The sequence below is a fragment of the Liolophura sinensis genome, chromosome 11 (genome assembly GCF_032854445.1).
Source record: "Liolophura sinensis isolate JHLJ2023 chromosome 11, CUHK_Ljap_v2, whole genome shotgun sequence".
NCBI classification, from domain to species: domain Eukaryota; kingdom Metazoa; phylum Mollusca; class Polyplacophora; order Chitonida; family Chitonidae; genus Liolophura; species Liolophura sinensis.
Window position 1 is genome coordinate 14,741,133 of NC_088305.1, and position 144,179 is coordinate 14,885,311.

Below are 144,179 nucleotides of genomic sequence, written 5' to 3' on the forward strand. Positions count from 1 at the left end.
CACATCCGTGAAATATACAGAAATTTGCAAACCTTGGAGAAAACCGAAATTTGGAACCTTAACAAAAGTGCTCTGTTTACCTTTAAAGCTATCAACAAATAATTACTCCCAAGGAATATAGTCTGCTAAATTTAAATCTGTTGGGGGCCTCCGTGGCTCAGTCGGTTAGCGCGCTAGCGCAGCGTAATGACCCAGAAATCTCTAAACAATGCGCTCGCTGTGAGTTCAAGTCCAGCTCATGCTGGTTTTTTCTCCGGCCTTACGTGGGAAGGTCTCTGCAGCAACCTGCGGGTGGTCGTGGGTTTCCCCTTGGCTCTGTCCGGTTTCCTCCCACCATAACGCTGGCCGCCGTCGTATAAGTGAAATATTCTTGAGTAAGGCGTAAAACACCAATCAAATAAGTAAATTAATTAATTAATTAAATCTGTTGTCTTAATGTTGTTAGAATGTGTTCTGTTGTTGGAGCACTTTATCGTTAAATACAGGATGCATATTTCGTTAATTCAATCTAAAGATCGTCCATGTATTAGACTATTAAATACTCTGTTATAACATCAGAAAACATTCTAGCATCGCTAAGACAGGAGACTTTCTCATTACCTTTTGAGATCACTTGCAATATTCAAAACGCTATACAGTCATCAAGCAAAGCTGGAGGTTTATTCATGATTCGGAGTTCAGTTACATGTAGGTATGACCTACGTCTCTTTGTACTTTTACATAAAGTTGATAGGCACAGAAGGTGAGGTAGATGATTCAGTTGCCGTATTCAAAGAAAGTGAGCTTTCAGTTGTCATTTTCGGAGGCTCAGTTGACAATGGCGAGTCAGGAAAGTGAGTTTTCAGTTGTCATTCTGGTAGGCTCAGTTGGCTATGGCGCATCAGGAAAATTAGTTGAGACAAATGAATCTTCAGTTGTCATTTTCGCAGGCTGAGTTGGCAATGGCATGTCAGGAAAATTAGTTGAGACAAATGAACCTTCAGTTGTCATTTTCGCAGGCTCAGTAGGCAATGGCTCTTCAGTTGTTATTTTTGGAGGCTCAGGAGCGGGCTCTTTCGGACAAACGGGTTTCTTTTCAGATGACTCCGATGACCTCGACGACTCAGATGACCCCGACGACTCCGACGATCTGGACGGCCTTCGTGGCCTCCAAGACTTCCTTCTTCTGTCTGTATGAACAGAATGGACAGGTACACTTATTTGCTTATTTATTTATTGATTTAATTATTAACACCATAGTAAAATAAATCATTTATACCTTTTAAGAGTGGAGGCAACCGGAGTGTCAGGCGTAAACCTCCGTCATTTGGCAAGTTACTGACCAACTTTCCCACATGAGACGCAGCGATATGCATACAAATTGTCAGGAAACCCCGTTACGCGGGGAGAGCGAGGGAGATAAAGACATTTGGAACACTAAGTAAGAGCACCTTAACAGAACATGATCTTATCTATTAATAGGGGGCCTCTGTGGCCGAGGTGGTGAGCGTGCCAGCGCGAAGCAATGACACAGGAGTCTCACATCATTGCAGTCACTGTTAGTGGAAGTCCAACCATGTTGGCATTTTCTCCCAGCTTACGTGGGAAGGTCTGTCAGCATCCTGATCGTGAGTTTCCACCGGGTTCTGCCCGGATTCCACCCACCATAATGCTGGCCAACATCGAATAAGTAATACACTTTTGATTACCGTGTAAAACACCACTCAAATAAATAAATAAATATCTATAAATCAAGTTTCACAGTACCCGCAGGAATTTTTACAACAGCACCAAAATCTGACTCCGACTGGACCATTCATTCACATATAGCACAACATCAGTATACATTGATTTTATTTTCATGCAATAAGTGAGAAGTTCTGCAGCAACCTGCGGATGGTCGTGAGTTTCCCCCAGACTCTGCCCAGTTTCCTATAACACCAATCAAATAAATAAATAATTTCATTCAGTTTTTGTTGTAAATGCGCGATTTTCATGTAGTTTTTTTTTAAGTTTTCATGCAGTAGAAATTTCAACTGAATTAAAATTTTCCTCACTATTTTAGTTAAAATAGTACTCGTTTAATAAGTACAACATAAGCAAAATGAAAACTACCGCAATGTTTCTGTACATATTCTTTAGTATTTGTTCAGACGTGGAAAATTTTTGGAGGTGAAAATGTCATAAATTTCCTGATGTGACAACAGAAACAATTTGACAACACCTGGAATCAAACTCTCATCATCTCACGAAGAATTCCGCCTGCGAAGAATTTTGGTTGGCCACAGCGCTGCGCTTTATATATGTTAATTGCCGGTAGAACGAACTCTGGACGGCTATGGTTACACTAAATCTTTATACTTACGTGCATCTCCAAGAGAGGCCAGGAGAACAGCCACAGCCAGGATCATCAAAAATCGAGTCATCTTCCAATCACTGCTGAGGATGATTTAGAGAACGAGAAAACTGACACGTATGGTAAAGGCAATCCGTCATGGCATATACTTATATACATAGTCGTGGAATAATAGATAACAAAAGAAACAAAGGGTACAAAGCCTTTTATTCCTTAAAAGTTATCGTCAAAAGGTATGTTCTATTAAATAGCAACATTTGTAGAAAATGACACATTATCTCTTCTACGAAGAACATCTGATTTTCTTTGTTTTTTGGTTTGTTGCAGGTGTAAGTTAACAGTGTTTTTTAACGTTTCAGTTGTTTAAAATATGGTAGAACGACATTTGTTTTTCACAGAACGGCATTTTTGTTCTTTTTATTCGAAGACTGTACCCGGAATCACAACATCTGCTATGTACACTGGCTTTCAACGTGACAAAAAACTGACTGTTTATATTTATGCTTATCCGTCATCTGGTAGGATTTCCTTTGTCGTCACTTATTTTTAATGTTTTACGCAGAGAAGGCTTGTGTTTGTCCGGGTGTTCTCGGGGCAATGTCAGCGACGTGTGCGAGGCAATCAGTTCGTGCGAACACATTAGCGGCCATCCTGTTAAGAGTCAAAGCGTGAACGGCGAAGAGATGTGGAAGATTTTGTCCGTCAAAATATCCCTGACAATGAACAAAAAAGGAAAAAATTAGACTGTAAACGACGAGAGAAGAACTATAGATACTGGAAGATAGCTAAACCAAGAGGGTAAGGTGGCTAATTTAAAGCCAGCACCATTGTTTGAAAACTCTTAATGTATTCAAATGGAACGATTGATAACTCTAACTCTGCAGCATGCCGTCAGCTCGATTACAATATCTGCTGCACATTTTAGTGAGAATGTTCTTACTAAATATGATAAGGCCCTCGACACTGACTCATGTGTAAGGTACAGACTGTAATAGCGCCCTCGTTGACTCGTGTGTAAGGTTCAGACTGTGATAGCACCGTCTGTGATTCATGTGTATGGTACAAACTGTGATAGCACCGTCTATGAATCATGTGTAAGGTACAAAAGTGATAGCGCCCTTCCTGACTCATGTTTCAGGCGCAGACTGTGATAGCGCCCTCGTTGACTCATGTGTAAGGTAAAGACTGTAATAAGACCCTCGCTGACTCATGTGTAAGGTTCAGACTGTGATCGAGTTCTCGATGACTTACCTATAAGGTACAGATTTTGATAACACCATCGCTGCTCCATGTGTAAGGTACAGACTGTGATAACGCCCTCGCTGACTCATGTGTATGGTACAGACTCCAACAGAACCCTCGCTGACTCATGTGTAAGATACAGACTGTGATAACGCCCTTCCTGACTCATGTGTAAGGTAAAGATTTTGATAGAGCCGTCGCTGACTCATGTGTAAGGTACAGACTGTAATAAGACCCTCGTTGACTCACGTGTAAGGTTCAGACTGTGATGCAGTCCTCGCTGACTCATGTGTAAGGTACAGATTTTCATAACACCATCGCTGACTCATGTGTAAGGCACAGACTGTAATAAGGCTTTCGCTGACTCATGTGTAAGGTTCAGACTGTGATAGATTTCTCGATGACTTATCTATTAGGTACAGATTTTGATAACACAATCGCTGCCTCATGTGTAAGGTCCAGGTTGTGGCAGAGACCTTGCTCACTTATGTGTAAGGTACAGACTGTGAAAGACTCCTTGCTGACTTATGTGTGAGGTACAGACTGTGATAGAGCCGTCGATGAGTCGTGTGTAAGGTAAAGACTTTAACAGCGCAGTCGCTGACTCATTTTTAGGATACAGACTGTGATAAAGTCCTCTCTTACTCATGTGTAGTACAGACTGTGATAGCGCCCTCGCTGACTCATGTGTAAGGTACATAATGTGATAACGCCCTCACTGACTCATGCGTAGTGTACAGACTGTGAAAGAGACCTCCCTGACTTATGTGTGAGGTACAGATTGTGATAGAGCCGTCGCTGACTCATGTGTAATGTACAGACTGTGAAAGAGCCCTCCCTGGCTCATGTGTAAGATAAAGACTTTGATAGCGCCGTTGCTGACTCCTTTGTAATGAACAGACTGTGACAACGCCCTCACTGACATGCGTAATGTACAGACTGTGATAGAGCCTTTGATGACTCACGTGTAACGTACAGACTTTGACTGCCCTGTGATAGAGCCCTCCGTGACTCATGTGTAATGTACAGACTGTGATAGAGTCCTCGCTGACTTACGTGTAATATACTCACTGTGAACATTATGTCGGAGCCCTCTGTGTCTCATGTGTAAGATACAGACATTGATAGCGCCGTCGCTAACTCATGTGTAAGATACAGACTTTGATAGCGTCGTCGCTAACTCATGTGTAAGGTACAGACTATCATAGTATAGTCCAGAACTCAGGTGTATGGTACAGACTTTGAGCGAGCCCTCCCTGATTCATGTGTAAGATACAGACTTTGATAGCACCGTGGCTAACTCATGTGTAAGGTACAGACTGTGTTAGCACCGTCGCTAACTCATGTGTAAGGTACGGACAGTGTTAGGACCATCACTGACTCACGTTTAAGGCAGAGACTGTGATAACGCCGTCGTTGCCTCATGTGTAAGGTTCAGACTGTGATAGTGGTGCTTTGCATATCTACACCACATGTCCGTCAGTGACTTTTCAGATGGTGGGTTACCTCCGGTCCTATCCACCGAAAATATACTACCCGTCATCGCATGATTAAAATCTCCCTTAATACGGTTTAAAATAACCAAATAAAATACATCTAACAGCCCATGTGTGTATGTGATATATTCTGTCTGCAAGTTAGACAATCAGTTAGTCTTTCACTTGGTCAGTCAGGTTTCTAGTCGGTGTTTTTCTCGACCAGTTACCTTAGTGTCGTTGGAAACCTAAGTTACGAAAAATGTTTAAAACATTTGATACAGACGGACTTTTGTGACAAAACAAAGACAGGATAGCAGTGTAATAACTGATATATCTAACAGATAACCGCGTTGTTGTAAGGTACAGTCTCTGACTCATGTGTAAGGTACAGACTGTGATAACGCCGTCTCTAACTCATGTGTAAGGTACAGACTGTAATAGCGCCGTCTCTGACTCATGTGTAAGGTACAGATTGTGATAACGCCCTCGTTGACTCATGTGTAAGGTACAGACTGTAATAAAGCCGTCTCTGACTCATGTGTAATGCACAGACTGTGATAACGCCCTCGCTGACTCATGTGTAAGGTACAGACTGTGATAGCACCGTCTCTGACTCATGTGTAAGGTACAGACTGTAATAACGCCGTCTCTAACTCATGTGTAAGGTACAGACTGCGATAACGCCCTCGTTGACTCATGTGTAGGTTACAGACTGTGATAACGCCGTCTCTGACTCATGTGTAAGATACAGACTGTGATAACGCCCTCTTTGATTCATGTGTAAGGTACAGACTGTGATAGCACCGTCTCTGACTCATGTGTAAGGTGTAAACTGTGATAGCGCCGTCTCTGGCTCACGTGTAAGGTACAGACTGTGATAACGCCCTCGACCCTGACTCATGTGTAAGGTACAGACTGTGATAGCGCCGTCTCTGACTCACGTGTGAGGTACAGGCTGTTATAGCGCCGTCTCTGACTCACTTGTAAGGTACAGACTATGATAGCACAGTCTCTGACTCACGTTTATGGTACAGACTGTGATAACGCCCTCGACCCTGACTCATGTGTAAGGTACAGACTGTGATAGCGCCGTCTCTGACTCACGTGTGAGGTACAGGCTGTTATAGCGCCGTCTCTGACTCACGTGTAAGGTACAGACTATGATAGCACAGTCTCTGACTCACGTTTATGGTACAGACTGTGATAACGCCCTCGCCACTGACTCATGTGTAAGGTACAGACTGTGATAACGCCCTCCCTAACTCATGTGTAAGGTACAGACTGTGATAGCATCGTCTCTCACTCATGTGTAAGGTACAGACTGTGATAGCGCCGTCTCTAACTCACGTGTAAGATACAGACTGTGATAACGCCTTCGCCACTGCCTCATGTGCAAGTTACAGACTGTGATAACGTTTAAAACATTTCATACAGACGGACTTTTGTGACAAAACAAAGACAGGATGACAGTGTAGTATCTGATATATCTCACAGATAACCGCGTAGTTGTAAAATATATGAATTTTGTGTACATTTCATTCAGTATGTGAACATCACCTTATTGTCGGTGAACATGTTTTGAATGCTGTCACCACCGATTGATAGATAGATGCCATGCGATGTATGTAAGGGGTGAATTCCCAAGAATGCAAGAATGTACTGGTGTGTCTGTTGTGCAAACGACAATTTAGGGCTAAATACTGTATGTATGCCTCCTTTCCTCTTATGTTGATTGACCTTACTTTTCGTCCATGACCTCGTGATGCTACAGTACTGTAAGATCCTATTGTTATACGCTACGCATATCATCCGCCCATCCTGCACGCATCTTAATCGAATGTGGTGGGGATTCTACACTGATCATACGGCCCATGCGCTGATGCAGGCATCATCCTGTTAGGATCTTACGCCTATCTTGATCGGCCGGTATATGTAGTCTCGTTTAGAACGTTTTACGGCACTTTAGCCTTTGCCAACATGATAGCTATAAATTTGACGGGATGTATCTTCAGTTTGTTTACCTGCTAAGCCAGATCTGATGAAAAAAAATATTACTGGTCTATCATTCGCCTCTCTTACTTATCCCAGCCACTAAATAGGTGAGCTAGCCCAATGGATGGCTTCAGAATTTTGCTTTCCCGCTTCTCGGCAAGTATATTAGTCTAGGTGGACATATAAAATTGTTACCGCATTCCCGGATTTAATAAAATTTCTCGCCTAAATCTGTACAAGTATTATAAATAAACCATTCATATCACCATGGGTAAGTTTTGTTATAACCGTACACTACATGTATGTTTAGCAGTTTAAATGGCTTCTTCGCCAAATTGTACTCCGAACAAAATCGTGTATTGTAGGTTATGGTTTTCCATTTAACGAATAATTGTGGAAAAAGCTTAAAGTGGTTATGCCTATTTACATGATCATGTGTGCATTGGTAACCATGATGGGTTTCAGACTTGCCGGTTTGTGAATTTTGTTTTTCTTTTAGAATAAAGAAGGTTGGTGTCAAGCAACGTGACATTTGTTATGCATCAGATGAGTTTATGTGTACATGCTAGTGTTGTCGTAAACCCCTACGCGGATGTTGGTCGGATCCCACGCGTGTGACGTGAATATCTTCCGATATGATGCTTTCATAAGAGGATATTCCGCCCACATCCGTGAAATACACAGAAATTTGCAAACCTTGGAGTAAACCGAAATTTGGAACCTTAACAAAAGTGCTCTGTTTACCTTTAAAAGCTATCAACAAATAAATACTCCCAAGGAATATGGTCTATTAAATTTAAATCTGTTGGGGGCCTCCGTGGCTCAGTCGGTTAGCGCGCTAGCGCAGCGTAATGACCCAGAAGTCTCTAAACAATGCGCTCGCTGTGAGTTCAGGTCCAGCTCATGCTGGCTTTCTCTCCGGCCGTACGTGGGAAGGTCCTGCAGCAACCTGCGGATGGTTGTGGGTTTCCCCTTGGCTCTGTCCGGTTTCCTCCCACCATAATGCTGGCCGCCGTCATATAAGTGAAATATTCTTGAGTAAGGCGTAAAACACCAATCAAATAAGGTAATTAAATTATTAAATAAATCTGTTGTCTTAATGATGTTAGAATGTGTTCTGTTGTTGGAGCACTTTATCGTTAAATACAGGATGCATAATTCGTTAATTTAATCTAAAGATCGTCCATGGATTAGACTATTAAATACTCTGTTATAACACCAGAAAACATTCTAGCATCGCTAAGATAGGAGACTTTCTCATTACCTTTTGAGATCTCTTGCAATATTCAAAACGCTATACAGTCATCAAGCAAAGTTGGAGGTTTATTCATGATTCGGAGTTCAGTTATATGTAGGTATGACCTACGCCTTCTTGTACTTCTACATAAAGTTGATAGGCACATAAGGTGAGGTGGATGAGTCAGTTGGCAATGGCTCTTCAGGAAAGCTAGTTAAAACAATTTCACTTGTCCTTTTGGAGGCTCAGTTGGCAATGGATCTTGAGGGAATTTAGTTGAGACAAATGAGTTTTCAGTAGTCGTTGTGGGAGCTTCAGTTGGCAATGGTTTTTCAGTTGTCATTTTCGGACGTTCAGTTGACAATGGCGAGTCAGGAAAGTGAGTTTTCAGTTGTCATTCTCGTAGTCTCATTTGGCTATGGCGCATCAGGAAAATTAGTTGAGACAAATGAATCTTCAGTTGTCATTTTCGCAGGCTGAGTTGGCAATGGCATGTCAGGAAAATTAGTTGAGACAAATGAACCTTCAGTTGTCATTTTCGCAGGCTCAGTAGGCAATGGCTCTTCAGTTGTTATTTTTGGAGGCTCAGGAGCGGGCTCTTTCGGACAAACGGGTTTCTTTTCAGATGACTCCGATGACCTCGACGACTCAGATGACCCCGACGACTCCGACGATCTGGACGGCCTTCGTGGCCTCCAAGACTTCCTTCTTCTGTCTGTATGAACAGAATGGACAGGTACACTTATTTGCTTATTTATTTATTGATTTAATTATTAACACCATAGTAAAATAAATCATTTATACCCTTTAAGAGTGGAGGCAACCGGAGTGTCAGGCGTAAACCTCCGTCATTTGGCAAGTTACTGACCAACTTTCCCACATGAGACGCAGCGATATGCATACAAATTGTCAGGAAACCCCGTTACGCGGGGAGAGCGAGGGAGATAAAGACATTTGGAACACTAAGTAAGAGCACCTTAACAGAACATGATCTTATCTATTAATAGGGGGCCTCTGTGGCCGAGGTGGTGAGCGTACCAGCGCGAAGCAATGACACAGGAGTCTCACATCATTGCAGTCACTGTTAGTGGAAGTCCAACCATGTTGGCATTTTCTCCCAGCTTACGTGGGAAGGTCTGTCAGCATCCTGATCGTGAGTTTCCACCGGGTTCTGCCCGGATTCCACACACCATAATGCTGGCCAACATCGAATAAGTAATACACTTTTGATTACCGTGTAAAACACCACTCAAATAAATAAATAAATATCTATAAATCAAGTTTCACAGTACCCGCAGGAATTTTTACAACAGCACCAAAATCTGACTCCGACTGGACCATTCATTCACATATAGCACAACATCAGTATACATTGATTTTATTTTCATGCAATAAGTGAGAAGTTCTGCAGCAACCTGCGGATGGTCGTGAGTTTCCCCCAGACTCTGCCCAGTTTCCTATAACACCAATCAAATAAATAAATAATTTCATTCAGTTTTTGTTGTAAATGCGCGATTTTCATGTAGTTTTTTTTTTAAGTTTTCATGCAGTAGAAATTTCAACTGAATTAAAATTTTCCTCACTATTTTAGTTAAAATAGTACTCGTTTAATAAGTACAACATAAGCAAAATGAAAACTACCGCAATGTTTCTGTACATATTCTTTAGTATTTGTTCAGACGTGGAAAATTTTTGGAGGTGAAAATGTCATAAATTTCCTGATGTGACCACAGAAACAATTTGACAACACCTGGAATCAAACTCTCATCATCTCACGAAGAATTCTGCCTGCGAAGAATTTTGGTTGGCCACAGCGCTGCGCTTTATATATGTTAATTGCCGGTAGAACGAACTCTGGACGGCTATGGTTACACTAAATCTTTATACTTACGTGCATCTCCAAGAGAGGCCAGGAGAACAGCCACAGCCAGGATCATCAAAAATCGAGTCATCTTCCAATCACTGCTGAGGATGATTTAGAGAACGAGAAAACTGACACGTATGGTAAAGGCAATCCGTCATGGCATATACTTATATACATAGTCGTGGAATAATAGATAACAAAAGAAACAAAGGGTACAAAGCCTTTTATTCCTTAAAAGTTATTGTCAAAAGGTATGTTCTAATATAGCAACATTTGTAGAAATTGACACATTATCTCTTCTACGAAGAACATCTGTTTTTCTTTGTTTTTTGGTTTGTTGCAGGCGTAAGTTAACAGTGTTTTTGAATGTTTCAGTTGTTTCAAATATGGTAGAACGACATTTGTTTTTCAAAGAACGGCATTTTTGTTCTTTTTATTCGAAGACTGTACCCGGAATCACAACATCTGCTATGTACACTGGCTTTCAACGTGACAAAAAACTGACTGTTTATATTTATGCTTATCCGTCATCTGGTAGGATTTCCTTTGTGGAGATTTTGTCCGTCAAAATATCCCTGACAATGGACAAAAAAGGAAAAAATTAGACTGTAAACGACGAGAGAAGAACTATAGATACTGGAAGATAGCTAAACCAAGAGGGTAAGGTGGCTAATTTAAAGCCAGCACCATTGTTTGAAAACTCTTAATGTATTCAAATGGAACGATTGATAACTCTAACTCTGCAGCATGCCGTCAGCTCGATTACAATGTCTGCTGCACATTTTAGTGAGAATGTTCGGACTAAATATGATAAGGCCCTCGCCACTGACTCATGTGTAAGGTACAGACTGTAATAGCGCCCTCATCGACTCGTGTGTAAGGTTCAGACTGTGATAGCACCGTCTCTGATTCATGTGTATGGTACAAATTGTGATAGCACCGTCTATAAATCATCTGTAAGGTACAAAAGTGATAGCGCCCTTCCTGACTCATGTTTCAGGTGCAGACTGCGATAGCGCCCTCGTTGACTCATGTGTAAGGTAAAGACTGTAATAAGACCCTCGCTGACTCATGTCTAAGGTTCAGACTGTGATGCAGTCCTCGATGACTTATCTATAAGGTACAGATTTTCATAACACCATCGCTGACTCATGTGTAAGGCACAGACTGTAATAAGGCTTTCGCTGACCCATGTGTAAGGTTCAGACTGTGATGCAGTCCTCGATGACTTATCTATAAGGTACAGATTTTGATAACACAATCGCTGCCTCATGTGTAAGGTCCAGATTGTGACAGAGACCTTGCTCACTTATGTGTAAGGTACAGACTGTGAAAGACTCCTCGCTGACTTATGTGTGAGGTACAGACTGTGATAGAGCCGTCGATGAGTCGTGTGTAAGGTAAAGACTGTGAAAGAGCCCTCCCTGGCTCATGTGTAAGATAAAGACTTTGATAGCGCCGTTGCTGACTGATGTTTAATCAACAGACTGTGATAACGCCCTCACTGACATGACTCATTTTTAGGATACAGACTGTGATTAAGTCCTCTCTTACTCATGTGTATTACAGACTGTGATAGCGCCCTCGCTGACTCATGTGTAAGGTACATAATGTGATAACGCCCTCACTGACTCATGCGTAATGTACAGACTGTGAAAGAGACCTCCCTGACTTATGTGTGAGGTACAGATTGTGATAGAGCCGTTGCTGACTCATGTGTAATGTACAGACTGTGAAAGAGCCCTCCCTGGCTCAAGTGTAAGATAAAGACTTTGATAGCGCCGTTGCTGACTGATGTGTAATCAACAGACTGTGATAACGCCCTCACTGACATGCGTAATGTACAGACTGTGATAGAGCCTTTGATGACTCACGTGTAACGTACAGACTTTGACTGCCCTGTGATAGAGCCCTCCGTGACTCATGTGTAATGTACAGACTGTTTTAGAGTCCTCGCTGACTCACGTGTAATATACACACTGTGAAAATTATGTCGGAGCCCTCTGTGTCTCATGTTTAAGATACAGACATTGATAGCGCCGTCGCTAACTCATGTGTAAGGTAAAGACTTTGTTAGTATAGTCCAGAACTCAGGTGTATGGTACAGACTTTGAGCGAGCCCTCCCTGACTCATGTGTAAAATACAGACTTTGATAGCGCCGTGGCTAACTTATGTGTAACGTACGGACTGTGTTAGGACCATCACTGACTCACGTTTAAGGCAGAGACTGTGATAACGCCGTCGTTGTCTCATGTGTAAGGTTCAGACTGTGATAGTGGTGCTTTGCATATCTACACCACATGTCCGTCAGTGGCTTTTCAGATGGTAGGTTACCTCCGGTCCTATCCACCGAAAATATACTACCCGTCATCGCATGATTAAAATCTCCCTAAATAGGGTTTAAAATAACCAAATAAAATTCATCTAACAGCCCATGTGTGTGAGTGATATATTCTGTCTGCAAGTTAGACAATCAGTTAGTCTTTCACTTGGTCAGTCAGGTTTCTAGTCGGTGTTTTTCTCGACCAGTTACCTTAGTGTCGTTGGAAACCTAAGTTACGAAAAGTGTTTAAAACATTTGATACAGACGGACTTTTGTGACAAAACAAAGACAGGATGACAGTGTAATAACTGATATATCTCACAGATAACCGCGTTGTTGTAAGGTACAGTCTCTGACTCATGTGTAAGGTACAGACTGTGATAACGCCGTCTCTAACTCACGTGTAAGATACAGACTGTGATAACACCCTCGTTGACTCATGTGTAAGGTACAGACTGTAATAGCGCCGTCTCTGACTCACGTGTAAGGTACAGATTGTGATAACGCCCTCGTTGACTCAGGTGTAAGGTACAGACTGCGATAACGCACTCGTTGACTCATGTGTAGGGTACAGACTGTGATAACGCCGTCTCTGACTCATGTGTAATGTACAGACTGTGATAACGTCCTCGTTGACTCATGTGTAAGGTACAGACTGTGATAGCACCGTCTCTGACTTATGTGTAAGGTAAAGACTGTGATAGCGCCGTCTCTGACTCACGTGTAAGGTACAGACTATGATAGCACAGTCTCTGACTCACGTTTATGGTACAGACTGTGATAACGCCCTCGACCCTGACTCATGTGTAAGGTACAGACTGTGATAACGCTGTCTCTGTCTTACGTGTGAGGTACAGGCTGTTATAGCGCCGTCTCTGACTCACGTGTAAGGTACAGACTATGATAGCACAGTCTCTGACTCACGTTTATGGTACAGACTGTGATAACGCCCTCGCCACTCACTCATGAGTCAGGTACAGACTGTGAAAACGCCATTGCTGACTCATGTGTAAGGTACAGACTGTGATAGCATCGTCTCTGACTCATGTGTAAGGTACAGACTGTGATAGCGCCGTCTCTAACTCACGTGTAAGATACAGACTGTGATAACGCCTTCGCCACTGACTTATGTGTAAGTTACAGACTGTGATAACGTTTAAAACATTTCATACAGACGGACTTTTGTGACAAAACAAAGACAGAATGACAGTGTAATAACTGATATATCTCACAGATAACCGCGTTGTTATAAAATATATGAATTTTGTGTACATTTGATTCAGTATGTGAACATCACCTTATTGTCGGTGAACATGTTTTGAATGCTGTCACCACCGATAGATAGATAGATGCATGCGATGTGTGTAAGGGGTGAATTCCCAAGAATGCAAGAATGTACTGGTGTGTCTGTTGTGCAAACGACAATTTAGGGCTAAATACTAAATGTATGCCTCCCTTACCTCTTATGTTGATTGACCTTACTTTTCGTCCATGGCCTCGTGATGCTACAGTACTGTCAGATCCTATTGTTATACGCTACGCATATCATCCGCCCATCCTGCACGCATCTTAATCGAATGTGGTGGGGATTCTACACTGATCATACGGCCCATGCGCTGATGCAGGCATCATCCTGTTCGTATCTTACGCCTATCTTGAACGGCCGGTATATGCAGTCTCGTTTAGAACGTTTTACGGCACTTTAGCCTTTGTCAACACGATAGCTATAAATTTGACGGAATGTATCTTCAGTTCGCTTAGCTGCTAAGCCAGATCTGATGAAAAAAAATATTACTGGTCTATCATTCGCCTCTCTTACTTATCCCAGCCACTAAATAGGTGAGCCAGCCCAATGAATGGCTTCTGAGTTTTGCTTTCCCGCTTCTTGGCAAGTTTATTAGTCTAGGTGGACATATAAAATCGTTACCGCATTCCCGGATGTAATAAAATTTCTCGCCTAAATCTGTACTAGTATTATAAATAAACCATTCATATCACCATGGGTAAGTTTTGTTATAACCGTACACTACAAGTATGTTTAGCAGTTTAAATGGCTTCTCCGCCAAATTGTACTCCGAACAAAATCGTGTATTGTAGGTTATGGTTTTCCATTTAACGAATAATTGTGGAAAAAGCTTAAAGTGGTTATGCCTATTTACATAATTATGTGTGCATTAGTAACCATGACGGCTTTCAGACTTACCGGTTTGTGAATTTTGATTTTTTTATTCCGAGAGAATAAAGAAGGCTCGTGTCAAGCAACGTGACATTTGTTATAAATCAGATGAGTTTATGTGTGAATGCTAGTGTTTGTCGTAAAACCCTACGCGGATGTTGGTCGGATCCTACGCGTGTGACGTGAATATTTTCCGATATTATGCTTTCATACGAGGATATTCCGCCCACATCCGTGGAATACACAGAAATTTGCAAACCTTGGAGTAAACCGAAATTTGGAGCCTAAACAAAAGTGCTCTGTTTACCTTTAAAAGCTATCAACAAATAATTACTCCCAAGGAATATAGTCTATTAAATTTAAATCTGTTGGGGGCCTCCGTGGCTCAGTCGGTTAGCGCGCTAGCGCACCGTAATGACCCAGAAGTCTCTAAACAATGCGCTCGCTGTGAGTTCAAGTCCAGCTCATGCTGGCTTTCTCTCCGGCCGTACGTGGGAAGGTCTCTGCAGCAACCTGCGGATGGTCGTGGGTTTCCCCTTGGCTCTGTCCGGTTTCCTCTCACCCTAATGCTGTCCGCCGTCGTATAAGTGAAATATTCTTGAGTAAGGCGTAAAACACCAATCAAATAAGTAAATTAATTAATTAAATCGGTTGTCTTAATAATGTTAGAATGTGTTCTGTTGTTGGAGCACTTTATCGTTAAATACAGGATGCATATTTCGTTAATTCAATCTAAAGATCGTCCATGTATTAGACTATTAAATACTCTGTTATAACACCAGAAAACATTCTTGCATCCCTATACAGGAGACTTTCTCATTACCTTTTGAGATCACTTGCAATATCCAAAACGCTATACAGTCATCACGCAAAGCTGGAGGTTTATTCATGATTCGGAGTTCAGTTATATGTAGGTATGACCTACGCCTCTTTGTACTTTTACATGAAGTTGCTGGGCACATAACGTGAGGAAGATGAATCAGTTGCCGTATTGAGAGACTCAGTTGGCAATGGCTCTTCAGGAAAGCTAGTTGAGACAAATGGCTTTTCACTTGTCATTTTGGAGGCTCAGTTGGCAATGGATCTTGAGGGAATTTAGTTGAGACAAATGAGTTTTCAGTAGTCGTTGTGGGAGGTTCAGTTTGCAATGGCTTATCAGTTGTCATTTTCGGAGGCTCAGTTGACAACGGCGAGTCAGGAAAGTGAGTTTTCAGTTGTCATTCTCGTAGTCTCAGTTGGCTATGGCGCATCAGGAAAATTAGTTGAGACAAATGAATCTTCAGTTGTCATTTTCGCAGGCTCAGTCGGCAATGGCTTTTCGGTTGTCATTTTCGCAGGCTGAGTTAGCAATGCACGTCAGGAAAATTAGTTGAGACAAATGAGTTTTCGGTTGTCATTTTCGGAGGCTCAGCATTTCTTTTGTCGTTGCTTATTTTTCATGTTCACTCAATAGTATTTATCTGATGACAGTAACATTGTTGAACAGACGCACGAGAAAAATATCAGTTGAGCCACGTAGGGATGTGTCACATAACGTGTGACATAATTATGTCACGCAAGTGAAATTCCGTGAGTGACATGTTTGTCATTTTGTTAAAACTGCTTAAAATTTAGCATTCATCTTAGAGAAGTTTGATTTATTGGGTGAAACGTTAATGTATTGCATGGTTGCTAAGAGAGATCGCTTACTTTCCATCTAAAACTGATGCGTCATCATGGTGTCATTACAGAAATGGTAAGGTTGGAATTCCTACTTTTAATTTCAACAACAACGGATTATTTTTAAACAGGATTCCAGCTGCCTAATCAAACACTTGAACAGGAAACAATATGGCGGAAGAGAATCCATGCACTTAGAAGGGATTTTCAACTGATCGTCTTCCTTCAATTATGAAAGAGTCTCCAGTAAGACTTGAAGCACAAGTGCCATCCACTATATTCAAACATTTGCTAACAGAATGTATCCATTCAGACACACGTAGTAGTATGAATGCTGTTTTGTACTGGTGACAAGCAAAATCTGACAAGTAAAACTATAAATTTGGAAAATTGCATTGTAGAGGTTCAACATTTCAGTGTCCAGTATTTTGGTGTTCTTCTTGTGTGATATCTATATACGTTGCCTTGGAAACCAGGTGAGTAGTAGAATTTTAAATGATTTTCCATATATATTGCCGGGTTCAGTATTTGGTAATGTCTGTTAGTGATCCCGGGTTGAGAGGAGTGACCAGGCGGTAGACAAGCATTCTTTCATTTGTGCGAGCCTAAATTAGTCAATCTATAATATCTTACTCACGCCCTCGCGTACTGCGCCAAGCTTTTTTTTTTGGTTGCTGTACCCATACGTACAGTTTTTTACGTGAATAATTCCTATCTCAATACAGTGTTAAATGTCAAATAAATTGATCATGACTGCGGACACACTCGCAGTCTTTTGAGTAAGTTCTGAATTTAGATTGTAACCTAAATTCTTAAGTTTCAAGTCCATATAAGTCAGTATGGTGCCTGATCCATACATTACATACCAGGGAGATATTAACTGAGTTAGCATGTCTAACGAATACCATTAAACATAAAAAAAGTTCATATAATGAACATGAAACGAGCGGTTGCATATTTTCATGACATTAACAACAAATAAGATCAACACTCTAAAAATCGCACGCTTTTTTTAAAATTTTTAATCAGATCTAATTATAATGCTTTTGCTCCCTTCCTGACAAATGTAAATATTTTGTCATTCTTAACATTTTTCCATTGTACATATTCTTGCTCCGTCATCGGTGTAGGAAGAGGCAACACACGTATCAAAGACCAATCAAAAAAATAAAGCCAACGTATTATGTACACTGATCTGGCCAAGTTTTTTTTCGGAAATGGCTCTCTGGATTTTATATAGTAGAAAAATTACTGTAAATATTATGAAAAGCAAGGACCATTATATATTACCACCAACAAAAACAACATTTGTCTAAATGTTCTTTTAGCCCATAGTGAAAAGAAATTAAGAAAACATATCATTTAACTTGACTTTGATTTCTATAGCATTTAAGCGTTCTATCCTCCACTAAGGCTGAGAGAATTACTATTCATGTTTTTTCGACAATTAGCCACGTACTTTTCTGCCTTTTAAAAGTGGTGAAAGCTAGAAAACAATAAGTCTTCAGAGACAGTACCAAACTTATTTCGTTAATGATACTGTCTATTCGACTAAGGGTATAGGAGCATTACCATCTAGATTTCATGTTTTTGCGCCGACATCTGTCAATAAATTCTTTTTCCTTTTGCATTTATAAAATAGGACTAAAGTCCTGTTTATCTTTCAAGAAAGACAAAGATTAGATAACTATATTTTACTAGAGACAATGCAAAGCGAAATAAATGAGTATACTTATCTAGAGACAAAGTGAAATGAAATAAATGAATATGCTTATCTAGAGGCAATGCCAAGCGAAATAAATGAGTATGCTTATCTAGAGACAATGCCAAACGAAAGAAAGGAGTATGTTTATTTAGGTACAATGCCAAACGAAATAAAGTAATATGCTTATCTAGAGGCAATGCCAAACGAAATAAAGGAGTGTGTTTATCTAGAGGCGATGCCAAACGAAATAAAGGAGTATGCTTATCTAGAGACAAAGTGAAATGAAATAAATGAGTATGCTTATTTAGAGACAATGAGAAAAAAAGTAAGGAGTATGCTTATCTAGAGACAATGCCAAAAAATGAAGGAGTATGCGTATCTAGAGGCAATGCCAAACGAAATGAAAGAGTATGCTTACCTAGATACAATGCCAAACGAAATGAAGGAGTATGCTTATCTAGAGGCAATGCCAAACGAAATAAAGGAGTATGCTTATTTAGAGACAATCGATAACAACGAACTGAACTTAAGTGTTGAGAACGTAAACAAACCACTAGTCAGATACACATGTCTAAGTGTAATGTGCATTGTTTCTGCATGTGAAGACACATAAATATATCATCCCAGACAATGCAACACTAACAGAAGGTTACGGTCTACTCTACCAAGGCTAAGAGCATTAAAATATATATTTCACGTGGTAAATATCGACAACTGGCAAAGTATTTCTTAGATGTTTTAAGACAGACAAAAATGTTAAATTAAGTTTGCCTTGTCTCTAGAGACGTAGTTTCATCTAGATTTCGTCTGTTATAAAAGACAGCACTTGGCTAAATGTCCATGTCAAACACATAAAACGTACATCGTAATACTCTTAAGCTTGGCAGAGTAGACAATGACCTTGGATCAGTTTTAGGCTACATTGTCTCCAGAGATCTATTATTGTCTGACCTTTGTGTCTCCAAAGACTGAAAATTACATGTCTATCTTATGGCTATACACAGGTACATTTCATTCCATTCTGCGTGAAGGCTATTGTGGCCTCATGACCCCACAAAAAGATTGAACATTTGTAACCAATATGTGGGACATCCAGTTGGCCTATTTGCAACAATACTGCTTTTGACTCGCTAACTGCGCGTTCTTAATTTACAGTTTGGAATTTTAAAAAAAGATTTTGAATAATGGTACTTGCTACTGCCGCATGGCGTTAAGAACTGAGGTTAGAACAAGGAAACAGGACTGGTAGGCGCGGTGTCATTATGGTGTGACTGGGTTGGGTGTCATTCTGTTGTCTCCGGCATGATAAAGTGGCATTAAAGTGACATTAACAACAAATAAGATCAACATTCTAAAAATCGCACGCTTTTTTTAAATTTTTAATCAGATCTAATTATAATGCTTTTGCTCCCTTCCTGACAAATGTAAATATTTTGTCATTCTTAACATTTTTCCATTGTACATATTCTTGCTCCGTCATCGGTGTAGGAAGAGGCAACACATCAAAGACCAATCAAAAAAATAAAGCCAACGTATTACGTACACTGATCTGGCCAAGTTTTTTTTCGGAAATGGCTCTCTGGATTTTATATAGTAGAAAAATTACTGTAAATATTATGAAAAGCAAGGACCATTATATATTACCACCAACAAAAACAACATTTGTCTAAATGTTCTTTTAGCCCATAGTGAAAAGAAATTAAGAAAACATATCATTTAACTTGACTTTGATTTCTATAGCATTTAAGCGTTCTATCCTCCACTAAGGCTGAGAGAATTACTATTCATGTTTTTTCGACAATTAGCCACGTACTTTTCTGCCTTTTAAAAGTGGTGAAAGCTAGAAAACAATAAGTCTTCAGAGACAGTACCAAACTTATTTCGTTAATGATACTGTCTATTCGACTAAGGGTATAGGAGCATTACCATCTAGATTTCATGTTTTTGCGCCGACATCTGTCAATAAATTCTTTTTCCTTTTGCATTTATAAAATAGGACTAAAGTCCTGTTTATCTTTCAAGAAAGACAAAGATTAGATAACTATATTTTACTAGAGACAATGCAAAGCGAAATAAATGAGTATACTTATCTAGAGACAAAGTGAAATGAAATAAATGAGTATGCTTATCTAGAGGCAATGCCAGGCGAAAAAAATGAGTATGCTTATCTAGAGGCAATGCCAAACGAAAGAAAGGAGTATGTTTATTTAGGTACAATGCCAAACGAAATAAAGGAATATGCTTATCTAGAGGCAATGCCAAACGAAATAAAGGAGTGTGTTTATCTAGAGGCGATGCCAAACGAAATAAAGGAGTATGCTTATCTAGAGACAAAGTGAAATGAAATAAATGAGTATGCTTATTTAGAGACAATGAGAAAAAAAGTAAGGAGTATGCTTATCTAGAGACAATGCCAAAAAATGAAGGAGTATGCGTATCTAGAGGCAATGCCAAACGAAATGAAAGAGTATGCTTACCTAGATACAATGCCAAACGAAATGAAGGAGTATGCTTATCTAGAGGCAATGCCAAACGAAATAAAGGGGTATGCTTATTTAGAGACAATCGATAACAACGAACTGAACTTAAGTGTTGAGAACGTAAACAAACCACTAGTCAGATACACATGTCTAAGTGTAATGTGCATTGTTTCTGCATGTGAAGACACATAAATATATCATCCCAGACAATGCAACACTAACAGAAGATTACGGTCTACTCTACCAAGGCTAAGAGCATTAAAATATATATTTCACGTGGTAAATATCGACAACTGGCAAAGTATTTCTTAGATGTTTTAAGACAGACAAAAACGTTAAATTAAGTTTGCCTTGTCTCTAGAGACGTAGTTTCATCTAGATTTCGTCTGTTTTAAAAGACAGCACTTGGCTAAATGTCCATGTCAAACACATAAAACGTACATCGTAATACTCTTAAGCTTGGCAGAGTAGACAATGACCTTGGATCAGTTTTAGGCTACATTGTCTCCAGAGACCTATTATTGTCTGACCTTTGTGTCTCCAAAGACTGAAAATTACACGTCTATCTTATGGCTATACACAGGTACATTTCATTCCATTCTGCGTGAAGGCTATTGTGGCCTCATGACCCCACAAAAAGATTGAACATTTGTAACCAATATGTGGGGCATCCAGTTGGCCTATTTGCAACAATACTGCTTTTGACTCGCTAACTGCGCGTTCTTAATTTACAGTTTGGAATTTTAAAAAAAGATTTTGAATAATGGTACTTGCTACTGCCGCATGGCGTTAAGAACTGAGGTTAGAGCAAGGAAACAGGACTGGTAGGCGCGGTGTCATTATGGTGTGACTGGGTTGGGTGTCATTCTGTTGTCTCCGGCATGATAAAGTGGCGGCAGCACTTTGACGGCAAGGGCTCGCCCTGCCGCAAGAAGACACACTAAATATGCATACACGCTTAATGACTTCATTTTGTAATGCCTAAGGTGATAACATTCTTAATATAAATATAGTGTATAAACTCTCTTATATGCCATCCATATACCTTCATTACCGTGCCAAGACTTTAAATCGCCGAGTTTGTACGTCGACAACGGAGCAATAACCACCTTCAGGTTATTAACTTTGCGAACAAACAGGCGCCAGAGAGCTCTCAAAGGGAGATAACTGCTGTGGAATAAACGCACGTGATCGTACACTATCACGGGATCGTTGAATACTGCATCGTATACGTAAGATAATACTTTGGGAGCGAGACGTTGCATTCCTTGGACGCGTGATTGTTGTACATTATGTTTTGCGGAATATCATGTGACCGTCTCTCGACCAATGGAAACAGGGAATAACCCTATAAGGTATAATAATGTCTTTTATTGTTTCCTTATTTATTCCAAAGTAAATGGGGTAAGTTCTTCTATACAATCTCTAACATCCCGACATATAGCCGAAGAGTATTTAATCCATTGCACTCTATTTTCCCTTTACCATTTGTATATTTCTTCCCCTTTTATTCACAACACACATGGTCCTTTCCGCCCCATAAGCTCTGGAAACGATGTACTGCCCTACAACCTATACGACATAGAATCAGCGTATATAAGTGTTTCTTAATTTCACATATCTAAAAATTTGTATTTTACCATACCTCTGTGAAACGTTCACAATAATCCTTATAAAAAAACAAATATACGCAGTACACATAACCTAATTATGTGCCGAGAATGAATGAATGATCATGGCCATGTCGGCAATATTTCAGCCATATTGTGGCGATATGTGCTAGGAAATAGCAAGGGCAAGAGTGCAAATTTCTTGATTGTATGAATTATCACGTAGAACAGTTTTGTGTGCATCTAAAGCACTACAATCTGTGTGGATAGGTGGGGAATTTTTCAAAAAAAGTTCTGTGTTTTCTACTCAGTGTCATTGTTTTACAAGATATGACAGAATTTCTAAGGATATGATAATTTTGCAGTCTTGATTCTGTATGCTCTTTATATCAAATGTGCTTTGAGGGTCATTTTAGTGGGTTGGTTGTAGTCCTGTGTAAAATACGAGCAAAGATAGAGTGAAATCCAGATATATTCATCATAATTTCACTTGGCATCATGTTCAATCTAAACTGATAGCTTCGAAGACTGTGTTTTTCTATTAGACTTCAAGTCGACATGAATAGTGAAAATTTATTTGGATTCCATAAAGGTTTGGAATTTGATGTCGGTTTACATATTATTACAGCACATGTTTGACGAAAACAAACTACCTAGAAACCTAGATTATTTCTGATGCCAGTGCATGTCATGAGAACTGTCTCTCGAAAGTGGATAATGCGCAAAATAAAGCACTCGCGGTCGAACATTAGCGTCATTGTGTAAGTAGATTATCGCCATTCGCTTGAGGTGTTTGAAACCCTCGGTCTGTTATGTAACCGTTTACCAGGTGTATAGCCACGATCAAACACCTCAAGCTCAGATGATAACCCTTACATAAGAAATACTTCTACACTTATATGGATAGGACCTCGCCTTCCACTTGTCATTATGTTGTAAAATAGCCAATAACTTAATTTCTTCAAAAACTCTATTTCGTCAATGACTTAATTTGTTTAATAAGTACATTTCGTGAATTATTTGTCTTTGTCAATGATTCCATTTCATCAAGGTCTCCATTTTGTCAGTCATTCTATTTTGCGAATGACAAAATTTCGTCAACTGCATTTCGCCATTGACTCCATTCTGGCAGTGACTCGATTTTGTCAGTTATTCTGTCTTTTTCATTATCTATTTTCCTCAATGGCTCCATTTCCTCAGTGATTTCATTTTGTCGAGAATTTAATCGTGAAATACACCAAACCCTCAAGCCGAATTCCGTCGGCGATGCTTTTCCGCGTGATTTATTTATTTATTTATTTGGTTGAAGTTTTACGCCGTACCCAAGAATATTTCACTTATACGACGGCGGCCAGCATTATGGTGGGACGAAACCAGGTAGAGCCCGGGGAAAACCCACGACCTTCCGCAGGCTGCTGTCAGATCTTCCCACTTTCGGCCGGAGAGGAAGTCAGGATGAGCTGGACTTGAACTCACAGCCAACTACACTATACCAACATTACGGTTAAAGGCAAAAAAGGCGGAATTTTTGGGTAGATTGTTTAAGCGACTTGTGCCTTTCAGGTGTATCTGGTGTCGTGTCTGGTGTCGTTTCTGGTGTCGTAAGTGTCATGTTTTACGGAGACAGAACTGCCAAATGAATACTACACGTGACATATAGTCATTTATGTATTAGGGCATCGCTCTAACTCAGCACGGGTTTGCCATGTACCTGATGATGTGCGGCGATTCATCTCTGGGTCCGGCAAGCCCTCTTAGGCTATTAATCCAGACAGCCACCATAGAAGTGCAATATCCTTTAGCAAGGCGAGAAACACCAAGCAAAGATAAAGTTATCTGATCGGGAAATACAATGACGAGATAAAGATCTATTCTTTCCAGGAAACTGTACAAGTATTTAATAATTTAATGTTTATTATGGTACATTACGCTGACAACAACAGAAATCGAAGAATTTACCCAAAACGGATCACGCAAGCAAATTAAAAAGCATTATAAATTACATGCATACCAGAAAATAGGTATCTTTTATCAATGGACAATACAGTGACTTGGACCAAATCAAATGTGTCGTACTTTACTACATCGTAAAACAACTAAAGGAACAAAACAATTTACTACTGCATGACATTTTAACTATTTACAAACACACGAACAAGCACTGACCACATCCATGTCCAAATATCCATGTGACTATGGGTATTTCCATCTGACGAATGAGCACAAAGAGTACATTTGGTAGTCCTGAGCGACTTGAGTTCTTTTGTTTTAATTCACCCAACAAGGCTAGTATAATGATGTCACAATGTAGAATTACCTCTCTGGTTTTCGATGAAACAGTTACCCATGTTTCTTTAAGCCAGCTGGGAGAACATCCGTCCCGTCCAGCGGGTAGCTCAGACGTTCTGTTACTCCCAGCTTAAAACATATTGATCAGGTGATATCTCCTCGAAACTACAATGTATGTTCTGTCGGTCAAACACTTTAAGCCATAAAACGTAAGCTCTCGAAGTTTGCTTCATTTCATTCCAGGTTTTCTTCGTATTTAACCACATATTTCTAGACATTAACTTGAATTATGAACATGCTTCTACAGATCACAGACTTGAGCTTGAAGAAATTGCGGTGCCGATCATTTTTTAGGCCCTGGACGAACCACTGGGCATTTATTGTCCGTTAGCCACGAATTTACAGCTGCCGATCAATAATCTGTATAGTATGTCACACATCCTCTACGTTGTGCCCCTTTCAATGCACATGTTTCCACAGTGGTCTCCCCTTGACCACGATTTTAGATAACATACCATTCCACTCTGAGTTCGACGACTGATATAAATTTGCGCACAGCAATAGTTAAAATTCAAAATAATAAGAACACTACAATGTTTACATACATACTTAAGTGCGGATATTATTTACATAAACAAATATTTTGCAAAATTTGTGAATGGTTTGGTGCAAGTTTACATGAAATTTTCAGAATCAAAAATCTCATGTTTTTATACAAATTGGTCTTCCTGTAGCAGGGAACATCATTTGTGATGTTTGATAACACATAGATTATATGTATATACACTCCCCAATAGGGAGAATAAATACTATCTCCCAGAATAATCTAGATTGCACATAGATTCGGGCACACCTTGTCGACTTTCACGTGCGTGTATAGCGCCGAACGATCTTCTTTTCACGGGCTGCGTCGATAAAACATCGCAAGATAAATCTGCATTGCTACTTAATATACTGTGCCAGGAAGTGAAGTCATCGACAATGCCGCGAACTCGCAGACGTGTACACCTTAAATGTAAAAATGAATAGAATTGATTTAAACTTAAGTTCAAAAGATTCCTTCCAACACATTTACACTTTGGACGCCGGATTTTTCGTTCTGGTGATCCTCGAAGCTCGCGAGACCTTCCGAGATCTCACAACCCTGTTTCGGTCCGCTGAGCTTCAGATGCTGCTGCTTCGTCGATGTTGTCCGCAGAATATGGCGCCTGAAGCATTATGGCCAGAGTTAAGGTCAAGGTCACTAGAACAAAACACCAAAGGAGAAGTCGATCGACTACTAGCGCCACCTGTTGCCATTCTTGTTTAATGGCGTCTCGCCGATCCGAGTCTACCAAGCGCATTTCGTTTCGCTCAATCGTCTGATAAACTTTCTGAAGAACCCGCATAAATTGTCTCTCAAAATTTTCTGCCATAGGCCCGTTAGTTGATGGTGGATTAAGAAGGTGTGTAAATCTAGCGTTGATGCCCCCATTTTCCGCCCTGGCCTCACCATCCAGTTTTGTGTCCGCCATTCTCCCAAACGAGCTTTCCTTCACGGTGTTAAAGTCCTGAAAAACAATAGAAATTTAAAAAATTTTTAAAATAAAACAGTATACAGTTTTGTTTCATTACCTCTAATGAATTCATCTGGGAACAGTCCAGCTGAATCTTGAATCTGAATGAAGGATTCACGGCTTCGCGCCACTTCATCAGTATAGCAAGCTTATCGTAGCGACAAATCTGTAATTGTCTCTAGTATTTAGAAGAGATCTTAATAAATAGGACCGACCGTACGATAATAAGAAAATATTAAATAACTTTACTGTGTGCTTTAATGTGTATGGAGGTCAATATCGTTCTGAGCTATATATATATATAGATATATAGGCCATATATCTTATATTCCAATTATCCCAAACTTTAACTTAAACCTGTTGTCTAGACTACTAGAAATGTATTTACCTTTCCTTTAAAACATGCTACATTGTGAGAACTCTGCCGGTTTAAAGGTTTCCCTATATTCACTTGTAGAGCACACATGAAACGTCGTCTATTTCTAACAATACCCACGCAGGGAAACCCGTCTCACAAATCGCTTGATATTATTTTGGCTGGCTAAGCAGATTGCACATTTAAAACCAAACTTAGAGTATATATGTTGGTGAATCGAGTTCTGTTTTTTTAATATTACATTGAACTTCAAAAAATGCAAAAAATACCAAATGCATATTTTTGCATTCTTACATCTCATCGCAATCTTAAATCAAATAATAAAATTACCCAAGCTGAAGAACGAACCCTGAGTTAGTGCAGTCGTTGTGAGCTCATGCTAGCTGCCTCTCCGGCCATACGTGAGAAAGTCTGGCAGCATCCTGCGGGTGGTCGTGTATTTCCACCCACCACAATGCTGGCCGCCGTCGTATAAGTGAAATTCTCACCACCAATAAATAGATGTTTCTCATCGATGCTTGCAGAATTCACATATTCAGATTTTATAAAATTTTTCAAAACTTCTAAGAGCGGATTGTCTTTTACTCAAAAAGTGTCATATTTATTTAACAGATAAAGGGTCCTACCATACTCTAAACTCACGACGTGCGGTCACTAGACAGGAATCCAGTTTGAAAGAGGTTACAGAATTCGATCAGTGCAAATCAGTCGAATTTTTTGCTATTATATCAGAATATCCCAAGTTGTCACCTTTAACATAATATTAGCCTCGTATGTGCACGTGTTACAGTTCAAAATCACAAAATAAACCTCCTGAAATTTATAAACCGGGTCGCATTGTAACTTTTTCAACCTTTACAATCATTACAACACTATAAATAGTACATGTACTAGCCTGATATTCACTGTTAGGCAATAATTTGAGCTATTCTTAACAAATACAAAGAAAAAAAGAAATTTATTTGATTGTCGAACATGGATTTTTGCCAAAAATATTTCTAAAGATATCTGAACCCTAGAAACTGTTTTGGGGATTCATTTCATGTAATGTGTAATGTTTAATCACGCTACTCAACCCGATTTGCTTTCAGAATCCAGCCAGTTTATCTGATAACATACTACTTCTACGGCGTGATTTCGTTTTTATACATGAATTCCACATCCAATTTGTCTACGCTTTGACAAGCAAACAAACCTGTCTGGATGCTCGAGAACAGCCCGTCTCCAAATCCCCGTGACCTGCCATCTTAAACTTCATGTAAGACTTAGATTTGTCCATATAACCCGGCGTAAACTGTGAATAGAAGCAATTGTTAGTCAGTTAGAACATAAAAAGTTAAAAGAAAGTGTTAATTAGTGAAGTCGATATAGGACTTTTCCCTCCCTCGGCTTGTGTAAAAACAAGTAGCAAGGTAGCGAGGTGAGATTCCGAGGTAAATCCAGGTGCCTCGCGACCACACTTATGTATTACAAATGTGGACGTAGCGATGTGGCCAAAGGTTCTCTGTCGGCTTCCATAGTCAGTTGAAGCGGGCGAGCATGCAGTTATAAAGAGCTGTTAAATCATAAAAATAAGTTGACAGTTATCATGTGAAAACGTCAGTCTGTTATTACATGAATCCTAAAGAAAATGAAGAGCCGCACGTTCAAAACTATATGTTAAAATGAGCCAGCAAGCTATCACTTAATCTATTGACGCGAACAAGCAAGTAGCTATATATTATCATCACGAGCTGTTAAAGAAGACGACTAATGAGTCAGTCGTGCATGCTGCTGACCGACAGACAAACAGTCACTTAGTTATCACATGCACAAGTTGCTAACGGAGACGGGAAAGGAGTCGGCGGTGTGTACTGCTGACTGACAGAGAGTCATACAGTTACCACGAGCTGTTAACGAAGGTGGATACTGAGTCAGTCGTGTATACTGCTGACTGACAGACAAACAGCCACTCAGTTATCAGAAGCACAAACTGATAGCGGAGGCGGATATGAGTCATCGTGTATACTGTGGACTGACAGACAAACAGCCTTATGACATTGATTTATTTAATTATTTATTTATTTATTTGATTGGTGTTTTACGCCGTACTCAAGGATATTTCCCTTATACGACGGCGGCCAGCATTATAGTGGGTGAAAACCGGGCAGATCCCGGGGGAGGAAGCCAGCATGAGCTGGACTTGAGCTCACTTGACCGCATTGGTGAGAGATTCCTGGGTCATTACGCTGCGCTAGCACGCTAACCAACTGAGCCACGGAGGCCCCGCCTTATGACTTTGAACCTGCGGATAGCCTTGAATTTCCCCAGGTCGTTGCCCGGTTTCCCTCCACCAAAAAGCTGGCTACCGTGGCGTAAGTGAAATATTATTAAGAATGATGTAAAGCTCAGGTGAAATAAATAAATAAATAAATAACATGAGTTGTTTATAAAACAGGAAATACAGATAACAAATAAACGGGGTAAATAATACAGCAAAATGCAAGATAAAGGGATTAAAGCCAAAGTCAGCTATACAATGTCATGCCGGATATCTTGACTTAAATAACTCATGATGTAACTTCACACGACAATTTACTTTAATCAGGGTTTTCATTGGTCAGTTAATAACGATGGTTTGGAACGAGTTCGTGACCGAGTGGTTCCGAGGTAATCGTATTTTAATCGCTTGAACACACACGGTGTTGGTTTAACCCTAACCTGAGAGTGACCGGCTTGAAAAAAAAATCGCCATGTACATGCATGGTCACGTCATGTATAGGCCTAGTCAGATGCCATGTGAATTGTCAATCCAGTCCGAGAGCGGAAGACTAAACCACGATGTGAATAATCAGTACTCAAAGATGATGATGTGGACAGTCAGTGCACGGAGACCACAGAGTAGTATATTACAATCATATGCTTTATTTCTTTTGGCACATTTCATTTATCCAGAAATATCCAGAAATACGACGTTCGGACAAGCATTCAATATGATTTATTTATTTATATTTATTTATTTAATTCATTGATGTTTTACGCCGTACTCAAGAATATTTCACTTATACGACGGCGACCAGCATTATGCTGGGAGGACACCGGACAGAGTCGTAGGGAAACCCACGACCATCCGCTGGTTGCTGGCAAACCTTCCCGCGTACGGCCGGAAAGAATACAGTATGAACTGGCGGGCTGGCTGGCCCGGCTAAGCCTCAGTAATATGCATATGCTAAGTGTGTAACATTTATACTCGGCACAGTTTATCATGATTCCAGAAAATATCATTGCTAGCTTGTCAACTTGGACCATTCTTGAGCATCAACTAGTTGTTATCTTGGGAGCCGATACCAAACTCATGTCCAACAACATAAATCGCTTTCGATAAGCATAGAGCAAGTTGAGATCACAGGACAGTTTAATCATACGATCAGCGTCAAATGCACAATCCTAGGATCAGATAATTTTGTTTTCTGAGTATGGTTTTCGTAACTTTTCTCGTTAATCGCGTTGTCTCTTGACGCTACAACCAAGATGTCAACTTACAGAAACTAGACCCATGTAGCTTGGAAACTATTTTGGCATTTTTTTTTAAAAAAAGAAATCTTGAGTAGATTAATGATTTTGACACCGTCTCCATTATTGATTACCTGCAGAGGATTTGCGCTTGACTTCAATATGACAGAATAATTGTTTCAGTTTTCTAATCAGTAGTGAAGCGTTATTTACAAGGGCTGGTCAAACAACACTGTGGCAATCTTGTTGCGCATATCAGGTCGTATAGGGATCTGTATGATCATAGGCGTGAAGACAACCATTATAGCTGATCTCTAGAACTCTGGAATCGAAGTTATAGATTACCTACCAAAATATTATCAGAACTACTGGATACACCTTCGTAGTCATAAACGAAAAAATTCTATAGGGTAATAAATTTGCATTCCTAGTCTTTCAAAGTATTGCTCAAATAAAACGCGCCGCTAAAATATTTTTTTCCATTTATTTAACGTTGAATATTTGGCAAGTTTTTACGCAGCTTCATCATATATACGTTTGTAAATACTGTAATCTTCATGTCAAAGGAATACCAGTTACGAAAACTGATCTCTCATGGAGTTTGCGGTGAGCTATAAATCTGTTTGCGATTGCGGGGTTTTCTAACTACTTTTTAACTGATTACGTCTAAAAGGTGAAATGTCAAATACTCTGACATGGGGTCAAATGAATGGCCGAGATAACCAAGATGGTTTGATAACATATACATGTGACACGCACAATTCCCAAACTCTTTAGATGTTTTATTTCCAGTTAATCTATTAAACGTGCTTATACTGGTATAATATTTATGTTTCACTCGAAGATTTTTCCCGGTCTTCTTACGACAGAATACTTTGTAATGTGTCAGAATTATATTCAAGACCGCTATTTGGACAGAATAATACAATTCTTAATTACATGTTCTGAGGTAATTCATGATCGTTTAACGCCATACACACGATTTTTTCACTTATGCGAAGACGGTTACGTTTATGGGTGAAGGAAACTGGAGTACTCGGAGAAAACCACCGACTTTTAGCCAGCTACTAACGAACTTTAACACGTGTGACGCATAGATACATGATAGCGCACCACACTTACGACTGCACAAACAGTCACACGAGTGTCGTCGAAGACTTACTGCCCATGCGCGGCCCTAGAACAGTAAAAGTTTACTAGTATGTCCAAAGATGAACAGCGAGAGCATTAGTCACTGAGAACCAATTTAAAGCATGGACTTCACGGGGAGAATACTGGGTACCTTTTTTCGAAACCACCGTGCTTTGGATTTACATCTTGAAGTAGATCCTTGTTTAAGTTCATGCGCCAATGCCCTTTGGCGTTGGCCACCGCTACATCCCATCTCAATGACCAAGCACAATGTGCTACCTTATTTGGGTATTAAAAGCTGCTCAGTTTTCTGAACGATGGTGGTGGGGAATGATGTGTATACTGCCCTTGTTAGGCGAAACTAGACAGCAGCAAGCGCTGAACCGAGATGAGAAGCTCTACAGGAGAACGGTGTTGTTGTTGTGAATAGTGTTGATCGAGGGGAGCATTTTTGTTACGTGCATGCGTATAACAGGCCTGATTTCACAGGTTACGTTTGATCATTTGCCAATTATTACACTGTCATCGTTGCTCTCTTGCTTTCCTCTGTTTTTTTTGCAAGTCTTTTATCATATTTAATGACATGTTCGTGTATATTAAATGTAAATTATAGCGGGCAGGTTTAAATCTGAAAGAAGAAAAACTTTGATGTAAACTGTAAGCAAGATGAATACATTGTTCTAGGCTTTGTGGCCTGTAGCAGAGAATCAGTTAGCCATTGTCCTCCTTGCGGAGGACAACAGAGGAACATTCCTCCTTTGGATACGTACCGTTGTTGTTGTTGGCGTATCCGGCAAATCGAGCCGTAGGCACAGAATTTTGGCCAGGAAGCCAAAGCAAATTTTCTTCACGTACTCGGGGACTTCCCTACCGCGCACTCCTTTGTGATGGATGTTCAGAGTTAAAACAGTGAAGCCCGTGGCGAATGACACAATACATATTGTTATTCCATAATATAATCCTGAAATGGAAGCAAAACGGGGGAAATGGTAGTTCCATATTAACATGCTGGCTACGGGAAAACAGCAAAATAGTCTTCTACGACTTAAACCTTAACAGAAGACGTCAGCACATTACATTTAATTGTGTTTAATTTCACCTTATTAAATTCACATTACTTTACAATAATCACGGTTTTCTCACTGTTTTTTTTCTTTATTGCACTGGTTTACTTCTTTCACATGTTACTTTGGTGCGAAAACCAATGAACCTAGATTAAGTTTGACAATTTTGCTGACGTAAGCCTAGGCTGGATTCGATCTCTCGACCTCACTGGACGTTTACTCTGTTATTAATTTATTTGTTTGATTGGTGTTTTACGCTGTACTCAAGAATATCAAGAATACGGCGGCCAGCATCATTAGGAAACCGGGGGAAATCCACGATCATTAACTTTGCTCCATTCTATGAGATTAATATAATTCCGGTAGATTCTAGTACATTAATTTTTTTCGGGGGGGGGGGTGCTTTTTCTTCATTTAAAAAATCATGTTTCTCTGTGTGTAAGATAAATGAAAAATTGAGGTCCTCATCGAAATGAATTTAAATTAGTCAGAGTATATAAGTACACATACATGAAGTAAATAAATAAGTTAATAAATGAATCGTTTTCCCATGCACAGCCTACAGCAAACTCACCTATTAAAGGGAGGTCATCGGATGTGGGCGGCATGTTCTCTGCCACGAGCATCATGAAGACAGTCATTGACAGCAGGGTGGTTATACCCATCGTCACTTTCTCCCCGGAGTCCGAGGGTATATAAAAGCCCAGCAGGGCCACTAGAGTGATTAACACGCAAGGAAGCACCATGTTAAACACGTAAAACAAAGGGCGCCTCCGAATTCGTATATAGAACGTAATGTCAGGGTAAGGCTCTAGGCAGCACGAATAGAAAACAACATGGCGCTGAACTTCCAGGTTCAAGAGGTCCCATTCACTGCTCTCGATGTAATTGGATATATCGCCTTTATGGGAGTTCATTGTCAAATTCAGCTGATAGCCGTCGTACGTCCAAGAGGCGAACAACATGTTGCACTTCTGCTCGTCAAACGGGAAATACTTCACGTCGATCATGCAGGAACTTTTGAATATGATCATAGACAGCCACGTGACGTTGCCGTCATGTGACACCATGACGTTGGTACTAATGCTGGACATGTAAGACGAGACGTCGGCACTGAAATGAAAGAGAAAGTGACAGTTAAAGAGTCCAAAGATCACGGGATTAAAAGCTCTGATGAAGCAATGTCCATTTTGTTACACTACTCATTCATTGGCCAAGTAAGTGCAGCTGTAATATTAAGAATTCTATAAGTATTGTGAGTCCAGTACCGGTTTGATCGGTCAGAATAATAGCCCCTATACTTCAAATGCCAACCCACGACAAAACTTCGCATAATTTTGTTGAATATGTGCGAAACGGCCCAAGGGTGGAACTTATCTGGGCGAAGTTTTAATTCGGAAATTAATTTTAATACCCACCCGTTTGAAAAACCGACGATTAAATGGATAAAGCGACCCAAACTCACCAGTGAAGGCCTGAACCAAATCTGAGTCAGTACAGTGACCTGTTTTGTAACGTTAGACCAAGTTTTACCAAGGTACAGTTCAGTACAATGAACCATTTTACCAAGGTACAGTTCAGTACAATGAACCATTTTACCAAGGTACAGTTCAGTACAATGAACCATTTTACCAAGGTACAGTTCAGTACAATGAACCATTTTACCAAGGTACAGTTCAGTACAATGAACCATTTTACCAAGGTACAGTTCAGTACAATGAACCATTTTACCAAGGTACAGTTCAGTACAATGAACCATTTTACCAAAGTACAGTTCAGTACAATGAACTATTTTGCGGTCGTTGTCAGTTCATGTCCAGCTCTCGTTGGCTTCCTCTCCGACCGTAAGTGGGAAGGTCCGCCTGCGGATGGTCGCGGGTTTCCGCCGGGCTCTGACCGGTTTCCTCCCACCATAATGCTGGCTGCCGTCGTATAAGTGAAATATTCTCGGGTACGGCGTAAAACACCAATCAAATAAATAAATAAATGAAATATTTTGAAAGAAAAAATTGATTAGTGACAGACGAGAAATAAACCTATCCCTTTCTCCCCGGTACCTGTAGAGGACATGCATGACAACTGTGTTATTCTAAAAATATTGATCTGAGCTTGATTTTTTGTACGGAAAGTTATTATCGAGTAACCCATTTCTAATCACCGTCTTAACATCGTCTCTCGTATCAGGAAATCCACATATATCAGGATAGCTTCCACTCGATCTCCTCTCAGTCATCTTTTTAGCCTAGCAATGATTGTCCACTTGCAAGCAAGAGCCGCATTTCCATTCCTGGAAATAACCGTCCGTTTCTGACCCAAACATTACATGCCGAGGTCTTACACTATGAACGAGACGCATTTAACGCCGCACAAAGCCTTTTAAATGGAGTTCGTTGTTCAGTAAGTGGTATGAATCCCTCATTAGTAACACCGGTATAAAATATTTAACAAGCCTATACTTGTTCACGTATAAATACGACTATATGTGGAAGTTATGAAAGAATAATATTTATAGACAGTCTATTGATTATCTGCTAGCTTTAAATAACCTGTATGTACGAAAGCCTGTGAAAGACATCTACATTCCCTAAATAGAGGAAACTTCAGATCGTCCATATAACACATTTCACTTTCACTTGTACAAAAACGACAACAGATGTTTTGTCCTTACGACTAAAGGGTTAGTCGTAATTGTTGACATTGTTGAATTATCCTTCAATGGCTGGCAGTATTTCAGAGAATCCATCATGAGCAGTACCAGTGTCTCGTCTTATAGCATTTACTGGATGGAGTGTGTTGAGTGACGATTTCAACCAAAGTCACAAGTTATTACTACAAAAACTGGTGCATCAGGGATATTCCATTAAAATAGGTCCTTTTAGTTCCTTAAATCTCGCACTTGTGAGATACCATGGATCTCTGCATCATAAATGTGTCTGTTTCCGCTTAATGTGTTAATCTTTTATTATATTGTAATTATTGGGGCCTCCGTGGCTCAGTTGTTAGCGTAAGGACCCAGGAGCCTCTAGCGAATGCGGTCGCTGTTAGTTTAACTGAAGCTCTCCGACCGTAAGTGCGAAGGTTTGCCAAAACCTGCGGATCGTCTGCCCGATTTCCTTTCACCACAATGCTGGCCGCCGTCGTATAAGTGAAATATTCTTGAGTAAAACACAAATCAAATATATAAATATTGTGATTATTGACCAAGAATTTCATTAAGGTTGGCTACCTCTGTACAAATGTCTGTTACGAAGCTTAAATTTAAGAATTCAAAACATATGGGTGGGCATAGACAATCTACTTGAAGTTTGGATAAACGTAAGAGGGACAACGCAGAAAAACAATGTGTGATTTGCGTACACATTCACATATTACCTGAGTTAACAGGTGAGTCTGGACTTGAGTAATATAACGGAAGACACCTGCCTGTAAATCAGTAAATACAATGTACTGGAACTCACTTGTTGTATAGCAACACATCCGGTTTCCAAATATCGCTGTGCGGTAGACGGACCACTTTTATATTATCATATTTGCCAGGGTCCCATTTTAAATTTTCATCTATCCATGCCTGGTGAGAAAGAAAGAAATCAAAGGTATACACAGGTATATATTTAATCGTAGGCGTTGTCTTAATAATGTACATATACGATCCCATTCACACACCTGTAAACAAGTACGTATTTAATCTAAGATTGCATTCTGTAAAAAAATGTTGTTAATTCCGTGGCGTGGAGTTTAATATAAAGTAACAGACCATGTGCTGGTCAGGTCCGGTATAGTGAATTACCTCCCTTTCTTTGCCTATGTTTTTTAAAGTTTAATGTCACAGCATGATTCTAACTAACGTTCAAATAAAGAAAACATCGATGAAAACGGTTTCTATAAATACCACGTGCTGTATTGCAGTGGCATCATTGGTCACACAGACCTCCTGAGCGTGAGATGGCCTCTACAACTATATTTTATTGCGTAATGTAATTTTTTCTTCGCAGATGTGTCCATATAAGTGCGTTTTCCATAAACATCTTTCGGAGCGACAGCTGTTCACCTGGTTGGAGTACAGCACATCTTTAAAAGGTCATCGATTATAAAGAAGTCTTTCATAGTTTTAATGAAAGACTAATGTTTCAATTTCATTTAAATGTTCAATAGAAATTTCAATAGAAATTATTTCGAACAACGAGCCACATTATCCGGTTTACTTTGATGCACACTGCGTACTAAGACAATCAATCAAAACAAAGTCCCTTTGACATTTGTAAAAACATTAGTAAGACCTTAGTCTCAAGCCATTAACATTTTGAAGACTGGCTGGCTGGGGTTTTCATCAATGTAAACCATAGCCTTATCTTCGGACACTCTGCAGAGCATTCCTCGTTAATGTCGGGGTACATGTACTGTTTCTTTACTGATATATTACCGGTACAATCTACAGCACAACAGAACAGATACTTTTAACGCAGGAAAGTAAAAATGTAGCTGCGATTAGCAACGTTAATTTATGACGACACGAAATATGTCTACAGGTGGAATGGCCCCGTTTGTCTTTAGCCAAAGAAGTTTTTGGCTCAAAATGCCTAACACACGACAACAAATTTCACCATAATTATAAAAAGGCCAGACAAAAGAAATACTGCCAAAATTAGATTCGAACTCTAAGCCATTTTGTCTCTTTGGGAAATCCTTTATTATGCTGAGTGTGCAGTGATGAGCTCAGACCTCGAACCACTGTCGTGTTTACGCAAGATAGGTTTGTAAACGAGACAAACAAATCCATGTTTATCGATTGTGCTTGTTTGTTCACAAAGCCACAGAGATGCCATGTATCTGTGCCTCTGACCTTTGAAATTCTGACGTAGCCTGAACACCATAGTGTGCACAGGCCTTTTGTTTTTGTATTCTTTGCTCGATTGAAGCTGATTCTATCCTGGGAGACAACGCACAAAAGACAGGACACAGTGCGATTAAAAAGTCTTCGCTTGGTATTAAATATTTATGGCCATTGCTGACTTTCCTCTTGAATACACTTTGGCACAGTGTTCCGGAGAGCCCAGAGCTAATATTTAAACATGGCGATGCAAAATGTTACCTATCGTATTAGACATGTTTTTAAGATGAGGTAGTATTGTTCCATGCATGTGACACACCTACATTCTTCTATTATGATGTGACCGAATACACTTTGGCACAGATAGCACAGTTGGTAGAGCGTCCGCTTCGGGACCGGTAGATCCAGGATCAATCCTTGGTCGAGTCACACCTAAGACTTTAAAAGAGGAAGTTGTAACTTCCTCGCTTGGCGTTCAGCATGAAGGGGATAGTGCAACGACTGGTTGACCCGTATCAGTATAATGGCTCGGGCGGGGCGGCTTACTTGCCTTCGGTAAGTCGTCTCAGTGATGCAGCACTAAATAAAAGAGCGGTGGAAATCCGTCCTGCAACAAGGAGGCACATTACACGTGCATGCACCCTAATGATTCCTTCGTCGTCATATGACTGAAAAATTGTTGAGTACGACGTTAAACCCCAAGCACTCACTCACTCACTCACTCGATTATGATGTTGGCCTGGTCTTTCAACCACAAGACTGTGATGTTTAAACATTTACAGTGTTTTTTTATTAATCCTTAAATCCTATGGTATAGTTGGAATTTGGCAGATAAATGAATAACGAATCGATGTGATAAATGAAATTCTGATATGTACCCTTATGTTCTTGCAATACAATGGGTTATACATGTGTGAATACTGTAAATGTTTACTGATTAACAGTAGCTTCTGTTGCTCACTGTTATGATTTACAAGGCCTATTCCAGTATCTCAGCGTATCGCAAATTTGGCATGGACTTTACCATCTATCACAAAAGGCTATAATGCTCTTTTCAGCCTTAATTTACAGGCAATACCAGAGTACTGAATTAACATTTATATCACATAGAGATAGCGTGATTTAATACAATTTGCGTGTCGAATCCACTCCTGCACTATTATGGTAATGATTATGGCTAATTGGGACGACTGGGAGATACTAAAATAATGTCACAGTTCCACATAAGACCGATTAAGTTTTTTCATAGGCCCAAATTATATTTCATCTATTTCGTAGCATATTGTATTCATTCTTGTATGATAGGGTTCCTCAACTCAAGTGAAATAAATCTGGTGAATCTAATGTCAACTCATTACCTGTTCGTGATTTAGGGATCGTTTTATAACGTTTCACAATCTGAGAAAAAAATATATAAACGTACAATATGTTGCAAAATGACATGAGAACTTTGGTTAAACATTGGTAAATATAACATTGTAGACATTTTGAAAATGCCTCTACTTTATACATGTATACAGGTTTATGTCCCAAAAATTAATTGCCGTTAAACCATATTGTAGAATAGTTGCCACGAGCGACGCACATCAGTCCGCTTATACCAGGCCTTCACTAAAATCCAGCCTGTAGAGCATAACGCTGAGAAGAAACAAGATTCGATGGCGTGAACTAATTCTAACGGTTTAATAAACAACACAGAGTAATTTTGACTAATTCTAGACCATTAACTGTCAATAAATTGAAATTAACATCACTGTATTTTTATTTAACATTATTCTGCTGAAGAGTTGGTTAGCGCGCTAGCGAAGCGTAATAACCCAGGAGTCTCTCACCAATGCGGCCGCTGTGAGTTCAAGTCCAGCTCATGCTGGCTTCCTCTCCGGCCGTACGTGGGAAGGTCTGTCAGCAACCTGCGCATGGTCGTGGGTTTCCTCCGGGCTGTGCCCGGTTTCCACCCACCATAATGCTGGCCCCCGTCGTATAAGTGAAATATTTTTGAGTACGGCGTAAAACACCAATCAAATAAATAAATATTCTGCTTAAGCCGTGGTGCTATACTGGTCGTGTACCTTTGTACCTTTCAAACACTTACATGAACAGTTGGAATAAATCCTTAACTGATATATCTTGAGAGAAGGTCAGCTTCTTTCTGTGTGTTCACCAGTTACGCGTGACCATTGGCCAGTTATCTCACTGTCAACGCTGCTCAGGTTTTTCTCTCCATACTGTCTTTTACGTCGGATTTGCCACCATATCTCTATACGGGCAATCTAATAATTCAACTATGGCGCCAAAAGACACATTTAAATTACGTCAAATAGTTTGCACCCTATACAAAATGAGAATAATCCTTTAGGTATATACTTCAACTATTTCGTTCAGATGGTCTGCATAAAAGATCGTCGTGGTAAAGAAATAGGCCGCTGGGTTCAACACACCAATGCGGTCGCTGTGAGTTCAAGTCCAGCTCATGCTGGCTTAATGTTCGGCCATACGTAGGAAGGTGCTGTAGCAGCCTGGTTGTGGTTTTTCCCCCAAGCTCTGCCGGGTTTCCTCTCACCATAATGCTGACAGCCGACGTATAAGTAAAATATTCTTGAGTACGGCGTAAAATGTCAATGAAGTAAATAAATATGGGCTCAACAGGCCAGAAAAGCACAATGTGGTTTATTAATTTTTTACACGTATACACGCCCTTGTTTGATGTTTGTTGGAAGTATTTTATGGTACAGCTCTTTTATGTTAATTAAGCATAGCATAAAAATCAGACTTACCTGGTTCAGCCAGCAATTTGTTGTTAAAATTTGATTCTTTTCATCCTAAAAAAAGTCAGAAAAAAGACAATAAAATTAAATAAAAGCTAACACTTTGGAGTTACAATTTAATTCTATTCATCCTGGAGGGATAGAAAATGTAGCCTGTGGTGTCAAGAAATTGGACTTTTACTCCTTTAACCCATGACAAAGAGAGAAAACTTAATAAAGTTACAGGAATAGCTTAGTATTTTGTACTTGATTTTCAATTCTGTGCAATCTGGAAAAACATAAAATTAAAAAAAGAACAAAAAAGTAGGATTTAATGCCTCTGATAACATTGAGGCTGTTTTTTTTAAGTCGCGTCAGTGTAGAGAACCAAATCTTTATAAGTTAGGAATTTATGACTGATGTCATGTTTTGGATGACTAACTGTTACGAATAGAGACGTGCGACTTCTCTTAAATGGAAACACTTTTCTTGTTTTCATTTAGAGTGTTTGAAGTCTCCGATGCCAGTGAATGAATCCATCATTAAATAACACCAGGTTTCGTTCCGTGGCATTAACTTCGAATTTATATCTGTTACGAGAGTAAGTCCCGAGGTTCCAATTACGTAAGGTAAAACTGTGTCCGAAATCTGTCAAGGGCAGGGTTTCGTTCGAGGGAAAAAAAACGAATCCTGCGGCTGGATCGATTGCGAGCCTCTCCCGTCGGTCGAACCTTTGACACGATAATTGGCCGCTGGATAATGACAAATGGGGCCATTACTCCTCAAAAAAATCTGATATTCGTCGACTTTTGACACCTTTATGGTTGTCATCCATAATCTGCATTTCCAATTGGCAAATAATGCTCTCTGACGTACTCATTTTCCGCCACGGATTTAAAACAATATCATTTCTGGATCAAAAAAGAACTTCGTGTTACCGACCTTCATCTTTTATTCTGCTTCTTTTTTTAAACATCGAAATACACTGACCCACTAAACTACAAACCTCGTGAATTTTGCGAATGTGTTAAGCTAGTAGAGGCGCACTTTACCGAAAATCTATCAGCAAAATTATGAAATGATGGGATGCGCCACGGTTGAATTAGACGAATTCAATGGCGATGGAAACATTGTCTTTTTCAAATAATAACATTTACTTAAAATGTTAAATTTTTTATTGAAATTAATATTTTCTTTCTTTAAGCTGCGCCCACGTTAAATTGATGACAATGTTAGTAATACGACAGTATTGGGAAAATCACAGTTCTTACCATTTTGTCTAATACTAAGGTTTTATTGGTGGAATAGGCCTGTTTCTACTTTCCAAACACTGTTTATCATACTCTTATAAAAATGTACAAACATTTCAGACGGCGGAGTATAAATGAACTCGGGACGTAAATAACAATCGACCGTCATGTTCATCACGTTTGAGCTGTGACAACCACCAAACCACAGCAGGAACATGACTTTGAGCTTGACCTCACGCGCATATGACAACCACCAAAACACTATAAGATTATGACCTTTGAGTTTGATCTCAGTGCCACTGGATAAACACCAAGCAGCAGCAGAATCACGACTTTCGAGATTTTCATCGTTGAATGAAATTGGGGAAATATTTATTTGCTGCTGTTAAACTCAGAGAAATTGTTACATGAAAATATCACCCATGTGGTGTTTTTTTTCTGATGAAGACTTTGAATAAATACATCCATTACTTATATTATGCAATGAGCTGTACGCTTACGGAAAGAAGTAAACTAACCAAGCTCACACACATCTGACATCCACCAAACCTCAGCAGTTTGACCTCGCGCATGTGACAACCTTCGAACCATAGAGGACATAGCTGTGTGTCAGGTACACTTGTGTACTATAGAATAATGCCTCGATGGGATTAAAAAATATTGCATTTTATTAGTTTTGTTTAGGAATGAAGAATCTCCGACAGAACGTCCTAAAAAGGCAGGATTAGAAAGTATTGCCGTATTAAAACATTGCTATACAGAATGTTACTAAACACTACAGCAGTTGATGAAATGTCAAGAATAATACGCTGAGTCGGAACAATGGCATCAGCCATTTGGAAATGATGAATTGTAACATTCTAGGAGGGGAAAAGACGTGAAACTTCTACACATGGCTCCCATATATAGAGTAAAGATGAACCAAGCATAAGTCAACATGAAATGGTGAATCTCAACCAAGCGGATAAGGCGGCTCAAAGTTTCTTGCATTATCTTGCCTTATAGAGGAGTAGGGCGCACCATTTCAATGCAAGGATTTTCAAGGCCTATTGGCTGATTTGTTTCTTACACTGAGCATCTAACGGGCACAATCCCTACCATTTGTCTTCGTCATGATTAGTCGCTTTTCCGCTGCAACATAACCTCTCCTCTTTTCTGTATAGAACTCCCAGTGGATCAGACGGAATCAATAGTTTCGATCCAGAATTTAAGAGGGTGAAGGTCATTGGGTTTCCAAATATCGTCATTGAAAGGGGCAAATCCTTTTGACTTTCTTATCTCAGAGATCACAAGATGAATTTCAAGAGTAACTTCTGAATTAAGCGAGACGATGTTTGACATGGGATCGGGGCATTTCGATTCTTCACAGACTTACACTTATCGACAGTAGGGCATTAGTGTCCAGATAATTCCCCATCTTGGCAGATTCTTAGATTTCCATTTACCTCTCTCTGTGGTCGTTACAAAAGCAGAGTGACGGCCCTGATCCTAAATCCTGAAAGATTATTTCATGAGGGCAGTTAAAATCCCAGTTTTCATCCAGGCTGTGTAACACCGGGAGAGCGATAGCTGTTCCTACTTGCTGGCTTCCTATAAATGTTCCAGAAACTTCGTATATCATTTTCTTTTCCAAAGCGAACGCCACTTAGTCATACGTATATATAAGTTGTTAAGAAGTAGGCCTGTAATTCGTTCTGTGCCAGCACATTTCTGCACGCGAATCTTTAACTGGTGACACTCCAAGCACGCTAACCTCGGGCGAAGGGGCCTCCGCGGCTCAGTTGGTTAGCGCGCTATCGCCGCGTGATGACCCACCAGCCTCTCACCAATGCGGTCGCTGTGAGTTAAAGTCCAGCTCATGCTGGCTTCCTCTCCGGCCGCACGTGGGAAGGTCTCCAGCAACCTGCGGATGATCGTGGGTTTCCCCCGGGCTCTACCCGGTTTCCTCCCACCATAATGAATAAGTGAAATATTCTTGAGTACGGCGTAAAACACCAATCAAATAAATAAATAATAAATAACTAACCCCGGGCGGATACGTCTTCTGGTACATCTATGACCTGCAACATAATTTCCTTCCCACAACTCCCCGAATGTACATGACGTATTATACAATGCTTACAAATTTCGACATGTTTTTATTCTCCAATGTTAATTTTTTTTGAAGTTTTTTATTGGCTTAGTGTTTTACACGCTACTCATGAATATTTCACTTACACGACGGCGGCCAGCATTACTGTCTGAGGAAATCGGGCAGAACCGGAGGAAAACCCATGATCATCTGCTTGCTGGCAGATCCCACGTACGACTGGAGAGGAAGCCACCATGAGCCGGATTTGAACTCACAGCGACCGAATTGGTGGGACGCTCCCGCATAACTACTAGTTCACAGAGCACCCCAGCCCTTCCACCCCCCACCCTCCCTCCCCACCCCTCAACTCCGCCAAAGTAAACTTATTGTCTTATTAATTAATTAACAGCTCTAGATTGATATCATCCAACCAGTTCCTTACCTGAGTGTCAAATACATCTACTGAAATTCATGAAATGTACGTGCAGCAGATACCTGTTGTTTATCTACTGCTGGATTTGGCATTAATGCTGTTCAGTGGTCATATATGGCAAGTTTTTGTCGTTTTCTGAGAACGTGACATCTATGGAAACCTGAAAGGACGTCTTGAACGAAAGCGCAAACTACTTCCATAAACAAATCAATTGTTTTTCTTTGTAAGCGGTATTTAACCTTTTTAATATCTATTCAAATTTTACAGCATGCATCCTGATACAAATACCGATTTATGTCTCTTACGCTTGCATTTGCGCATGTCTCAGGGAAGCAGAGGAGAAATATTCGATTTAAGACGAGATGACAGTCAGATTCAAGGAAAAATGTCACGTTCAATGAAATTCCCAATAGATTGAAAAGCTCTAAGTGAGAGCGTTTGTCTTTGGATTGTTCCTTTGAAGCAAAAAATATCATTTTTATTTTCGATTTTGTATTTCTTTTTTTTCACTGATTTCAGTTACACAGTTACGTAACAACTGTTGAAAAGAAATTGCGCAATATTTAATCCTCCTCACATTCTATCAAGTAACAGTGAGGATTGATCAAAAGAGACAAATTTTAGGACACTGAGTTTCTGAAATGATGATGATTACAGACACTGAAGTTCGGGGATAGTTTTTATTTAGGCTTTTGTATTTGGGAATTTTTCTTGACAAAGGCGTTTTTTGTGATTCTCCATAAACAGCCATGGAGAAAACCAAGTTAAATATTGTTTACATCCTGCCTCTTTTTGTAACAGTCTTAGGTCTTTCTCAGACAGAACGACTTACACTATAATACCACAAATGGTCGTGTATGTTTCTTTATTCATTTTATTACACAGCAATATTTCACTAAAATACGATGACCATCAACAGGTCACTGACAAACCTCCTCACTTAGAGCACCAACAGGACCTAAACTCGAATCTACTACTCCACTGGTCCACGGCCGATCAGCTTTGACCAGAGTATCACTGTAGGCAAATGGAGCAAGCATGGTCCCTAGTCTGTTATGGATTCGACAGTGTTGTTAAATCGTTTATTGCCTTATCTCCATTCTCTCGCAGTAAAGCGCATTAAAACCGTGGCTTTTTCGCAAAACGGCGGCCTGGGTCACTTTCTTCAAACGCAGTAGTAATTTATGTCTGGCGTAAATTCTACATTATATAATTTATAAATTATACAGATCCAAATTTTACATACAACATATACAATGAATCGTTACTCCACCACTATATAGACCTTATCAGTTTCGTAGCGACACCCCTGTAAAGCGGGCACCAGACGCCATCCTGTCGTGCATTTGACAACAGAAGAGGAGTTGGTCAAGGGTTGATGTCGCGGCGTTAAGCAACTTTTTTTACTCGAAATTCTTATCGACAACTAATTTTAATGAGAATGGGAAATATAAAGACACCGTTAAACTGGTCAGCAATATGCCTGCACACGAAAAGCATAGAACATTGTAATGAAACTAATTTCAAACAGGGAAGCCTTGTTTGATTTCGGTGAATGGATCACCGGTGCGGCTTTATGAACAAGGCAAACAACTCCATTATTTCTCCCGAGTCCAAATAATCGCCAAACACAGTAATCGATCTTACGCGCATGAATAATTGGATATGGATGTCTATTATCTACTGTAACTTTCAAAAAAAGAAGACTGTCAAAATATTTGACGTTTAAAAGGAATATTGAAGTAAGATTTTGAAGAGGTTTAAATCAGTATTTAAATCATCTGTTTGTCGAGTTCCTAACTGCAGTTAGTTTATAGCTAATAAAACACAAAAATGCGAATTTTACATTGATTCTCACGGTAAAAATTATCATCACCGTTAATGGTTATTTGTCCATGAAGGTTTTTTTTGTGAAGCAAAGATCTTGCATTTATCCCGAAATTCCGTTTTCTAAAAGTGTTTAATATGAAGAACCCGTGGAAAGGTCTGCCAGCAACCTGCGGATGATCCTGGGTTTCCCCCGGGCTCTGCTAGGTTTCCACCCAACATAATGCTGGCCGCCGTCGTATAAGTGAAATATTCTTGAGTACGGCGTAAAACACCAGTCAAATAAATAAATAAATATGAAGAACCTATATGACAGCTACAAATAACATCTACTAGGAAGAAATTTTAAAGATTCTTTGAATGGCTTCTAATAGGATTTAAATCAATGACTGGGTGAAGAAAGATTACAATTCCAACAAGTTTCCGTTATGTATTGTCATATCTAATGTTATTACCAGCTAGAATATAAAGTTTTTATCAACAAACCTTCCTACACTGAAACGATAGATCAGATATTCTATTCTTTATTTATTTATTTTTATTTATCTGATTGGTGTTTTACGCCATACTCAAGAATATTTTACTTATACGACGGCGGCCAGCATTATGGTGGGAGGAAACCGGGCACAGCCCGGAGGAAACTCACGACCATCCGTAGGTTGTTGAGAGACCTTCCCAAGTACGGCTGGAGAGGAAGCCAGCATGATTCTATTCATTATGTAAGGCACACGTGTGTATGAATATATTAATATGCCATTAAATGTTAGAGATATGCCACCTCCGCTTTAGAACACTCCAACAGTTGAAATATATAGATATATAAATCATATATGGAATGTTTAGCCGTTAATTTGGGTAGATTTAATTCATGTTATATAACTTTCTATTTCCTTCGAATGAGATAACGTTTTGGAATCTGTTCTTTAGTTTCGTTTGTCCGCTTTCGTCATTGTTTAATCAGACTTCACTTAATTAGAACTTTTTTCTTTCAAAAGCTAAGCAAACCTCCAGTATACCTTGACAATCAACGCAATAGGTTGTACATGTAATAACAGTAAAATTACCGTATTTCTGCTCGGCCCAACGAGTCAGAAAGACGTTGTTATTAAACAATCAGTTAAAATGACCTTACCATCAAAGGATTTTGCCGGAGACCAAGCTAATCCCGAATCAAACTCGTACCAAGATAATTAAGAAGGAACCATGTGGCGTTGAGGTTTATGCAAATGAGCTGGCTGGTTTGACAATTAATCAATTATTAAAAAAGAAAACGGCTCGCATTTGCAAGTGATCGAGTTAACCTTCATCATCAATATATGCTTTCTAAAAGCGACTGTGTGTCTCTAAAAGCGACAAATTTGAACATGCACGTGGGTGTGCATTTTTGTACTTTGTACCACTTGTACACAGTAGTTTCGGAGTGCAGTGAAAACATGCGAAATGATGCTGAATGCGCCTGACTGTGCGATATAACAAGACTTACAACATCGAGGGTAAAACCAGACCAGCGACAACAGTGTGATAGCTGCCAAATGGTCACATGTAACTCCTGAAATACGGTCTCCTCTCTCTTCTACTCAGGTATATACTGGTACAATAACAATATAGATAAAGAGAGTATTCACTTCCACTTTAAAATGGCGTTTGCAGGTTCAACTTCACAGAAGAATATGTATTACGTGCAAATCCTTTTGTCTAGGACGCCCCAAAATTTTGTGCGTGTAATACGTATGCTCAACGTTTTAAATATTGTGACCAAAAAAAAACGACATTGAGGATTAGCACAGTATTTTGTGGGAATATGTGGTTTAAATGTAGAATTTATTTATTTATTTCATTGGTGTTTTACGCGTTACTCAAGAATATTTCACTTATACGACGGCGGTCAGCATTATGGTGGGAGGAAACCGGACACAGCCCGGGGGAACCTATGGCAGACCTTCCCACGCACGGCAGGAGAGTAAATGTAGAATATAAAATAAATCATATTTTGCTGATCATATTAAGTTAAGCACGTCATTTTTTTTGTCCCGAGCTGTAAATTTTGACAAATGCTCGACCAAGCATTTTGGAGGAGATTTAATGTTGTCCAGTATAAACCATCTAATTAAAGGGATATAGAGAATCGTTTCTGATTGGCTGGTGTAAAAGATAGGCGAGTCGAGGTTACGCCTAGACATAGCTGAATTTATAGAAATGGCAGATTTATTCAAGCGTGACACCAGCTGTAGGGTTTACTGTCAGGCAATATCCCTTTAAAATGAATGGTAAAACATGGGCTTTAAAAGTTCGCTTAACACTTTCCTTATTTTATACCAAAATTGCTGAATTTTTCCGTTTAAATATGCTTTTCCATCTCGTTTCCGCTCCTATTGCCCACACAAGGTCATTCGAGCCCTGCAGTATAGGTTATATTGATCTACTTCCGACAGACCCGTGCAGGTTGTCGTGGGGACATCTGCTGATCGTTTGAGCAACACGTTAATCTCAACTTATAAGATTTCAGTGGAGATTATTGGTGTAAATTGTTCTGGCATTTCATTCTGAGTGGCGGTCTGATGGGCACAGTACATTTAATATAACCGCATGACCCATTTCCGCTTTGCTCGTAGGTTTCCGTTAAACTTGAATTCATCCAAACCAAATCGAAGCATCGAAATATTACGATGCTCCAGTTTGCCTGATTGTTTTTCGTTCAGGCCACAGATTCACTTTGCGATCAAAAAAATCGTATACTCTGTATTAGCAGGCTACAAACCCTTCTGAGATTATGTCTTCTTCGCCTCCCACGCCATCACCAACCATTACTAAGTTTATCTCAATGTTTGCACTGCCTTTGAAAACATATTTATGCTACATACCCTACTTACATTGGGTAAAGATGCTACCATGTGTGAATTTTTTTGCTTCCAAATACATGTACCTTTTAGTGAAAACAATGCAGAGAGTTATCTCTGATGTGAGGCTGTATGGCTAAGAAGCTGTCAATATCAAGCGCAAACGTCCTGACTGAGCGAATAGATTGTACAAGACATTAAGCGTTCTATTTTAACATATTGTTGGTGTAAACGTTTGGGAAATATTTACCGATTGTGCAGGCAATTGTACTGTAGCACATTATTGGTGGGCTAAAAAAATGCATCAATTGCTAGTAGCCCTCCGTCGGAAATACAATCATCTTGTTTTTCATTCGATGGTGTTTACAACGTACTTGATTAACCAATTCATTTCTGTCTGACCCAATGTGTTACTTTTTACTGCCTTGCTCTTTGACATCATTCTGCCTACTGTGTCCATCGTTTTTCTTGATAGAAAAATAAATATTAAACCTTTCAAACTGCCCAAATTAGGTGCTTCAAATTTCATCTTTACTGTATGTAATGTAGTTTTTTTTTCTTAGTTATCCATTGATATTTAAGTGATTTCGCAAACTACAGTGCCATAGGTAATTGACAGATGTAATTTGTCAGTGTCTGGATCTGGACCGGATTTGTTATCCAGAGTCACAAACAGTCCGTTATCTAGAGTCACAAACAGTCCTTTGTCCAGAGACACAAGCAGTTTGTTATCCAGAGTCACAAACAGTCCGTTATCCAGAGACACAAACAGTCCGTTATCCAGAGACACAAACAGTCCGTTATCCAGAGACACAAACAGTCCGTTATCCAGAGACACAAACAGTCCGTTATCCAGAGTCACAAACAGTCCGTTATCCAGAGACACAAACAGTCCGTTATCCAGAGACACAAATAGTCCGTTATCCAGAGACACACACAGTCCGTTATCTAGAATCACAAACAGTCCTTTGTCCAGAGTCACAAACAGTCCTTTATCCCGAGAGAGAGACAGTCCGTAATCCAGAGTCACAAACAGTCCGTTATCCAGAGTCACAAACAGTCTGTTTTCCAGAGCCACAAACAGTCCATTGTCCAGAGTCACAAACAGTCCGTTGTTCAGAGTCTCAAGCAGTGCGATATCAAGAGACACAAACAGTCCGTCATGCAGAGACACAAACAATCCGATATGGGGAGTCACAAACAGTTCCCTGATCAGAGTCACAAACAGTCGGTTATATAGAGACACAAACAGTCCGTTATCGTGAGACACATACAGTCCGTTATCCAGATTCGCAAACAGTCCGTTATCTAGACACACAGACAGTCCGTTATGCAGAGACACAAACAGTCCGCTATCAAGATTCACAAACAGTCTGTTATCAAGTCACAAACAGTGCGTTATCCAGAGACACAAACAGTCCGTCATCCAGACTCACAAACAGTCCTTTGTTTAGAGTCACAAGCAGTCCGTTATCCAGAGACACAAACAGTCCGTTATCCAGAACAACAAACAGTCCTTTGTCCAGAGTCACAAACAGTCCATTATCCAGTGACACACCATGACGTAACAGATTTTTGAAAAAATTCCTCCACTAGCATGTTGCTCAGTGTCACAAATGAATCCTTTCTTTTCAATTCTCAATATGTAATTGTAACAATTAAAAATGTATGCATGTGTGTGCCTTTATTATACTCACAGCCACACATTTAGAGATGCGGTCTACACTTGTATGTATGGGTGTGTATATCGGTGTGTATGTACATACATACATACATATATACATACTTTGTACTTAACAATTTTCAGTCATATGGCGACGAGGAGATATTGGGTGTGTGGTTCATGCACTGTGTCTTCTTGTGGCAGGGTGAGTTCATGCCGCCAAAGTGCAGTCGCCACTAAAGTATCATACCCAAGACACCAGACATGACACTCCAACCAGTCCCATTATAGTGACACCGGAGAAACGAATCATGTTTTCTTGCTCTAACCTCTCATGTGCTGAGGTTTACACTTGTAGCGCAAGCGTATATACGCACATATATGACAGTCAACTTACCACGTCTATTATTTGAGCTAACGCTAATCCAAACGTAACGTTTAGAGCGTCACTGGCGTTTCTGGACGGCCGGATTCTTTTGTCGTATTTCACCATTAAATCACGAACTAGCCGGTACTCAAATTCATCTCCAAACACCATGATCACTGCAAAATAGAGACAGTGAGATTTATTCAAAACAAAAATAGACGAAATGACACTCAGTCTGGCATTAGCCAGAACTTCACCCAGTCACCAAATATAATAATCAGTGAATGACATTAAATCATGCATCATGTTAATCTTAATGGAGAATAATAAGTTAAAATAAAGGCAATGACATTTAACCATGCCCAAAACGCATCCCAAAACAAAATTAACATTGACAATAGCGGTAACACCATTCAATCATCCACCATGTTCAACTTAAAACCCAATAATAATTTAAAACAGAAGGTATGACATAAATCACACAAAATCTTAAAAAGGAATAATCGTTGAAAATAAACACAGTGACACTTAAGAAGTCGCTAAGCTCATTTAAAAGAAACAATAACTATTGAAAATGGAAGATTTTGCACGAAATCAAATTCGTTGCCTAAACTTCAACAAACACAGTAATCACTGAAATGAGAGGCAATATCATGAGACCCAGCCCAATTTAATACGACAACAACGCACCGGAAGCTATTATCACTGAAAATAGAGGCAATTACATTGAATCAAGCACTATTCAGTACTTAGAAATCACCAAATACCACAATCAGCGGCAATGGAGACGATAATCTCGAATCAAACACTACCCAGCACATATCTCATCACCAAAGACAATAACCAGTGGAGATAAACTCATAACTTTAAATTGAGCACTAGCAGGGTGCTAACACTCCAAAATTAACCTAACATTCAGCTCAATTCTTGATCGTTTATGCCATGGTTATGCCATCCGAATGAGGTAGTGATCTCTGGTAAAGCCTGTGTAAACATTCTGCGTCAATGTAAATACGGTGAATATGTGTGGACACGGTGGGACAGTGTAAATATAGCGAATGTGTGTGGACATGGCGGGACAGTGTAAATATGGTGAATATGTGTAGACATCGTAGGCCAGTGTAAATCTGGGGAATATATGTGTGGATATGGTGTGACGGCGTAAATATGGTAAATATGTGGTGAATATGTGTGGACAAGGTGGGTCAGTGTAAAAACGGTGAATATGTGTTGACATTATAGGGCAGTGAAAATCTGGCGAATATGTTTGAGCATGGTGGGCTACTGTAAATAGGGCAAATTTGGGGAACATGGTGAGTCAGTGTAAATCTGGCGAATATGTGTTGATATGGTGGGGCAGTGTAAACATGTGTGGACATGACGGGGCAGTGTAAATCTGACGAATATGTGTTGATATGGTGGGGCAGTGTAAACATGTGTGGACATGACGGTACAGTGTAAATCTGGCGAATATGTGTTGACATGGTGGGGCAGTGCAAATATGTGTGGACATGACGGGGACAGTATAAATCTGGTGAATACGTGTTGACATGGTGGGGCAGTGTAAACATGTGTGGACATGACGGGACAGTGTAAATCTGGCGAATATGTGTTGACATGGTGGGGCAGTGAAAACATGTGTGGACATGACGGGACAGTGTAAATCGTTGAATACGTGCTGATATGGTGGAGCAGTGTAAACATGTATGTACATGACGGGACAGTGTAAATCTGTTGAATACGTGCTGACATGGTGGAGCAGTGTAAACATGTGTGGACATGACGGGACAGTGTAAATCTGTTGAATACGTGCTGACATGGTGGAGCAGTGTAAACATGTGTGGACATGACGGGACAGTGTAAATCTGGCGAATATGTGTTGACATGGTGGGGCAGTGAAAACATGTGTGGACATGACGGGACAGTGTAAATCGTTGAATACGTGCTGATATGGTGGAGCAGTGTAAACATGTATGTACATGACGGGACAGTGTAAATCTGTTGAATACGTGCTGACATGGTGGAGCAGTGTAAACATGTGTGGACATGGTGGGACAGTGTAAATCTGGTGAATACGTGTTGACATGATGGGCTAGTGTGAATATGGTGTATATGTGTGGACATGATAGGCCAGTGTAAATCTGGTGAATAAATGTGGACATGATGGAGCAGGGTAAATTTGGTGAATATGTGTGGACATGATAGGCCAGTGTAAATATGGTGAATATGTGTGGACATGATAGGCCAGTGTAAATATGGTGAATATGTATGGACATGATGGGCCAGTGTAAATCTGGTGAATATATGTGGACATGATGGGACAGTGTAAATCTGGTGAATATATGTGGACATGATGGAGCAGTGTAAATTTGGTGAAAATGTGGACGTGATAGGCCAGTGTAAATATGGTGAATATGTGTTGACATGGTGGGGCAGTGTAAACATGTGTGGACATGACGGGACAGTGTAAATCTGGTGAATACGTGTTGACATGATGGGCCAGTGTAAATATGGTGAATATGTGTGGACATGATAGGTCAGTGTAAATATGGTCAATATATGTTGACATGATGGAGCAGGGTAAATTTGGTGAATATGCGTGGACATGGTGGGACAGTGTAAATCTATTTATTTATTTATTTATTTATTTATTTATTTGATTCGTGTTTTACGCCGTACTCAAGAAAATTTCACTTATATGACGGCAGCCAGCTTTATGGTGGGTGGAAACCGGGCACAGCCCGGGGGAAACTCACGACCATCCGCAGGTTGCTGGCAGACCTTCCCATGTTCGGCCGGAGAGGAAGCCAGCATGAGCTGGACTTGAACTCACAGCGATCGCACATTGGTGAGAGACTCCTGGGTCATTACGCTGCTTAAACATAACGAGTTAACATAAACATGATGAGTTCATGTGAACTCTGTGTGAACTTGATGAGTCAATGTAAATATATGTGTTGGAATACTGAAGACCAAATATTCACTTGTGCGACATTAATTTATTTATTGAATATTCCACTGATACAAAGGCTGCCCATATTATGGCGGGAAGAAACCGATGAAAGCCCGAGAGAAACCACAGGCCAAAAACATAGGTGGCGATAACTACGATAAACAAACCATTTTTGGCTTGCGACAGAAGGAAGAACAGTGGTAACGTTGATGTATAAGGATACTTTGTCTCAGAAAGCAATGACGATGGAATACTTATGTAACTGCAACTGTATTTTATTATACGATTATATTTTGTTCGCCGTGAAAGTAGCATATTTGTGGACAATATCTGATGGCCACTCGCCTCGGCAGTTGAAGGCTGTCATACTTTCTTCGGTGACTGGAGCAGACGGCGTTAGTCTCGCGCCATCGCGGACATATCATGTGTAACAGATCGCATCACGCACGCTATTTTTCCCCGGAGAATTTCTCCATGAGGCATTGAAATGAGCCGACGCAAAGAGACCATTCGGTCAGTTTATCCACTTTACCGATGCTTCAGTCGTCGGGCGGATTGATCTGGCGGTGAATAGATCTCCATATTTATTACTCCGCCAAGGGACCGAGTAGCCTTTGTTACCTCGCGGTTCATTGGTTCACGAGAGGCTGAACATTGCCCAATGGAGCTTGTTCACTGATAACGCACCAGACGGCCAATAACGTCAGACTTGGTTAAGTACCGCCGTGTGGTGTGAATTCTTCGCGGTAATCTGAATGAAACATCTCCGTACATGTATATACGCCTGGAGATATAAAGTTTTGAGCATAACTACGATAAATGCAGTATATTAAGTAATCTTGTTCGAAAATAATAACAAGACAGGAGATCTACCAAGGTGACGACTGCAGTATCTGAAGATCTGTACCGGCGATCGCAGTATGACTATGGAGAAGTAAACGTGTCAATAGCGCAGTTTGAGTTCAAACTCTATTGTCACCGATGGTAAAGGCCCTGCTGCACCATTTGAATTGTCATAAATGTTTGGCAACTACCTTTGATTACATGTACCATAAGATGGACAAAAACTTCAAAAAAGTTGTTCAGAGTAGACGATCGTTGGAATGTTTATGAACTGGTAAGTTGTTGAAAGAAAGGGCTGTCTCGGTGTCTCCGGAATATGACGAAACAGATCATCTGTAAATCTATGTAAAAAAGTTGCCCTTACACTTTAAGTCACATGAAATTAAGTTCAATGAAAATCTCAGCTATTGTTTGGTCTGTCAGCAACCGGCGGATGGATGGTCATGGATTTCCCCCGGGCTCTGACCACCATAAGAGCTGATCGCCGTCGTACAAGTGAAACATTTTTGAGTATGACGTAAAACACCAATCAGATAAATAAATCTCCGCTGTTTTATCAATATGAAACAATCATATTATCAAGTCCAGAAAGTTTGACCAATATTTCAGAAAACTTTTATTAGGAACAAGGAATAAGATTTTCTTCAATTTTTAGCACGATTGAAAAGGAAAGACTTAAAAAGGAATTATTAATATCAAATTGTCATGTTCGCCGCGTTCATCTCACAATTCCAATCCATCATATTTCAAACTAAGGTAAGATAATATTCTATTATAAATACAAGTAAAAATACAAGTTATAAATACTATCCGCTCAATTCACGTTAAAAGCAAAACATTCATTTTGAAATAATTTCTGGAATCTTCAGGGAAATGAAGAGAATTATAATAGCCTCACGTTACTGGATACATTGTTTTATGACAGCCAGAAGTATTTCCACATGCCTATCGCGCAGTGATCGATTCCTGTGAGCCCTACGTTTCACATATAAAACTATTCATCGACATATAAGCAAAACAAATCTCGAATGCATCGTTTGACTTTGTCAAAATAACTAAATACATGACATGAATAACTTACTTTATTTTTTGCGGGCTAAAGAAATAATGTTTACAAAAAAAACAGAAACTGATTATTTTACAATAAGAACGGGACTTCTGAAGAAAAAAAGGCAAAGCTCACAGACGTGCACTAGAACATAAATTGTGAAGTGTAATATCGCTTAATAAGAATCGCAGGAGTGATTGATAAGGACACTTCTACTTCACATACAATAAGTGTTATCTTCCCATGTGCTTTTCGGAGTGCTACTGTTGTTGTCGTAAAGGTACAGGTGACATTTGAGCGGGGATTGAGTGCTTTTTGGACCGCCACAGTAAGTAACATCCACTAACGGACAAACAGCCGTTTATACATATTCCAATTCCCCTGATGTCTATTAGATTCACGAGCTCCCTTGTTGGTCACTACCTCATAATTTCTTATCTCCTCCTGAATTGATGCTTTGTAGTGGACAGGATGGAAGAGCAACGAACCATAGTATTAGATAGTCCTTCAATCTAGAAGGACCGGAAACTAGGACAGCGCCATGTTATATTGATCCGCCAGTGGTCAGTCGGGCGCAGCACAGCGGCTCTCGCCGCGACGTTGAAAAGCTCTTCCACCGCCATCAAATAGCACGTATTTACTGGATAATGATCACCTTTTAATTAAGTCACACATCGTTAAGAAATCAACTGAAGTCGTAAAACTGGTGTGTATTGGAAAACGCAATTGCTTCTATCACCTCCAGACTCCTTCTATTTATCTACCGAACATAAAGAGACCTATAGTATTTCTGGCACAATGTCATCTTGGCACAAACCAATCCTTTAGCATGCCCCAGTGTTATATTGCCTGTCTGCCGAGGAAGCATTTAGACAAGTCGTTAAAAGACGTACGTTTATCACTCAGTGCATGTTCCCTAGGCCAGTTTTCGTCAGAGGATTTCCCTTGTTTTTCCCGCGAATATTAACAAATTCATTTATTGTCGGATGTCTTCGTGAAAATTATTAAAGTTTTAAGTTGGTTTTAAGTTGGCGTTTATAAATACACATTAACTATAATGTCTGACACTGAAGACCAAACCAGGTTCAGCACCAAGGTCCACTACCTCAAAAATGATACGCCACCCCATTGTAGCTCTTCTGATGTCTATGGCGTGTTCTACAAACGTAAAATTTACATACATACCGTAATGTATGTGTCGTATAAATGAAATATTTTTGAGAACGGCGTAAAAGGCCAATCAACTAAATAAATATGATGTATGGGGTCCAACATCATAAGATTATCGTTAGAATTGTTCTCCACTGCATATTATAAAAGACTAAAACACATTAACATGAAGTATACGTTAGATGAAAGACTATTAAATATTGTCCGGAAAAATGGTTGTAGACGCCAGCATGAGAGCCACGCCCGCGCTGTTTTGCAGTCACCAGCATAAGAGTTACGCCCGCACCCTGTTGCAGTCACCAGCATAATGGTTATGCTGTATACTTTCTAGTCTAGTAAAATGCATTTAAAACTTTGGATTCTACTATGGCCTTTTACGACGATATTGGGACCGGTGATGTCACGTCAGTTTTGTGTCACTTGACACACATAGATTGCTATATTTCACCATTCAAAATGCATCTTCAATTAGAGCTATGAATACATTCAACAGATGGACCCTTTTTCAAGCTATTTTTCTGGACTATTTCAAGCCAAAAATATTGCTGTGACGTCACTGAAAGCCTCTGGGTTCCTACAGAGCACCATAGAAAGCTATGCTTTAAATGTATTTTAGTCAGACTAGAGTCCGGTGGAAACCCACGAACATCCGTCGGTTGCTCTCACAAAATTCACATGTACGGCCGAGGACGAATTAGGACAATAACCCAGTTTGTCAACAAAGGTATCTTCACTAGTTAAGTGAAACATCATTATATATAGTTACCTTTCAAGGCGATGGTTAGGAGAATAGCGGGATATATGTACAGCTTGTACATGGCTACCACCTCCTGTGCCGCTCGTGTCACTCATCAGCCTGCAAAGAAAAAAAAATGAACAAAATCCAATTACTGATTTCCTCATAATCTGACGCTATATCAAACCATCACTGCCACAGCAGCCTAGGGATATAGGTTATAGAAAGGACAGGCGGTATAATAAACCAACCAGAGCGATGACAGGTCATTCGTAACTAAGGGCCTGCAAAAAGGTTCTCATTTTGTTTTCTTTTATTTATTTTTTTATTTTTTTTTATTATTTTTTTTGTTTTGGCTTGGTGGGGGGGTGTTGTCTTTATTGACGTGGTGGAAGCCGGGTGATGCCATAACCGATTCTAACTTGTGAATGCATAATGAGCCATGGCTCAAAGCAATTCAAAATATCTACAAACCGTTTGAAAAGGAAAATACTATTATAGACAGTGCCTCCTTTTGGTATTTATTTCAGTTAAGTGAAAAATTCAATATTTAATCAACGGCTAACTCAAGGCGTTTGTTGCGAGCATTATCAAAACGACAGCAGTATGTGAGGCTAATATCTTATCATAATGACCTAAGGTAAGATATTTGTCCTGCAACTGTTTAAGACGTAAGTAATGTTTGTTTCGAGAAATCCACATTAAAACCCAACAGTGTTTTTAAATAACAAAATCGATGAAAATCGGTAGCGAATGGGACAGAAGAACCCGAGCACAACAGATAGGAAAGCCGGGCACAGTAGACAATATAGCCGGGAACAGTAGACAAGAGAGCCCGGGCACAACAGACAAGAGAACCCTGGCACAACAGACAAGACGTCAAGTGTTTGATGGAAGAAAACTGGGCATTGCTCTCAGAAAACTTCAGTACCTTGAGTACGGCGTATGAACCAGTCAAATATATAAATAAATACTACTTTTTCTTGATGGTAGACGTTAATAATTCTAACTTAAACACCTTAGGACAGACCAGATTTGTTGATTTACTGAAGTCTTGACCAGTTTATAGGTATACGACTAAAATACCACATGGCAGACATGGTACGGTTTTATCGATAGTAAAATGTAAAATGGCTTTAAATGCAGAACTCATCAAACCAGGATCAATCCTGGGACGACTCACACCTAAGACCCGAAAAGACGAAGTTGTAACGTCCTCGCTTGGCGTTCAGCATGAAGGGGATAGTGCAACCACTGGTTGACCCGTATCAGTATAATGGCTCGGGCTGGTCAGCTTACTTGCCTTCGATAAGCCGTTTCAGTGAAGCATCACTTTATAAAAGACAGGCGAAAATCCGTTCTGCAACATTACAACATTACATCCACTCTGAGGACTACTTCGCCGTAATATGACAGAAATTGTTGCGTACGACGTTAAACCTCAAGAACTCACTCACTCGAAAACATGAAATGTCAGAAATGCAATTCCTGGGTATCAAGTATCAAGTAAGGTGTGTTCGTATATCTCTTGTTATATTTCGTGTTATACTCATTATACGTAGTTAACTGGTATTCGATTTTCTCACTGGAAATGTCAACCGAAACCTGCAGTGCACTGTTTATTGCATATCTTTCTTTGCAGAAGATACCTTGGTACAATTATCAAGTTAAAGCCATGGAAAGACCATCTAATCTCTGTGTCGTTGGTTTACCAACAGTCAGCCGAAATGGAAGTTCCGTCAATAATTTTAAACGACCTTTAACTCAACCCACCAAAGAAATGGGAAAGTATAAATTGCCAAATTAGGACAGAATCACACAAAGAGTAGCAGTAACCAGTTTTTCATAGACGCAATAAATCTGTCAGACGAATTAATGAAATCAGTATCCTAACCGTGTGTCAGGTTTGTATGTAAATTTCGGTTTCGAGATGCACAGTGACGTCCCTTTGCGACGTGACGTCGTCGCTTTACAGGGGTCGAATGATATATAAAATATAGAAAGCTGATGAAAAGATCACTAGATTTATCTCCTGAATTGTGATCTTGGGTCGGATTGGTATTGAGCATTGAAAAAATAATCATGTTCTGTTGATAGTTTTATCTAAACTCGACTGAGTACTACCATGTTAAAGGATTAAAAAATTATCCATAGTGTGCCGTAAAGCGGCCACGTCATTGTGCACTGGGACGCCAACCTGTTGTCGTAATGACATAATTCGAAATCTCAGGATTAAAAAGTTGCCCTCCCATGCTCTGTATGAAACAAGCTTCAACACCACATAAGATATATTTGTAAAGTACCTGGATATTGCAAGCAGCTAGTTTGGCTGTTCTCTTTCAAGATAATCCCCCTGGTCTACCATGAGACGCAGCTGTCACCCCTGAAATGTTGCCGTGTGAAGGTAGCCAATCAGAGAGGACACACCGATACTGGGGTGATTGAATTAGGCTCTTAAACGCGCTGAGGTCGTTTGCACAGAGGGGCCGTAAGCCTAAGTTGATTGTAAATCCCTACGATCACGGTCGTAGCCTTAGCTAACAATATACCCCTCCCCCTCCTAACATGAATAGATCGTAAGCTACGATAGTTGTAACTTACGATCAGAAATTACAATCGGGTCGACACTGTTGTAAATATTTACAATCGCCAAAAAATTAACGTTACACACAAATACTTGCTTTAGGTGCACTCTTGGTTATTACCGTTCGACTCGGTTTGCAAAGATGTGCAATGTAATTGTCTCAAAAAGATGATCCGATCATTTTTCACATGTTGTTGTTAGCTGCTGAATCATTACGATGTAGCGCTCTTTTCAAAATGAGGCGGGTGGGGGGGAGGGGGGGGGGCTCCGTGGCTCAGTTGGTCAGGGCGCTAGCGCATCGTAATGACCCAGGAGCCTCTCAACAATGCGGTCCCTGTGAGTTCAAGTCCAGTTCATGCTGGCTCCCTCTCCGACCGTACGTGGGAACGCCTGCCAGCAGCCTGCGGATGGTTGCGGGTATTCCTCAGTGCGGCGTAAAACACCAATGAAATAAATAAATAAATTTAAAAATGAAGACAAGAAAAGTTATTGACTGGTACATTATCCTTATACACAAACCACCTACGAGTCAAATTTTGGCTTACGATCGCGATTGTAACGTCTGCATCAACGTATGGATGGTCGTGGATTTCCCCAGAGTTCTGACCGATTTCCTACAGTAAAAGTATTGGCCGCCTTATTACGGCGTAAAGCAAAAGTTAACTAACTATATAAATACTGGTGTAATATCATCGCCACTGTGGGGTTAGTATTTAATAGATGACACAGTGCGAGAGTAGCTCTTATGCATGTGACTGCAACACAGTGCGGGCGTAACACTTCTGCTGGTATCTGCAACACAGTGCGGGCGTAACCCTTCTGCTGATGTCTGCAACACAATGCGGGCGTAACCCTTTTGCTGGTGTCTGCAACACAGTGTGCGTGTAGCTCTCATGCTGGTGTCTGTAACACAGCGTGGGTGTAGCTCTCATGCTGGTGTCTGTAACACAGTGTGCGTGTAGCTCTCATGCTGGTGTCTGTAACACAGTGTGCGTGTAGCTCTCATGCTGGTGTCTGTAACACAGTGCCGATGTAATCCTTATGCTCCATGGTGTCTGTAACTCAGTGTCGGTGTATCTGATATGCTGCATAGTGTCTGTAACACAGTGCGAGTATAACCTTCATGCTGTGTGGTGACTGCAACAGTGTAGCTCTTATACTGTATGGTGTCTTTAACACAGTTCGAGTGTAGCTCTAATGCTGTGTGGTGTTTGTAACACAGTTTAGGTGAACCCCTATGGTGTGAGGTGTCTGTAACACGGTAACGGCTTCGCTCTTATGCTTTGTGGTGTTTGTAACACAGTTTAGGTGAGCCCTATGGTGTGTGTGGTGTCTGTAACACGGTAACGGCTTCGCTCTTATGCTGTGTGGTGTCTGTAACACAGAGCCGATGTAGCTCTCATGCCGTGTGGTGTCTGTAACACAGCGTAGGCGTGGCCCCTATTCTGTGTGGTGTCTGTAACACTGTGACGGCTTCGCTATTGTGCTGTGTGGTGTCCGTAACACAGTGCCGAACACAGATATGCTGATCTATGGCATTGATGGATACGTCTGTTTAGCGAGCGCTCATCACGTATATTTAGTGAAGCTACGATTCCCATCAGACACGGTTCAGAGCTGGGAATACTGTTATAATGATACGTTCAGGATGGGAAGAAATATGTTCTGTAGTTTCGGTTTTCAATATTTTTTGTCACCGCTAACGAGCTGCTGTCTCGGAACAGCTGTTTGTCTTACTCCGTGTTTTCCACTTTTTTTACCTGCGTTTCCAGAAGAGTCGTTACCACAGAAATCCCATGAGTCTCGTTCGGGATATTAACGCAGTCGTGCTCTAGATTATAACGGCTCCTTATGACTTTATGCTTATTGCTGTATCAAAAGTTGAAGCTGGCGCCATACTCAGTCTATGTAGACGCAAATCTGATCTGTAGGGGCTAGGGGTTGGGTAATAGCCGATGTCAAATTGCAACATCAACCATACACTCCCACCTCACATTAGTGAATAGTATAAGGACATAAGGAAAGCAAGTGGAAGACAATGAAAATCCAATAAAACCGTAAGGCACTTATTTCTTATATTTATTTATTTATTTGATTGGTGTTTTACGCCGTACTCAAGAATATTTCACTTATACGACGGCGGTCAGCTTTATGGTGGGAGGAAACCGGGCACAGCCCGGGGGATACCCACGACTATCTGCAGGCTGCTGACAGACCTTCTCACTTACGACAGGAGAGGAAGCCAGCATGAGCTGGACTTGAACTCACAGGGACCGCATTGTTGAGAGTCTTCTGGGCCATTACGCTGCACTAGTGCGCTAACCAACTGAAGCTTGTTTATAAGACGAGCACGACACAGTTTAGATGTAACATGACGAATAAATCAAAACTGAAAATAGCGAAACAGAACAGTTAATTAATTAAATGACACTGCTAACCACGATATGTTTCAAGTGTGACTATATGAGAGGCGAGTGCATGAGCATACGACTATGTTACATTTAAAAAGGAAAATTTTAAATTTTGTGGTATTTTCTCTTAAGACGGGCGCCTCATATAAACCTTTAAATTGTGTAAGTTAAAGAACTATGGTCACTGTATGTGCCCTGGAAAATCATTTTTGTTCGCTGGAGGATTGAATGTATGAGTGCTGATATGTTACGTCAAGGAAACCACGTTAACTCCCAAAGGGCGGCTGTGGAGATAGTGAAAACCTTTATTCCATGCCTGCTGACCAAGAGCAACTGGCCAACTGTGGACAATGAACCGAGGTTGACACATCCTAGGTTTTTACGGTTAACAAGCCACTGCCTGAGAAACGACAACACGTATATCGAGTTTCTCTGTTTGCAATTTCGGCACAGGCATTAAGGAATATGTCACGCAGGATATCTTATATGATATATGGACTGGATGACCGTTTCGTTTGACGGTGTGTGAACCGGAAGACAGTAAGGACAGTAAGTACACATAGGCATATTGCTAGCAAAAGTGACAGGAGACCTGTCGCTTCAGTTCGAGTTCCGTTTCAAATCTTCCCGATTATATCGTTAAAGTACAGAGAAATTGTGCACACTGCATATATTCATAAATCCAAATACTAATATAGTTAGAAATCCCCACAGATGGGACACTGAAGGCATTTGTAGATAATTCCCTATGCTGTTTACTGAAATAGATGGAATCGTAGACATTCAGTATTACAACATCAACAATAACTCAGAGAGCATAATCAGACGTCATCAACGTGTTCAACTTCATCAGCATCTACGCCAGAAATTCTAATGGAAAACACTGCTTTATGGCCGAGGGCAGCACCCCCAAGAATGTCTCAGCTTGTTAGTGAATGCAATTTTGAGGCAATAAATAAAATTATCTGTGGGAGCTGCTAAAAGGCTGAAGAGCTCACATCTTTCTTGATTTGCAGATTTCTTGTCCGTGACTGAGAAACTACAGCCCGGCTCTGTGAAATGGAACTTCGAAGAAAGCTATTACTGACACAAAGACACCGGCAATTGTATTCAACAGATCGCAAAGACCATCTAGAGCGAATAGCATAATCCGGAGTTTGGGGCGTTGCTTTGAAACACAAAGATCAAAACACGAACAGTGATAAGCCTTATTTTTGACATTTGCTACAATGAGCACATTATTCATATAAAAATATCAAAGGCAAAAAGAACAGACGGAATTTTGTGCTCCGCAGATGTTTTAAATTTTTCATGAATCCTTGCCAACCACGACGATGACAGAAAAACATTTCAAAAGTAGAGACGAAAGAATAAATCTAAGGAAAGACATGAAATAGACAGCATTGTCATGGTACAGGCAACTTTTTGAAAATTTGGTACCAGGACAAAGCCAGGTTCTAAAGGTTTTTTGAAACGTGTGTCTCAGAGAAGTCTTTAGATGAGGTTGATATTGTGGCAGATATAGTCGCAAAAACATTTAAATTTACTTTTACCAAATTCTGCTTAAGCCAAGGTGAAAGGGAACGTGTAAGTTTCTGGATATTGAAGCATTTACGTGAACAGTTAGAATAAAACTGTGTGTCAGGTAAACAGGCGCTAAGTTTAATGAGGTTTGTGGTCATGTTTAGTTCCAAACCAGGGAATTATTCATACTCTCCCTAATACAGCGGCAAAATAAATAACATGCTTGCAGGATGTCTTATATGTTTTCTCTAATTCTTTTTCTCCTTCACAACAACCAACGTGTACAGAACGTTTCACGAAAGATACCGGAATAAGCTTTGATTCCGTTCATCACATTAATGAGCAAGTTAAAGGGAAATGGCAAACATAAAAGAAATCAAAACCAGTGTTAAAACTGTTCAATTAATAACGGCTTGAACGGGTAACCGACATGGTCGCTGATGATTTAAACACATTGATTACACTTTATGCTTCACTAGACTTCGTGGATAGAAAAGACATAACGAAAAAGATCGAGGGGAACTGAGCCCCTAATTAGTACAACGGCACAACCGAACCATGACATTATGCAGTTTACAGCCTGGTCATCAGGCTAGCTTATGCCATTTACTGATCTGTGTCCAGAACAAATAACGGGTATCAATTTTTATGACAGCGAATTCGATAGACGTGTGTGCAACAGTACTGACAGTGTATTCCATGGACAGTAATTGGTGTACTAAGACATTAGCCGTCCTAAGACAGCGATGTAATTTGTTTGACAGGATAATACCGACTGCTCTTGCGCCAGATTGCCAGAAATCCTCCTCAGATTGTAGACATTCTCAGAATCGCACTGACCAATGGATTCCTCAGAATCAATGGTCACTCATTTTGCTAAGCAGGTAACCAAGCAATAACAAGTGCTGTCCATTAAGCTGGTGGCACGAGCGGGAGGTAACAAGTGACTAGTTACCCTCAAACTCTCCGCTAAATGACCACTTGATTATCGCCATGTCCAGTGGTCAATATCAGACGAGAAATTTTCTCAGCCCTTTGTAATTGGTCAGCGACATCACTGATTGGTCACAATTCGTCTTAGTTTATCTTCCCGAGGCTATCATTAGCATTCTACCTGGGGCAGATTTCTCTCCCCAAAGCTTCCATTTTAGCCTTACTGCATATGAGACCAGTCCACAACACACAGTCTATCTATTATCATTGCTGACCTCTATTTTTTTCAAATACGCCTACAGCTAAGACGTAAAGTGAAGAGAATATATTTCCTGTCTAAGAGAATCAGAAAACTATGTCTCTGTTTTGTTTAAATTAAAATTGAAGACACTTGAAAATAGGAATGATTTATCCGAATGATTTACGCAACAGACAGATTTCAGTGATATCATTCAGTGATGACAGAGAAACTGAATCAAACTTGATTTATTAGAGGTTTATTCAAGTGACCACTTCTGTCTCAACGTTCGTCAGTTAATAAAACAAGATTCAGCACTGACTTTGTAAAAACTTCCCTTCTGTAGAGAAAATGCACTACTATACAGTGACCTTACACAGATGTAAAGTTTTCTGATTTTTCTTTTCATTTGGCAAAATTCAGAATAATTTTATCTGAAATATACTAGTTTGATGAAATGCCTCCGAGAGACTGCAAATAAACACAGTCCTAAAGTCTGGGAAACTGTTACCCTAAAATCGCATGTTTGACATAGCATTCTGTCGTCAACAAATTAAGGAAGCACGTTAGTGTAATAAAAATAATCGCCTTCTTAATTTTTCCAAGCTGATATTGCCAACTGGACAGATTACGTAATTTATTTTTCAAAGTTCCATGTCAAAAATACGGACGTTTTACATTTTTTTCGTTCTCAGAAATTTTATGCCTTTAGGAAAATGACATGTGTTATAATTACTAAATTGGACTTTGGAAGCAATTAGTCGATTTCGTCATAAATTTGCAGATTTTTCTCCTGAGGCTCACCAAACATTGATGAAATGCATTCTGTCAAAGCGGTTACTTCATTAAGACATTGACAGTAAGTCCCATCAGCCAGTATCGGAATTGCAAATTGCGACTGTCTTTTTCTGCCATTTTAATAAGAGTTCGCGATCTTTATGTTTGAAGCGATCAATAGGCGTGTATCGACATTACGATTCAACCAGCCCTGAAGTTCGCTGCCAATACTTTTTGTCTTTAGACCACTGACTGTCTTGAATAATTAGGGAAAAGGGAAGAGAAATCGAAAGCATGTGAGATATCCCATACATCAGTAAACCAGGAAGCTATTATTCCTTAGCCCCTAGTATGTTCCTTCGTTTTCACGCATATTCCCCAAAACGCACATCGCTGTACAAATCAGACACGACGCCTGGTAACATGATATTGCCTTAATATTGGAACAGTCTCCGGCTATCGGCGGCTGGTTAATTTAATGTATGCTGCTGCCTCACAGAAACACTATTCCAAAGACACTAAACACAATACTTCAACAAATCATGATGTACCCGTGATGTTAGAATAACCTCACAGAGACACCAAATGGCTCATTGTAATGGCTTACTGACACCTTGACAAAGATCCACTGCACTTGAATCTTTGGTAGATGTATGCGAGACTTTTTGCATACGAAGACGAACATTAATGAGCAAGGACACGCAATAATTGGACCGGAAGCCATAACACACAGAATGAAAAACCGACTGAGAGTAAGTTGAATAGACTGTATCTTTGCAATCCTCTGTTATTTTTCGAAATTCAGCTTGCTCAAAATTTCTGACAAACGTCCAAACAGAACGCCTGGGTGCACACATGTACAGAAGCACCAAACACCCTAGTCGGGCTAAGTGAAACACAGGAACTAAGCTGAGATCAAACTATTTGTGCATAGGACTGCGTATGTTTTACATTATTCCATGGTCTTGTATGGTCCTGTATTTCATTGTATAACGCCTCTGTTGAAGTAAAATGTCCCCAAACGTCCACGCTTTCTCTTCTGGGAATTACAACAATTAATTGAAGGTAAGACCAGATGTTTATTCTGCCTAAAGAGAAAGAAAATAAAACCGACATTCCACTAGTGACCTAATTCACCAGAATCGGTAAACTTTAAGAAACTTCTTACTGTAGCAACTCCATCAATTCACTATTTTTCTAAGATCTCATAAACTATTCTTAAAGGTGCACTAACACCTAATTATTATGCATTACAAAGTCTAATCAAAAACCCGTTCACGAATTTTTCATTTTTGTAAGTGAATGCTATTCTCATTTACCAGTTCACAGGGCATTGGAATTGTCCACGGTAAAATCTGACACCGTTTGTTTCTACACTCAAAAAATAATTTCTTAAATTTAACAGAGAGTCTTTTATCTGAGTAATGCTAGAACGTATTCTGTTGTCGCAGCGGATCATTCTGTTTAAAATAACACGCGTATTCCATTAATTCAACATAAATATTCTATTACACTAACAGGGTATTATGTTGACTATTGTCACTGAATATTGTGTTGTATGGTTCTAGTATCACTTAGATAACAAACTTTGTGTTAAACAGATTTAGTTTTTGCGTGTAAGCCAGTGGTCTATTATACATTGTGTGCAAATGTGAGTAGGACCGAAGCATTGATACTTGACTGTTACAGCATCTGACAAATTGTACATCTTTCCATGGTATATGTTTAAGTGTAAGGTGACAGAGGGAAAAAATCTTCTGTCGACAGGTCACGGCAACTGAATCTATGTAACCCAGTCAAAATATCCGCAGGTCCCCAAAATAACGGGCATTTCCTTCGAATGTTTAAAAATAGCAATCGACCATTAAGTATCGATGTGCTGATTTGGCAACCTAAACAGTATGTCTGCCCCGGAAGTCTGTGACGGGCGCAGATTGCCACGTGATAACGTTGAGCAGAGAAACTTTTAATGTACTCGTTTTACTTTCGCCACATTTAATTTTCTTTATCCTTCTAGCAGGAAGGTCTAAACACAACTCTTTAAAAGCGAAAGCATCGTTGTTTTGTTATCCAATGTACACCTGATCTTGTCTGGCATGTCGATAGTCGAGCGCTGCCTTATGAATTAGAGGAAGTTACGTCACCAAAGGCTTTCTGCGCAGCTGCGTTGTGATGAGTCTGCCTGACACTTGACAGATCGATCACTATGATTTCCCTGGGCGTATATTAAACTGCGAGGTGATGGAAGGGAGGAAATGTTACCGCCGACATTTCACGAGAAGTAACACCTCATAATAGGCTAGGCCTGATGAAACTACCCATTATATCGCCAAATATAGAAGAGTATGTTTTGATTGAAATAACCCAAAGGGATTCAATTCTTATAAGAATACAAATTACAGATGTTCCAGGATATCTACAACAGTCTATTTTGAATACACAATCATCAAAGCAATAAAATCGCATTGGAGCCTTACATACAGCCTTCGTACTTTACATGTGCCGTAGAGCAGATTGAAAGAAGATTGATAGATTGAAGCCGAAAGATTTTTGGTTGGATTTCTGGAATGTGTTTCTCGTAGAAGACATATACAAGAAAGATAGCCAGAAAACAGGTTAGTTGTTTATTACACAGCATGACTAATCCAGTAAAAACCGCAGTTGGGCCTAGTGGCGCTTGTCATCTGCCTTGAATCCACATCACCACATAGAGGTGCCAGGAGGAGATAACTTCGTCTGATCCCGAAACACTCAACGAAACCAATCCTTTTCTGGTTGACAGATAGATTAAAGGTGAAGAAAACATAAAAATGACATAGTCCAGATGAAAGAGTGCGAAAAGTTATTCCTAAATGTGGTCTGTAATATATTTTTCCGGAGAAGATACTTGAAAATAATTATTGTATGGTGGGTATTTGGGACCACCTTTTGATATTTATAGTCTTTGTAATAATAATGTCATAAATAAGGATGTAACACAGGTTTAATAAATATTTTTGCACTAGAATTTGTTCTTTTCAGCTAACAAGTGTATTAAACCTCGATTTGGATCATATTTATATTTTTAATATGTTCATAAATATTAAAATAATTTGGGTTAAATGCATATGTTTCGATATAAACAACAAATTTACATTCAAATAAATATATTAGACAAAAATCACATCCATATTTATAACATTATTATGCAACCACGATAAATACCAAAAATTGGTCCCAAATTCACACCATACAAAAATATTTTCAAATACTTTTGAAATAATCCAAAGAAATAGTAAAAACCATATCTGCAAATCAGTTTTGACGCTCTTCCATCTGATTTTGGCATAATTTTTGTTTTCTTCTCTAAGTGCCAGCGGCTCGTAACTTTCTTTCCACGGCACTTCTAGCTACTGGATTTCGCGGTTAGCAGACTATCTTTCAAACACTCAGCTCGTGCTTTGCCGGAACTTGGTGGAAGTTTGGATTTAAAACATGGCGGACTTTGTTTCGACTTCCTCCATTCAAAATTTTAGACGCCTGAATTACTGTTAAAGATAGTGTTAAAGAGTCTACACTTCGTTTAAAGTACAATGTGGGACAGCCATGAAAACGTAAATTCCATATCATACGAGATCCATTCCTCATTCGTCAAGTTCAGGCATAAATAGCAGTTACAAAAAAAAATACAAATTAGCAAACCAAACATTCGAACTCGATGTAAAGTTACTGGTGGGCGGCATCGACACAAACATCTAAAACACTTGGAACTTGGCGTGATTACAATAAGGTGTAAGAAAAGTTGCTCTCGGATAACTGCGTACTGCGTACAACTGATATGTCTTCCGTTTTCATTTGAGTTCAGCCTAAAAATAAATGATGACGAGAGTGTTTCTGACAGTGGTTACCACGGGAGCAATAGAGCGCAATGCTTTAAAGGCCGCGATTATTTTTGTACTAATAAAGACTGATGTTTATACTCATTATTTCAACAAAACCTTCATTTTTTTCTGTTGCTATGGCATTAAATCGAAACGCCACAAAAAGTCTCATCTCCATCCATACCACAGTTTCTCTCCCGGCCTCTGGATTTTTACACGGATCCTGTTTCGCTTAGAAAGGCTGTCGGTGAAAATTTTATTAATTCTGCGATTGCATGCTCTGGCGGTAGCACCTACAAAGATTCAATAATCCGTTCAGACCCAGTACATGACAAGTCTCACATCGAACAAAAAAGGACATTGTGCTAACACGTAACGAGCAATACCCTTTTATAGTAGTTAAGAGTTGACAAGTCTTTCATGGGCCGAAAACAGCCGGCAAAGACTTCCTCTACCACAGAACGAAAGCCTGTGTAGCTCAACAGAGCTGACTGTATTTTTTTTCAATATCAAGGCTCGAGATACTGATAAAGGTAATTTAAATTCGTACTTCGAAGTTCGAAGCTTATGCTCGTGGACTTGAGGGCTGCCGAAGTGGTTAAACTTTTTCAAATGAAACAGCCTGTTACAAAAAAAAAGTTATAAGGCAAGATTTGATAATTATCCAGAAATTGTGCGTGTGTGTGTGTGTTTCTTTTTTTCATTTAACATATATTTAGCACCTACAACCACATTGGTTGTCAGTGATGTCATCCGTACGTTCTCAACACTATACGATATCCATAAGGAACGCAAAGAGGTATGACAGACGTATGCACGTGTCCGTGATAGTAGAGAGTCTTTGTTCTGGTTATTAATGCTGGTACACACAAAGCGTTACTTATTACCCAGTGATGAAATAAAAAGCCGCGCTGTATTACGAGACACTCTCTTTTCACATACGCCGTGTCGATTAACACACTTACCAGGTTTTCAGAAGAAACCTTAGAATTTTCAGTTTATACCAATGTTCATTGTACTTTTGAAAATCTTCGAAAAAAATGCATTTAACGTAATGATTGCATTGGCCTTGTAAATTGAAGTTAAGGACTAATGTTTTCGGAGGTTTGCCGACAATGCCGATAGATTACGTCAAGTTTATCAACAGTTCCGGGTTCTTGGGGTCTCCAGGAGCATCCATCCACGTCAGCGAATTGTATGGGCCTTTTTTGGGATAAAATCATTCTGATGTTGTGGAGAAAGAAAAATCCGTGCCGATGGTTTACACAATTTTCAAAGATTACTATTCGGATATTGGATTTCAAAGCTCCAAATCGTGACAGTTTGGGTGACTGTTGTGAAATTTGATGGATTAACAGTACAGATAGTGGCTGATGAACAATGTGTATTTATTTTGCTGGATTTGCTGAGACTTTCTTTGGAGGAAGTCACCTTCACGCTACTACAAAACAATCTCAGTCACTGTGTATTCAATCAGCTGGGAGTGAAAATCAATTAGAACGCCACTTTGGGGCCATCTTGCAACCTAATTCATCCATTAAAATGGCCTCTTTCGAAGAAACATTTGTTACCAATCTCTCCGCATTTGCCTGCAGCAATATCGGCTAAGAGAAGGCAATAATTTTAGATCGGAATACAAAAGTGTGAAAAGGAAAAAAATCTATTTGACAACTAAGAAGACTTAAATCCTGTTGCATAAACAGGAAAGGTATGGATAAATATTATGACTGGTTGAGAAAAGTAGACGAACAGGCAGTTTCACCATGCCTGCAATTGCAAATTTTATAGTCAGTGGATGACAATAATTCACGTTTGCCATAACAGTTTTTACTGGCTTTCTTTTTTGCGTCAACTCCTCATTCTACCCTTTTCCCACAGAAAAGTCATTTTCCACTACATTGCTTTTCAATGATACCGCTTGCGTAATATATAACTTTTTCTGGCACGGATTGACGTCTTACAAAAGACGGTCGATTACAACTTCCACTTCTGCTGGTTATCTGTCGGTACCCAGCAACTGCGGGGGCAAGTAATTCTCTTCAAAGGGGCAATGTATGGCCACATACCACACCAACCGCTGTTTCTCTACAAGTCCCTAGCTGTGGTTCTAGCCTTCTACTTTCAGATTTATTTCCTTCTAATGAACAATATATCCATATTTCACTTATATCATTGTTACTAGTTTCCAAAACTGACGACATGTAATTAACCTTAAAGAGTAGTGTTTACAAAGCGTAATAAGTAGACGTTTTATATCTCTTTTTACTGATGGCTGTTGGCTAAGCTTTCATAAGAGGCTCATCCTGCAAACAATTATTCAAAATATTTGGACATAAATTCCTAAAATTTTTGCTAGAGAAAAAAAGGGTTATAATCAAATAGTAATGTATCAAGTACATAACAGTAAGACTCTTACCCTGCAGATAAAGATATATCTGCATATTGATTTCATTGAACTTTTTCATTGAACACGAGTTCACAGAGGTATATATGGGCCGAAAAAATCGTGCAGATGGTGAAAGTGGGGATAAGTGCAACACCCTAATATAAGCAGTGAATCGCTGTCTTCCCATGGTGAAAGTGACAACGAAGCCAGCTATCAGAATAACCCCTGATAAGCCACCTTGACTGTCATGGTTTAGTAGCCATGGGTTAGGCATGACGCGCTATACTGCTTGGCCACTAAACACCCGTCACCCGCCCTTCTTGTGCTGAAAATGTCACACTTTTGCAGAAGAAATATTAACAAACTGACCAAGAACGATCAAAGAGCTATCCTGTGAATGTATCCTGAGTCAAATGTTAAATGGACATGAATATAAAACGCGAAAAAGGTTAACTGTACAATAGGTGTCCATGAAAATATCTAAGACAGATTCATCTTCGTGTACATAAGATTACAGCAACTCTAATACCATACTTTGCCCTCACATGTAGAACAAATATATGGTGTATCTTTCAGTTTGTTTCCATTTGCTCATTAAATTTCTTTAACTGGCAAGCAATTTTCATGCGCAATGGAACTTCGCTTAGACTGTGAAAGAATCAGCGCTGGTTATTTGAGAGAGAGAGACCATGACAATTGGATAAAGCTTCTTCCTTACTGTTGAGTTCAGTTTTATGTACGGTAACTTACAAATAATGTTACGTTGAACACACAATGGCAATCAGTTTCGATTGTATTTGCCTTACAACAGACCATGGATTCACAGCGTAGTACATTTACACAATCTGACTAAATTCATAAATATTGTTTTCATTGTGTTTCGGTTGTTTTGGAGATATTTTAACTTTTATTGCCTAAGTGTCCATTAAACAGCTGTACATGGCTTCAGCAAAGATCATTAATAACGGATGCAAAAATTACATTGCTTTCTGAATAGTGCGTAGAACCATTACTACCAGAGAGCGAGGTGTAGGTGTGTCCACAAGGGTCTGTAATACTTTAGAGAGACGAGGTGCAAATAGCATGGCATTTGTCGTTCAGAATCGGAGGCGATAATGGTGCAGGGGCTCGGAGATATAGCACGGTGTTTAAAAGACTGGCCTTATTTATCTCTGGGAGGAAAATTGTCCCAGCCAGGGGCATTGGATGATAAACCCCTCTATCAAACTTCGTCTACCCCCATCCCCAACGAGTCGAGAAAAATCAATGCCACTAATCGTAGAGATTGTTTGTTCGCAAAGGCTGAGTGTTCTCAACCTATTACATTGAGGTACATAACATTTGGCATCGTTGAATGAAATTTCACCTTACTATCCTTGCCAAGAATCGATAAATCTTCCATCGGATCCATGAGTCTTGAGACGGCTAACCTCTTTCAACAAGCCGTATCTTGAGCGGTATTGACGTCTGGCCTGACATGACATGTGTTCCAATCTGCGCTCTGATATCCCGATACTTCTGCTTTGCATGACTGCATCCCGCACAAAGTTTCCTCGGGAGCTCAATAACCAACGGTCAACCCGAACAGCTCGCAACTCCATCGGGTTTCTCTAGTCCTATGCTAACACAGACAAAACGAATTTGTTCTTGAACAGCAGAACGCCATGAACACGAGTCTTCGATCCACATTTGATTGCATGACTTAATTTTTTAAACAAAAATTTGTGTATGATAGTTAATTGTCAAATCTGTCTGCTACAACATCCTTGTGTTTCACCTTGTGCCTCACCTGGTTTTCCATGGGCAATTTGTGGCCGCAAAATTCAAATGCACAATAACAAATTAACAGTCCTTACAAGGAGAACGCAAGTAAGATTTCCTGACATCTTTGAAGAAGGATATTTGGCAGCAAGCGCTTCCGAACTATATAAGTTCCCTTAACGTGAAAGGAGAAGCTGTCACCTTTGAGTGTCCAAGGGACCAAGGTGCTAAATTAATCATAGGAAAAATCTTGGGGAAAATTTGACATGTTTTGATTTTGTGACACTGACACGTTTCGATTTTGTTACAATGACATTTCGCTGTTTTATGTCTTGTTTTTTTTTTTTTTGGTTTTTTTTCAAGTAGGTGGGTGTTTTGCTGATGATCAGAGAGTGATTGTTATCAGTGTCATTGTCAATACACCTGGACGCCGACATATACATTTATAAGTGAAATGTAAGTGAGTTCGACGTAAAACAACAACCCAATGAACAAACAAACAAACATACCTAAATGTATTTTCCTAAGATAAATACAATGTAAGCGAGACAGGAGTTTTCGAATAAAATCTCCATTGCCATGAGGTAAATCTGCTTTGGTGATATTCTGCCTTGGGTAATGTCTTCACCGGAAAAATACAACAGCGCAGGGGTGCACAAAATTTTATACCTAGCATTAAATTATACAGTCTCTGTTTTCTGTTTTTAAGCAGAAATAAACTAAATTTCTATATTTCCTGTAAAAACTAAACATCAACTTGTGTTTTTATAATGAAAACATAATATCATTGACTGCAGTAAGACTGGGATACAGCTTTCCACTCAAAAAGACACGTAACTCTGATCGTTAGCGTACCCCTGATCAATCACAGAATTAATCTCCACCGCTATTATCCGCCCTTGTTAACCAAGGTCAAAACAAATAGCCGATATTTAACCGCAAATCCTGTCCGGGAAAATAACAATGACCCCCTGTGGCTCACAAAATCGGAACGCGAAAACCACCCAGGCGATCTAACGATCCACGTCACATGAACGACGCCGGTGGTTAAACTGCATCGACGCTCAACGAACCAGTCTGTTTGGACATGCGCAATCGATTCACGTGGCATGGAAGAATTTGCAAGAATTCCTTCTTCCACTGGAAATTCGAGACTCGACCAACAAAGATAATTTGATCGACAGGCTTTTTACTAGGCAGGAAATTCTTGTCCGACTTCGCATAAAACAATAAGCTGTGATTCCGGATTTTTTTTTCTTTTTTACTAAAAAGATTCATATGAACTCTGTTTAATTACTGTACTGCTGATTCGTATATAAACTGATTTATTGATTGGTGAGTGAATCGCTGGGTTATGCAAACCCAATTCCATGCCCGGACCGTAACCTACCTAAAGACGAACCAGTGTAGTCAGATTCTGGCTGACGCTCGACTGTTTTGGTGCAAAGAAATAAATATCTATAAAAATTCTCATCATCATTACAATCAATTAGTGGTCAAAAAAACTAGTTAGGACTGGCCATTTTAGCCATGGATGACAAATTAAATACTGTCTGATCGTTACCACATGCGAGTCAGATAGCCCAGAAGACAGACAAGGCAAGTGGACTCCATTGTGAAAAAAAGGAGAGAATTGAACATGCCTTTAAAAGTCACTGACAACAAATTATTCTAACGTGGTACCACAAACGAAGCGGGTAGTAATTTCCCCACAATTCACCCAGTATGGGACTTTACGCTGGATAGAGTTCGCTGTTGGAAAAATAAGAATATCCCAGTAAGAAACTTCCTGTGAAATCCTGAACAATGAGAGACAAATTAATAGCCGCCGTAACAACGACACGCACGCATTAATACCTGCCAAAGAATACAACTGGAATTACTGTGGTAATATTGCATGCATTGAATTGCTGTTCATGCGATATCGTTACAATACAGATTAAAACAGCCCAGAGTCGGGTGCATAACTGTGAATGTAACGACCGTACTATTACACCCGTGCAACCGAAGTAGCAATCAGTTATTCGAAACACACTCTTGCTCAACTCAAGTGATTCATTTATTAATTTTTGCTACAAACGGCTGATAATGAACGTCAAGTCCGTGACCCGATCATTTGTAATGCGAAAGGATTTTAATCAGGTCCTGTTTTTGTATTCCTCACTGTAACAAAAATCCTAAGGAATCTTCGAACAGGATTCCGCACAAAATTAAACCTGCACATAAAAGAAAAGAACGCACGGTATGGGGAACATCAAAATACTAGATGTGGCCATCATCACTGGGCCAACTACGAGATGACACTCAAAACACAGCCTGCGGGATATTGTAATTTCGTCACGCACAGCTTGTTGACGTTCTCTTCACTCGTCGTGTTGTGGTAATGAAATAAACATCGCCAAACGTACAATCGTTAAACACTCCGCATTAAAATCGCCAGATAGCGTCAATGGGTTTTAAAGCAGTGTGAAATTCACTGTTATATATAGACTACATGGGGTAGTACAAGCAAAGAGCGACCACCGTGTAATAGTTGACAAATGGTCACATGTAACGGGTAAAATATTCATGTCAGTGCTTACAAAGTAACGATTTGAACACCCTCTAGCACCATGGCCATGGTGGAATTAGGTAAAAAGGAGCAGTTATGTTAACTACAATACAACAGACGTTATTGGTCTAGAATTACTCAAATTCTTGGTTGACGTCACATTTAACAAATAATAGCATGAAAACAATATAACCGTTCACAAAGCAACACACCTTACCTTTCGTAGTATCGGTTGTGAATTCGTGAGCATGTCCTGTTATCTCCTGATTATGTTAATGTATCAACATCGAATTTTCGTGTACGAATTGAATTTAACGGACATCTTAGGCGAGTATACGCTAGATCAATGCCAAGGGCAAGTCTGCACAAAATTACAGACACAGTACAAATGGAAAACAAAGAATAAGTAAAATTTTGCCCAATATACGTAAGTGTTTTTCTTTATATATTAGTAAGACGGTTCAAATTCCATTCTCAGCCAAGTGAAACACTTTTAAGGTACTTTTGCTTTGGTCGACTATATTCACAATCCAGCTAAACGAGCAAACATTAACCCTGCCAACCTGGTTATAGTGTATACTGTCACGTGACTGATGGCCTCACCTTGATGAATGAATGAATGATTATGGCTTTACGCCACATCGGCAATATTTCAGCCATATCGTGGCGACCTCACCTTGATGGCAGCGTTGAATGCAACATTCTACAAAAATAAGCCACAGCTATTAATATTTAATATATTTAATTAGATAAAAGGGTTTATCCATAAGGTTGAGACATCAATGGAGGAAACTATATACGGGCTGGCTTTTGAAATACACCACATCCAAATTTAAGCACGGGCAGGTGCACGACATGCATGCGCGTGACATGCACGTGCTAACGGTTTTAACAATTCTTATGACAGGTTGTGGATAGACTAATTTCTTTTTATTCTTAACTTTATTCTTTTACCCTTATTCAACCTTATTTTTGGGAAATATCAACGCGAGCTAGACTGGCCGTTATTTTTTAATCGTTCTCTTGGAACCGTTCAGAAAGGGAGAAATCATCGTCGTCATGATGTGGCACAAATTAAACTAACATCCGATGCTACACCCGTTGTAGATAAGCTACATAGAGAAAGTTATACGTAACAGAAAAAAGACATTCTTTGGCTTAGGAAAATGGAACTGTTGGCGTGAAAAGAGAGGGTCTATTCAGGCGTACCACTATAAAGCTATGTTCAGTACTTATAACAGAAGGATAGACTAATTGCATTTCGATGCTGATCTTTTTTCGCACTGGTGAACAAAGCCTCTTTAACGGCCAACAAGCTTGGGACAGATTTTCCAGGCGGTCGGGTTGATAGAAGTGAAAACACACGGGGTAATTTGTTTTATGGATTATGACCAATCCAACGAGTATCGTGTGACAAGTCTGAACGTGAAGTGGTGATTACTTCCACCCCAGACTTAAGCAATAACGAGTTTAAACCACCGGTTTTGTTCCGGATCGTTCGGAAAGCCGCTCTCTATTTGAGATAAAATGCAACATGGCGGACCCCTTGACAACCTCTGCGGCCTATCGGACAGCAGAGTAGCGTCACGTGATTATCCGACAGTTCATGATGGCAACAATTACGACGGCTTTCTACCAATTTGGTTCTGGTATTGACCCGTACCGTCTGGCCTACGGTGCCACAAGAAAAGTCTGTGCAGCCTTTTTATGTGAGCCTCTCTCGTTGGTAGTGATTTCTTAAGTTTATAACTTGATCTCTTTGAAGGGAAAACGATAGCATTAATAAGAAGGCCTGTACGAAATCCTCGTGGCTGACACATCAGTAGACGAACATCTTCATTCCGTACTCATTTCAATCTTTTTGGTGCACCATATCTACTCAATTAGAGGATAAAAATGGGAATATTCTCTCCAGTTAGTCAGGATAGACAATAATTCATGACTTTAGCCAGAAGTTTCTTGCATGGTCTTATGCCATATCTTGGCAGGCGTTTTCTATGAGAATAGTCTTTTATGTTCCGTACTGTTATAACCTAGACTATAAAATGCACTAACGCTCATACAACGGGTCTAATACACACCCAGAAAGCCAAATTGCACGTTTTAGAGTCCATTATACAACACCTGTACAACGAGTCTAATACACACTCACAAAGCCATATTCTTCCTTTTAGAATCTATTATACATCGTCTGTACAACGAGTCTAATACACACTCACAAAGCCATATTCCACCTTTTAGAATCTATTATACATCGTCTGTACAACGAGTTTAATACACACTCACAAAGCCATATTCCACCTTTTAGAATCTATTATACATCGTCTGTACAACGAGTCTAATACACACTCACAAAGCCATATTCCACCTTTTAGAATCTATTATACATCGTCTGTACAACGAGTCTAATACACACTCACAAAGCCATATTCTTCCTTTTAGAATCTATTATACATCGTCTGTACAACGAGTCTAATACACACTCACAAAGCCATATTCTTCCTTTTAGAATCTATTATACATCGTCTGTACAACGAGTCTAATACACACTCACAAAGCCATATTCCACCTTTTAGAATCTATTATACATCGTCTGTACAACGAGTTTAATACACACTCACAAAGCCATATTCCACCTTTTAGAATCTATTATACATCGTCTGTACAACGAGTTTAATACACACTCACAAAGCCATATTCTTCCTTTTAGAATCTATTATACATCGTCTGTACAACGAGTCTAATACACACTCACAAAGCCATATTCCACCTTTTAGAATCTATTATACATCGTCTGTACAACGAGTTTAATACACACTCACAAAGCCATATTCCACCTTTTAGAATCTATTATACATCGTCTGTACAACGAGTTTAATACACACTCACAAAGCCATATTCTTCCTTTTAGAATCTATTATACATCGCCTATAAAACGAGTTTAATACACACTCACAAAGCCATATTCCACCTTTTAGAATCTATTATACATCGTCTGTACAACGAGTCTAATACACACTCACAAAGCCATATTCCACCTTTTAGAATCTATTATACATCGTCTGTACAACGAGTTTAATACACACTCACAAAGCCATATTCTTCCTTTTAGAATCTATTATACATCGCCTATAAAACGAGTTTAATACACACTCACAAAGCCATATTCCACCTTTTAGAATCTATTACACATCGTCAGTACAATGAGTCAAATACACTCGCCGTTGAACCAACAAGAACCGAAATCAAGCAAAATTATGTTTAAGCAAAACCGAGCAAATATACTGCACTTGTCTTGTGACGGTATTTATTGTACATGTCTACGTCCTAGGACGCAGATTCGTCATCTACGGATGCTTACAAATCTGGCGAAGCGAAACCTTGTAAGCTTGACTCGATTCTTGGGATACGGAAGGTACTTCCTGAAGCGGATATTCTTCCATGGTATGGCAGTAAATGGACCACCATCCCAGATAATCATAACTGGGTCGTTGATCGTTGTGTCCAGGGAGATGCTAATGCCCTCATAGACTCTCCGGGAAAACGGGGGGGGTGGGGGTGGGGGGGGGGGGGCGTAGATACCTGATCCGCACCAAATCCATTGTCTGGTCCACATCCTACCACGCGGTAGGCATGGTTTGAATATGTTAAGATCTGTTAACTTTAGTAATGGTTTGTATTCATTAGTCTAACGATGTGATAATCTCTGAATTAGCGTTGAGAGGAGAAGTGCTTTTCAAGTTTCTAGAAGTATGAACAAATTAAATTCGCCCATATGAACGGTATCTCAGATGTTTCATTTGTTATATAATTGCTAAATACTTCAATGCAAATAAATCAATAAATCGGCAAATTAATTAAGAAATAAAAACATTTAAAGGTAAATCAATTTAACTGTGCTCGCTCGACATTTTATGAAGACATTAAGTAAACACATGTGAGCTCAAACTTACATTACTCTAAAATATTTTCTTTACGGCTTGGTTGTCGTAAACACAAATCAATCTAATGTCAGCGGAAAGTAGTTTGCGAAGAAGCCGGAAGTCTCAGTACACGTGAACACGTGACCACGAGATGTGATAGTGTACTTCCGGTATATAACGATGGTCTCAGTATGCATATGACGAAGATGACCTAGTTACAACAATTCATCTCATTAAATGTAGCCACCTGACCGTTCCGGTCACGGCGGGAGGCGGACTTGAGCACAGCTACCCAAGAATGACCGGACAGGCCGACCGGAAGTAAAAGATACCACTAATACCTCTAGTTTTCTATCAGTTTCCCTCAAGTCTCTCTCTGTTACAGGCGTATTGTTAAATGTTACATCGAGAAGATAGCCTGATCTATCAGGCGTGATACAGAAATGTCAGCCTCTAACGACCAGCATTGTTTTACCGAAGAAGACGGTGTGATTTGGAAAGGCCTTATTTCAAGGGGAAGAGATAAAAACCAGCGTCTAAAATGTCATCACGTAAACCATTCGAATACAATTCTTTTTTTATTATTGATCGGTGCAGTCGAAGAGTCCATATGAACCGTCGTCGATGATTTTGTGCAACTTTTCGGCTTTTTACAGACGCACTTAAGCATTTAACGTTAATAACATTAAATAATAAAAATTAGTAGTTTAATTATACTTACTAAATTGCCTTCAATTCATGAAGTGTCAAGCAGAGTAAAAAGTTGGTGGTCTTAAGTAAAGCAACATATTATTCTTGTAGCTCTGGAGTGGCCAAACACGGTGATCAAACTGTCCTAACCTAACGGTAAGTAAGTGAGTAAGTAGGCATGGTTTTTTGGAACAGAGTGTAGCTAATTTTCTTTAAATATCTCAAATGTGTCGAATTTTATTGTGATTTTGCTCTTGATTTATTAAGCCGTGGTATTTCAGAAATGGACCAGACTAAAAAGCAACAATGCTGCTGTTTTTCCTAAAACTGACATCAACCTGTGCTATCATGTCATAAATACGTTGGCAACCAAATGAAGTTGCTACAGGAGACAATTTTGAAGGAGATAATTTTAATGTAGATTAAATGTTTTTCCGGTAAAACTTTTATAGGTTAGTAAGGGTATTTATTTTTATCAAACTTCGCTTGCAGTGGAAATGTATGGGTACCGGTATATGGGCGAACGTTTACATTTTCAAGGTCGTCTTCTGGTAACGCAGTGGTAACTTTTCATATAGGCGATATCTTTTGTCAAGTACAAGTCATTTTACAACATCGTTCTGTCCTTATATTTTACTGCCAGCGCGAGCTAGCAGACAGGTTTCGAATTTTGCACACATTCCAGACTTTGCCATAACAGTGTTCGCTACATTTCTCAAGCAATCCATCCTCCTTTTCCTCCAATGTTTTCCGTTGTGTCAGTTTTGCACATTCACCGGGTATTTTCGAGTAAGGAGGGTATTTCTGTCGTTTGTAAGAGTAATGAATGATGTGATAGTAGTCAGAATTGCCTCTAGAGGAATACAACCGTACTTATCTCCAGATAAGTTGCCGTGACATTAGTGCTCTATATCCTCTGACTGATACATTGTAAACATTCCATCTGTTTTTCGTTGTGTCTAATAACAGATTTCACCAAACAGATTACACTTACAGTGAAGATCTTAACATGAATATAATGAACCTCAGTTATTAGATTACCTTAAAACTTACCATGCCTCACCATGCTTTCGTATCAGCTCTTTGCCTTATCACACATGTCTTTATAGTTCCCAAGCCTGTAGAGTCAAATGAGTAACTGTTTCATATACTCCTGTTATTAACTTTAACGACTTAAAAAAAAATCCATGGACTTTCTTTTTCACTTCACTTTTCCATCGGGAAAACACTATCGTAAAAAACGAAGGTATAACGAAAACAGAGTAACATTAAAGTGTAACAGTGATAAAAATGTATCTGCGTGACAAAATCGTGTACAAACCACAAGTAGACTTCTGTAACCACAAACAATTCCAAAATAAACTTCTCAGGAATTGTCTTTACTGGCTCAAGTTTTCTTGTTGTAGTTGTAATAATTAATATGCAACAGAGCATGGTGGTCAAATGAGGAGCCGACTCAACAGAACACCTCTGAAACTTGTGGAAGGATATGTCAAGACAACCAGAGCTACTTCGTCAAAATAATTTTGTTTGTCCTCAATTTTGGCAGATTTACTTGTCATTTAGTCACAGTGAAAACAGTCTGACTGTGGGTAAGACGGAACCCGACACTCAAACTGAACATTTACAGAATACAGTTTCACATAGCTTGTGGACCAGTCTTTTGGGTGTACCTCGGGGTGGTTGTTAAATACTGATGACCATTTCGCGACAAGACTAGCTGATGTAACAGACAGGCCTACTTAGCGCCTAGCGGAATTAAGAAAGGTACCGATTTTATGAATGCTTTAGCGTAAGTATCATGATTTTTTACCAGAGAAGGCTACAAGTGTTTGTAGGTTGATGAGGGAATGATCCGACTCTACAGCCAGTTTAAATGTTCTGATGAAAAGAACAGGTATAAGAATAAACAAGAAAACCGTCTACATTTTCTGTCACTTTGCTTTTAAGCTGAGGTATATAACTTTGGATCTTTTCAGAGATACTAATTAGGAAATAGAACATACTCACCAACTAAAAGATAAACTGGAAGCACGATAAATCGTCACTCGTACTCTACAAGCGTAAGGCTAAAGGCAAAGCAAGGTTTGCGTGACTTAAACGGAAACAGCCGCGTTCTCGGGTTACTGAAATAACTCACTTTGATTGGTTAAAACTGATATAGGTAGCATCGAGTTGCCTCTAGTTGTCTCATTGTGTGCGTTTTGTCCATCACAAAAATAAAAGTGATGTTTTTTTATAAACATAAACAAAAGATGCGCTTTAATGACAAGTATTCTTGAACTGAAAATCAATTCGTTATGTCGATTATAACGGCACAACGCTCATTCGTCATAGCATATATCAGCTTAGACATGTTCACCAACGGCATTGTGCTTTCAAGGCAAATTCCAGCAGAGCTCATAAGCGTAAGGAAATATATAAATAAATTGATACCGTCGTAATGGGACAATATAAAGACAAAAGGTAGCATAAATTCTATTTGTTTATTTCTTCATATAACATCGCATAATGAAGAATATTTTACTGATTCGAAAGTGCTGAATTCTATGGGTGAAACAAACCGTATTAAACCGTGGCAAGTAAGTGAAAAGCCTTTCCACATTTGACGCTCAGCATTCGACCTACAGAGATTTATTTACTTATATATTTGATTGGTGTTTTACGCCGAACTCAAGAATATTTCACTTATACGACGGCGGTCAGCATCATGGTGGGTGGAAACCGGGCAGAGCCCGAGGGAAACCCACGACCATCCGCAGGTTGCTGAAAGACCTTCCCACGTACGGCCGGAGAGGAAGCCAGCATGAGCTAGACTTGAACTCACAGCGACCGAATTGGTGACATACTCCTGGGTCATTACGCTGCGCTAGCGCGCTAACCAACTGAGCCACGGAGACCCCCCATAAGCGTCAGGAAATATATAAACAAATTGATACCCTCGTAATGTGACAATATAAAGACAAAAGGTAGCATAAATTCTATTTGTTTATTTCTTCATATGGTTGGGCTTTACATCGCATGATGAAGAATATTTTACTGATTCGAAAGTGCTAAATGGTTGAGAAAAAAAAACAGCAGTAAATCGTGGCAAGTAAGTGAAAAGCCTTTCCACATTTGACGCTCAGCATTCGACCTACAGAGAGATATCATTTTGGAAGTAGGTGGAGGAGATGTGAAGTCCAACGAATTCCACGGTCATATGAGCTGCGCAAAACCGATCATTGTCGTCAACGCTTGAACGAACATACATAACGTGTTTTCTAACGAGTGAAAGACAGCCATCTTACCCACACCCTTGTTCAACTCTAGATTAGGTATGTTATCGATAATTTATAATCTGATCGACTAATGAACTCATTTGAGGCTAGAATACCTATTCACCTAAGATTAATGTCAGAAGTTCTATTTAACAGCCTCAAGGCTTATTCCATATCCTTGTTAAAAAAAACTTACAAGAGACTCAATCAGCTTAACTGTAGCGGGATGTTGGGTTTTCGTTTGACATTTAGCTTAATCTTTAATGTTGTGCTTTATTATTCCGTTCTTTGAACTTAGACTTCAGAGTTCTAACCTATTGGGCAATACAATATTTGTAGAACATCATTCAAAGCATGTAATAATTAAATTATGACCGTATCTCAGAATAGGATAAACCTTTTTAAAGTCACGTATATAGCGTCTTCCAACTTATACATAACTTTTCTGCCTTGTCTACAAGTTGCAAATGAAACAGATTTTGGCATACGGTATCTTCAAACAAACCCTATACTTACAAGTATTTCCATTCACCTCTCATCTAATGGCACTGTTTTTGTGGAAAACGTCTTCAATTGTGTAACAACGAAGTCGTCAGAAAAAATATCACGTCAACTGTCTAAATACAACGCATGCATTATTCATGGTTTACTATTAAGCTCAACAAAATACATTTGAAATTCTGATTTTTTTAGTACATTGTTTTGTAACATTTTGACGTAGGTTTACTATAAGAATTATCTGACCATCGAAGCGGATTTACAAACATGACTGCCTCTTGTGTTATTCTGTGAATACGCAATAACGAAAGACTCAACACTAAACGGAAAACGCGCCAGAAATAAAATACACACACCATAAAGTCTGGAAAACAACAGCTCTTGCAATCCATTGAAAACACTCCGTTTTCAAGTGGATCGTGTGAGTATTCGACACGAATAGATAGGCTTTTGCTGAAAACGTCAATCCATAAGCTGATAGTTTGCTAGGCAACCGTTATTCGTTATCACTTAGTTGTCTTTATGTACACTTTGTGCTTTTCTGAACTCCTTCGCAGACATAAAGATCTTTCACATCGTAAACAATGGCGTAAAACAGGGTCTTTTTTTAACACCATTGACTTTCGATTCGAAAGCTTTCTGTATGTTTGATTCGCGGCAAATCCGCTGCTAAGTCAGTCCTTTCAGCGTACTCGATCAGATAGAAAACAAGAATGCAGCATTGCTGGGCGTGTCTAATATTGCTATATGTTGAAATGATCATTGAGTTATTGTTTGCCTGTGTGCTTAGATGACAATTCAAATACCTTTTTGTTAACACCTGCACTACACTCATGACCGCGCGTAATCGTTTTCGTGGAGAAATACAAATTTGTACGGTAATTAGAACATCTACAATATTATTTGTAGAAGGCAGATTGCTACCTAATTGCTGTCAAAAACTTACCTTGCAAAAAAGTCGCATATAACGCCCCTCACCCCCCAGCCCCTTCATAAATGAAGTATCCCACTTGCATGTCTTCCACTTTTGTGTCAGCGCATCATTTGTATAAGGACTGCGGTGTAGGTCTTTTATTTCTCTGTATGAATACGTATGGTGGGCCCAGTTCACAAAGCGGGCGTTTGAGATATTTAAGGTACTATTGTTGCATATGTGCGATTATCGTACATGTACGACATTTTTGGAACATTGGCCAGGCAATATTGTTCCTGTGATAAGTAGTTAGCAAAGCAGTCAGCTATAACAAAAAAGTATCCGTGACAGTTGTATGAAAGCTGGATGAGGACATAATCGTACCATCGTTCCATCTGCCGACGAGCGATGACATAATTATGCAAAGCGAAGTCATGATGATGCGAAGCGATGGTACGATAGCACGAAGCGATCGCATGAGAGCACAAAGGGATGACACAATGGCACGAAGCGATCACACGATGGCACGAAACTATCACATGTTGCTAGCATGGTTTGTACTAGTATCGTACCATGGCTTCGTGCCATCGTACCATCGCTTCGTGCCATTGCCGGCCTTATCCGGCTTCCATACCTTTGAATTCTACAAACCACAAGTGTTAATTTGGATGTTGTGTGTGACGTAGTTAAGATGTCATTAGTGTTTGGTGCATCTCCTTAACACACAAATGCTGTTTGCTTTTTGTAAAAAAAAAAATGCAAAATAACAAAACCGTGGTTCATGCAATGTCGTATGGTTTTATATACTAAAGGTGAATGTGTCGTTTAGCTCGTCAGACAATGTTACAGGTCCAACCACTCAGGCGGGCTTGTCTCAGCTACATCCTTTAAAAGCCTACGGCTCGTAATGCATTAAAGGCTCAACTTGGTCTAGATTCAGTCTAACGGTTTTTCCAAAGGAAACTGCTCGTCGGGGTAGCGTCATCAGGAAATTGCCTTGTCAAGTCGTGTGCTCGAGTCAGCTCGCAGTGGAGACTTTAGCCCGCACCCAGAATCACTGATCGGGTAGTACACGGGGTATTATGGCAGGGGAGGGAGGAAGAGTGAAGGCATTACCGTGCTGATCGTCACTCGATGGCGCTCCAGATTGCACACGATGGCTAAGCGTCACCGACGATAAAGTGCATCTAGGCTGCGGGCTTACACACAAGAGTAAATTTTCTTGTCGCTGCCCAAATGAGTCGCGAAATTCAGCACTTGCGACTTGTTTAAGTCCATAAAAACCGAATGTTAGATAAGAGAAACGCACACTAAGAATTTGAATGGTTTAACATTTTTAATAAACGCCTCTACACAGAAACACATGACAAGAAAGGATAAAACATGGACTGCTTTTTATTGTCAGTATTGTGGACGTGGAGCAACTGGAGTAATTTTGTTAAGGTTACTCTAAGTATAGTTTACAGAAAAGCATATCAGCAGAGATTTATCTGGTATTATGATCGAAAACAATTCACACACACAACGTGTTGTCTGCTACTTCGTATACCACCTCTGTCAGTAGCCTGAGGATGGTCGTGGGTTTCCCCCGGGCTGCCCGGTTTCCACCCACCATAATGCTGGCTGCCTTCGTATCAGTGAAATATTCTTGAGTACAGAGTAAAACACCAATCACATAAAATAAATAAATCGTATACCACATAATTGTGTTCGTGGATGGAGGTTTATGTGTTACTAAACGTTAAGATCACTTGCGCATAACAACCGTGTAATGTCAGAGGAAAGCGGTTATCAATTTATATTAACAGAAATAATTAGTGTTAACAACGTACAAATTAGGTTCTAAATCTAAGACACAATTGTCATTCAGACCGTATCAAAACAAATGTATCACTGTTGCCTTTTAAAGGTCGTTTTCACTGGTAAACATTGTGATCATGTCCTTCAACATTTCCCTCTTTGTCCTAGCCTCCTTCTTAATGTCACACATGCGCAACCCGGCCAACTGGGCACAAGATTCTCCTCCGAACTGAAGACAGGAGTACGCATTCGATAATACTGCCACACAGACAATTTAGGTTGTTGATACCATATAAAAATCTGCATTGCTTTCCACTTATTAAAAAATATATCAGAATTTTACCTGTGTTGAATAAGGCAGAACTTAGGCTTTCGCTCAGTGCTACTAGCCACCCCTCTAGGAGGTTACCAAGGTCAAAATTCGTTATGACTTCCAGCAACCACAGCTCAAAAATGGTGGTCATGCTATGTCGGCTTGTTGATATGTTCAAGAGAAAAGTGCAAACTGTGGTGGGTATGGTACGATGTTGTAAGTTAGAGCTTGTATTTTTTGAGGTTGAAGTGGGCAAATTTACTACATAAATAGTATTAAGGAACACCAATGTGCCCGAGTAACTTTACGACATGAAACAGATTACGGGTGTTCTGAACATTTTGTCCCAAGTAGCCCAGAACATTTCACATCACGAAAGCTCAGTTATTAGCACAAGATGTTAGTTTTATTTTTGAATATTTCACTCATTACTGGTTATGTCTATGTTGGGAATTAAGCACAGGGTAATCTTTACCTTCACGTAAAAGATGACCTAAACTTGGCCACAATATGTGTGGGAACAATATCGTCTTGGTTAAATAAAGTAGTGTTATTTCACCAGGGACGAAGCAATCGAAAGGCCCATGATAAACATCTTTGTCTGCCATGGAATCTTTTCAACTGAAAGTGATACGTTAGTGTTCCGGACATGCGTAATAGCGCTGTGTGTGTGGTGCAAGGGCAAAAGTCAACAAAAGAAGTCTCTAAGTCCGGAAAGGCACCGTAATATACATCAGAGCCGTAGGCAAATGTCGGAAATTTCAAAAGATATCGTTTCTTGAGTCAACACAACTTTTGGGACTTTGCCTAACTTTGGATTATGGTTAGTGATGTATAGATTTTCGGCATAGGGAGACGATCTCGACTTTGAAGAAAGTATTTAAAGACATAAAAACATAGTTTGGCAATGTCCATTTTCCTCTTGCCGCCAACAAATTTAAGAAAAGTTAGTAACATATAGAAAGTTTAGTTCAGAGAAGACTAGCATGTGTGCAGTCTGACCTGACTAAGTATCTCTTCATTCGATGTACCTATTTTGCTTATGGGGGCATACGTGGCCCAGGTGGTTAGTTTGCCAGCGCGGTGCAATGACCTCTCACCAATGCCGTCGATGTGAGTTCAAGTCCAGCTAATGCTGCCTTCATCTCCGGCGGTGCTTGAGAAGGTCGACCAGGTAACTTGCGGGTGGTCGTGAGTTTCCCCTGGTTTCCGGTTTCCTCCCATCATAATGCTGGTCGCTGTCGTATAAGTGAAATATTCTTGAGTACGGCGTAAAACGCAAATCTCACGATCATCCGCAGGTTGCTGTGGACCTTGCCATGAACAGGACTTGAGCTCACATCGACCGCAACGGTGAAAGGCTCCTGGATCAGCGGCGTGCTGGCGTGCTACGCCGCCCGGCCACAGAGGACCCCCTTCCTCCCTCACGCCAAGTGTACATCCACGCACTAAAAACGTGTTACTAATGGGTCAACATGCTTTTCATTTCATTCCGTCCCACGCTAATAATTCCATCTCATCGTTCTCACTTGTTCCACCTGAGGCGTACAGTGTCACCGAGTGCATGCCACACTGCGCGTAAAATTAACCAGGAAATGCACCTTAATTCATAAGAGTAATAACCACTAATAGGTAGTTAGCTCTAGCTGAAATCCTAAGTGTGACGAGCACACCTTTCTGTCATGTCACGTGGGTAACAGAAGCCACATATAAGTGTATCCTGTCTTACTCGGATTAACTTTGATCTATCTTACAGATTAGGTGCGCAGCAATTTGCCGCTCAACAATTTCCGACGGATGCGTTTTTGGCGCCATTTGGTGCTACCTGTTCTCAGCAATGAGATAGTGCGCCTTTTTGCAGTCTTTTATGTTTAAATACATACACGTAGCCATAGAGACACGAGCAATGTGATCCTCAGCTCATGACTGACTGATCAGAAGAGACCTAAGTTCAAACAGGCCTCAGTCTGAGAGAGCACCAGATACGTCTTGCAGCTTCCACCAATCTGTTATTAAATATATGCTCACATATAAAACCTCCGTAAAAACCAAGTAACGAAGAATGCATGAACCTCACGTCTGTTTGCCTGTTATATCTTAAATCAAGAAAGAAATTGTGCGTTGATATACACGTAATTTTTCTTACAATTTACACATGCATCTATTGTAATATTGTATTTACCTTTCCAGGCCCAGTAGCAACTAAATTGTAATCAATGATTGTTGACATCGAGGTACAGACGTCACATTAAGATAAGCAGATGAAACAGAGTGGGACTGAAATTTCGGAAGTTTAATACCTAGCAGAACGAGGATGATAACTGATGTCCTGAGAGTGTTTGGGACGTCGGACAAATACTGTGATCGTGTTTCAGAGATAGTGCATGAGACTTCCAGCTTCCTGTTGACATAATCCTGTGACAAGTATACCAATCATTTCGTGACGTTCGTTAACATCTGGCTTGGCATACTGTTGTCTTTTAAACTAAACCGGTTAATGTTTGCAACGGCTTGCGTTAGATTTTCATCTCACGAGATATAAAACGGGCAGATCAGAGTTTCCGCGGATTTAAATAATTGTCACGTGATAAGAGTGACACATGGTTCATATCTCGACGTATCCCGATGTTTTTGGCACTTTTTCTTTCAATTTCAAGAAATTTTATGCACTGTTGCTTTTGTGACCGAGAATAGTTTTAACAGTAAGTTTGTTGAGAATGATTACGGGAACATCAACGTAAACATTTTTGACTTACTTTGACGCAAACCTTTCTCGGCAAAAGGGCTGAAATCTAGTCGAAGTATACCGTTTTACGTGGAAATGCTCAGAAGTTCGTGCAAACCAGTCAAGGCAGCACAAGTCGTCACATCAAATCGGCACAGGAACTTCTGGCGGGTATTTTACAGATGGAATATTTACCAACTATGATTCACGAGAGTTTGAGTTAACTGTACTGATGTATATATAGCGTCAATTTCACTCTTAGACATAGAGATTTGTACCATATGATGGTCCATGGAAATAGAAATAATCAGCATCGGGCTAGTTTGTAATGTTACACAGTTGGTGATCCTTGACAGATACTTGCATATTCATATGCGAATCAATCAATTCCAGAAATTTGTAATGATGGGGAGTGAGGTATGGAATAAAGATCATGGTAGAGATCTGCAGATTATGTGTCTCTCTTTTATCAGCTCTCCACTTCCACTACTTATCCTAAACATGTGCCTCTGCTAAATTTGATGACTAATTAATGTTTCATCGGGCGCGTGACTGTGAGCTCGCAACGTGATTGGTGGTCACACCTACATTTAATGTTTTAAATGTTCTCGGGTCAAACTGATGTAATTTCTCGCGCAGCTTTGAGTTAATAAATATCGTAAATCTGAGAATCAAATATAACGTTAACCACGATGAGAAGTTAGGGGGATAATCATCAAGCCCATTTTCAAAAATGACCTGATGTAAGAAATAACATAAAAATAGTAAAGAAATTTTGTAACATTTAAGAAAAAGAAGCAGTTATCAGTTTCGAATGATGCATGGAAGTTCGTCGATATTCCAGGGATGAAATGGTATTCGGATTTCAAACTGGTAATTCCCACGAATGCTTCAACAGCCCTCGGTTAAGTGGAATAATTTACAATAATTAAACAGTCCTCAACGCTCCCTTCATATTTGTCACTGCTATAAACATACATTATTATGTGTTGCACATATTATGTAAATGTTTACCTTTTACAGTAACCATTTTATATTTATAAGATGAATTAAGGCATTTATTACTTGAAATGGTACTGTTTTACATTGCAATAGTAACAACCAGTAAACCTTTACACCTTCAGGTACTGTATATCCCACTCTTCACCCAAACAGCAGTATAAAGCACACAGTATGTCATGGGCTATACATTTGGAGCGTTGTTAAGAATTTACATGCACTCTAATTACCTTGTCGGTTGGCACGTGTCATCACTCCTGTATTATACAGGACTGCAGTATACAGAGCGTAAATTGTCACGCGTGATCAGTGAAACCCCGCCTCTGCTCAAATTACCTCGGTTATGGCTTTATTCTGACTGTTCATGTAAATGCTGAAATAATAGCGACATTGGCAGAATTGCGTAAAAGAATTGCAGTGTTGTCTTTTGCGTCCATTACTGCGATCCCCAAATTATGATGGCAGTTCTCACATTACTGCGATCCCCAAATTATGATGGCAGTTCTCACATTATTGCGATCCCCAAATTATGATGACAGTTCTCGCATTACTGCGATCCCCAAATTATGATGGCAGTTCTCACATTATTGCGATCCACAAATTATGATGGCAGTTCTCACATTATTGCGATCCACAAATTATGATGGCAGTTCTCACATTACTACGATCCACAAATTATTAAAATTCGTCGCCGTTGCGGTTGAATACAGATAGTCCGATATCATTAATCACAAGCCTGGGTCACGTCTGTCTAGATTGGTCATGTCCCAGCATTCCCAGATTTAGGCCTTCATGCCCCTTCACAATCCAGAAGATTCTAGACACCAAAGTTATCGTTGACTCATCCAAACTAATAGTCAATATTCGGCTTTCAGTTGGCGAAGTGCTGTGTCTCTTCCTTGATTTTAAATCCACACTTCCAGGCTTTCATTCTCCAACTAACCAATCGAAAATCAATACAGGATTTGATTTGGTAGTCAATTGAATTTTCATCATGTATGGAATAATTTGACAAAATCTGCAAAATTTATACAGATATTCTTTAAACCAATGGGAGTCAATGGGAAGTAAACCGATGGCCAATTAAAACCCATCACGTTTATATCTTCCCAGCCAGTGGAAATCGGTACAGCAAGCTTTAAGGGTTATTAACAGTTTGCTATATAGAATAACCCAGACGTCAAATAAAAATCAATAGAGACAAATCCGATAATTCCAGTCCACTAGGAAATCACCACAGGATAATCCTTGTGCCAACCAGGATACAGTTCCATTAAGGACGTGTGTGTACCATGTAAAATGGTGCCAGAGAGATTCCCCGTCCACACAGACCGCTAATACAACAGTGTGCCAAAACACAACTAATGAGAATATAGGAGAATTTTCGACATATATCCATGTTCGGACCAACTTAAAACGGAAGAGGGCTTTGTCAAAATATATCGTTCTTCGGTCTTGTGAACAACTATATTTTGGAAAATTTGAAGCTTTAAAGAAGAACAATGGAGCTTTCCATCATTGAATTGGGTGTTTCCCAGACAAGCAACGAAAGCCTTTAACTTGCAAAATCTCCCATACCACACATTAAAGAGAACATTTAATAATGTGACTTTCAGTAAAACACACACATACACACACAGGAATTATAAACCAATAAAACTTTGTCCCGCAATGGCTCCCCATATGGAAAAGAACACATATTGCTATACTTAGCGTATAACCGCAAATTGACTACAGCGAATATGGCAAAAAAATTTGATCAAATGATTTTGGCGAGAGACGTGAAGTTTGGCGAAGTCTTAATCATCGACTGATATACGTAATCTCAGACCCTCATCAACGCCATTGGAATGGAGCAAAAAGGTCTCCGGTGACCCGAATTTATAGCTGAGCTTTTGGCATCCCGTGGTTCTTCCAGGAAGAGATGCCAAATTCCGAAAACCTTGAAGATAAAAAAAAGACAGGCTGTATTCCTTGGATGCCCCCTTCCCAACTCCCGCGACGTCTTACTGCTTATTTCTATTCGGCGTCAAGGGGAAACTTCGTCCTCAACGACTTGATGAAATAGGATCAAGGCAAGTCTTTTTATCGCACACAGGGACTACTTTACATCGGCGGCATAGGATTGCCAGCTAAGTGACAAACCATTCCCAAAACGTTGATTCGGCCCATTGATTTCTCCTTGAATGTTATCTTGTGTGTCGTTTATCTAAAGCAGGCTTCATCCGTACAGACGGCACGGAAGTCCTTAAACGGAGGTCGTAGAGATTTGGTCGTCAGGCGCGTAGGGATATTTGTTCAAAGGTTTATAAACAGAGCCTGATCTGAAAGCACGTCCAACAGACAAAGAGCCTGCGATTTTCTTTCAACTATTACAATAGCACCAGATGTATGGTTGAGTTTACCGTCGAGAAAGTAACTTTATAATAGACACCCAAACTGCGTCATTGCAGGATAAAATAAAAACACTACTCTCTAAAAACTCCCTGGTACGTCAAACCTTACCTTTGTAGCCGTGTTTAAGTCTATAACTTCTCCATTGATCATGCCGTCGACAGAGGATACCACGTTTTCTGTGACAAAGCCAATTCTTCTAAACAAGGCCACGTATTTGGATACGTAGTGTTTATAAAGCCATTAATAGTGGTTTAATATCGATGCTGCATAGCATCGCGTTGGTTACATGAGAAAGTGGTGCCGGCCTCTGTCTCACTATGACAAAATTATCTGCAATGGTTTTCAAAAAAGCATCCTTCTGTCTGATCTCCTACCACCATAATGCTGGCGGCGGTGAAATAAGTGAAATATTCTTGAGTACGGGGTAAAACGCCTATTAAATAAATAAAAAAAAATTTAAAAACACACTGGGCGTGACTCTTGTCTTAAATTGGCAATGGCTGTATAGGAGTAATTTTAAGTTTGAAAGGTTATGGTTTTATCGATGAATACGTCTTTGTGCCGGCGATTTTAATCAGTTTCACAAAAAACTGTTACAAATTATTTTGGTTTTCTAGATGCACTTGGGTTTATATATCCAAGGTTGGCAATAATAATGATACTTTATCGGATGCCAGGTAGTACTATTTGTATAGTGATAAGGGAAGTGGGGAAATATCCCCTTTTACGAGGTATCACGCGAAAGAAACTGTCCAAACAACATTCTCCACTTTTCTCAGTAACTCGGTATTGCTCCACTGAATATGATATCCCTAGAATCAGTTAGAATAGTTAACTGAAGTCTAATTGGAAAATTCCCCAAGTAAAGAGTTATCTCACATGTGCCTGACAAAATAATATTACGATGTTTCAGTGGGAATGGTCTTTCAATGCATGAAAAGCTAGTAGGCGTAGGTTGCCCATTTTATTCATTGCTCATTTTTTTGATCTTTCAAAAAAGCATTTTAAAAATAACTTTTACGAATAAATTTCTCTGACCCAAATGAGGTTTAAATCTGGATGAACCTATAAATCAAAGGTACATATCCTCGTGTGTCAGAAACTTTAAACTGACAAGGAGTCAGAAATCAGGAGTCAGCGTTAATGTTCTGCCCTAATAACACGCCATAATGGTGTGATCACTTGAAAGAAGAGAAACAGGGCCGTAGTTGGTCACAGTTTTTCTCTATGCGATCGCCTCGGCTTTCCAAGAAGTGTAGCCTGTAATCAGGACTGTAAACCACTGTTTGACGACATGAACATACCTTCGGGCAGCCATCTAAGCCTCGGGCCTAGCAAAAATGAATATTATATTCAATATATGTTTTTCCGTTCTTGGCCAGGATGTCTACCACTCCAAACCTATTTGCTGGTTCAGAGCAAAGTTTCAGCAGGTAAATATCCGCCAGTTTAACACTGCAATTATCCCAGGACTGTGTTTTTGTTAAATGTATGTTACCTTGTTATTTTCACGCGTTACCTCGTCGTTGACAAGAAGGGAAAGATACAATATAACAAGGTGTGTCTGTGATTTCACAGAATTTCAGAGACATTTAACATCGCATTACGACTTACCGGACCCCATCCTCTGTCCAACTGCAACGAGAGCATAATGTTGAGAAAGGCGCAAAACATGAAGTAAATCAAATAGGAATAATGGGCAAAGGTATGTGTAACGACGGGTAAATCACGTGCATTGCCCAAAAAAACAGATAAAATGTCAGTGTTTTTACCAACAATCACCACCATGACATTATCCAGTGATTTAACTGTCATATTCAACAAGCTTAAAAACAAACTGCGAGTTGAACAAAATCGCTTGAAATTAGTGTAGTATTTCTAACAACAGGTAAGGTACTTTAAATAGCCCCTTTTCGTTTCTGTGTTTTCTTTTTTTTTTCGTTTGGTTGTTTACACCGTGCTATACTGTGTACCATATGTTTATATCATCAATGTATAGTCTAGTTGTGTACAACTAATAATATCATTTCAACACGTTATATCAAAATAATGGAGTCTTTACAAAATTATTAAGTCCAATTGTTAATCGTGAACGAAAACAAGGGCACACAAATCCCTAAACGCGATCGATCATTCACTCCTACGCCGAAACAGTCATATATATATATATTTTTTTTTTCAAAACGACAAGAGAATAAACATCGCTGTGTACGCAGGCCCGTCAATGGGTAATAGGTGGGCATTTCTCTCATGGTGTCTTCATATCTTCCCCAGCCAGTCGAACCTTCTCGCGTGCTAAAAGCTTCTTCGTTGTACAAGAGCAGTATGTTGTCAATTTAACACGCGTGCTCGGGGAAAGTAAGTCATTCGTTTTTCCTCGGAGGTGTATTGTCAAACGAAAGGCGAAAATAGACTGATTCTGAATTCCTGAACAGCACCTAAGGGTTTCTCCGAACAGTGCAAAAGCATTAATAAAACTCAGTAGATGAATCCTTCACGGATTATATCGGATGTCCGCAAAGCGAAATGACTTCTTGGAATGTAGTGAGAAAAATGCGTAAAAATGAATTCTTGAAATAACTGACACATTAAGGCATATAAAAGACTGTCATTTATTGACGTTGTCATTTTCTTTCATATTTGAATTTTACTCAGTGCAGATTCGTGAAATGTATTAATCCCTTAGAATGTGAGTTCTACTCCCAACGCTTGGTGTGGCAGGGGGAGATTAACGTTGACATTTAAAAGTAATCCGCGCATTGTGCAGCGCCTGTTCATCGGGCTTTCTAATCATTTGTGGCATTCTCTATGATGCCAGATACTAAGGCAACGTTACAAGGATTCTAATCCATACATTGTTCAAACTCAAACTACGAGTCATTTTAATCCTTCCCCTGTTGTACAGAAGTCTTTCGGGTTTGGTTGATTTTTCATTCCCTGTACATATTTTTTCATCTGCACGAGATCAGCTTTATACATGGGTGTGTCAACAATCTGGTGGAATTGCCTTTCCTGTCATGCGCAACACGGTCCCTTGTCAGCTAGACTTCTTAATGGTACAGAAAGACGTAGGGATAGGCTAGTAAAAACGACCCTTTAAAAGAAAACATTGTACCAAATGTATACATGCAGCGATCAAGTATCCCATCTAAAGTATATAAAAATAGGGATTTTTTGTAAGGTTGCTTTTCGAGATCTTACAGTTCAAATTAATGAAAAAAGTACACAATGAGGGAACTGATGGGATCCCAAAGATACCAAATTAACCAAGCACGCGCGATAAGCCGAGGAGGCACCTGTTTCCGCAGATATCAAACGGACATTTGTTTGCCTTTTGGCAATATGTGCTTGAAGTGACGCGGTATTGTGTTTCCGGTTTCTGTAACATTGCGTATCCCATAGCCTAGTACTGCATCGTTTGATACTTCAGAATTTCCATAATAAAAGTTGATTTATAGTCAAAAAGCACATAAAAAATGACTGCGGCCGTGCAGGTGTGTTTTCACCCGTCTTCTGAAATAACTAAGGTTACCTTGTTATTTTCTATCTTGTTTCGACACGATTCAAGTCTAGGTCGGTTTCGCAATTCTAGGTTACGTATATTTACGAGTGATAAATTCAGTGGTTTTGATTCATTTCTTGCAAACTGTTAGTCCTATTTCCTTTCCATGGAGCTTCTCCGTCCAACCGATAAACAGATGCATGCCTTCGAGATATATTTGTTAATCTCTTACTTTTACGCTGTATTTAAGCTGCCGGTTGTAGGTAAGGCCGCCATCAAGCCAGCTACAGTCGTATTCAAACATTATTAAACTATAATCAGTCACTAAGAAAGTAAAATACACACCCTAGACCCCCATATTTCTGAAACCAAAATTTACTATTCAAACCAGAGGCACAAAACAATTGTCTCAATTGCATTTTTACCTTGACTGAAGAGCTTTAAGTTTAATGTCGCCTCTGGTCAGGATAAAGAGGAATGGGACAAAACTATGACAGGGCCAGGACATTAAAGGCACAGGCCTATCAAGTAACCTAAAGAAACGTGACATTTATTTCCTGTCCTAAATCAGTTGAGCACTGTTGAGTTTGTCTTGCTTTTTGTGCCGCTATCATTCTGTACTCAAGTGGAGAAGACAACCAAAAAAAAAATAAATGGAATGAAAAACTGCCACGCAGAGGAAAGATGAAGTGAACATCCCAAACATACAATGCGCATACCCTAAAGATGCATCCGGATGTCTATTCAACGAAGTTACCGAGTACCGGAAGTGCAAGCCGTGGCAATAAAATACAATGGACGACACCACCATTCTATTTTTCTACACATCAATATGGCGTAATTGCATACTCCTACAAATGAAAACATGAGAAGTGTTTTATAACTTATAAAACATTTTCGCAACGCTTCGATTCCCAAAGCTCACCCACGGGTGTACAAATATTTTGCAAAAACAAATTCTGGAGAAAAGCCTTACTGAGACATCTGTACACTTTAAGACACTTTAGAGTTCAAAAAATCATTTCACAAAGATGATTGTGTTGGTAGTATCGATGATGGCTGACCAATAAAGGAAGCCACAAACATATGATCATCAATTCCAATCGACAGTATCGAGGATAATTGGCTGACGATTAAAACCAAAATAAAGGTGATGACTGGATCGGCTATATCGATTATGATTGCCTGAGAATGAAAAGAATTCAAATGTTGATGACTTTAATCGGCAGAAATGATCATGAGTATCTAGTCAACAATAAAATGATAAACCTTGAAAATGGCTAATGTACAAAAGCACAAGGAAAGTCTTCCCAGTCCCAGTCAACTCACTTTGCTTAGCGTTCTTTTAGTTCCGAAAATAGACTTGAGCACAACAAACTTGGCATTGATAAGGAGCGAGAATTTTCCGTTGTGTAGCAGTCTGTAGGGGTGTCTGTCGGGGCGGGCCGCATGTCCCTGTGTAGGAGGGGAAAACGGCAACGTGACAAAAACATTAAACCAGGACCTACAGCTCATCAATAAACAGTGACAATAGGCCGCAAATTTAATCAAACCGCTTTTAGAACTCTGGATAACGAATGATAAAATCATTTAGAGTGCAAAAAAGTGACAGAGACACTTTTTTTCTGTATGAGATAGGCTAGCTACCCTGGTCCGGAAACTCTTCTCAGAATATCATACCATCGATGTTTTGTTGGTAGACTAAGCATCACCAAAACCTGGCCCCTTTGCATTGGTTTCGTGTTATTGATTATTAAATGTGATGACTGCACAGCCTTTTGAGCAATTCATGACCAGTGAAGCCTAAGAAATACAATTAACATCACTAAGTATATATTTAATTCTGGTTAACTCATGGTGCTATGGGGCGTATAAAACGCTAGTGTTAAAGCCTTTAAATGAAAAGTTAGAATAGTACTGACCAGAATCTGCGCGTCAACCAGTAAGGATGCTTCGGGTCAATAACCGCAAGGCCAATTCCCAAAACGACGTATAACACAATTACCAAAGAACTAAGAAAGTATATAAAGTACGAAAATAGGGTTGAATTATACAAAGAGAAGCGGTCAACAGTTTTAAATGAAGTAGGAACGTTGCAAGGTATATTCTAGGCGACTGAGTTAAATCAGTATTCAAATCGTGCACCACTGTAGAAAATCAGCCGTCGATAACAAAATATGCATCTCACTTGCGCTTTGGTTGCAACTGTCCATATAAATAAGTGGCGATCTAATTCAACATGATGAATATACATCCTCTAGCCCAGGGCTTAGGGGAATTAAACGCATTCAGGGAGCAGAGTGCCAGAGATGCTGAACCGTGCATCCATATTTACTTACGAGAGAATTATACTCATTTTAAAACTTAAGAAACTTGGAGTGAAGTTTGATGGAATAACCTTGACACACTAGTTTTTGCAATAATAACTTGTGACCTTGATTGAAATTGAAACACGCAGGATCTAAGAAATGCTACAAAGCTAGATATGTACACACCATATGCAGGACCCTTCGGTATATTGTTGTCCAAGTAAGGATAATTTACAATGTCAAGATTGAAACTATCCCTCTTGTCGTAAAGTCTGCGAGAGAGGAAACCGCTTTGCCTTTTGCACACATATAGGTCTAGGTAAGATGTACCATCTGGAGAGTCTGTGGTTTCCTTTAAATCCAGCGAAGGTGGATAAATATCTTTCACAGTCTTTGCTGTATATGGATTGTTTAAAGCCAGCAGATCATCAATATACCGTTTAGTGAATCAGAAAGATCGGGCCTAGTGCGGGTTACTCCTTACTAGTTTCTGCAGATAGTTGTATTCATATGAGAACAGGTATAGGTCCGTCAAAAGAGGGGCATAATTTGTACATATTCGTAATACCTATCCACTGTTGACATATGGTTCCCCCAGTTTCACATAGATGTTATTAATGAGAAATTCAAGGCTGAAGAAGGAGTTGTTGCCTTTGACGTTAATGTAGCAGGAATTGTAGTATAGAGAGTGAAGAAATCCCAAGTGGACATGTCCTTATACTGTACGTGTATTGCAGCGTCTAGTTCTTTAATGAGACGTTTTGAGTTTTTAAGGATCCACATATAGTTGACGCCTGATTTTTTTCCAGTTGCATAAAAGTACATTTCCAAAATGCCTGTACTTGTTGTAGTGCCTTCGTTAAGAGAGTAGATACAAGTTTGGTGGTACAGTTTGTCGATCCCACAATAAAGCGAGTTTTGTGTGGAGATTTACGCATTTCTGGAATTCAGTAAAGTTGCAGTATATCGGTGTGACGGGAAAGTACGGATACACTCCTCTGTTTGAGAAAGGACGGACGTTTTTTAAATAGTTCCTCCGGAGTATTGGTCGTTTTGGAATACGTTGATGTTGCGGCAGTTGATGTTGTAGTATTAAGCTCCTCCACAAGAAGCTGGTAGTAATAATTCTTGCAGACAAATATTACATTATTTGAAGCTTTGTCCGCAGAAACAATAACGTATTTTCTATGAAGGTCATCAAGTACATTTCGCACGGTAGAATCCTTGAGAACTTTTTTTTGGCTGTCGCATGACCATTATAGTATTGATGTGGTAGATTACATACACAACCTTTTTCTTTACTAGCTCAAACTAAGCGTCAATGACTGAAGGCCCTGCCTTCTCCCGTTAACATTATTTTTTCCATAAAACACACTCCAGCATTACCTATGTTGGCGATAATCAAGTCACGTCTTCAAAAAAAAGCAAGATTTTATTACTGCTGAGAAACATTTTTTGACATACAGAGGCTTGTGTGATAAAAATTCTTTGTTGAGTATCCGCAATCAGCTTTGGTCGGCAGGCAATTCACCCTAGTGCAATCGTCTATTAAGCAAGAAACACAACTTGCCCGTCTAACAAACAATATGGTGTACAGTATCGAGACGATATGCACTAGATCTACACAAAATGATGTAAAACTATGACCTACATGCACAGATCTGCAGGTACATTCTGTTAGGCTACCGGTATACGTTCTTGTTTGTCCACACACAGATCTCCACATCTCAATTACGGCCATACATTTACAGCTATATGGTCTTGTTTGCAAGTAGAACATAATTGCGTAATCTCACGTAACTATAGGAACCGTAAAATATCCTTCAAGGAAAATTCATGTAAACCGTGACTTTAATTAAGGCACGCCGTGATAATTATTAACAATGTATCCAGCAAAATAATTTTGCTCATCACTTTAGGCAATTTTTTTGTCAAATAATAGCATGGACTAAGCAAAAAAAAGTGACCGGCTTGCGAAAACAAACTGCAACAAATGCACATTTAAAATCCCACCCCATGATCAACAACAAAAATACCGCCATTTCCAACAACAATGCCGTCCCATAAATTTTTTGCAGATATGAAGATAGATTTATAATCATAGGTCCACACATTTTTCACCTTCTCAGAAACTTATTCTTTCCCGACAATTGCTGATATACATTTATCTAAAAAGACATATACTGTAATTTGTGTTTATGCTGTGAATCCCTTTCTCCTGTTAAGGCTGAACACGAGAGGAAAGATTAAGTTAATATAAAATATATAGCTTCAGCTTTAATCCTATTGAATTATTTGATAATATGTTTAAAACGAACCCATGCATGGGCCTAAACACCGCTCCTGACAATATGCACAATTCTGTTTGGTCCTGCAGTACAATAGGTGTACACTAAACATGAATTTAAGCACAACACTCGGTATCCTAAGTTTAAAGACATGGAATATGAGGTAAAATTACGTCACGCGGTTAAAATTAAAACCGCCAGTGTATTTAATGAGAATATGATGCACTTAAAGTATGGCCGACACAATATGAGCGAAATGCACAGGTATCATTTTTGTGTCGTGGGCGGAAACCGGGCAGAGCCCAGAGCCCCAGGGAAATCCTCGGCCACCAACAGGTTGCTGGAAGACCTTCAAACGTACGGCCGTACAGGAAGCCAGCATGAGCTGGACTTGAATTCAAAGCGATCGCATTGGTGAGAGGCTCTTGGATCATTGCGCCGCGCTGGCGTTGCTAATTCGAAAAGAACGAAAAAATCTTTGTTACTGCCAATTTATTTCCTTTTCGATATTCCATTTAAAATTATGTATTTAATTTCGCATTTCGTGATGAAAATTACATTGCCTTCTGTGCGTAACGTCTTCTATGATGGGTTTATTTGTCTCTTGTGTGGCAACAAACCGGTGGCAAATCATACCACATTTATCACACAAATGAACAACATCTTCGAATTGGGTCATCTGAAAACAGGCGACAAAACACCCTCTCTTAACTTTTCAGTCTAATTCCCCTAGATTGCACACAATACAAACCTGAATGACTAGCAAATCTTAATCAAGTTGTTTAACGGAAGTTTAACCGCTGTGCATGTACCAACTGATAGGGACCTTTCAAAAAGCTGTCTTACAAGACAGACAATTTCATTGGCTTATTTCTCTGGTGCATGTTCGGAGACAGGAAGCATGGAAGTCATCTGCTGGTCGCTGTGTCTTCCGTGTTAAGATCCCTCTGCCCAGATTGCCACGTTGTTGTTAAATTGATATCGACCCCAACCCAAAGGCCCAGGCCTTACATATACGAGGGGTGGGTTTTCTCAGCTAGACTCGATTCCTGCTTCCTATAGCCTGGACAGTTTGATCTGATGTCAGGATTGTTCCTCCATGAGATCGTGATTTTGAATCCGGTTATTTGGCTCCTTATAAAAGCAGCATATATATTAAAATCAAACCGAAACCACATCTATTCCTGAAAAGATCAATTCGAGACCGCGCACATCCTGGCACTTCACTCGCCTGCGGCAAGGAAAAGCACACACTGGAAGAAGAACGACGATGAGAGATATTCTGCGAACTATGCCTGATAATAGCCAGACGATATAACAATCTGCACAGCATATGTAAATTATGAACAAAACTTAGTTTGGACTCTTTGTATTAGCATTCACGCTGGTTAAACAACATTTTCACCGCCGTCTCTGCGCCAGTGAAGCATAGCAGTCGGGCAAAAAAACGGCAAATGTCCGGATGTTCGCAGACTCCAATAAAAAAGATGCCGAAGGTAACATCAGTGTGTTTGTTTTCACAACGAGGCTTCCACTAGAGGGACTTGGGAGTCACACAACATCCGTACAGGAAGTAGAGGTATAACAAGCCTTTTCACATAAATATTCGGGGTCATGCTTACGGCAGCCGTTATTATATGCACCTTTTGTACTGTTTGTGATATATAACTGTTACACTCACATTCACTCTGAGTTTTCACATTAATTTGGTAGATTTTTTTTTTTGATTGGTGTTTTACGCCGTACTCAAGAATATTTCACTTATATGACGACGGCCAGCATTATGGTGGGTGGAAACCGGGCAGAACACGGGGGAAACCCACGACCATCCGCAGGTAGCTGACAGGCCTTCCCACATACGGCCGGAGAGAAAGCCAGCATGAGCTGGACTTGAACTCACTGCGACCGCATTGATGAGAAACTCCTGGGTCATTACGCTGCGCTAGCGCGCTAACCAACTGAGCCACGGAGGCCCCAATTTGGTAGATATATGCCACAGAACTGAATCAAGCTTTTATCAGGATTGGTAACAAGAGTTTAGGTGAACACAATATACGTCCCAGCGAAGGCATTTGTTTGAAATGTATAAAAGAATACCAGCAGCATTTTGGTGAGTATAGCCCGTGGGAGGAATCTTCATGGGCGTTGATGATAGGTATGTTGTTACCATGACAACCGTGCAAGTGGACAAATGTGTTTACCATAAATAAAAACATTACAGCTGGAATTGTAGCAGAGACACGAAATCACTTCTATTTATATAGTATATATAAGGAAAACGGCTACCCGGGGTTTTTTTTTGTTGCCATGACAACCGTGAAAATGAACAAATGTAAGTCGTGACAGCCATTATCTGTGTATCTATGTATTCATCAAAAAATAAAACTCTACGTGGAAAATAGTTGGACTTATAGCCCGAACTCGAAATGATATCCAACTATATTGTATACATAGGGAAACACAAAATGATATCCAACTATATTGTATACATAGGGAAACTAGCGATCTGGTAACCATGACAACCATCTGTGTATGTATGTGTACGTATCCACAAAAAATTAAAACTCTGCGTGGAAAACAGTTTGAGTTATATCATATATATTTCTATAGTATACATAGGGAAAATGGCAATCAGGTAGCCATGACAACCGCGCAAATGGACAAATGTGAGTCGCCACACATCGTCATCTGTTTATGCATGCATCCACTAAAACAGTTGGACTTATAGTCCGGACACGAAATGATATCTATCTATATTGTATATATAGGGAAACTAACGATCTGGTATCCATGATAACCACGGAAATGAACAAACGTTAGTCGTGACACATCGGCATCTGTGTATTTACGTATGTATGTATCCAGCAAATTATAAAACTCTACACAGAAAACAGTTGGAGTTATAGCCCGGACGTGAAAGAATATCTATTTATATAGTATATATAAGGAATGTGGATATCTCGTTACCGTGACAACAGCGAAAATGGACAAATGTGAGCCACTACAAATCGTCATATGTGTATCTATGTGTTCACCAAAAAAGTCTGTGGAAAACTGTTGGAGATATATATCTCGGGCACGAAATCATATCTATACATAAGGAAATGGAAATATGGTAGCCATGACAACCACGGAAACAGACATATATAAGTTATGACACATCGTTATCTGTGTACGTATGTATTCAACAAAAATTAAAACTGTACATAAAGAACAGTAATATAGTATATAAGGAAAATGACTGTTTGCCATGAGAACCGTGAAAATGGACAAATGTGAGTCGCGACACATCGTTATCTGTGTATCTATGTATACACCAAAAATTAAAACTCCATGTTGAAAACTGTTGGAGTTATAGCCCTGACACGCATACCGATGGACAAGACGGACAGACGCACAAAATCGCTATAACATAATACACTCCGCCTATTATAAAAATATAGCACAAGCTGACCTTTGATACAAATTTGTACTTTGTAAGAGATACATTGTTCAACGTAAAACAGGCGGTAGTAATGTTACATACTCCGGGTAAATATAACACCTCAAATTCCTGTAGAACATTTAAGAAACAATACAATCTGACCCCTAAACTGAAGATTGAAATGTTTATCGCCGTTTGGGCTCTACCTAAAACTTAATGAAATCACACCCTCTCGTTTTTGCTGAGTTAGAAAGAAGAAAATACAGCAGTCAAAGGACGGTAAATAGAGGACTGAAATCTGTAATTGATCGTTAAAAAAACAAAACGCAAATTCTACTTCGCAGCAACGGCCTATTTTTTGCGCATTAATTGGATCCGGTCTTTCCATATATATCGCAAACAAGCTTATGCCTTTAAGGCCTAGGAAGTTTCTTCTGACTGTGTGCAAGTGTTAGGCAGTTCAGTACACTTCTGTGGCCGATACGTCACGCTGTCTGTCTAATGTATTCATACACACGTCGCATTACGGCTCCAATGACGCTACTTTATTGGATGTCACACAGTGGGCAAACGCCAATGTTTGCGTGGGATTCCAATGTTTATATGGTCAACGACAGCGAAATCAATCGCTTAAGGCGCCTTAATCAAAAACCTGAGGCCGGAGTCACAGAAGACGAGCGAAGTCTACATTTCAACATTTCCGTTTCTTTCTTCAGATTCCGGTTTTATTGATTTCCGGATGTGGTCAGGTTTCAACCAATGGAAATCGCGTAAATTATTTACTGCGTGTCATTGTTCTGTGTAATCCTGTTCCATGTTTCTTTATTCCGTTTGATTTACTTCTGTCCTGAAATTAATTAACCTACTGGAAATTATCCAGGAAATGTTGAAAAAAAAAACACTTCTGTAAACAGAGCATTTAGAATTCTCAGCTGTCCTGTTACTCCCTTTTCATTCTGAACCCAACTGAAGTGGAGTTGAACAAATAGGTTAGCAGTTGTTCTCTGATCAATAGCTTGTCCCATCATGCACTTTACATACATATAGGTTTACATACACTATGTTCCTGATGTAAAACGATGTATATACTGTATATGATTTGTCTCTGGCGGGATTACGAGTAAATCAATCATCTTCTGGAGAAACTATGAAACAAATCGCAAACAACTGAATTGAATTAACTTGTTAGTCGTAGAACAATCAATCATAAATCCATCAATTGGTTTGCTATATTGGTCCACCCATATATATATATATATATATATATATATATATATATATATATATATATATATATATATATATATATATATAGGTGTGTCTTAGGTGTGACTCGATCAAGGATTGATCCTGGGTCTACCGCTCCCGATTTCTACCAAGACGATGTCCATTCGAGCTATACAGAAGAAAATGTACTGCCCTATCAATTTGAATCAATTGTGGTCCATGTCAAAGCCCCGATTTATGGCACAGACATGTTCTGAATTTTCAGACAATGAATTTGATGCCTGTTACCGCAACTTACAACCGTACTAACAGTACTTAGTGATCAGCTAGCTTTGCCCTGCATGGCAATTCGCGCTGTTATACTAAATTTGACACTTGTTTTATAATTTTACCTGAAGGCCACCTTACAGTAAATATCATGTTTGTCACGAAGGATTCTGTTTTCACATGCTATTCTGGGCATATCGCATAGCCTATATCCATATACAAACGAATCAAAATGAAGTAATAAACATGAACTGTCATCAGGCTGGCATTCCTTGTAAGACAGCTGAGCAGACGGGTAATCTTACGAGTGAGACTGTTATGGATAAGCGATTTATCCAGAGCTCAATTCAGGGTTTGGTCACGCTTTAGACTATACTCTTGGGACAGTCACGGAATTTCCTGCATTAAGCTTAAGGCAACGATCTGACAGGTGTTGGTAAATTGTGATTTGCGGAGGATTCATGTATGACTTCTTCAGAATGGCGTTTCATTTAGGCAGCACCATAAATGTGTCGACGATTGAAAGTGGCTTTCTTTGAAGAAATGCTATCCTCATGAACGTCATACGTTGGAATGTTCGTCAACAACATGTCAAAGGTCTGTGGTTTTTCCCAGATCCCATCCCCTCCATAACACTGATCGCCATCGTATTAGTTAAACGGCAATCAAATAAAAATACACAAATAGAAGAAAAACCTTGAATTAAAATGGTGGAATGTGAGGACTGTAAATAAAAACATTGTCAATTCATTTAATTTGAACACACGAATCTAAATCCATCTAAATACAGAAAATATTAAATTTGACTTTGTTCAAACTGAATAAAATTATATCTACTAAATGTGTGTAGAATGTGCAGAACATTGCACTCCAGTGGCCCTGGCCCGAAGGCAAATCAAACCTGCGTGGAGGAAAACACAACTGCAGTTAGTTAACCAAGATGAAAGAGGTGAATGGGGCCACATTGTACATTCGTCGCAGGCACAGAAAAAAACATATTTATTTCCAAGAATTACTTGAAAATGTTTGTGGTTTCCATCGATGCAGATGTGTGGATTAAATATGCTGACCTGTATGGGTTACCCGAATCATTGGAGCCTTTAAGCATCTGCAATATCTACTATTGTGTAACGTTTGCCATGTAACGTTTGCCAGACTAACAGTTAACATCACTCTGTAATATCAGTTTGTAGGTCACAAATTCACAAATTCATAAAAAAAATTCGTGTAAAGCCATAGAAAAAATAAAGCTATCATTTCATTAGCGTCTATTGCATATCATCCCCTGGGCCTGGACAATCAAATTCTTCGCAATATTCAAATTATGGAACATATGACACGAATCCTATTCCTAAAATTTACTATGTGGGAAAACATGACAGCAGTGTAATGGTCAAGGTCACAGCCCTGGTGGTAGGGTTGGTCCTATTTAGTGTACTGGATGACGGACTGTCACTCGCCTTGATACAACTTATCTTATTTGATGATTTGTTCGTTGAAGACTGTAATACAGTGTATTATCCGGACACAAGATCACGCGATAACAACGCTGAAAATTTTAACATACATGACTGGCGTGTGGAACTTCCGGTAGACCTATTTGCAGCGGTCTATTCGTTCATTACTCTTCTTGACTGACAGGTTACAATTGTCTCTAGCGAACCGGGAAGCGTACTGTCTTCTAGTGCCTCTTAGCAAGTAGTGACTAGACTTATTATCTACTCTATTCCCCATCAACTAAGATATGGAAAAGACAGACAAATACCACAGGAATTACAAATACACTGGACATCTTGAAAAGTGGAAAAAACATTTCCAATATAAACGTCATGTCCGACATTCCAAAACACTTTTAACAAGACATGTCCAAGACACTTTTTTAGAATGTAGACGCCATAACAAACATTATCTCACATTCGGCTTTACCCGGCAGCGGTGGGAAGACAGACCATTTATTTACACCGCACCCAACACCAAAACCCATACCCTACGTTGATTAAAGCAAGGAGAGGGACAGGAATCAAAAGTCAAACAGTCATTAGATGATAAATGCTGTATCATGCATTAAGTAGTTTAATCGTGACCACGTGATGACGTGGGCATCTTTCGCAGATGTGTGAAGAAATGACTATTTTCGACGATTACCCCACAAATATTTGACTATATAGATGTACCTACATATAAGAATAAAAGAAGAAAACCTTCTCAAATTTCTACAAACTCAATTTGCAATACAATGATATACAAATCTGAGAAGGTTTCCTCCTTTTTTCTGATACATTTTCTCCACACAAGAACATTCAACCCATACATACATCTAATACCCCTTTTGTATAATCAAAACGATGCAATACAGTGATATTTATGGCAATACATTTAGAGTAAATCATTAGCAAGTTATAGGCTTTAACAATTGTATATTGAACGTAGAAAAAATGCTTAAGTTGGTAATATTACTGAAATGTCGATCTCCATATGGCAGATAGACTAATTAGTTTTGCTTCATAGTTAGTCCCCTTTATGCATGGGCTCTATATATCTATAAACAAATAGTGTGTCAATAAACATTTTAAAAATTGTTTTAGCTGATAAATGTCGAGTAACACATCACTTGAGAAACAGTACGTATGTATCACACATATACGACATACATTTATATATCTATATGTGCGACCTTAGTAACGCAAGTTTATTGCTTCCGGTATAGGTAGCACAACATAAGGCGACAGAAAAAGGATTACTTTGCTTTGTCCATAACATAGATGTTATTGACACAGGACAGCTATGTAATTCCTGAAAGCTGAAACCGTGAAAGAGTCTTGCATTATGAAATACTGAAATGAAATAATTTTTGAAACCTATCGATTTGTAGAAATACCGGTATATTAACTTTACCTGGTTGTCTGGCGGTACATCAACAGATACTTCTAATAAATGGACAAAAAAAAAAAAGACGAAAGTAAAGTGAACTTACCTCTTAAATATTCCGTTTGGGCACTATTGCTGCGCGAAACTTTGCTTCCATGCAGTGAATAGTTCATTATTCCAGCATCATTATCACATAATTCCATTATAATTATCACATTAACATTGTAAGCGCGTACAGAATCCGGGAATCCAGAGCCTGTTTCTGCGGAGTTAGTGTCCAGTCTGTGTCTACTGTCTACAAAAGAAAAAAACAAAGGAAGTGTCTAAGTTGCTAAGATGGTAGAAGACGATTTCCCTGCAATTGTGAACTTTTAACGTTTAGTTAATCCACTCAGCGCAGAAATCCAGAATCGGCTTAATATTGGACAAAAATGTTGTTTTAGTTGAAGCAGAGGAAAACGTGACGAAATAACGGCACTTTCATAATTGCAATCAATCCTTTGAAAAAAGTCAAAGTTCGTTATCTGCGCGAAGGTTTGGATATCACAGGTCCGTGAAGGCAACTGCCGTGGTAACGACCAGCACGAGATCTCCGAATCGTGTCAGACCCACGAATGACTGCTTAGTAGAACCCATTTGTTCCCAGTACTCGTATTAGACGATGTAATCCGTAAGTCCATTTAGAAGTCATAAAGAGACTCCAGTCTGACTTCAGTCGCATTCATCGCTTTGCACTGTTGGAATCCTCTGGACGGCCATAGACTACTGTGTCTCTATGAGCTTTTGAATCGCTAAAAGCCAAGAAGCGCCACGGCAACTCTCTACTCTCGCGTTATAACGCCAGCCAGTTAATCGGTGCGCAAAGGTGTGCACAGAAACAATCTGCTACCGTTCCCATCACTGACTTGTACCCGGTCCTCGAAGACGAGCGCTGTGGCGAGCGGCTGACGCTATCGGACTGGCGATTGCAGGGAATCCTCCCGACGGAAAGCGGTAAGCCGCGGCACTAGGGAAACACCAAGATGGACTATCGCAGCCGGCTCAGACATCGGACACAAGGGTTAAAGACTTAAGGGAAGCCTAGTAAATGCCAGCTATTATCTTTAAATAAACGGCTCTGTCAACAGACCAGCCGATCTCTTACTCTGATGCGATGTCAGCTCGTTTTCAGGTATTACAGTCTGATAATGACTGCAAGGCGTCACAAATAGTGCACAAGATTAAAGTGCACGGTTAAAACCTACAGAGGCTGCCAATTTCATTGTAGAGTTTACTAAAGAATTCAAATAATGAGTTCCCATCTTGAACCGCTTATGATGAATTACCACTATATAGAAGTCAATTTTTCAAAACACATCTAACCACCTTCTCTCCGTGATGTGGTTAAACACCAATCAATCGATCAATCAATAAATCATTCAGTCAATCACTTCACTGTTCACGGAGCCATGATGGAAGATGTATGGTTCACTCTTGTGTAGAATTTTTGTGTTGAACACAACTTGTGCGTCTTCCACCAATATCAAATATGTCACACAAACGAAAGTTCAGCAAAAACTTTCCAGTGGTACGTGGTTTACATCGGGCGCCGTAGAAATAAAAAAATACGTAATGACAGTCAGTAACAGTCAAAATCAAAATCAAAGAAAAAATATTTTTCTGCTAACAAAAAGAAATCAATTCTAATTTTATTTGATTTGATTTATTTGGTTGGAGTGGATATGAAAGTCTGTCAACAATGGTGTGGTTGACTTTAAATCGCCGTGTATAACAACACTGAAAACAAGTGACCTTCGCCAACAATGGGGACGGCGCCCACATTCACCTAGTTTTCAATACAAACAATCTGCAGGGTGTCCGAAATTACAGCTTCAGAAAGCCACTTATATATAGTTGTATTGAAGCGAATCCGAAAGTTGTTCCGTCAAAATTGCATTGGACATATATACTGAATTGAAGTGAGGTCGAATATTGTTCAGTGAAAGCTGCGGAAAAAAGCCTCGTCAGAGGCCGAAAAAATAGGTAGGCTACAAAGGGAAAAGTGGAAAAAGGTCGATACAACATGGAATGCGGGTCTGCCCAGGGGTGCCTTATTCACTTATAACTGTGCGCATCACGATCTGTGTGGTTACATACAATACTCTGTATCTACCGTTGATTGCTTCTCTTTGCATGATTCCGTCCTATTTTCGCACTTTATATACTTCCTTACTTCTTTGGTGTTATAGGTTGTTTTGGGATTATTTGCGATTATTGACCTTTAACGTCCTTACTGGTATACTGGTATACGAATGTGTCTTTCGAGGTATTGATTCACTCCAAACTTCACTTCAAAGTTTTACAATGAGTATAATTCTCTTGTAAGTAAATATGGACAGAGCGTCCAGAATCTCTGGCCCTCTGCCTCCTGATTGTGCCTAATTCCGCCTAAAACGGGTTTAGGGACTGTATATTCATCGTTTTGAATAAGATCGCCGCTTTGGATAAATGAAGAGTTGCAATCAAAGAGATACATATTTTATTATCCACACGTTATTTTGTAGCATGTTATAGGATTCGAACACTGGTTTCACACTTAGAACATACCTTGCGTCTTTCCTACACCACTGAAAACTGTTGACTGCTTCGATTGCATCTGCGGAAACAGACTATATGCATGAATGCAATGCCGATGTTCACTAACATTCAGTATTAATGCGGCATCCTCTTACCAGAACCAATACTGACGGCAGCTACACAATGTTCCAGGTGACGTTTTTGGAATGCAGGAGCGTATTTGTTTACTGCCAACGTTTCGTGCTAAATGCTGCTTTGAACTTTGCATGTTGATTGCTCTATACACTTTGGTCTGGTTCCAAACTAAGACCATCTGTCGAGCTATTATTGGCTTTACACTCATGATCTGTTAGACAAAGTATTGTTGCTTTGCGTACGTTCTAGAACCAACTGTAATGGCCGAGAGAACAGCTCAAATAGGGCTTGTTGTCATTTTCTCAATAAGAGTTTATTCCTACTTTTCGCGTAAATGCTAAAAGAAGCTATAGGGGAGATTTTGGGCAAAAAAATCGATAAGCGCAAATCCCATTGAGCTTTTGTTATTATTTTAGAATGGCCAAGATAATTACCTTTCCTTGTCTGTGCAGGCCTTAACATTCAAAATCGGTGAAAAAGCGAGTAGCACTATAATTGTTTCAAACTTTAAAATCATTTGAACACTACAAACAGTACAGGTACGACTCTGATATTTACTGGATAGCTACAATTCGAACTATTATTGCTAAATACAGAAAATTTGATTTGACTATCGAAGGTTAGTCTAATGACTTTTCACCAAGAATCTCCGGTATAGCCTATTAAAGAACTAGCAACTTGCACGCCCTCCCAGGCCAGGAACTTCAGCAGAACTACGTAAACACAAATAACACATTGATCTTAATATCAATTTATTAGATGCCACTGCTCATTAAATGAAGAATAACATACAACACATCATGTTATATTGATAATACATATGGATGTTGTTTTATGGCCGACGTGATACAGTCGTCATTCTGTTATTAATGGTGCTTTGTAGGCAATTATGAAGCGGGGCGTGACAGTGGACTTGAATACAGTTTCAACGATTTAGATCTCTCTGGTAGCAAGTTACTCAGCAGAAATAAACTGTGTAATTTACTTAAGTTCAAAATTATTTCCTAAGTATTTCATTTAAAGTGTAGTCTAGCATAAAGATTTTGTTTAATATGTTGTACGGTTCATTTAAACTGTTTCTTGCGCTTATGTTAACACGATGCATTTCTGAAAGCGCTGGTGGCCTTTCTTTAAACTCATTCCCATACTTTCACTCAATGAACGCTTCAAATCTCAAGCAATGTCATTGGCGCGTAATAGAGACGCTTGTACCAAAATCCCCACATGACACTTTCATCATATTCCCTAAAATAAGTTCTGAAACGCAAGTCATACAAGCGGAAAATATTCCCCTTTCAGAAATTTGATGTGAAGCATCGAAATGGGCTATTTCTGTTTTTTAATAACAAAATATCCACTCATCTACTATGTCAGTATATAGTTTGGTTAGACCAAGAGCTCGGCTCCAAAGCGAGTTAACTTACTGATACAAGACAAAGGAGGGATGATTGTCAATTAAGTTAATGAATAACAAGGTGTCATTAACAGCCATTAAGTGTCCCCTTGTTCCGAATTAGCTCAAAGCGCTTGGGAAGGTAGACGCTGTAGTCGTTGTTGTTGTATTCACTTGAGTCTAAGCCTTTACTGCTTGAGCCAGCTTGCCCCAATACCTGATTAATCTAGCCATTAGCGTAATGAACCTCTCTAAAGGGGGTTTGGGGTGGGGGGGGGTGGGGGGGGGGGGGGTACACGGTGAAGTAGTCCCTAAAGAGGAAGAAATCAAATTTACGATGCGTACTATACGTGGGCCGTAAACATCGCGAAGGAGGAGGGAGGAGGCATTTTAAGAGGTTGGAATACCGGCTAGAATTATAGCATGATAGGAAGGAGACTGTGGGGATATTTATGCTACTGGCTCATCAGTCTGCTTCACTCGGATAGATTTAAAGGAGAAGAAAACATAAAAATGAAGCCAAAATCAGATGAAAGAGCGGGAAAACTTGTTTACAATTATGGACTTTAATTTTTTTCAGTGTTTTGCTCAAGAGAAAATGGTAGTTGAGACCACCTTTTGGTACTTATCTTCGTTTCATAATAATGTTCTAAATAAGGATGTGATGCATGTCTAATAAATTCACTTAAATTTAATTTTTTTGTCTATATCCAAACACATGCATTTAACATCTGAATTATGATAATGTTTATGAATATATTACAAATATAAATATGATCAAAATCCACTAACATTTGTTAACTTAAATGACCAAAAACTAGTGCAAATATATTTATTAAACATGTGCTACATCATCATTTATAACATTATTACCCAAAGACTATATATACCAAAAGATGGTCTCGTATACCCAACAGACAAAAATTATTTTTAAGTGTCTTTTTTTTCTTTTAAGCAAAATCGAAAAAATATTGAATATCACATTTACGACTATTTTTTCGCACTTTTTCTTCTGAACTTTGTGTATTTTTTATGTTTTCTCAACCCTTAAGTATCGGCACGCGAGCTTGAGCAGAATGTCTTGGAGAAATTGTTGAGTGACAGATTTTGCTGCCGGATGATTTATTAACGTTATCTTTTCTCAATCATTGTCTTCATCATTTTCATTGGAATGAAACATGCAGCAGAGATGTAATACGCGTAAACCAGTCAGGTGAAGTTTGATCAAATGCCTTGTCATACAGCTGATTGAATACGGATATTGACAAATGGCCAACTACACTGTTAGAATTTCTAGTAAACGTTCAATGGTTATTGTCTATGTTTTACACATTTTGTATGAATGTTTTCCTTTTACAGAAAACATTCCACATTTACAAAATGAACTAAGGTATTTTCACTTAAGTAGGAATCTTTTACATTGCGTTAGTAAACATACATGTGCATGTTCAGGCAAAAGTATATCAAACTCTCCACTCAAACAGCTAAACGTTTACATTTGGCCTTGTAAAATCCTTCTTGTATTTTTAAATTATGTATATTAAATCAGTACTGCCCTAAAGCAAACTGACCTACAGGTCAACTGCACCATACATGAATGAGGACTACGCATTTAGGCTGCATCTTTTTGAATAAATGTTTTTCAAGCTACACGGTAAATAATGGCCGTAAATTTTACAGTGACCGTGTGATATGCGCGTGATCTGAAGGGCAGCGCATGTGGTGTAGTTGCTTCGCATCATCGAGGGATAACCAATCTTTCGAAATTACTGAAAATTGTTCAACTTTTCTGTTAACAATCAGGTAACATGCCAAAGACTTTCCAGAGGTCCAATGTAAGCTGCTCTACTAAACTGTTAGGCTTTATTTGTGGTTGATTTAACTGGGCTATACTTGTTGTTGTTGTCGCTACACGAGGCTTTTCCATTTGGACACTGCCGCTATGGCTAGCAGATTAGGTTTACATGTGTATTGTTGAAAGGTGGCTTGTCTGGGGTCAGTTTCATAAAACTCCATTTCATTACTTTTGCGAGTAGGCCTATATTTAAACTCATCCAGAGAGTGGTAAGGATAATCAGTGCGGGGAATGTTGTTGTTGTAAGACCAGGCCCCCTATGTCACGTATGTGCCAATGAAGACAAAATTGAGAATATTTCCAAAGCAGAAACTGCCATTTGATATTTTGTACACATATAGTAAGCCCCAAATGGATATTACTGCATATATTTTAAGCTACATATACAAATTTTTGATGATCAAAAAAGATCTCATATTGGCAAAACTTTGATCAACTGAAACATAAATCTGAGTTACAGTTACTATGAATGATTTCTTTGTTTTCTATAGTCTTAAAAACGGCTCATTATATTCCATTTGTGAAAATTTTCTTAAAATATTACTTTTTTTCTAAAATTAAAGCAATATTTCACAACAACAGTGTTGGTCCGGATCACTCCTAAAGGTTGACTGTCCATTTTTAGTGGTAAGGTTGTCACTGGCACGACTGGTGTCACTCAAACAATGCCCCCTTGACGGGGGATCTTGATTCTCCGTATTTTTCTTCTTATATAGAAGCTACACCTTCACGTGCAATGTGATCAAGAAACACTCCAGACAAATACTGAGTTATTTATAAACGGCTACATGTAACAAGTTTAAGTCTTAATTCCCGCTTTGTTCACATGTTTGTGTTATATGCAAACCTAAGTTTAAAGGTAGCAAAATAAAGTCATTTGAAGTGAAATCCTTTGACATGACTTGGTGACAAACTAAATTTTCAGAAATAAATTTCATGAGTCATAAATCAGGGACATATCCAGGGCCATTTTCATACCGTTCACAGGTTTGAGGGCTAAAATTCTTATCCTAGGAAAAGTTTTAAGGATTTTAAAATTCTTGACATAATGTTTATTTTGCATTGTTTGTAACATGTATACATTTTAAATAATATATTTGTGTATGAGAATGAAGTTAAACTATTTTAGGAGATATATTTGGTGGGTTGTTTTATGAAATGCTGACAAATAATGACAAAGCGGGTGTCCCGAAAAAAATCCCGTGGATATTTCCCTGTAATTATTTGTTATGTGATGGAGTATTGGTCCCAGGATCGCCTCGCAATCTTAGACTTTTGTCAGAATTTAAATATGAATAGAAATTTTATTAAAACTTCCTGTAACATTGTTTAGTATGGATTCAGTACAAGGTTATTTTTTCAAAAACTATATTGTCGACAAGCATTGGAAATGCATTAGTGCTACAGAGAGGAAACAAAGATTGACTTAAGCCTGAAATTGATTCTTCGTCCCGGGGCCTGGTTTTCAAAGGCATGGCCAGAGCTATGTCCCTTGACCAAAATGACCAGTTACAATGAGAAATGTTCTGTCAATCCTCACAGCAAAAGTCATATATCTTAAAGCTATTGAGAGTTTGCATGGTCACTATTTAGTTTAGGTGGCCATGTTGGAGCAATTGTAATGCATCAGTTAGGGACGTGAATACGATCTAATACGTAAAACATTGTGGCACTTATGGGGCTACCCTCCCACATTTGCCTTTGAGCTTCTCCAACTGATTACTAGTATTTATAAAGGATCGTACACTCCAACATGGCTACCAGAAACCATCCAAACCCTCTTTAAAATATTTTGACCTATGATTTGTAAAGTTTTGGAGTAGGGTTACTGAGTTTGAAATAGACAATTTTTGAACTGACCCATGTTATGGTATTTGGTTGAGGCATATCTCACAACAGTGATTGCATTCCACTAATAACCAGTTTAACGACATCAAAGAAGGTAGTTCAGTCTAGCTGGCCTGTAAACAATACAGCCATGCACTGACTTAAAACTGCATTGGGATAGCTTAGTTAACGTACATCTGCTTTGTTGGCAAGCCTGTGTCGGGTCATTGGAGAGACTTCAAAAATGTTACTTTCCTGATGCTGCCATTCTGGTGGCATTCTAATTGTGCTTTAGGTTAAATGCCCTAAGCGCTATACGCTGAATACTTTTACGCCTCGTTGTAAAAATATTCAACACTGATTTTGTTGTAAACTTACAGTTTTTCGTACAATGACGAAATGCCGTAAATCAGAACAAAACGATTGCCGGTAAAATAACGACAAAAGGTTGGCAGGCATGCTGCCAGTCCTTTCTTGGTAATTTTACGGTGAAATTGTTTACAGTGTATATGTTAACCTTTACTCTCCAAAAGTAAACGTATATTTTTTTCAGTTAACGTTTGCAGGAAAATTTTAACGGTGTACGTGGCTGTTTGACTGAGATACCGTTGTCTGTTAAAAGTGATAGGTTATTACCACAACGTCAGTGATACATATACAATATTTCCAGTAGAACAGTCTTAGAAACAATTTTCTATTTTAGTGCTAACCCGGGTGTCTAATAACCTGCATTGTGACTGACGGATTGACTTACAGACGCGCAAACTCTGACAGTTTTGTCGTGTAAGTAGACTATTCTGTTCTCGTCTAACCGTGCGAGTTTCTGGCATTACGATACATCGAGCTGCTAACATCTAAAATTAATTACCCTTTTCCGAAATGTTCACCGACAATATTGAAGCATTCGCCTGCTACAGGCTTAAGAAATTCCCAAGGCATATACATAACGCATTGTCGCCCAACAAAAAAAAGACTGGTAATGGATGATTAAAGAAAAAAGACTACATATTCAGGATAGTGTTTTTAAACTCATCAAAACCAGATGGAAAACGTCAACAGAACCAGGACCAGACATCTTCTGATAGTGACACCCCACCCTATCGAATCCCTCTTCAGCCGACCCCGCAACACCCCCTCCCCCCCTCCCCCCCCGCACGGGCCTTCTCCTTGCCAACTCCTCTCCACGAGCTCTTTTACATGTACATAAATTCAGTTTGGAACAGGAGAAATTATCCTCATTTCTATATAGATTAACACTAGCAAATACACAAAGTGGATTCTTCCAACATAAATGGATGCAATTCATTAAACCATGTTTTCAAGACGTAGGTCACGCATGTGTGGATGTTCTAGTCATTCGACCATGAATCTGACAGTATAAATAACATTAAATTCCCCTTTCCATGATGGACCAGCTTATGCAAACATAATGTTGTGAATATTCATCAAAAACAACTTATAATTGACTAATCAAAGGTATACAACATCTGTTTTGATTGGCTGGTGTGAGAGAAGTCTTGTCTCTGCTTAGGCTAAGCTGAATTTTAGGTTTGGTAAATTTATTCAAGCTTAACCAAGGCTGCGGACTTTAACCCAGGAAACCCTATCTCCGCTCTCAGCCAATCAGCGTCGATTCTGTATCCCTTCAAACAGAGCATTATGTAGAGCTTGCAAATTCCCTCGTTGACTTGCCTCAGAAGCAGAGACTGTACATACAAAATTTACAACAATTATATCACTATTTTTTCAACAGAAGTTTGTGGATGGACAGGTATATCATGAGAAAATAGGATATGTGAACTTTGCGATAAATAGGCACCTCATTATTGTATCCTCTATTAGTCACTCAGCCAGATTTGGTAATCTTTGCTACCTATATATCATCTGGAGGAGCTCAAACAAGTACGTTTTCGTATGCCAATACAAACCGAGGCTTATAAAAGTGCTTAACCTAATTAAAATTATTATGTTTAAAATTCCGCGCCAACAGTGCGCCTTTTATCTATATAGGTATATGTTATGTAATACATCTACACGCACATAAAATCGGTGTTAGAAAACATGTTCAATTTATATTGGATTTATAACATATTGTATACCTAATCTACCACAGTTGTGGTCCGATTGAATAAACAGTGATTAAATTAATTTGACTGAAAATTAATCGAGACATTAACACAGAGTAAAACTTCTAAATACAATTCAGGCTAGAGCGTATAAGCCGTAGGACCGGTCAATAGCCATTAAAGAAGGATATTTGAGTCGCCACCCACCCTCTCTCCTCCTCTCCCCCAAATAATTTTCCTGACCATGCAACAAAACCATTAGATAACGTCATCCATTTTCTGGTAAATTTGTTTCCACCCTAAACCGGTGGGTTCCTGTCGGCCAGAGTAGCCAGGGTCGACCAGCGAGCAGGCAGCCGTCAGGACTGATCTAGCCGGGGAGCCACGCGTCAAGCTCACGACAACTCTGCCATTTGGTTCTAATAAGGGCCCCAGACGCGGTTCAGCTGGGTTCCGGTTGGCAGCTGAGGACAAACCGCTCTGGACAGGCTGCTAATACGATTTGACTTTCCCCAGTCTCCACCCCTTCTTGTTCGTGCACATTACCCCGTGTGATCAAGCCTCGGTGACAATCCTCATACATCTGGGTTTGTCGCTAAACTCCCAAATTGAGTGCCCCCCCCCCCCCCCCAACCCGGGAACGTCATTCTTCACCTATCACGTACTAAATCAGGCCTAGTGCTGTAAACTCTTCCCTGCACAGGACTTTAACCAAATGCACAGAAGGACATTTTCAGCCCCGTGTATAGAAACATACAGTAGTATGTCGAGTAAGTACTGATGTCAACATATGCTTAACAGAGAGACAAAAAAACACTTTTTTCACTTTCCACCTGATTGTATATCGACCACAGCTAGAATATAATCACACGACAGTTTGGAAAGCCTTTCTATTAATGTATCCAAATACTACACACTTGATTTATTTTCTGAGACAAAAAATTTAATCGGGATCAAGTTTAATCCAGATTAATTATTAGCATGAAGAAAGTGATATTTTCATCTTCGGATTTCAGCCCTACATTTGTCAAGATGACCTATCCGAGATAGAGCCAAGATCATTCTGGCAACGATGTAAAACTCAAAGTATACAAAACATAAAACACAAGTTCATTCATTCATTGATTGATTGATGGCGGGTTAATACTACATTGGTAGCATTTCAGCCGTATAAAAACAGTACTCGAAAAGCATGCGTATTCGCGACAAATTATTAGCAAAACGATGGTGAAAGAAATCAACCTTTATGATGTATAAATGAGAAATGTTGGCTGTTATTGTCATGTGTTTTGTGATTTGCAGGTTAACACGGTACGGATATCAAAATGCAAGTAACATTATACATTATATGACTGATTATGTAATAAACCATATCTTACACTTACACAATCTACGTCCAAAGCTTTTTTACGCATCCACAGATCCTATGCTTTATAGATATGAGTTTTTGCTCATGCTGTGTGCTCTGTTTTATGTCGTGCCCTTTGTTTTTGATCGAGTTTTGAGCATCTTCGCAGCAGATTCACACCTCAGGAAGTAGCATTTCGGATCTGCTTTGTCAACGCATCGCCAGAGATCCATTTTGCATTGGGCTACTTTGATTGTTGATTTATTCTCAATAAACTACTCCGTCTTCGCAAGCGGTATTTTTTCATTCATTCATCATTGTATCGAAAGCATGGGTAGTTTGTCAACCGCACATGGTGTTCACATCCAGAGAGTGTAATATATATGAGGCGTTATCATGTTAAACTAAATTAGGTCAAAAAAGCGATACAGTCAATCTCAAATTTGCTAACCAACTCGCTTAACAGCTACACCTAAAGTGCAACAAATTTAAAGCCAGATAACTGAGAACAATTGATATCTCCAAATTAATCAAAAGTTATAAAAATTACCCATTTTGTTTCAAATTTCTACAAAAAATCAGCTAGCCACACGAATAAAGCTGACCGTGTCCGTCTTAAGGGAGACACCTCATCCCCAAGTCAAATTATTGCAGTAACAAATTCACTATTTTATAACATATCTCTTTCTTCAGTCATAATCTACTGTACATTGAATTAACCTTCACAGATGGTACCTCTAGATGATAATTAATGTTCAAAATGATGTATAAGAGGTGGTTTAATGTTAGTAAGTGATCTCCACCTCTCTCTTAGACGTTTAACATCAGTAAGTGAACTGCACCCCTCTCTCAGGCGTTTAACATCAATAAGTAAATCCCACCTCTCTCTTAGGCGTTAAAGATCAGTAAGTGGACTCGATCCCTCTCTTAGGCGTTTAACATCAGTAAGTGAACTCCACCCCTCTCTTAGGCGTTTAACATCAGTAAGTGATCTCCACCTCTCTCTTAAGCGTTTAACATCAATAACTAAATCCCACCTCTCTCTTAGGCGTTAAAGATCAGTAAGTGAACTCGACCCATCTCTTAGACGTTTAACATCAGTAAGTGAACTGCACCCCTCTCTCAGGCGTTTAACATCAATAACTAAAACCCACCTCTCTCTCAGGCGTTTAACATCAGTAAGTGATCTCCACCTCTCTCTTAGGCGTTTAACATCAGTAAGTGATCTCCACCTCTCTCTTAAGCGTTTAACATCAATAACTAAATCCCACCTCTCTCTTAGGCGTTTAAGATCAGTAAGTGGTCTCCACCTCTCTCATAGGCGTTTAACATCAGTAAGTGATCTCCACCTTTCTCTTAAGCGACTAACATGAGTAAGTGAACTCCACCCCTCTCTGAGGCGTTTAACATCAGTAAGTGATCTCCACCCCCCTCTCAGGCGTTTAACATCAATAGGTAAACTCCACCCCTCACTTAGACGTTTAACACAGGTAAATGAACCCCACTCCTTTCTTAGGCATTTAACATGAGTAAGTGAACTCCATCGCTCATTTTGACGCTTAACATCAGTAGGTGAACTCCACTTCTCACTTAGGCGTCTAAAATCAGTAAGTGAACCCCCACTCCTTTCTTAGGCATTTAACATGAGTAAGTGAACTCCTTCGCTCTCTTTGACGTTTAACATTAGCAAATGATCTCCAGCCCCCTTTCAGGCGTTTAACATGATCAAGTGATCTCCACTGCTAACTTAAAGGGGAAGAAAATCCAAATATCAATCAAATACCACTGAAATAAGCATGCTTTTCCTCGCAGGTGCATGCCATTAAAAAATCCTGATATGTACCTCAAGTTGATAAATTATAAATAGTCAGCGCCAAAATCCGCTGTGGGCGACTCCATTTTGCCTAAGAGCTAGTCCTGAAGTCTTCTATATTTGGAGGTGAATTGCCGTCGGAAACCGCCGAAGTGCAGTTCGTACATTTCCTATAGAACCCTTCTTCCCAGAAGGTAGCGAACAGTACAGTTCGTTTCCCGCTTGACGATCGGGAAACCGGAATGTTGGACGTACGTTTCGAGTTTACACGAACAAGCCAGCAGTTTTAACGCCTCTCACCGGCTGAGAAGCAACACTCCTCCAGCATAAATTACAGGTTGTTAAAGATGGAGGACCCGATGGTTTTATGCCAACTTTGCCGTTTTCAGGCTTTACGTGTATGGCGAGGAAAAATCGCAAAATTATGCAGCAGACACCACCAGATAGAAAAAAATGTGCTCTTTTCAGCCTATAATGTCATGTTTTCTTCTCCTTTAAGATCAGTTTACAAAACAAGCATACAAGAATCACAATGCGAAATCTCTGTTTCAGTCATCACAAGGACATCATCATATGCTTTATCCGATGTATTGAAGAGATGCTGTACCGCATGTCATAAAACAAATAAATAAAGTAACCCTTTGAGGTCAGTTATGGAAGTCAGATTAAAGTGGACAGAAAAATATTGGATTGTCTGACAAGTTCCGGGGAATCCGGATGCTGCTGAGGCCGACTGCACCCGTCTGACAAAAAGCCCGACCTTTCCTTCTCTGCAGGAATCACCAGAGACAGCGATGTATTTCCTGGATGGATTGAGAGATGCAACCTAAAACACACTACAAAAAAGACACCACATGGCGCAGTTTATTCGACGCGAATAGAGACAGCCAAAGGCTGTTGGTGAAGCTATTTGAACAATGCCCATCGTTTGGCATTTTGCCAATTACGTTTCAAGCCGGCAGATTTTCCTTTCCACATGAAGGTTTCTACAGTTTCCCGGATCTGCAAACGAAACGGAAATTACGGGTTGCAAGGCTTCCAATCGACAAAGAAAGCGCAGCAAAAACCGCGGGTGTGTTTGGTTAAGACGATAATGCCGGGAAAAAACACCATCGCAATCTTTGTGTTTTGGGCCACATTCAATCAGCGCCAAGTTTACTCTTCAGTTAAGATTAATTTGTTTCACTCTGATCCACACTCAATTTAAGTGTAGAAAATAGATACACAAATACTTTGAAGATTGCTGTCTGACGTTTTTTTTTCCCCCAACCCTCCCGACGATGTGTGACCTACTGAATGGCGCGCAATGCATCATGGGACAAGCAAGATGGTGTCTTAAACCCATACAGTGCTAGCACGATTTATAGATCGACGAACATATCCCTTACATAATCGTTTCTCGTTTTTTTCTCGTTTTTAATTTGCCAAAGTGCATGTCTAGTCTTCCGTTTCATAACATAATCTAGCATGCTCCGAGATAAGGTTTACAATATTTGTTCAACCACCATAGCTATTGATATCAGTGCTAATATGGGCCACGACTTAATTTTTGATTGACTGATTGGTTGATTTTCGAGTACTTGAAACATATATGAACTGAGTCACAAAATCACATACTGGAAAATGTGATAAGCTAGACGCAGTGTTTAAGTGTTGGATCCATAGACCTTTTTTTGTTTTATCATCAGTCAATCAATTAAGGTTCCGTAAGCGCCTAAAATACAAATGTCCGACTTTTCCGGCAGCATATGTCCAAGCATTTAAATCTATGAAGGTAGACTAGAAATCTCAAAAGGACAGGAATTCCAACCTGTAGAGCTAACGGTACCCCGGTGAGGTCATTGGTTTATGGTGTTTGATAATCGTTGAAGTACTCTGACACTTTTGCTTTCCTGAGGCTTTTATCTCAACAATCCATGATCACGTGTATTATGTAGAATTCACGCACCTCACCAATCCCCTCCCTCCAAGTCACACATACATGCACCCATTTCAAGTGATGAATGCTATCACATTCAATAGTGAATGAATATGCCAACAGGGCAACTGGTTCATGGTAAAGTTCAGTTTGGTGATCATGTGCAATAATGAATGAAAATGCCAACAGTGTAATTGGGCAACGTTTAAAGTTCCGTTTGGTGTTCATGTGCAATAATGAATGAAAATGCCAACAGTGTAATTGGGCAACGTTAAAGTTCCGTTTGGTGTTCATGTGCAATAATGCATGAAAATGCCAACAGTGTAATTGGGCAGCGTTAAATTTCCGTTTGGTGTTCATGTGCAATAATGAATGAAAATGCCAACAGTGTAATTGGGCAGCGTTAAATTTCCGTTTGGTGTTCATGTGCAATAATGAATGAAAATGCCAACAGTGTAATTGGGCAATGTTAAAGTTCCGATTGTGTTCATGTGCAGTAAAAAATGAAAATGCCAACAGTGTAATTGGGCAACGATAAAGTTCAATTTGGTGTTTGTGTAATAATGCATGAAAATGCCAACAGTGTAATTGGGCAATGTTAAAGTCCCGATTGGGTTTATGTGCAATAATGAATGAAAATGCCAACAGTGTAATTGGGCAACATTAAAGTTCCGTTTGGTGTTCATGTTCAATAATGAATGAAAATGCCAACAGTGTAATTGGGCAATGTTAAAGTCCCGAATGGGTTTATGTGCAATAATGAATGAAAATGCCAACAGTGTAATTGGGCAACGTTAAAGTTCCGTTTGGTGTTTGTGTAATAATGAATGAAAATGCCAACAGTGTAATTGGGCAATGTTAAAGTTCCGTTTGGGTTCATGCATAATAATGAATGAAAATGCCAACAGTGTAATTGGGCAATGTTAAAGTCCCGATTGGGTTTATGTGCAATAATGAATGAAAATGCCAACAGTGTAATTGGGCAACATTAAAGTTCCGTTTGGTGTTCATGTTCAATAATGAATGAAAATGCCAACAGTGTAATTGGGCAATGTTAAAGTTCCGATTGGGTTCATGTGCAGTAAAGAATGAAAATGCCAACAGTTTATGACGCTAAGGAATTCCTCCGCGATTACTTTGCGAATGACATTGTACAAGGCCTTGTTCATTGCAAAATCCCAAAGAAAGATACACACCGATGAAACATGTCACGTGCCATTCTGTTGCCACTCAAATAGACTCGTCCAAGAATTCTTTGTGCGCAACAGTTGTGCGTTGAAGTCGCCTGGCTGTTTCGCTGTGCCATTAACACCCACATAAAACTCATTACCTGCTAAATTGATATGTATTTTGCCAAGACGCCCAAAACCTTGCTATAACGTCCTCCAAAGGGGTTTCTCCCGTTTGTCCATTATGGCTCATTTAGGCTTATATTCAATATTTTATACTATGGGGGTTTCGGCAAAAAATGGTGCGGGAAAACGGTAAAGCTTCCTTTGAGAACTTTCTGCAACAATATTATATAGGACATTCTATATCACCTTCAAATGTGCTCATTTGAATACAACTACGTAAGCGGTACATCTACAAAGAGGGTGACCCCTCTGACCAATACATCCCCATCTGATCACTTACAGGATACAGATTCTATTCTGATTGGCTGATGTGAGAGATAGGCCTATCCAGGCTATGCCAAGCCAAGCTGAATTTTAGGCAAGGCAGATATATTCAGACTTGACCAGGAAGTGCTTCGCCCAGGTTACCTTATCTCCCCACTGCCAATCAGCGTTGATTCTGTTTTTATCAGATGGTGGGTTTGCTATGTTTAAAGTGCGAAAAAAAAAACGAAAGGCATAGCATATGTGAATTTTTATGTTATAAATATGTTTTCTAAGAAAGATATCTGGTTTAATAGGCAGCCATTTCCGCCAAGTTACAGTTATAATAACTAGAATTCAGCTCATTTAGTGGTGACATCAGATAACAAGACGGCGTGTATCTCAGCGCTATTTGCCGTCTACGTCTTTCTTCTTAGACAGAGTACATGTATATTTGGAATAAACAGTACCGAAGAATGAGTCAGAAATGTCAGCTGTTTTAAACCGAGATCATACGGATAAAAGCTTCACATCAAAGTCCGGTGGCTCAAAAGTGTACCAGAGATTAAACCCGGTATTAAAGTTTAGTCTGGAATAAAGTTCCATTAGTTTTCTATTAGATCAAGACACATATTAAAAATAAAGCCTGGTTTAACTTTAATCACAGTTTTGAACAACTTGCCTAAGATACACTTGCTAATAACAAAGTAAGACATGTGTATAGCCTGTTAACTATGCTACACCTGAGTGAATCATAGGACTGAAAAAGTGTTTAGCTTTTAAGAAAACGTTTGGCAGCGGAGATCAGCTTCAACTCACCATCTCGCTAGCTCGACCTTATTGACGTTCCATTCGTACAGGAGATTTTTTACGCCTCTGGCCTATGTTTCATGGTATGGTTGAGTTTATGGTGCAACTACATAAGACATCCCATTAGTGTCCGTTTTAGGATTTATTCACCTTTGCACTAAGATTAAATTTTGGGAATAAATTTGATAATACCGTGTTATATCACCGGAAAGGGTAGCGAACATTCTGTACAAATCACCCACGTCTTAATATTCAGTACCCTCAAGTACATGGTCTTTCGGCAACCTCGGGATAGTCGAGGGTTTCTGCCCGGTTTACTCACACCGTAATGCTGATCCCCAATTAAACAAACAAGCTGATCTACGCAGCAATATATCTGATGAAGGAAATGGCACAGATAAGTTTTAATCCTCATTTAATCAGCGGAATGTATCAAACCTGACTGAAAAGATTTAGGTAGCAAAACTGTCTAAGTTTCCTTGACAATTTCGACATGCGCCTTGATCAGATTAAATGTGCACGTTATGCATTTGACGGTTATGACTACACGACGTCAACAGACAGATAGTATTCCTTATTCCTATGCATTCAAACTGTCCTATATTACAGTGATATAAACAGAAACTGGATAACTCCTATGGTTTTGTCTGTAACAGTACGTGTCTACGCCAAAATGGCGCCGACGTCTAAATCCCACGACACGCATTGATCTAAACCCTTTGCTCATAATATACCCAGCAATAGCACTCGGCTCAGAGATATATCGACTTTCGTGCTTATGTAAGTAATTAAGACTCCCTATACTTTAACTTATCTGGTAGACATCCCTGACGTGTGCTACACAAAGAGACGTGCGTCACTTGCGCTAAGATATTGTTCTAGGCTACAGATCAAACACTGACGTCGGCACGATCTTCTGTGTAAACACAGCGTTATTGTATCAGCGAACGTGCATCGTCCAACATTCTGCCGTCTAATGAGCAGCCTACATTATCTCTGGCGGTCATTCTCTTAGAACTCCGTGTACACTATAATGATATTACTGGAGAGCCTTAGTGAAGACAGAAGGCGGTTTGGAATGTATTTACCATCCCGGATCCAGGCGGGTTGAGCAGTCGAAGCCATGACCTATCTTGTTGGCTTTGAATACTTCAACAGACGTTTGCATAGCTATACGTGTCCCCGCATGTTTACAAACTTATCAAGTGGGCATTTACAAAACATGTGCCCACTTATCCAACATGAATGATCTGCCGTTTGATCGAATCTCGGTAAAACCCAGGTTCCATCAGAACCCATGCTTTTGTTCAGGGATTATATCGACAGGTAAGGGTATCCTGATGTGGCATTTGTCAGAAAATGTGCAAATCTGTATTTAACAGAGCCATTATCCCTATTTTACACAGCACAATAATCAACGCATAAAAACAACCCCCAGGACACACAGAGTATACAATTCATGTCGAGACTCTACACTAATTATAAGGCATTATCTTGTAAGGCAATGGAACGGACAGGAAGGTGCTGAAGGATACTAATTTTAAACTTAACGACGCAGACTATGACACAAAACAAGTCTTTTACACCCCTCTAGTGCACCAACCCACATTTTTGATGTATATAATATACATACAAAATATGATATTTTAAAAAGCAAATGTGGGATGCCCTACATTAGCACGTAACGATTGACTTACACGATACATGTCTAGGAGAAATACAAAGAGATATAAATGTTTTATTCCAAGCCATTGTCTTTGGGTATAATTTAATTAATCTTAATTACTGATGGTTATATATATGTTGTATATATTCAAAGTTTAATAAGCATTCGTTTGATCATTTTATTGCTGGACTAGGATAAGAATAAAAGGTATGGACAACAAGTTTGCAGATGTCTGACATCAAAAGACCCTGAAGTCTCCTATAAAGTTGAACGAATATTTAACTAACGGCTTCAGTATGAATCCTACAAAAGTAAATATCTGGTTACAGTTAACCGTTACAATTCAGGTTATTTTGTACCGACACTGTCAATACACTTCACAAAAATGGGCTCTGTTCTCTGTTAGATTACCCGATGTAAATTGGATAACAGTAAGACCCTTATTCTAACAACGTAATTTTCTCAAAGATGCTGATACGCTACTGTGTCAGCATTATTTCAGTTTTTCAATCACGTAGTCTTCTTTTCTGACGATACCATTTATATTTATTGCTTTACATCGCACCTTTTGACAGGAATTTGGCCATCGGCATGCACTATTTCTGAACAGTTTTCTGCCTTCAGATGTAATATTATCCAATGGCTTGGCCTTGGGCATGCAGGACTTCTGAATAGTGCCCTAGCTCTATGTCTTGCCCTATTTCGAAATGGTTTGCTATCTTTAGATGCAACAGTATTGGGAATAGTTTCCACACTTTAAAAGGAACAATATTTGATGGCCTGGTTTCCGACATACACCATTTCTGAAAGATTTCCTATGTTAAAATGCAACAATATTTGATGGCCTGGCCTCCGGCGTACACCATTTCTGAATGATTTCCTCACTGCAAAAATATTTGAATCTATGCGTCTAAATAGACATTCGTATACCAGCCGTCAACCAAGACGGACATTTGAGGTCAATTTTTGCAAGATCAATTCCAAAAAAGGACGAACAACACAAACACCAACGAGGTAAGAAAGTGTAAAAAGTACGAAAACAGGAAGGAATCATACAAAGAGAAGCAGTCAACAGTTTTAAACGATGTTGAAAAGACACAAGGTATGTTCGAGGCAACTGAGTAAAATCGGTATTCAAATCGTGTACCTTGCTAGAATATCAGTTATCGATAACAAAATATATATCTCAGTTGCGCTTTGATTGCAACTGTTCGTATATCCTACGTGGCAATCTAATTCAACACGATGAAGATATCGCCTCTAGTCAAGAGATTGTGGACGCTCTGTCCATATTTACTTACAAGAGAATTATACTCACTGTAAAACTTAAGAACCTGGAACTCTGATGGAATAACCTTGACATACTAGTTTTTGCTTGTGGCCTGTGACCCTGATTAAAATCGTCACACAACACATGCTAACAAATGCTACGAAGCGAGATATGTACATGCCATATGCAGGACCCTTGATCGGTATGTTGCTGTCCACGTGAGAATAGTTTACCCTATTAAACTTGAAATTATCCCGCTTGTCATACAGTCTACGTGAGAAGAAACCGTTTTGGTCTTTGTACAAATATAGGTCCGGATAAGATGTACCATCTGGAGAGTCTGTGGTTTCTTTTAAATCCAACGAAGGTGGGTAAATATCTTTCACAGCCTTTGCTATATATGGATTGTTTAAAAGCCAGTAGATCATCAAAATACCGTTGAGTGAATGAGAAAGATAGGGCCTGGTGAGGATTAATCCTTAACAGTTTCTGGATATAGTCGTATATATATGAGAACAGGTATAGGTCGGCCAAAAGGGGGCACAGTTAATACCTGTTGGGATACCTATACAGTCTTGATATATGGTTTCCCCGAATTTCCAATTGACTTTTTTAATGAGAAATTCAAGCAACTCAGTGAACATGGAAACATCCCATGAGTGGTAACCCTTGTATGTGGTGGAACTGAAGAAGGCTTTGTTGCCTCTGACGTTAATATAGCTGTGACCGGTTTTGTTAAACACCGAAACAATTAGTGATAAAATTCTATGTAATAAATCTGTGTTGGGAATCGTAGTATAGAGAGTGGAGAAATCCCAAGTAGACATGCTATTATACGGTATGTGTATTAGAGCGTCTAGTTTTACAGTGAGACGTTTAGAATTTTTAAGTATCCACATTCAGTTGACGCCTGAAATGCTGCAGTACTTTTCCAAAATGACTGTACTTCTTGTAGTGCTTTCGTTAAGAGAGTTTGGTGGTACAGATCTTTGACCCCGCCGATTCTGAAGACCTGGCCTCCCGAATGCACAATTTCAGAATGGTTTCCTATTTTTAAATCCAACAATATTTGATGGCCTGGCCACCGGAGTACACAATTTCTGATTGGTTTCCATGCTTTAGATTTAACAATATTTGAATACACCATGTGTTAATGCTCTCCTAACTCTGCATGCAATATCAAACACCAATCCTGTTCAAGATTATGGTTCAGAAAAAAATAACACGACAACGAACAAAGTCACATCTGGTTATCTAGTCAATGCTGAACATGTCAACGGAAATCCATATTTGTCATCTGTCAAGCGACATAGCATTGGATTGAATCTAGCCATAAGTTTTAACTTCTTTGATAAACTGAAGTCTCCATGTTACAGATGAATGTCGCTTTACTTCGTCATCTTTCGACATGACTATTATAACTCTCTCATTTCATGTTAAAAGACCAGAAATAGTTTACGATGAACAGCATCTCGTATGCCACTGTTCATACGTTAAACGTCAAAGTATATAGCGATTTTAACCAGTAAAGCCATGGAAATGCTCGGGAAAGCAGTCATTTAATGATCAAAACAAGACAAAAAGTTCTCCTAAGATCTGCCTAGTTTTTTGGCCACGTGGACGTTCTATTTGAACACGACCTAAAACTGTCCATTATATCCATCATAATCGTCCAAAAGCACCCATGTCCGATCGTTGTGGTTTGCAATGGATACAATTCTTATCAACTGATAGTAGAATTTTTAACTTTTTTTTCAATGTACTTTATATACGTAAAAGGACCTGGTGTAGTACAGTGGGGAAAGTGTGCACCTCAAGAAGCGAAACTGACTATAGCTGTGAGTGGGAGCTGCTGACACGTTCGTGAGGCTACTTCTTTTTCAATTCTGATTAACTCGCCTTTTCCTGTAATATGGCCAGCATGCGACTTATAAAGCTCCAAACATACACTGAAGCAAAGTATAGGTCATAAAATCGAAAAATGGTAGACTGCTCTAGTCGCACTGAAATATCACTTTTTGAAATGGACACTGTAGAGTGGAAAAAGTCACAAATGGAACTTGTGAAAAATTGCTGAACACTCAGTTATGCACCAATCAGGTAAATACATACATAACAAATGTACAATCTTATACCGTCGCTACGTGTAACATTTTGATGTTAATGATAGCTAGAGGACCACATGTGCTCTCAACAAGGATTCACGTATGATTCCGTTATAGCTGACACACCTTACGTAATACCACAACAAGTATCCATTCTAATTCATGATACAAGTCCAGCTCATGCTGGCTTCCTCTCCAGCCGTACGTGGGAAGGTCTGTCCGCAACCTGCGGATGGTCGTGGGTTTCCCATAATGCTGGCCGCCGTCGTATAAGTGAAATATTCTTGAGTACGGCGTAAAACACCAATCAAATAAATAAATAAATAATTCATGATAACACTTATTTAATGCATGACAGCCTATATCTTATCTCACACAAAAAGCATGTTACCAAGAAAAAGACAACAACAAAGTTTCGAACTCTTTTCCCGAAATGCAACTTGCTCTCCATAGTGACTTCGTTAGTTCACTGTACTATGAAGGATGCCTGACAGATAACGGCCGAAAAACAAATTTTAAACTTGCCAAAACATGACGAAACTCGTCACATTATAAAGTTTATTCTTTACATATGAAGAAATATAACCAGAACTAAACTTAGACAGCGCGTAGAAATACACACATGAAAGATTCAGAACGTTTTTTTTTTCTGGTTAACTCTGATATTCATATTGTGAATTAAAGACACAGTGCCTCACTTGAACGAAATTTTTTTTTAATCGAGCCTGCAATTTTGGCGGGTTATTACCAAGGCACCATCCCTTTATGGCCATATAAATTGTAGGGTGATTCTACCAAGTGTTATACTTCTGATTTGGAAATTTACAGAACAGTGATGGGATATTAACATCTGCATTTTCTCATCATACCTCTCTGGGGCCTTTACTTCTATTTGTATTTCAGGAAGAACCTTACCTCTCTAGGGCCTTTACTTTTATTTGTATTTCAGGAAGATCCTTACCTCTCTAGGGCCTTTACTTCTATTTGTATTTCAGGAAGATCCTTACCTCTCTGGGGCCTTTACTTCTATTTGTATTTCAGGAAGATCCTTACCTCTCTAGGGCCTTTACTTCTTTTTGTATTTCAGGAAGATCTTTACCTCTCTAGGGCCTTTACTTCTATTTGTATTTCAGGAAGATCCTTACCTCTCTAGGGCCTTTACTTCTATTTGTATTTCAGGAAGATCCTTACCTCTCTAGGGCCTTTACTTCTTTTTGTATTTCAGGAAGATCCTTACCTCTCTGGGGCCTTTACTTCTATTTGTATTTCAGGAAGATCCTTACCTCTCTAGGGCCTTTACTTCTTTTTGTATTTCAGGAAGATCCTTACCTCTCTAGGGCCTTTACTTCTATTTGTATTTCAGGAAGATCCTTACCTCTCTAGGGCCTTTACTTCTATTTGTATTTCAGGGAGATCCTTACCTCTCTAGAGCCTTTACTTCTATTTGTATTTCAGGAAGATCCTTACCTCTCTGGGGCCTTTACTTCTATTTGTATTTCAGGAAGATCCTTACCTCTCTAGGGCCTTTACTTCTATTTGTATTTCAGGAAGATCCTTACCTCTCTAGGGCCTTTACTTCTTTTTGTATTTCAGGAAGATCCTTACCTCTCTGGGGCCTTTACTTCTATTTGTATTTCAGGAAGATCCTTACCTCTCTGGGGCCTTTACTTCTATTTGTATTTCAGGGAGATCCTTACCTCTCTAGGGCCTTTACTTCTATTTGTATTTCAGGAAGATCCTTACCTCTCTGGAGCCTTTACTTCTATTTGAATTTCAGGAAGAACCTTACCTCTCTGGAGCCTTTACTTCTATTTGTATTTCAGGAAGATCCTTACCTCTCTGGGGCCTTTACTTCTATTTGTATTTCAGGAAGATCCTTACCTCTCTGGGGCCTTTACTTCTATTTGTATTTCAGGAAGAACCCTACCTCTCTGGAGCCTTTACTTCTATTTGTATTTCAGGAAGATCCTTACCTCTCTGGAGCCTTTACTTCTATTTGTATTTCAGGAAGATCCTTACCTCTCTAGGGCCTTTACTTCTATTTGTATTCCAGGAAGAACCTTGGATTGACCTTTGATGTGATTACCTTAAATATTAGAACTGTACATTTTTTCAGCATCCAGGTGCGATGTTTATTCAGTCGGCCCGGTTAATGGCCAACAAGTTTTTGTATTGGTTAGCCTGACTAGGTATCGAGCTCTAACCTGAGGCAGCTGTATCAATTTCGTATCCTGGCTAGAAACGACTACCCAACGGCTGGGTTGGGTAGTCTCTCCCACAGGAATTAGGACTGACTGGGAAGGACTGATGCATAGGCCGTGAAATTCCCGCACCAGATGGGATGCTGAGGAAAGTTTCGCAATATTATTAGTAATTATAATTAAATCCATCCCGTCAAATATGTTTGTAAAAACAAAGATGTCGTGTAACGAGGCGTTAAACGAAGCGGATACTGCTGTGAGTGTAAACTCTACCTCTGGCGACTGATGTTTAAGGAGAAATGCGATAAGGGGAATTAGGCCGGCACAGGTGCGTGAGTTCAGGCTGGTGGCGTGTGTGAAGTACGGGGGGAGGGGGTCATAAATGGTGGAGTTAACCCAGGGATTTTGAGACCGCAATGATGCTGTAATGAATTTCAGCCATAATATTAGGCCTGCACAGAGAGGGCTACCTTTACAAGAGTCCGTGTAGTCGGTAGAGAGGATAACATTTACCAGGACAATGTTTATCCAAAGACGAAGCACACAGAGAACGGATGAATAGGGTGTTCCCCTGAATTCTTTCACTGGCTTTTTGAGTATCAAGCTGAGGTGGATCTGCTTATGAATCTATATGGAGAACAACTTTTGTAAACCAAAGCAGCGATGACAGTCTAAATGACAAATGGTCACACGTAATTGGTGAAATACGGTCCCTTTTCAAATTACCTCTGTTCGAGTTGTATTCTAACTGTTTATGTAAATGCTTAAACAGTAGCAAATTACACGCCCCGTAGCACTTGTGATCGGTGATGATAGTTGCAATACATTAGACGTCACTGATCTACAATAGCCCAAATGCCCTTATCAAGCGTAATTGTATTTATTTATTTGTCTAACGCCAAATACTCAAGGTTTTTTCACATGTACAAGGAGATCAGTATAACAGGAAAGCATTCGGAGTGTCCGGGGTAAACCACTAACCTTTAGCAAGATACTGACTAGCTTTCCCACTTGTGATGTCCAGGTATGATCATCTCCTTTGTGCATGGAAGAAGTGGTGTACTATTCGGCCACACTCCGCTCTTAACAATGATAAAGCTGAGTACTTGTCATGAACATTCAAAGGAAAGGACCGGGCCCGCTAGCACATTTGGCAGAGCGTCCGCTTAGAAAGCGGTAGATCCAGGGTCAGTCCTGGGTCGAGTCACACCTAAGACTTTAAAAGAGGATATTGCAGCTTCATCGCTTGGCGCTCAGCGTGAAGGGGATAGTGCAACTACTGGTTGACCCGTAACAGTCAGGAGTAAAGCAGCATTAGATAAAATAGTGGTGAAAATCCGTCCTGCAGCAAAGGTTAAGTTGTCGATTTCAACCAGACCCGCAGTAGACGAAACATCAACAAGTTTTAACAAATAAACCATGCGATAAGGTACTATACAGTTTTACCCATTGCCTCAGCCCTGCATGTATTTCACGAAAGTCGATTGTTCGATTGTTAATCTGCTGTATGTTTCATATACAAGTCCACTGTTTACTAATTGTTAATCTGTTGTATGTTTCCTCTACAGCAAGTCCATTGTTTGCTAATTATTAATCTGTTGTATGTTTCCTCTACAGCAAGTCCATTGTTTGCTAATTGTTAATCTGTTGTATGTTTCGTCTACAAGTTCACAGTTTGCTGATTGTTAATCTGTTGTATGTTTCGTCTACAAGTCCACTGTTTTCAAATTGCTAATCTGTTGTATGTTTCGTCTACAAGTGCATTGTTTGCTAATTGTTAATCTGTTGTATGTTTCATCTACAAGTCCACTGTTTACTAATTGTTAATGTGTTATATGTTTCGTCTACAAGCCCATTGTTTGCTAATTGTTAATCTGTTGTATGCTTCGTCTACGAGTCCACTGTTTGCTAATTGTTAATCTGTTGTATGTTTCGTCTATAAGTCCACTGTTTGCTAATTGTTAATCTGTTGTATGTTTCGTCTACAAGTCAATTGTTTGCTGATTATCAATCTGTTGTATGTTTCGTCTACAAGTCCATTGTTTGCTAATTGTTAATCTGTTGTATGTTTCGTCTACAAGTCCACTGTTTGCTAATTGTTAATCTGTTGTATGTTTCGTCTACAAGTAAACTGTTTACTAATTGTTAATCTGTTGTATGTTTCGTCTGCAGCAAGTCCATTGTTTGTTAATTGTTAATCTGTTGTATGTTTCGTCTACAACAAGTCCACTGTTTGCTAATTGTTAATCTGTTGTATGTTTCGTCTACAAGTCCACTGTTTGCTAATTGGTAATCTGTTGTATGTTTCGTCTACAAGTCCACCGTTTGCTAATTGTTAATCTGTTGTATGTTTCGTCTACAGCAAGTCCATTGTTTGTTAATTGTTAATCTGTTGTATGTTTCGTCTACAGCAAGTCCATTGTTTGTTAATTGTTAATCTGTTGTATGTTTCGCCTACAAGTCCACTGTTTGCTAATTGTTAATCTGTTGTATGTTTCGTCTACAAGTCCATTGTTTGTTAATTGTTAATCTGTTGTATGTTTCGTCTACAAGTCCATTGTTTGTTAATTGTTAATCTGTTGTATGTTTCGTCTACCATTCCATTGTTTGTTAATTGTTAATCTGTTGTATGTTTCGTCTACAAGTCCATTGTTTGTTAATTGTTAATCTGTTGTATGTTTCGTCTACAAGTCCATTGTTTGTTAATTGTTAATCTGTTGTATGTTTCGTCTACAGCAAGTCAATTGTTTGCTGATTATCAATCTGTTGTATGTTTCGTCTACAAGTCAATTGTTTGCTGATTATCAATCTGTTGTATGTTTCGTCTACAAGTCCATTGTTTGTTAATTGTTAATCTGTTGTATGTTTCGTCTACAACAAGTCCACTGTTTGCTAAATGTTAATATGTTGTATGCTTCGTCTACTGTTTGCTAATTGTTAATCACGAGTGGCAGGAATCGATAACTTAACCTCCTGTTTGAAAGTTCATGGCTAGCAGGCTACTCATTGAAGCATCATTGCTTGACACCGGTATTTAGTAATTTACCCAAACGTCGCTCATGGAATATGTGGATGTTCACATTTATACGACCTCTTTTATGCTTAATACACTTTTGTTCATGTACCTGTAACGTAGAGTAAGACAGGTAGCTTCTTAGTGATATAGCACAACTGTTGTTTTACCAAAGGTTTCATGTTCTAATTAAATGTGTCATTATAGAAATTCATAGATCGGATTTCACGATATCTCATTAAGGTGATCTTAAGTTTGCATCACAACGTCATGCATTTAGGACAACGTACGTGGGTCATGCGTTCAGGACAACGTACATGGGTCATGCATTCAGCTTACCGTACATGGGTCATACATTCAGGACAACGCACGTGGGTCACGCATCCAGGACACCGTAAATGGGCCATGCATTCAGCATACCATAAATAGGCCATGCATTCAGGAGAATGTATATGGGTCATGCATTCAGGACAACGTACATGGGTCCTGCATCCAGGACAACGTAAATGGGTCATGCATTCAGGACAACGTACATGGGTCATGCATTCCGGACAACGTATCCCTGTGATATTAGTTTTATATGACACTAAGTAGGATCTAAAAGTGAGGTTGCTTTTGTACAGCTTGAACTTTATGTGAAATTCTAGAAATAACTTTTTTATAAAAACGTCATGGATTTTGCTTTACAGTTTTTTTTTATTATTCAAATCAATCGATATCCTTCAATAATAGAGAGTGTTTCCGGTAACTACGAAGGAATGTTCTGACATTTATTCAATTATATTTCCGCTTTTATCACCATTTTTATTGCTGTTCAAGTGGATATGTAATCAATAAAACTGGAGTTCATGTTATTAAAGAGAATGCCAATATTTTTCTGCTTTGCGCAACTAACGCTGTTTCATTTAATTCAAACGCTATAAGGTCAACATTGTGAGTTAATGTATGGCTAATATTATATTTTAAGGAGATGTTAAGCTATTAAAAACATTTACACTCCGTTTGGTATGATTACTGATTTAAGTGCCTTATTTCCGCTCCTGTGAGGCCTGTGAATTTCAAACCCTGAGATTTAGCGAAGAACTATTGAATATGTTATGGTATATCCATGAAGACTGTATGCATTGTGTGATCTGTTCAGAAATAACTAAAGAGTACCACATCATTGATCCTCTGAGGGATGGGGGTCTCTTTGTAATACACTGCTCAAAAATAACTACAAGAGCATTAGGTCTTTGGCGGTCTGAGTGACGAAGATCTCTTTGTAATGAACAGTTCAAATATAACTACAAGAGTATCAGACCATGGATCGTCTGAGTAACGAAGATCTCTTTGTAATGAACTATTCAGATATAACCACAAGAGCATTAAGCCGTTGATGGTCTCAGTGGAATGAATTGTTCAAAAGTAACTACAAGAGTACTAGGCCATTGATCGTCTGAGTGACGAAGATCTCTATGTAATGAACTGCTCACAAATATCCACTACAGCATTAGGTTATTAACCGCCTAAGCGGCGGAGAGCTCTTTGAGATGAACTGTTTAAAAATAACTACAAGAGCATTAAGCTATTGGTCGTTTGAGTGACCAAGATCTCTTTGTAATGAACTGTTCAAAAATTACCACTAGAGCCATTGATCGTTTGAGTGACCAAGATCTCTTTGTAATGAACTGTTCAAAAATTACCACTAGAACCATTGATCGTTTGAGTGACCAAGATCTCTTTGTAATGAACTGTTCAAAAATTACCACTAGAACCATTGATCGTTTGAATAACCAAGATCTCTTTGTAATGAACTGTTCAAAAATAATCACAAGAGCATTATTCCATTGATCGTCTGAGTAACTAAGAACTCTTTGTAATGAACTGTTCAAAAATAATCACAAGAGCATTATTCCATTGATCGTCTGAGTAGCTAAGAACTCTTTGTAATGAACTGTTCAAAAATAACTACAACAGCATTAGGTCATTCCTCGTCGTGGTCACCAAGAACCCTTTCTACGAACGTACAAAATACTCCGTCGATTGAAATGCTAGCATTGACAGAAATTCGGAGGTGTCCTAACCGGGTAACCTAGATCCCTGTCTATTATTCACGCCTGATATTGCCTTGATCTGGCTTCCTAGACAAATACCTCTGCACGGCAAACGAACATGAAGAAACTGCCATGACAACCCAACGCTAAAAAGGCCCAGTGCCTATGATAGACGTGCAGACAGAAGGTCCAGCAGTAGAACGTAAAGAGTCCAATCCCATGGCGGGAATTTCCTAAACAGACTTTTATTCAGCGTTTTCGCTTGTCGCTCAGCGTTATTGGATCGTCATCAGCACTTTCACACGCTTGCTCCCGCTGACATTTACTGTGCCTAAATAGATAATAGATATAAACAGATGCATCATCTTGTTTTTGAAATCTTCTGCTTTGATCTGCATACACACATTGCATCCATAAATTCGTTTCGAAATCAAAGTTTATATTAATCCAGCAAGCAGTTCCGGTCTATTCATAATCCAGGCGCCTCGAAGTCAGGAAAACGGGATCACACCTGAGTCAGGTCATGACTAAAATAATTTGATCCTAAAAAGATAAGTTATTTGCTCATTGGTTCCGGGTACTCGGGTTTCCTCCACGAATGAAAACGAACGCGATTGTAAAGGTCAAATATTCCTGAGTATGGCGATAAACAACATTCAAATAAACAAAAAACTAATATATATTTATACATCATCCCACGGTGAAGTCGGAACAATACTTAAAAGATTTGTAACAGGAAATGAAAAGAAAATACCAATATAAACTAACTGTAACTCCAAACCCTCTAACGTCGTAATGTGTGGCTGGTACAAGTTAAACGACAGGTAATACGGTAGGGGAGCATTTCACAAAGCCCTTCTACCGTTATGTGCATGTAACTACCATGGCAACCATGTTTATCGCTGCAAAACACGCTCTGTGAATCCATTGCCAGAACTTGACTTCTTATTTGAACTTGTAATGTCCATGCACAGAAATGTTACAAGAAGTCAACCATTACATATAGCCATAATCACTTCTAGCATAATAACATGACACCACATCCTCGCTCTCAACCTGGAGATAAAAATGTAGGAATGGATGTGTCAAAATTGTCGCAGATCTGTCTTTATCGTTTTTCGATCTTTCTCAACACGTTCCCTTATTTCAGTTTTATGGCAGTTTATATCATTTAGATCGGCCCAATGACCCCGTTTCTTATAAAGTGTCATCGGTCGTCGTTTTAGAATTTTGACGAGTGTCGTAAAATGGGCTGTGATTGATCTAAATCGTCGTGCGGTGTTCCAGAGGTTCGAGATAATTTGCGAACAATTACCACTCAACATGCAGAACGACTGCCCGAAGCCGATGAAGGTAACACCAGAACCCTTCACTGAAAATCTATTTTGTGGAGAAGTCAATTCAGGGCTGGATTTGCGATATATATAAAATGAGCTTTATATGGCCTTCTGACTGAATAGTTGATTGATGGACTGAATGACTGGGTCATTGATTCTTCTTTACAACTTTGTTTTTCTGATCCACCCCACACACACGGTACCTTGCAGCGATTGGATTTCTCTCCATCTAACAGTTAAGCTATAGAACGAAGCTATCTTTTGATTTAAAGTTATCTTAAGTCATAATCCCAATCATTAAACTTTCCCAAGTTCCTTTCTTTCATATTAGCTGAAATTCGTTTTGCAATAACTTATCCAGAATTTACATTGTCAACAATATTTGACCTTGTTACGTAAGATATAACAATTTTAAAGTCATTTGAAATTTTGACTTGAGTCTAACATTGCATCGTGATGCTTTCTGAATTGTTTCAAGCCAGTCAAAACACTGCCTTAAGGTAAGTTTGTACTCATGACACATGACATATACATGTAGTTTGCTTTTTTCCAGATCAGTTTTTCTGGTGGATTCTAACCATTGTCTGCATTATGCTACATTAACCCTTGACTGTTTTGAAGGAGGTGCATTTTCATATCTGTTTTATCTGTTTCGAGGCCATCATTATTGGGATTATAAGTTACGAGGTATTTGGCTTGCCCTAACATACATGTAGGATGAGTATTCAAATATCAAAGGACAGGGTTTGTAAAATACAACTTTATCGGCAAGAATGTTCTTTTGTTTCAAATATTGTGAAATAATAACTAGCTAAACAGTAACAGTTCTCATATTTGTTGCAAATTTTATATCCCCAAGCTGCAAGTAAAGTTGTAGGCAAAGCTATAATATAATTAAAGACGTACAGCACAGAGGGCAAAACCAGAGCAACGGCGACAGTCTGATACCTGGCAACTGGTCACCAGTAACGGGTGAAACATAACCTCTTGTCAATTTACCTCAGTTAGGGTTTTACCTCAGTTTTATTCTAACTATTCGTGTAAATACTTAAATAGTAGAAAATTGCTCGACTCCTAGCATCAATGCTTAAACAGAATTAGGTAAAAACAAATAATAATTCAGTGATGTTAATTGCAATTCCTTAGATGTCACTAACGTAAAATTACACAAAATACTGTGTTGCCATACATTAAAACAATTAAAAGGGACCAGATCTCGGGGATGCATAGTCCACTAACAGAAAAGTCCATCATGAATTGTGGATTAGTTGGATAATGGAGCGCTACATGTTGAGAAAATATTGCGTGTATCAAAGATTTGAAAGCTATCTCTGACAGACTCAGCGTGATGTCACTGAGATGCAAAACCGGCCCTGTCAACGACGTCCACTATCATTGAAGGTCTTCTTTCTACAGCGCAGTTCCTTGTATGGCATCTGTGTTATTATCTAGAAAGCTGTTTTCTGCCCCAAATCGCTTGATCACCTCTTTTGTTCAGAAGCTGTGCACTTTTATCGCTGTTTGAGCCTGGGTTTCTTTTTTCTGAAAATCTGTAGAAAAAAATCCTGCTTCATCTGGTGGGTCTGTCTTTGTCAGGGCCGTCTACTGTGGAACCCACTGTGAGCTCCACCATCAAACATACTTTAATCAGTAATGGCCGACATGTCAAATTGATATTAACGATGTACAATAAATATTTATGCGGACTTCTACCGCCTCAACGTTCTTCTTTAGATGTAAGGAATAATGATAAAACTCTGCTCTTGTTGAAAACAAGCCACTATGCTTACAACATAGGCGATATTTGAATGTACAAGTAAAATGTACTGTAATAAAGACAGTATATTTTAGAATAAATGAATGGATCTTTCTAACATCCTAGAACACCTTTATTCTGCTAAAATATATCCAGAATGTGCTAAATTAAAGCCATACTTTAGAAAATTAACCTATATTGGATTACAAAAGTCCACTGCTTGAAAAACAATCTGTGTATTTCTTTACACTTAAAATAACATTTAGTCCTCACATTAATCTATTAGAACTGAGCAGGACATTGCATGTTATTTTTGCCGACCATATTGACTTGTTTTGGTCATAGTTTCTTCACTGGAAAACACAATAAAACAAACACAGAAGATAATAACACAGAGACGTAATGTGCATCCGCAAAATTTGAATATATCGTTTCATCGAACAAATGCTAGCTGATAAATAATTCGAAAGAAAAATTCGCCGCTTGATAGGAATGGCCTGGGTTCCTCTGTGGCGTCGTGATTAACACAACTGTGGTTGTATGTTTTCCGGTGATTTTCTCCGACACACACCACACTTCACCTTATAACGGTATGGTGTCTTGTCATGTTTTCTGTTAAGTGATGTAAGAGCCAAGCGACGAGAATCCCTGTTCAACTATCTGACTTGACCTAGGATTGAACCCGATCCATAGCCGTCCCAGGTATAAACATTGTGGCCACTACAGGTTGTAGCGTGCAGGTGCGGCCCCTATGATTTTATCCCGTACTCCTTCTATGTCTATAATGCAAGACCCACTCAGCTGGGTCGCCAACCGCTCACATATATCACCATTACATGGCGGCCGACCAAAACATGTCAATTTGCACGTAATGAGATCCGCGCAGTTTTGCCGTGTTACGCGATATGCACTTGACGACATCTGGTTAATTCGGAAAAAAAGTGTTCGCCCAGATACTTAACGGGTCGCATAATACATATGAAGAGATGTTCATAAAAAACAGACCTTGTGGCCTTGGTGGTTATGAAGGAATTCACGATACGTGCAAGTCGATTTTCCCGGCGCCCGATCGTCCGCGCGATAGCTGCTTTATTTCTTCTCATAGACAACCGTGTCGAAATATTTGGATATCTTCGCCAACTTTCGTGAAATTGAGAAGGACCTATGGGATTAAAAGTAGCCATCATGTCTGACAGCAAATATCAAAGCTTGTTGAGTATTTGCATTCAAATAAAAATTATTATTATTATTAAAGAAGTTTAAGTCTATGCACTGTTGTACCCTTGACCATCAACACTGACAGTTTTTGCACAAGGTTAGTTCCTCGTGTGACTAGATGGTTCAGTTTTGTAAAGGAGATATTTATGAAGCAAAATTTCAGTGTATTTACAGTATTTGTTAGCTGTAGCTGGATTCATGAATAAACATTTGTGCAATCCTGTTACAAATCGTAACAGAAATATAGTCATCTTCAATACAGCTAATAAACACTATTTATTTATTTATTTATTTATTTATCCGATTGTTGCTTACATGTAACTTTATACCAGAGCATTTTCAACAAACACGATGGCGGTCATCTGACATGTCCAGATATGTACACCATACACTGCTGAGAGGTAAGTGGTCTTCAATGGGCAAAAGGCTATGCAAACATTCACTTTAGCGTCCTCTACCATTACTTGTCAGCAATGTCCCACAAGCAGTGGGGCGGGGGGGGGGGGGGGCAAGGAAAAAAACAAATTCTGTTTCCAAGGCTGGATTTGAACTCACATCTCGTTTGTTCTGGGATATATATTAGAGGAGGACAAAAGATCTGAGAAGAATTTCAAGTAACATCACTTAAGCGACCCTCTTGTAAACCAGAAGCTGAGAATTGTGGTTCCGAGCGATTAAAAGGCGATCATGGTAACTGTGTAATATGGCCATGTCTAACACACCAACATACAGTATTGCAGATTCGTAGAATGTGGAATTTCACTGAAGTAAATGACAGACTACACAGACAATATTCAGTTCTGCAGCTGGATCTACATTTTTAGCTATATTAAAGACAGAATGAAAGAATGATTATGGCTTATCGTGACGTTGGCAATGTTTCAGTTATCTCGTGGCGTGTACCGCAAAACGACAACAACGGAGACAGCTACACTGATGGAAAACAACACTGAACACTGACTGCAGCTATATCCGCTCAAAGAATCGTGTATGGTTACATCTACATGATCTCAAGCAATCATATTTGCTCTGATTTTATAATGAAACAAC

The 144,179-nt window shown here is 39.4% G+C and overlaps 1 protein-coding gene across 1 annotated transcript; it reads right to left on the minus strand.

The window, feature by feature from the left end:
• Positions 1-23,986: 23,986 nt before the first annotated feature.
• LOC135477696 (neuronal acetylcholine receptor subunit alpha-10-like) lies at positions 23,987-109,724 on the minus strand. Its single transcript, XM_064757888.1, has 9 exons — positions 109,315-109,724; positions 56,811-56,900; positions 50,061-50,206; positions 39,613-39,657; positions 35,469-35,578; positions 32,585-33,123; positions 31,717-31,907; positions 27,519-27,617; positions 23,987-25,941 (listed from the first exon to the last, which is right to left on the minus strand). Exons 2-9 carry the CDS (start codon positions 56,860-56,862, stop codon positions 25,528-25,530), a joined length of 1,596 nt encoding a protein of 531 aa, XP_064613958.1. The 5' UTR covers positions 56,863-56,900; positions 109,315-109,724; the 3' UTR covers positions 23,987-25,527.
• Between the last annotated feature and the right edge of the window lie 34,455 nt (positions 109,725-144,179).

Coding starts and splice junctions, on each gene's coding strand:
- LOC135477696 (XM_064757888.1), bottom strand. CDS start 56,862: ATGTACAAGCTGTACATATATCCCGCTATTCTCCTAACCATCGCCTTG. Junction 39,658..50,060: donor TAGCTCAAATAATAGACGTG/GTAAGTTGACTG, acceptor GACTTTTTTTAG/GATGAAAAGAATCAAATTTT. Junction 35,579..39,612: donor CAAATTGCTGGCTGAACCAG/GTAAGTCTGATT, acceptor CTTTCTCACCAG/GCATGGATAGATGAAAATTT.